The 144179-nt window shown below is 37.5% G+C and overlaps 2 long non-coding RNA genes across 4 annotated transcripts; one reads left to right on the top strand and one right to left on the bottom strand.

Moving 5' to 3' along the window:
* Positions 1-4763: 4763 nt before the first annotated feature.
* On the bottom strand, positions 4764-6307 carry LOC144287577 (uncharacterized). The gene is made up of 3 exons (XR_013355361.1): positions 6090-6307; positions 5617-5689; positions 4764-5198 (listed from the first exon to the last, which is right to left on the bottom strand). It is a non-coding gene; the product is annotated as an uncharacterized LOC144287577 (long non-coding RNA).
* Positions 6308-72199: 65892 nt separating this feature from the next.
* Positions 72200-129194, top strand: LOC144288070 (uncharacterized). Of its 3 annotated transcripts, none has more exons than XR_013356021.1 (8): positions 72200-72569; positions 73050-73169; positions 73908-73984; positions 74877-74928; positions 75471-75510; positions 76434-76615; positions 79589-79640; positions 129056-129194. It is a non-coding gene; the product is annotated as an uncharacterized LOC144288070 (long non-coding RNA). The 3 variants fall into 3 exon arrangements; XR_013356022.1 differs by lacking the exon at positions 129056-129194 and adding an exon at positions 80515-81737; XR_013356023.1 differs by lacking the exon at positions 74877-74928.
* Positions 129195-144179: the final 14985 nt, after the last annotated feature.

Here is a 144179-nt window from a genome sequence, read left to right as displayed (position 1 = left end):
AAAATTTAAGGTATAAAAGCTACAAACTGTCTTTTAACCAGATTGGTAGTTTCCTCTGTTATGTAGTCACCTGACCTCAGGTTAGCTTTCCTAGGAATAGATCAATTGTCACTTGAAACCCACCAAAGGCTAAACCTCTTAGATCCAAGTTAATCTCAGTGTCATAATAGGTGACTTGTCCATGGGCCGACAGTAGGGTTTCCTTTTTGCTTTGTTTTTCTAGCAGAGTTCACAGGATCAGAATTAAAGAGGAGAGCAGAGGAAGAGAAGAGGTAAGTTTCCCAGCCTCTGTGGCCACATGTTCTTGAAGCTGAAATGGGTAGGTTGTTTTCATGCTGATAATAGGCTGAAGTATGTCAAAACTTGAAACTGCCCACTTTTTTAGGACAACAAGAGATCACATGGGCATAAGAAGATCAGTAAATAAAGTGTTAGCAATAGATTTTCTCCTGGTGAAACAGGCCCATTGAATTTCTCAGGAGGGGCTTTCAATTCCTAGAGAAAACTGTATTCAGGTTCTTGATTATTGTGCAATTTGACTCAGGGATTTTTCACTCTCTTTTGAAGAGTGTTTGCTTTCCTGAGAAAAAACAAACCATTAATTAGAACTGCTTCAGAGCAGTGAAATAATAGGCCTATACAACTGGTATCAAGTGCTTAGTCTCTGCTGATTACAGTGATTTTTAATGGATGCATCTTGGAAAAACATAATTATTTTTGCTAAGGACCCCAACCAGAGAAAGAATAAAATACAGAAAACAATAGTTTCTCACTTTAGCATAGAAAATAAATATATTTTCTTCACACTTTTAACTTTAATATAATGATGATTTTCCCAAGAGGGGATTTAGAGTTGAAATCTTACTCTCTCCCCTAGGCTTATAGGTTTCTCTGTTCTAGACTCCAAATGAAACACTCCCTTCTTTTTTTAGAGTTTATAGTTTGTAAGAGAAGAAATATCACACAACCAAGGAGGCAGGACACACTCAAGGCTTTACTTCAGAGTGACGAGGAGACTTGAAACTAAAATTTGTTCCAAGTAGTTCCATCACTGACACATCAAGGAGTCAGGAGTCACAAGGTTAGACATTCTAGACTTTTCTTAAAGGTGGCCATTTTATTTTTTTGTTTTTTAAAAATTTTATTTATTTGAGAGAGAAAGAGAGTGAGCGAGTGAGAGAAAGCACAGGAGCTCTGTGAGGAGGGGCAGAGAAGCAGACTCCCTGCTGGGCAGGAAGCCCAATGTTGGCTCCATCTTGGGTCGGATCATGACCTGAGCCCAAGGCAGACATTTAACCACCTGAGCCACCCAGGTGCCCCAAATATGGTCATTTTAGAAAAGAACTCTCCAACAGTTATTCATAAGGCATTCCTGTGTTTGTTTACTTACATCGTGGTGCACCGCACAGATCTAATCCGCGATAGGTTATTGGCATTCATTCAGCACACGTTTATGAAACTCCTTCTGTGTGCTAGACTGTGCTGGCCAGAGCAGACCCAGTGTCTGTCTTTATGGAGCTTAAATTCTACTGGGCAGGAGGTCTTAACCAAATGTCAGTAATGATGAGTGATATAAATGAGAAGCCTTTGGAGCTACTGGGAGTATGACAGGAGACTTACAGTTGAGGAGGCAGTCAGGGAAGACTTCGCTGAGGAAGCGACAATGAACTAAGAGCCGAAGGCTTAGCAGGACTCAACCAGGCAAAGAAGCAAGGCTGGGGGTGGGGAGAGAATCCTGGGCAGGAGGAATAGAATGTGCCAAGACTCTTGTTGAGAAGGAGCATGGGACACTCAAAGAACTGAAAGATATTTTGGTGCCGTGTGGAGAGTGGATGGCAGAGAGGCAAGGGTGGATGTGAGAGGCCAGTTAGGAGAATTACCATGAGAGTAGATCTCACATTAAGTGTTCTCACCACAACAAACAAAACAGACAGACATTAGTGATAGCTGATTCTCAAAGATGCAGTATTGTTTGAGTAAAATCTGATTGCACAAATATTACACGACATCTCAATCAACCATTGATGTTATTTTGTCAATGCCTACTTGTTCTTTGTACAAAATGAATTAAATCGACAAGATCCCTGTAGAGATGTGTTGCCTAATATAGTAGACACTAGTCATAGCTATTGAGCACTTGGAATGAAGATAAAATAATTCATTCGTGTTTTAATACTGATTATTGGTCTGATGATTTTATGTATATTTGATTTTAAAAAATATATATTAAAGTTAATTTCAGCTATTTATTTTTATGCTTTTTAATGGGGCCACCATTATTTATGATGATTTAAAATAACGTTGGCTTGCACTGTATTTCTTTGGGCAGTGAGTACTGCCTTTGAGTATGAGCCAGGTTTACCTTAGACAGTATTCAGGAAGATAATGGTAGAGTTACTTTGGAAGATAGTTTGGAGATTTCTTATAAAATTAAGCACACTCTTGTCATACACCACAGCAATCATACTCCTTGGTATTTACCCAGGAATTGAAAGCTTAGATCCACACAAAAACTTCCACGTGGATATTCATGACACTGTGTCTGTAAATGCCAAACCATGGAAGCCCTCAAGATGTCCTTTGGTAGGTGAATGAATGAATAAACTGTGGTACATCCAGACAACAGACTATTATTCAGTGATAAAAAAATGAGTTTATCAAGCTGTGAAAAGACATAGAGGAATCTTAAACACATACTGCTAACTAAAAGAAGCCATTCTGGAAGGACCGCATACTGTATGGTTTCAACTACATGACATTCTGGAAAAGGCGGAACTATAGAGATGGTAAAAAGATCACTGGCTGCCAAAGACCAGGAGGGAGGGTGGGATGAATGGGAGGAGGACAGAAGATCTTTATGGCAGTGAAAATACTCTGTACGATTCTAGAATGATTGGCACATGTCATTATACGTTTGTCTAAAACCGTAGGACGTGCAACACAAAGACTGAGCCCTACTGCAAGCTGTGGGCTTTGGGTGATAATGGTGTGCCCATGTAGGTCCGTCAACTGTAGCAAACGTATAGCACTCTGGTGGGGCATATGGTATTGGTACTCATCTCGTTAAAAGTATTTAAATAAAAATATATATGAACATTATAGAATCTGGTAATTCAGTAATTTTATGATTGGTAAGGAAGAAATTTATATGCTTATTAATATTTATTGCAGATTTTAAAAAAAGAGTGTGTTGAAACTTTTCGTATGTGCTGTGTGTTTTGTAAAACACTGATGATGGCTTGAAATAGTAGTACGCGAGAGCATTCCTTAGGACTTATTCCATATTGTTTGTTTTCCCCATTCTAATAAGTTGAATAAAGTCTATTGGGTTTGGTTCTTCTATGTTAAAAAAAAAAGAGGCTAAGGTTAAGAAGAAAGGGGGCATATGGGAACTCTGCGCTTTGCACTCAATTTTGTTATGAACCAAAAATTGCTCTAAAAAAGCAATACACACACACACACACACACACACACACACGGTAATACAAAATAAGCCCACTCCTTTCATCATGATATAAGTAATTTGTGATTCAGTGAACCGAGTGACACACGTAAACACACATCCTAATTTGAGAATTTCTGACGTTAGTTTGACAAATAAGGGATTTTTCCAAAGATTTCCAATTTACTCGCCACTCTGAAAGAGTCCACCATCTGGACTCTTCCAGAAGCTATAAAATAAACTACAGAAATGCTTGTCATCCAGCACCCGACTGAATTGAAAAGTAGAGGTGCAGCAGCGTCACTTCCCTCAGCCCTGGGCCTGCTGCAGGAACTGTACGAGCGTGGAAACTCTTACACAGCCTCCCTCCCTCTGCTGATTAGGAAGACGAGGTATGTGAACATTTTCCAGCAAGCCAGTGGACATTTGATGAATGACAAGAATTTTTCAATAAATGTGTGTATCTCTGGTAACTAATGGAAATAAAGAAAAGCACTAAACGAATTGTGTTTTTTTAATAGTGAACACAGACTATAGTAAATTAAGCTAAAAATTGTGGCCCAAATATAGCTATTTACAAAAATCTCTCAGTCATATATCAAACAGATCAAGGTCCTAGTTGAAAATTTATACACACTTTACAAAACCCACCAGCTCCTTGGAAAGAACCTAAATTTTCCACGTGTGTATCGTATAAATCTCGCAAGCATAAGCCATGCATTTGTCTTCATTTAGCTTTCAACCACTTCATTCCCAAGGAATTGCTTGGCTATTTAAATATAACTTACTTCTGGGGCAGTTACAGTTTCTCAGCATGGTGTTTACCTTCCCAGAAGCCTGAGGTTTGAAAGGAAAACGTGGGTAGTCCTGGGAGATTATGGATCCATTGTATGTAGGCTCATACAATTTTCATAAAATGCCCTAGGGATGCGAATGAGTGACCATACATAGAAGTGATACTCATGCCTAAAGGGTGTGGGCCGGGGAAGGGGGTAGGCCATCGTGTCCAATCTCCTGCGTCCATGTGGGACACCACTGTCTGCTGGCCTGGGTTGTATGGGGCTGAACTTACAGGAAAGTTTTAAAGTGAGACACTAAGGGGGAAGCCTGACGACAGGCAGAGTGCAATCAGGATGCTGAACACACCTCTTAATAGAGAATTTAACAAAGACAATTGTTAGCTAAGTTGTAGAGAATTTCAAAGAAAGAAGGGAGACAATGAAGTCTCACAGGGGAAGTTAATTTTTTCTTTTTTTAAAGATTTTATTTATTTGATAGAAAGAGACAGAGAGAGAGAGAGCATGCACGAGCATGGGGAAGCGACAAAGGGAGAGGGAGAAGCAAGTTCCTTGCTGAGCAGGAGCCTGATTCTGGGCTCCATCCCAGGATCCTGGGGTCATGACCTGAGCTGAGGGCAGGTGCTTAACCGACTGAGCCACCCAGGCGCCCCTCACAGGGGCAGTAAACAAGGAAGCAGCTCCCACCCCTGGGAATGAGGGAAGTGGGTGGGATTACCAGATTTGAAAAGTTTGCAGGAGGAGACCTATGGAACAGGGACCCACACCTGGGAACAGGGAGGCTGCAGGCTGGAGCTGGCTTCTCCCAGGGGTGCAGCCAAGCTGATTCTGAGGGTGTGGAAGATCCTGTTGGCATGAAACCAGCTGCGGCATGAAGAACCAATTCTGGAGTGACGTTGACAGCAACAGGAAGCAAGGTGGGAAGAAGTAACTTCCTTCTCCCTTCTTCCTTTTAGTTTCTAGTGAGGAACCACACAGCCACATGACAAAAAAAAAAAAAAAATATATATATATATATATATATATATATATATATATATATAAATAAATAAAAATTAAAAAATCACAGCCCCAGGGTCCCAAAGCCCAGGAAAGGAGGTGCGTTTGTGCTGAAGACTAATAGTCCAATAACCAAAATCACAGCCAAGTAAAAGCTGGAGAGGCTTTGCAGTTGGGACACACATTCAAACAACTCTGTGGAAAGGACCGTCTGGGTCCAGGAGAGCAGGATAGAAACTGAGAAATCAGTTGAGTTGAAATGTAAAGCTGAATTAGGGTGGCTCATCCTGGAAAATGGATGAGTGCAACTGTTCTATCGACACCTAACCATTACACTAAGGCTCATCTGCAAGATTCCTTTGTGAAACCTTTCAGTACCTTGGAAGGGGAGATAGCTGTGGCAAAGCAAGTGAGCCTGTCCCTCTGTTCCTTCTTTCAAGGGTACCTGTGCCTTAAGCCAACAACAAAACAAAACAAAACATGAGCACTGGGTGTTAGTCTATATGTCGGCAAATTGAACACCAATAAAAAATAAATTAAAAAAACAACAACAGACCACCCCAAGAACAAAACCAAAAGCAGCTGTGTCTCCTATTAACCCAAAGACCCTGCTAACATTTCTGAGCTGACAATGGGCCTTCTCCTGTCTCAGTGATTTTACTCTTCCAGTTTTATCAGAAAGACCACTTTGGAGACATTATGAGAAGGAGAATTCTTGCTCTGGTTTTATGAACACAGAACTTGAGACTCAGCATATTGAGGCAGGAGCACACACTGGAACAATGTGTCCTGGCCTCTATGACCTGGAGTTCCTCCCATCGTACCAGGGAATGAATCATGGAATCACATACCACCATGGCTCCGGCTTCCTTCCAGTCATACCCATTACTCTTTATCCCTCGCTCTCCTCCTGGGCTGCCGTGAAGGAGACGTGAGGGAAGAATTGTACACCTTGCTGTGACTGGACGTTCATAGCTATATTTAACTGTCAGACTGTCAGGAAGAAAGGGAGATGTCCTTCCAGTCGGTGTCTATCCTATTTCCCCCCCAAAACACGCATACGCACACAGTGAGATGGTCTTCTGTAAAAAGAGACCAATAAAAGATGAATGCTGTCAGAAAATATAAAAATGAAGACATCACAGCGTAACAAGCAGATGCATGTTGAGTGAGCTGTTTATAAATGTTAGAGGCAAAGAGATAAAGTGGAAGTCATAGCCTGCCTCATGCATTCACGTCAGAGTGGAATGAATCATCGCAGCAACGGGGATAGTGACTCAAACAGTAATTTAAAAAGAAATTTGGCAAGGAGAGGATGAAAAGAGGAGCTGGCAACTCTGTAACCCTTAAGAGTATCTGTTCCTGCGGAACTAGTGGACCTTATGTGGCCAACTGACCTCTGGCGATGGACTGTCACCAGGTATCTCTGCAAATCCATATGATGACCTTCCTCCTCATTCTAAAGGTGGTGAGGAAGGGTCAGTCAATGATGGGTCTCTCTAAGCCATCACTTCGTAAAGGAGAGGGCAAGATGTCCTGATTAGGGAGTATAAACCCAGAGATGTAGCTGATTAAGGGGTGGTATCTCACTGGAAACCCAGTTACCTGTTAGTAATCCCGAAGGAAACAAAAGCAGCAACCAAATTCAATCACAGCTGATAGTTTCTGGAAAGAATGTAGGAAACCAGAAAAGAAAAATCCTTGTAAATCAATAATTTTTTACAACCACAATCAAAGTGACTCTTCCGGGCATCTTCACCAAATAGGGGTCGGTGGAAGGATGCTTCAGCCAGGGTCAAGCAGGCTGTGGAGCAAATCAGGACCAGAAAACAGAGGTGCACAGGCATCTGCCTCCTTCACAGAAGCTGGAAGGAGGAGGCTCATAGAGGCAATGCTTTCAGTGGCTTAGGCTTCTGCTGTCAATCACCCTAATCCAGTGAGGCTTCTGTTGAGACCTTGGCCTCTGGTTGTCAGTTTATTTCTCCTGAAAGTGTCATACCTGGAAGACCTCCGCAAGAAAGTATGCTCACTGGCTGGTCCCAAGAGATACAAATGAGCCTGTGGGAGGGAGAGAAATCTTTCTAGAAGGTGTTTCACTCCTACTCTGAGTCCTGAGCTCAGAAAGAGTATTTGGGTTTTGGGTTCAACTGGTGACTCCCTAGGGATTCCTTGAAAACGTTCTTCTCTTGGCTTTGGAGACAATAATTTCCTCCCTACGCTACAGCTCCTTCCCAGTGTGTGGCAACCTTCTTCCTCCTCTGGAGATAAAAGATGAGCTGCTCCAAAGTCCAGTCCTGGGCCTTCTTCTCATCCCGTCCTTCTGCCACAGGGCAGGTGATCTCATCCCATGGCTTTAAGTAAACCCCAGAGGCCAACAATTCTGAATTTGCCTGATACCCCTCCTGGTATCTACATACGTGCTTTCCATACCTGTTCAACGTGTCCCTTGAACAGCTAACAGGTATGTCCAATGTGGCTAAAACAGAGCTCCCTGTTGCTCCCACTCCCTTACCAGTGTGTTTCTAGGAAGTCTTCCCCATCTCAGTAACCAATCCTACCCTTGCTCAAGGTGAGAACCTAGAAGTCATCTGTCACTCATCCCTTCATGGATCCAGCAGTGAGTCTGCCAGCTGTGAACACCACATAGACCTCCAATCCACTCCCTCTGCTCCCAGCAGCACTTCCTCCCTGGATTATGGTCATTATCTTAAAAAGACATCACTACTTGCACTCATGAGATCTACAGCTTCCTGGCCACACAATTCTGCTTGAATAATTATTTAAAACATCAGTCACATGGCATCACTCATGCTTTAAGCTCTCTAATGACTTCCTACCGTACTGAAGAGTAAAGTTGACGCTCCTTCCACTGTTTGCTAAACTCTGTGGTATGTGTCCCTTGCCTCTCCTTCCAGCTTCACTTCACATTTCTTTCCCCTTTGATTTTACTGTGCATCAGTCTCATGGTCTCCTATTTTCCCTCCAAACTCCAAGTTCATACTAGGAGGGCCTTTGCCTTTAAAGTTCTTTTTGCCTAGATTACATCTTCTCCTCAGATCTTTGCACGCCTGGCTTCTTGTTTGCCTTTGTGCCTTAGCCTAAAGGTCACCTATTCAGAGAGGAGTTCCCTTGACAAAACCTTTTAAAAGTTTTAAAGTTTAAAAACATTTTAAGGTTTTAAGCTCAAGAGACTCTACAAACACAGTTACTAGGCAAAGAGAGATTTCTTAACAGCTGGGTCTTGGGGACAGGACCTGCGGAACCTCGGAAAAACCCAGAAAGTGTTTGCTGTACATAAGGCTAGAGAGCAGAGGAACTTCCTTCTCTTAGGAAGTCTTCAGAAAGTGTTCCAGAAGTGCCACAACCTCTATCACTAGAGTTTCTGGAAAAAGACCGAGACCCAAGTAAACGCATACTCATATACTTGAAGGCCAGATTCAATGATTTGTGTTGCAAAGACATCCTACACAGGGCTGAAATGAAAATAAAAGATGCAAATACAAAGGACCAGAATGAAGAGATCATGAAAGATCTGGCCATGTTTATAGCCTAGCTACCAGAGGAGACAAAATGTACCAAAAAGGAAAAAAAGACATTTGGGGGCATTGAAGACGAGAAGACCTCCAAAAATAGTGGATAATTAGTGTAAACTTTCTTTTCAATCTCCCCTGGCACTAAAGGTAAATAAATGACAGCTTGACCTTCTGAAAAGAATCGCTGGCAGCTGGAAAGGAAAGGAGAAAACTCAAACTGCATTTCTCCAAATGGGAACAGCTACTGAGCAAAAGGTTGTCACATTAAATCAGGCTGGGGAATTTATTTACCAGCCAAATACTATGCTAGAGGCAAAGATGGAGCTGCTTAGACCAAATAGACTAGGTTTACCACCGGTAATGGAGCTTAGAGGGTGAATTTTGAAGACCATCCCACAAGGCGGAGTAGAACAGACTGAGAAAGACTGCTGAGGGGTCTCTTCCCATCAACAGGACTGTGATTCTCTCAAGGGAAGGGCACCCCAGTGGTGAATCCTTCTGTTCCTAGGCCAGTGCCAAGTCCTTACGTAGCCGGGCACAGGCTATGGGATGAGAAGTCAGGCAAGTCAAAAAGGGTGAGTGTAAGTGATTAAAACATGGAATCTGTGACACCTGACCTCTCAGGGCGCACAGACTGTTGGCCTCACCCAAGGTGTCTGGTGTCTAGAATGACGGACCAAGGAGATGAGAGTGAAGGGGCTCAATGTCAGGACTGTCCCTGAGGAGTAACCAAAATACCAGCCATGAGTAAAGCATCTTGGGTTCTTTGTAACTCAACAACTATGCTCTTGGCAAGCTAAAGTTCTAATTCTGAATAACTCCATTGAACACTATGTGCATTTCATGTTTCTTAAAGGGAAAAATGTTATTTTTCATCATGATAAAGAACTAACTCTTCTTTTTTTAATTTATTTTTTTAAATCTTCGATTAATACATGAGGGTGGGGTTAATATTCTGCAACTAGATGCCTTGGTGAGTTGAAAAATAATTAAAAATGAGACTGGGAACAAAATTTCACGATTGATGTGTGTGCACATTTGTGCACACATGGGCTGGCTGTTTGCAGTTTGGGCTCTTTGTGACATTCTCTGTGTGGACATGTACATTCTGTTTCTCCTTTTGGGTCATGCTGGAGATAAAAACCCATCTATGAAAATTCACAACGCCAGCATAATAGATAGCATGAATATATCCTTTGGTTCGATTGCCAACATAGAGTATAACACCCAGTGCTCATCCCACCAAGTGCCCCCCTCAGTGCCCGTCACCCAGTCACCCCATCTCCCCACCCACCTCCCCTTCCACTTCCCCTTGTTCATTTCCCAGAGTTAGGAGTCTCTCATGGTTTGTCTCCCTCTCTGATTTTTCCTACTCACTTTCCCTCCTTTCCCCTATAATCCCATTCACTATTTCTTATGTTCCCCATATGAGTGAATCCTTATTCAGCTCCTTGGATTTCAAGCAAAATTTCTCTCCCACTTTTTTAAGGAAAAAACTCAACTTTGTGTCAAAAGCAGTGGTTAGTGTCTTGATGGGTTGGTTGATTAAAACCACAATGAGATCCCACCTCACACCAGTGAGAATGGGGAAAATTAACAAGGCAGGAAACCACAAATGTTGGAGAGGATGTGGAGCAAGGGGAACCCTCTTACACTGTTGGTGGGAATGTGACCTGGTGCAGCCACTCTGGAAAACTGTGTGGAGGCTCCTCAAAGAGGTAAAAATAGATCTGCCCCATGACCCAGCAATTGCACTGCTGAGGATTTACCTCAAAGATACAGATGCAGTGAAACAGCAGGACACCTGCACCCCGATGTTTATAGCAGCAATGTCTACAATAGCCAAACTGTGGAAGGAGCCTCAGTGTCCGTCAACAGATGATGGATAAGGAAGCTGTGGTCTATGTATAGAATGGAATATTCCTCAGCCATAAGAAACGACAAATACCCACCATTTGCTTCAATGTGGATGGAACTGGAGAGTATGATGCTGAGTGAAATAAGTCAGTCGGAGAAGAGCAATCATCATGTGGTTTCACTCATATGGGGAACATAAGAAATAGTGAATGGGATTATAGGGGAAAGGAGGGAAAGAGTGTAGGAAAAATCAGAGAGGGAGACAAACCATGAGAGACTCCTAACTCTGGGAAATGAACAAGGGGAAGTGGAAGGGGAGGTGGGTGGGGAGATGGGGTGACTGGGTGACGGGCACTGAGGGGGGCACTTGGTGGGATGAGCACTAGGTGTTATACTCTATGTTGGCAAATCGAACTCCAATAAAAAAAAAATATACAAAAAAAATTGTAATGGCAGCATGCCAGCAGTTAGGAGTTGCTTGAAACTTTGTAAGCTTCGTAATAATTTTGGCCTAAAGCCGGTACCTCCCAGCTTGGGGGAACAGGTGGAGGTAATAACTTCACAGCCATTTCCTAGTGGAAAGCAGAGTATGAAGTAATTTTGAAAGGATTATTACACATTTTATTTTTAAATAAAAAGTAAAAGGTGATGAAGCATATGGTATAATATCTGGGGAAATCTTACATTATATTTGCAATTGAATCAGGGAGGAACTTGTCAGTAAATTTGGCCTTTCATCTTTTGAGGTGAAAATGTGTTTTGCTTCATTCTCGGTAGACAAACTACCTTAAAATATAAAATTGTGGATGTGGGCATGGCATGAAATGATTCGTACCCCAAACTGTGGCTAATTATATTCCAGGAAATGGAATTTCCTACGTTTCTACATTTCTCTGTGCAAACACTCAGGGCCAGACCTCAAAATGTCTAAAAATTCCATGAATATTTTAATATATACAAATTGAACAAAGAAGTGTAACTGAAATGTGCCATCTACACTTTTCTGTCAAGGTGTGATTTTTGTGAACTCAGACCACACTATCAAAGCTCATAAAGAAATGGTGAGATTTAAACTTTCTGGGTGAGAGTATTTGCATAACTGTGCGTACATTTTTTTCTACTTTTTAACTTATTTATTCATTTGTACCTTCTCAGAGGCTATAACTATTGACTGTAGATTAAGATTTAACCTGAAAACCCTTAATATCTCAGAAATACCCCACTAATATAATTGAAGCTTTTTAAGTATCCAAAAAAAGCAGAGTTTGAGTTAGATCTGATTTGCCTGAGTCTTTTTTTTTTTTAAACCTTACTTTAAAGTTTCTGAAGAAACACATTCCTTATTTTATGATTCTGTAATAGCAGACTGGCAAACTTGTGTTCACTCAAGGCGAATGGGCAAGTGGACAAGGTTTACAGTAGGGATGGAGAAAAGAAAGACTTCACAAAGAGATTTTCAAAAATACTATAATATTTTATTTTTTAAAGATTTTATTTATTTGAGAATGAGAGAGAGTATGAGTGGGGTGGGGGAGGAGCAGGGGGAGAGGGAGAAGCTGACTCCCTGCTGAGCCTGACTTGAGGCTCCATCCAGGAGCCTGGGACCAAGACCTGAGTGGAAAGCAGATGCTTAACTGACTTAGCCACTCCAGGCACTCCTACTATAATATTTTAAAAACAGGGAGGGAAAATATTGACCCTGGAACTTTCTAGAATAAAATCAACATCAAAAGGATCAAGGAAAACAAACAAACAAACAAACAGACAAACAAAGGATCAATGACTTCATGGATGGGGTAACATGAAAATAGATTCTAATGTAAGGGATTCAAGTTGATAGACTGAGGGCCAGATTCTCTCACATTTCCCTGCGGTTCCCTGGGGGAAAAGTCAGGATTTCTTTCTTTTTGGGCAGCCAGTTGTTTGCTCTGAAGGTGGCCAACATGGAAAATCATTTGAATTTCTCATGTTTTGGAGTTAGTTAATTCCAAGACGTGTAGACATAAAGGTAAGAGAAAAGAAAGAAGTAACAAAAGGAAAAATAGAAATCACAACCTCTGCTCTGCTTCCAGCGGTGTTTCAGCTGGATATCCATTTTTAATCACATTAATCCCACAGCCTAAAACAGGATGAATGCACAAACTAAGTGGATCTTAGAAAAAAAATGTGCAGGGATGTCTGGGTGGCTCAGTGGTTGAGCATTGGGCGTGATCCCGGGGTCCTGGGATTGAGTCCCGCATGGGGTCCCCATGGGGAGCCTGCTTCTCCCTCTGCCTTTGTCTCTCCCACACTCTCTGTGTGTCTCTCATGAATAAATAAATAAAATCTTTTAAAAAATGTTCAAACACAGGTTTGGAGCTGATGTTAAATAGTGTAAATGTCAACTATACTGGGTGTAGAAACAGTTGTATGTAAATACGCATGAACACAGAGTTTGGAAACATCTCATACTGGAAAAGAATTAGAAGCAAAAGGAACAAAGGCTCCAGTGAGCTGGTCTGGGCCTCAAGATTGAGCAGCCCTATCTCTAGGCTCAGGCAGGTTGGACATCTGCTCTGAGGCCCACAGAGCTCCGCACACTTCACCCAACGAAGACAATGAAATTCACTTCACTGCGGAAGAGAAACATCCCAAGAAAATTAGCCCTACCAGTTCCATCACATCACTCTGTTCAGTGTTTCTGCATCTATGGCTAATGGAAATACTTATATAAGCATGCATGGAAGGACGGATTTTTGTCCTCCACTCACAGAGGGCAAATTCCAAGGAAGAGGGACATCATCTCTTCACCACTTGATCTTTAATTCCCAGGACAGTGATTAGAACAGAGGAGGTAGGTGTTTGCTGAATTTGTCAATGAGTGTTCTAGACCCGCCAAAATGGGTGCTTTAAAAAGCACTCTCACTATAGTGGACAATAAACCTGTTTTTTTTTTTTTTTTTTTTTTTTAAAAGCCCGATTCACATGTGAAATTAAAACCGAGAAATACGGGTTGGTGCAAGTGTGAGAGACACACCCTGAAGGCTATTTTGCAGTACAGGTAAAATGCAAAGTTTGAATATTATGTAAAGTGTGAGGGGTGGGTGGGGTGGGGTGCATTGAAGAATGAAATGGAAAGGCTCAACTTTAAGAACTTGATTGACCAATGAGCCGCTATTGTTCCAAGAAAGAAACACTAGCCAATGACCATCTCCTGAATCCCATTTTGTGTTCCATATGGTTGATATTGTTGGGTTCAGTTCAGTTACCTATAAAGTTACCTTTCAAGTTACCTTTTATGCCACAGCAAGACCCTTATAATCACTTTAATGGGTTAATTAATCCATTTTGATTAAGAACTCTATTTCTCCTGGCATTTTCAATGTGTACTCTAAATTTTAGTAGTGCATTTCTAGGCCTGCAAGCATTTCTAGCCATGATATTCCAATCCTATCTTCCTAGAGGCAAGTTTAGACAATACATTGGAATACAAATCAGCTTCTTGCTCTAGCAAACTCTCATGTTCTGTGGATTCTCAGAAAAAGAAAATAGAACTCTGGAGTCTTGCTAACCCCGAATTTTCTTGGAGATAAGTCAGTTAGACATTTTCATTCAACTGGTTTCTCCTGGAGAACAATAAAACAAGAGCATTAAAATCATTATAAGGCCATCCATTAAAACCATATTTACCATGACTACATGAGAAAACTGCCATGATACAATATATCCTACCATGATATGAGTGTTGTAGATGTTTTCTTTTTTATATTTTTCTGTATTTTTCAATTTTCCTTAAAAAATAAATTTAATTTAGGAAAAAAGAAATATGATTTGAAAATTTTAGATTTCTAAAGATCTGGAGGATATAAATTCCTGAATGGAAACAATTAAGTTTTATAAATTAAAAACGCAATTTCAGGATAGAAGTAAAGTCAAAATTGGTCTGATAATTTGCTCTTTGAAATAATTCCCCAACAGTCTGTCTTATTAAATTTTTTACTCAAATATCTTTTTGCTCTAAGTGTCGGCTGGAGCCATATGAAGGCAAGATGTACAACTCTTTATACAGTTCTCATTAGTATTTTCTAATTTCAGCAAACTATTTCTTTTGTTGTTCGTTGCTACTCATCATATACTGTTTACAACCTTTTCAATTGTCTGCAAATAAAATCTATTGCTTTCAAGACAGTGTACTTCTTAAATGCTTTTAGTTTTAATTGCAATATTTTTCATTTTGAATTTGCTTAAGCTACATATTTTGTATTCAAGCAGCTGTTCACGAAATAAATATTCATGTTGAGTTTATGTGGCTCATAATTCTGTGTATTACAGATTTTACAGATGAGTCTACAGATCTCATTTTCTTCTCACTTAAAAAATGCATCCAGAATAATATTTAAATTACATTTACACATCTAATAAAGATATACAGTCATTGTAACAACCTCTGTACTGTCAATTATTGACAGGAAAATATAAGTTGACATGCTTTGGATTTATCTCTAACAGGCAATACATTTACAAGTGCTATGATTTTTGTATTAGCACAGTCGTTTCCTAAGATATTATCTGCCATCAATTTGCTTTTTTGTTTTTGTTTTTGTTTTTGTGGTTTTGGTTTTTGAATGCTCTCCTGTGTCTTGTAAGGTAAAAACACAGTTCAAATATATACATCTTTTTCCTCATAGCAGTCAAGTGAATACCTCCATTTGGACCAGGTAGTTGTTTTTTTTTTTTTTTTTTTTAAGATTTTATTTATTTACGTGTGTGTGTGTGACAGAGAAAGAGAGAGAGATAGAGAGAGAGAGATAGATAATGAGCAGAGGGGAGGGTCAGAGGGAGAAGGAGAAGCAGACTCTCCACTGAGCAGGGAGCCTGAGGCAGGACTCGATCCCAGGACCCTGAGATCATGACCTGAGCCAAAGGCAGATGCTTAACCAGCTGAGCCACCCAGACGCCCTGGAGCAGGTAGTTTTAAATCCAAAGTAATGATAGGATGATTTGCAAACTTGTGTTTTGAGTATTATATAAATTTATAACATTAAAATTTAATATAGACCAAGGGATCTATCCCTTCTATGGGCTGAAATGTGGTCTCCATGAGGGTTGGCACCATAGTAATTTTTTAAGTCTTTATTTTTTTTTTAAGGATTTTATTTATTCATTCGTGAGAGACACACAGAGAGAGGCAGAGACATAGGCAGAGGGAGAAGCAGGCTCCCCACGGGGACCCCGATGCCAGGGTCATGCCCTGAGCTGAAGGCAGGAGCTCAACTGCCTAGCCACCCAGGTGCCCCAAGTCTTTATTTTTTTAAGAGTAGTTTTGTAATCATAGCAAAATTGAAAGCAAAAACTAACTTCCCAAATACCCCTGCCTCCACACATGTACAGTCTCTCTCATTATCACTTCCCCTCCAGAATGGAATATTTGCCATAATTGATTAACCTACACTGGACACATCCTAATCACACAAAATCCACAGTTTATATTAGAATTCACTGTTGGTGGTGTGCATTCCTTGGGCTGGGACAGTCATCTATCTGTCACAGTATCACAGAATACGTTCACTGCCCTGAAAGTCCTCTGTACTCTACGTACTCATCTCTTCTTTCCCCGTAACCCTTGGTAACCACTGGTCTCTTTCCTGTCTTCATAATTTTGCCTTTTCAAGAGCATTGTTATAGTCAGAATCATATAGTATGAGTGGCTTTCTCCCTTCATTATATGCATTTAAGTTTCATCTGTGTCTTCTCATGGTTGGATAGCTCCTTTCTTTTTCATGCTGGGTAATATTCCACTATATGGATATAGCACTGTTTGTTTATTTTTAAAAATATTTTATTTATTTATTCATGAGAGACACACAGAGAGAGGCAGAGACACAGGCAGAGGGAGAAGCAGGCTCCATGCAGGGAGCCTGATGTGGGACTCAATCCCAGGACCCCAGCATCATTCCCTGAGCCCAAGGCAGACGCTCAACCCCTGAGTCACCCGGGCACCCTGATATACCACTGTTTACTTATCCATTCACTTACTGAAGGATATCTTGGGTGCTTCCAAGTTTTGACCATTATGAATAATGCTGCTATAAACATTATATGCTTGTTTTTATGTAGATTTGAATTTTCAACTCATTTGGGCCAAGGATCCTGATGGCTGGAGCGTATAGTAAGATATATTTAGTTTTTTAAGAAGCCACCAAACTTTCTTCCAGAGTGGACCATACCATTTTGCATTCCTACCAGGATTGAGTGAGAGTTCCTTTTGCTCTACATCCTCTCTAGCGTTTGATACTGTTAGTGTTTTGGATTTCTGCCATCTTAATGGGTATGTAGTGTTATCGTATGCTGTTTTTTTTTTTTTTTTGTAAAGATTTATTTATTTTGGAGAGGGAGAGAGAGGGAGAGAGACAGAGAGAGAGAGAGAGAGAGAGGGAGAGAGAAAGAAAGCACTGGGAGAGACAGAGGGAGAAAGAAAGATAATTTCAAGCAGACTCTGCTGAGCATGGAGCCCGATGTGGGACTTGATCTTAGGACTCTGAGATCATGATCGGAGCTGAAACCAACAGGTGGATGCTGGACAGACTGAGTCAACCAAGTACTCCTACCTTACTGTTGTTTTAATTTGATTGGGGGGTGGGCATCTTTTCACATGTTTATTTCTCAACCGTGTATCTTCTTTGGTGAGGTGTCTGTTCATTTAGATCTTTTGTCCATTTTTTAAAATTGAGTTCTTTGTTTTCTTATTGAGTTTTAAGAATTCTTTTTTTTCAAGTCTTTATTTAAATTCCAGTTAGTTAATATACAGTGTAATATTAGTTTCAAGTGTAGAATTTAGTGATTCATCACTGACATACAATACCCGGTGCTCATCACTACAGGTGCCCTCCTTAAGAATTCTTTATATATTTTGGATAATAGCCCTTTATGAACTATGTACTTTGCAAATATTTTCTTTCAGTCTGTGACTTTGTTTACTCATTCTCTTGATATTAGAATATTTTTAAAGCACTCTATAAATATATGCATGTACAGTGTCAAGCACAGAAAATAGTCTTACATACATTGTTTTATGTGATGCTCACAATAATCTCACACTACCAGTTCAGCCTCAGTTTCCTTTCCCATGAAATGGGGATAATAATAGTATTGACTTTAGAGTTGCTGTGAGAATTAAATGAGTAAATGTATATGTAAAGAGCTTAGAACAGTGCCTGATACATAAGAAGCACTGTGAAAGTGTTAGCTGTTATTATCCTTGCTTTGCGAGTGAAGAAAATGTGGCTCAGAGAGATCACACAACCAGTGAGAAGGGAAGCCATGGCTTGGTCCCAAAGGCTCCAACTCAAATGCAGTTCTCTCTCTCTCTCTCTTTTAAGATTGTATTTATTTATTCATGAGACACACAGAGAGAGGCAGAGACACAGGCAGAGGGAGAACAAGGGTCCCCGCAGGGAGCCCGATACGGGGCTTGATCCCAGGACCCTGGGGTTGTGCCCTGAGCTGAAGGCAGATGCTCAACCGTTGAGCCACCCAGGCATCCTCGCAGTTCTCTTTCAATTGCAACACTGAAGACAGAAGAGATGCAAAAGCTCATAAAATTGCCCTTCCCTTACAAGCCCGTGGCTGAGGGGGTCACTGCTCTTCCCTGGTGACAAGCTTTTATAATCAATAACTAATTCCTTTGTACTTATAAGGTTTTTGCATCTGATCTAAGTAGCATTATTAGTCCGTTTTTCATTATTTGCTGGGGGATTGATCTAAAGATTCAAAATGATGGAAGAGCTGTTGGAAAACACCTATTTCAGACTCCTTCATTCAGCATCTAATAAACCTCAGATGGGGGAACTAATGAGGCCCGAGGGTTTGACTGACTTTTCCTGTACTCCATTCAGTCATGGGCAGAAACGTAACTGCACCTCAGGTCTCTGTGTACTTAATTGGGTGTTTTTTCCATGTCACCATCTGTTTCTTGCTTTTTTTTACTTCTTCCTCTGTCTCCCTTCCCTCCTCCCTCACCTCTTTTTCCTCTTCCCTTTACTCCACCTCTTGTGTGTATGAAATGTTAAGGAGGGCACATGATGTGATGAGCACTGGGTGTTGTATGCAACTGAATTACTGAACTCTACCTCTGAAACTAATGATATGTTGGCTCATTGAATTTAAATTAAAACAAAATTTTAAAATTATTTTTAAATATTTATTTATTTATTTATTTATGATAGACAGAGAGAGAGAGGGAGAGAGGCAGACACACAAGAGGAAGGAGAAGCAGGCTCCATGCTGGGAGCCCGACGTGGGACTCGATCCCAGGACTCCAGGATCGTGCCCTGGGCCAAAGGCAGGTGCTTAAACCCGCTGAGCCACCCAGGGATCCCAAAACAAAAATTTTTAAAAAGAAAATGGATTTAATATATACACAAACACACACGCTTTATAAAGAAAACTCTCATGAATCACTCCCCAGGTCAAGAACTAGTACAATATAACTGGCCCCTCGTAAGTTCCAATGTATTCCTCTTTGGTCATAAAGCTCTCCCTCCTTCACTTCACCCCCTACCTTCCCTCCACTCAAGATAAACACTGTCCTGACTTATCAGCATCATCATACCCTCTTAGTTTCACTATTTATGTATGTAATATATTCATAGTTTTACCATTTATGGCACATCTGTGTATTCGATATGATCAAGTTTTGCCTTTTATATATCGAAGTATATTTAATATACTTTTATATATACTTTTATATATATTTAATATACTTTATAATTAAAGTATAATTAATACACAAAAAACTGCACATACACTGTAGATTTGCTAGATTTTGACATATGTACACATCCTTGAAACCATTCACCATAATCAACATAGTAAGCATAGCAATCACCCCAGAGTTTCCTTGTGCCTTTTGTATATCATCTTGCAGGTCCCTTCTTGCCCCCGACCCATCTTCCACACCTTCTCTAGAAGACCACTGATCTGCTTCCTGTCACTATCAATGTGTTAGCATTTTCTAGAATTTTATATATGTGGAATCCATAGATATGTACTCTTTCTTGTCCTGGCTTCATTCATTCTAGGAGGTGTGCAGTGATATCTTTTTGTGGATTTAATTTGCATCATCTCGATGATTAATAGTGTTGAGCATCTTTTCATACATTGTCTTCCACATATCTGCTTTAATGCAGTGTCAAAATCTTTTGCATATTTTTAAATGGAATTCTTTGGGTACTTCTTATCGAGTCATAAGTGTTGTTTACATATTCTCAGTACAAGCCTTAGTCAGATATATATTTTGCAAGTATTCCTCCCTAAGACTGTGACTTGCTTTCTCATTTTTGAAGGTGTCATTTGAAGAGCAGAACTTTTACTTTATTTTTTAAAGATTTTATTTATTTATTTATTCTTGAGAGACAGAGAGAGAGAGAGAGAGAGAGGCAGAGACACAGGCAGAGGAAGAAGCAGGCTCCATGCAGGGAGCCTGACGTGGGACTTGATCCCTGGTCTCCAGGATCACACCCTGGGCTGAAGTGGCGCCAAACCACTGACTGCCCAAGAGCAAACATTTTAAATTTTGATGAAGTCCAATTTCATGAACTTCCTTGATAGTTCATGGTTTGTTTTCTTTCTTTCTTTCTTTCTTTCTTTCTTTCTTTCTTTCTTTCTTTCTTTCTTTCTTTCTTCTTTCTTTCTTATTTCCTTCTTTCTTTCTTCTTTCTTTTTTTGTCTGTTGTATTTAGGAAATCTTTCCCCAGGCCAACATTACTAAAATTACTGTTTTATCCTAGAAGTTTTATAGTTTTAACTTTTCCATTTAGATCTATGCTCCATTTTGAGTTTTGTGTATGTTATGAGCAAAGGCTAAGGTTCATGTTTTTTGTCTAAAGCTAACAATTACTAGAGAACTATTTGCTGAAAAGATTCTTCTTCTATCAGACTGCCTTGGCACCTTTGTCAAAGTTAATTTACCATATATGTATATATTTCAACATTTTCTATTCAGCTCCATATATGTCTATTTTATGCCAAAATAACCCTACATTACTCACTTTATAGTGAGTCTTAAAATCAGGAGGTCTGAATCCTCCAACTCTGAACTTCTTTTTCAAAATGCTTCTGGCTATCCTAGCTGATTTGCATTTCTGCAAAAATTTTATGATTAGTTTGTCAATTTCTAAAAGAAACTACTTTCATATTTTGACTAGGATTACATTGAATCTCCAGGTCAATTTGCAAAGATTGATATCTTAAACAATAACGAGTCTTCCAATCCACAAATGTTTTCTCTCTTCTATGTATTTAGGTTTTCTTTAATTTCTCTCAGTAATTGTATCTCAATTATAATGTTGTCTGGTACTGTTTATTCTGCCTCAGGTTCTTTCAGCTTATGGGATCTCTGTGTTTATAGTTTTCATCAAATTTGGAGAACTTTAAGCCATTATTATTATTATTATTATTATTATTATTATTATTTTTGGAGGGATTTCCCCTTTCTGTCACCTTGTCTTCTTCTGGGACTCCAGTTTCAAGTAGGTCAAATTGTTATCTACAGGTCACTGATGATAGGTTCACATTTTAGGTTTTTTTTTTCCTCTGTCAGCTTAATTATGAATAGTTTCTACTGCTATGTGTTCAATTTCTCTTATCTTTCATCAATGTCTACGTTGTGGTTACCCCATTCTGTATTTTTTCATTTTGAAACTGTGTATTTTTTTCCATTTCAAGAGGATCTGTTTGATTTTCTTTTGATTATTTTATAAAAAAAGAATCATTTCTCACTTCTTCCTTGCATTTGTCTCATCAGGCTCATGTTTTCTTCTATGTCCATGAATTTGATGGAGTAAAATTCCACATGGAAAGGACTTTTCTAAGGTTAGATGCATGCATGTAGTTGTTCCTGGGGCCATTTGCAGATCTTGCCATAGGTTAGACAAGAATCTTGCTTAGGTCCATGATGAAGTTCATTGCTGAGAGATCAAAAATCCAAGAGAGCCTATGATGGTCTCATGAGGATGGGGTGAAAACACTGAAGATTTAAGGGATTTTATATACATGACAAGTTTCTTTGGGTGTACAATCAGTCTTGGGATCACCTTAAGCCACAGTCAAGGGTAGAAGTATCTCTTGAATAATCCAGGCAAAAGAAGCCTAGCTAGACTTTGATTTTAAGCAAGAGTTCACCTACTTTTCATTCACCTTTACACTGAACTGATCTTGTAACTTTTGAGTCCAGTTTATTTCAGGGAAGGTCTGTAGATTCTTGTGTTTTATGATTGACCTAGACATTGATTTCTGTTTTTACTTTATAAGCTCAACAAACTAAAAATTTTCCAGGATGGACAAATCCTTATTAGAATATGCTCTTCAAATTCTTCAGTTGCCTTTATGTCTCTGATCTTTTTTTTTAAGCTGTCTATGGCAGTTGTTGATGTGGACTCTAAATTTCCAGATACCCTTTATTGCCAGCTCTGCAATAATAGTGTTGGAACTTTATTTACAACAGAGTTGTAAATACTTCTTTACCAAATGGTATGCTGTTAAGCTTTGTCAGTAGAGAGTACTGGAGGGGTGTAGGAGGAGGACAGAGTTTCTTTCTTTCTTTTTTTTTTTTTTCCATTCTGGTGTGTTTGTCTAAGAAGGTTTCTCCTGTGTTTCTAAAAATATATTTGCCTTTGGCAGAAGCACCTGCCTTCAGAAGTGCCCAGGGGCTGGTAGAAATTGAGAGTATACTATGTCAGCTTCCTCTGGCAGCCCCCAGGTATCTTTTCAGAGCTCCGTGCATGAATAGTTTTGCCTAATATTCCCTTGGTTAGCTTGATTAGTTTGGTGGCACTAGCTCATGGGCTGCTTTCTCAGGCACCCCAGAGAGCAATTTACCAATGAATACTGTGGCACTTTTCCATGGATGGCTTCCTTCAGAACCCCTCAGGCAGCTGGTTTACTTAATTTTGTATGTGTCTAACAATATGTGATTATATCCAATCTAATTTATTTTCAGCAGAGGTGTTGATCCAAGTAAGCCTATGTGTGTAAGAGATTGAGACACAATTTTTTTCAAAAAAGAAACTTTTTTGAACTTTGAGAGATGAAGGCACAGGAAAATAGGGCATAGGTTAGACTCCTGCATGCCATTCTTTAATAACTAAAGCCCTTTTCTGTTGTTTTAAATAACTAAAGCCCTTTTAGGCTTTCCATTTGCCTCAAGATAAACTCTGGGCTCATTAGCTGGTTGATATTTAAGGCCCATCATGACTTTGCCACAATTATCATTCAAGATTCCTCTTTAAACTCCAGTCACTCTGAATTCCTTGCATTTCCCTTGATATACCATGGCTTTTGCATATGCTGCTCCAGCTGCTAGATTAATTCTTCTTTACACCTCAATCTGTAGTTTGGACATGACATCCAAAAACTCCTGCTGGCCGTATTTATGTATTCTTCTTTGGTACTTGCTTCCATGAGCTACTTCTATTTGTATTTAATACATTTTATTAATCCATTGATTCAAAAGGTCATTTACTCACCATTTGCTTCGACGTGGATGGAACTGGAGGGTATTATGCTGAGTGAAATAAGTCAATCAGAGAAGGACAAACATATGGTCTCATTCATTTGGGGAATATAAACAATAGTGACAGGGAATAAAGGGGAAAGTAGAAAAAATGAGTGGGAAATATCAGAAAGGGAGACAGAACATGAGAGACTCCTAACTCTGGGAAACGAACTAGGGGTGGTGGAAGGGGAGGTGGGTGGGGGGTCGGGGTGACTAGGTGACCGGCACTGAGGGGGGCACCTGATGGGATGAGCACTGGGTGTTATTCTATATGTTGGCAAATTGAACACCAATAAAAATAAATTTACAAACAAAAAACAAAAAACAAAAAACAAAAAGTCATTTATTCAGTCAACAAGTATCTGTTTACCATCTTCCCCCTGCCTCTTCCACACTAAGAAAGTGAAGATATGAAGATGAATAAGACAACCTATACCCCACCTTTGTATTCTGATTTATATTTAATGGTCTGTGTTCCTTAGTCTATTATGAGGTTGTTACTTTCTCAGGACCTAGTAGTACTTGCACATAACAAGTACCAAATAAATGTTTCTTGAACAAATTAATGAGTACCATAGCCAACAAAGGAGGAATTAGAAAGTTCCAAAAGATAAAACTTATACTGAGATATGTCAAAATGTAAACAGCAGTTTAGCTGCTTTTAGTGAGTTTTCAGATAAACTTTACTTTCCTCTTTATATTTTTCTATATTATTTGATGTTTCTGCGATAAACATATTTATATACAGAAGAATAATCAAAAGTTTTCAAAGGCTTAACGCGACTCTAGCAGCTATTCACTGCAAGCTCAGACATTTTTGTATTGTTCTGGAGCTGCCTGAAATCAACACATTATGCTATTTCCCTCAGTTCTGACAAATCAGAGCTTGGAGGGTTCATTGTATTAAAAATAGCTGAGGACTTTTGCTTAGTTACTTCAGAAGCTGAAGTACCAATCACTGTCAAAGAGGATGTGTGAAAAGCTGGTCACTTAAAGCATATCTTTTTTTTTTTTTTTTTTTTTAAAGTAATTCCCACAATCCTCTAAACTCAATTTTCTCTGGTAAAATTCAAATCTGCATTTTTATCATTTTCAAAAGTCTGACATTCCTAACAAACACTTGCAATAGCCCATTTCAAGTATTGAAAGTACTACTTGAAAAACAGCCCACACTCTTTCAGTTGATGATATATTTTTAGGATACCTGTCTTTTCCCATGGGTTTCAAGGCTTTGCTTTTGTGCCTTCTGGAATGGAATATGGCAGAAAGGTCTATGGTTAGGACACATTGCTGCTATCTTGAACAGTTTTAGAAACTGCCCTGGCTGTTCAGAGGTGGACAGCTGAGTCAGAAGCCACAGTGAGTGATTCATTTTGTCAGACTCTTCATCAGCTCTGGTGGGAAAGGAAAAATTTGAAGACCCATTGCAGGGTTAGTTAACATTAGGGAAAGAAATGTTGCCGAATGGAGGTGTGGGTGAATGACAACTTGGAAGCACCATGATCCAATGGTAGGGGTAAGGGCTCAGAGTTCAGAGTCTTTGTCACCTATGGCTTGTGACTTTGTCCAATTAAAGTCTCAGAATTTGGAGCACCTGGGTGGCTCAGTTGGTTAAGCATCTGTCTTCAGCTCAGGTCATGCATGATCTCAGGGTCCTAAATCACGCCCTGTATCAGGCTCCCTGCTCAGTGCGAGTCTGCTTCTCATTCTGCCCTTCTTCTTGCTAACTGTGCTCTCTTAAATAAATAGAATGTTTAAAATAAAACTCTCAGAATTCAATATTCACATCCATAAAAGGAGAAATATTAATACCTATCTCAAAGGGATGTCATGAGGCCCATCCATACCCAGCATATTCACAAAGTACCATAAATGTTAGTTTCCCTTTACTAGTCAAGGAAATGAAGAAAAAATAGGTAATAAATGCATGACTTGGTGATTACTTAAATTCACTGTACTGATTTCCTGGATTTTTAGATTTTTTTCACAATAAGGGTGAATTAATTTATGAATCTTTTAAGTTTCAATAAAACAGGAAGTGCTGTATCAGAATCTGAACTACCAGTCTCAAAAATATCACCTATTAAAGTCACACATAGTCAAAAACCGGAAATCCAACACCTTGAAGTTAAAACGGCAAATTCGAAGAGGCTGCTGCAAAGGAAAGAGAACAATTTGCCAACGAATGGAATTATAATCCAAGAGAGGAAAGGGACACCCTCTTCAATGTGCCTTCTCACTCCACATTATCTCCCCTTCTCCCTTGACTGTTCTTCTGAAACTTAGCACAACCTGAGTCCAATGCAGGGGCAGGGAGACAACAGAGGTACTCCTGGGAGACTGTCAGTTTTGCTTTCATTAATAGCAGGAGGTCTGCTTAGGCCATCGAAGTGGGGCTATTCCATGATTATCGTGCAAGAGGGACATTTCCACATGAAAAGGCAATTTTAGGGAAAAAAAATGAGTGAATGGCTATCTCTGTACCAAGGAGGAAACTAAGGAATTGCAACTTCTCTAGCCCCCACATTGAAGATCATATCCTCTGGACTGAGCTCCAAATGCATCTCAAGGATGAGCTCATTGAAGGCTCATGACTTGAGTTCAACTAGAATCCCTTGCACAGTGTTTAAGACACAAGTAAAATTGTGACACGGTGCAATGAAATAACCTTAATTGAGAAACAGTGTCGGCAAAGAGGGTTACCATATTAAACCAAGTGTCTGGGGTGGGGGAGCTGGGTATTAATAACAGCTAGCACTTTTTAACATGTGGCGGAAGCTATTATAAGTGCCTTCTATGTACATTATTTAATCATCTTCATGATCGATGATCTGCACCCAACATAGGAGCCAAGGCATGGGAAGATAAACAATGTGCTAATTATCATGTGGCTAATAATGGTAGGGCTTGATCTCCAAATCACTGTGCTATGTTCCTTGATATACTTCAATCTCATAAATGTGCAGCCACCTGGGGATTGGATAATCATCATGGCAGTCCTCGGCTACTGAAGGAGGTCTCAGAAGAAGAAGGGAGGTTGTTGTGAACTATTTGTTATGCAGCGACTTTAGCCAATTTGTCATATATGGCTGTGACATCCTTGTAGGTATCCTCCTATCCACTGATAATGAAAATGAACATCTGATTAAATTCTTTTACACAAGGATGCATTTATTAGATAAATACTCATTAGCAAGGAATGCACAAAAAATTTCCCTACCCCGTATTCTCTAACCTCAGTGAAATGTCAGCTCTCTGCCCTTTATGACAATTTCACCAACAAAATTTCTGGGGCGGGATTCTGCATCACTAAGTGATAGGCACTTTGTTGTTAGAATTCCCCTAAACGGATGGCTAGACACAGAACTGGTTAGGGCTCAAGCCATTGACTCCATCCAGAAAGGTGAGGGGTACACACCAGGGTGGATTCTTATACCTTCTTCTTGTAAGGATAGAGAGCATCTCTTAAGCGGTTTAAGTCAACACACATAATCACTACATCCACACAACTCGAGTACCTTTATTTTCTTCTAATGAGAACCCATTTCTAATATTTATCATGCTTAATGAAAAGTCACTGGTTCTGTGAATGAAAATCCATTTTGTCTTCCAGGATTGCCAATTAGCAAACTATCAATTGTTGATTGAAACACCAATAGCTGAATGACTTGTAGGAGCTGCCCCTGGAGTGTGGCCCTTCAGGTATAATGCCAGCTGACTGCCTCCAAAATTAGACTTTAACTGGTGCAAACGCAATGTTACCCAGACTATGCTGAAATATTTCAAAGTTAGTTACAGACCTTGTAACAGAATTGCATATTTCTAGTTTTCACATTCTTTGAGGCTCCTTTGTTCTTTCTTTGGATTCCGCCTCCATTTTTTTTGATAGACATTTTGGTTTTGCCCATAAAAAAAAGTACTGGGATGCTCTTTTGTAATGTAGATGATATCATATCTATAGTTAAAAAATTCAGACTACTTGGATACTAATAACCACATCTATTAAGTGCTTACAACAGTACTGGGAATTTTATTGGATACTTTGGAGGTATTGTTTAATTTAAACCTCACAGTGATCCAATGATTAAGTTATTTTGGTTTTAAGGAAATAAATGTGAGACTCCAAGAGATTAAATAATTTGGCCAAGGTCACAGAGCAAATGACAGCAACATTATTCAAGCCCTGGTCTATAACTCCAAGACTCATGCTCTTAATCAATTCACTACACTACCCTAATGGGGTTATTTCAAAACACACATTGTTACTTGAAGACAGTACATCATTTACCCCTAATGGTTAACATTTTAACAAATGTTCAAGAATAACTCTAAGAGGATGAGGTATTGTGTGTCTTTTTTTTGGTGGCTACAGATAAAAAAATCCATGAAGGCAGAAAGAGTGGTAGGGATGTTTGTGTGTGTGTGTATGTGTGTGTGTGTGTGTGTGTGTGTGTGTGTTTACCTCCACTTACTAACACTAGTTTTCAAGAGAATTACAACATATAGACTATATTATGTTATCCAAAGTAAGAATGGCCTGAGATGGTAGCTTTGGTAATTTTCATTTAATAATCCAAAAATCTTTCTAATAACTGAAAACGTGTCTTTCTCAATCCCACCTCAGGATACTTTTGTTAAAAGTTTCTTTGGGTTCCAGAGATGTAGAGAACTACATTCTTGTGTTTATAACACAGGAAATAAGTACCTTATGATTGGTCAAGTAGCTTGAAGATAACTCACATGCAATGAGCTTATCTTTGCAATTATGCATGTAAGTGTTTTCAAATATGATTGGATCATTGTGAGATTAAGATATATATAAAAGCCACAAAATGTTCCCAGATCTTTGTCTTAAACTTTTGTAGACAATGAAAAAGGACTAATTAGATTTGTATTTCTTGCTCACACAAAGTCTACTCAATCACTGGCAGAGGCCATGCTCTACCCAATCACGCAGGCACTCAACATTGGAGACTTGCATCCAAAATATAGGACTTTTAAAGTCACCCTGCATTGAAATCCAGCCAAAAGTTAGGAGAAAAGTGAAAATTGAGGATCACATGGGAGGTTTATATGATCAGACTTGAAAGTAGTATATAATATTTCTACCCATATTCCACTAAGCACAACTCAGCTGCTTAGGCCCTGCTTAGATACAGGGGAAGGTGGAAAATGTGGCTTCCTCATGAGCAGAAGCTTTCAAAAAGAAATCTCTAAATTATATGTGTACAGAGGCGTTATTTGTAGAGAACATTGGCCCCAGTCTTGTTACATACTTTAACACACAAACCAAGGAGAAGTATGTGCAGAAAAATCTTTAAGTCTGTAAGTGGTATAAAATCATTTCTGATATTTTAACTTATTTGTGGAATTAATAGGTGGGAAGATATTTTCTGGAAATAAAATGGAAGAAGACCCATTTGCTTTTAAGTTGTACCTGAGATATTGTTAAATGTTAACTATTACATGAAAAAATGATCTACTACCTTTGGGTAATATTATTTTTTTAAAATAATACCATTAAAAACAGTATTGTATATAAATTAAGAGGATAAGTTCTGGAGTCAGCCAGACCATGGAAGCTAATGTTTCAGTGCAGAAATGTATGAAATGGTGTACTGGGAAAAAGTATTTCAGTGTCTATGCAAAGGACAATGGGCATTAAAGTTTATGCTTCAGGAAAGGTCTGGGAGTTACTATTTAGCTTTCTAACATCATGAGACCAGTAGATAGCTAGGACAAAAAGGCTCATGTTTTATTGGAGATCGTTACAAAAAATCCTGAATACAAAACACAGAAAATTAGTCTTAGACAAACATGGCACAAGTGACCTTGAATCATCCGATTCTGCTGCACTTGTTGAGGATAATACCCAAAGCTGAAACCATTATTAACAACAAATAGTTTTGAAAATAGAAATGTTGATAGAAATACAGCTTCTACATCTCCTTATTGTTTCTCTTATTCTTTTGGGTGACTCATACATATATATAGCTCCATGCCTATGATTTATAAGTGTGTGTGTGTGTGTGTGTGTGTGCCCCACATGCACATACACCCCTTTCAGGCTGTACGTCTGCAGTAGTCCAAGCTGATAGACAAAACCATGTTCCTTTAAGTTGACACTGCAGGACTACAGCTGCCAGATGCTCAAAAGAAACATCTGTTCCTAAAGGCCACAGGAGACAGCAACGAAAGAAAAACAGAATGATTTTACATGACAAAGTAAATCCAACAAATGTGTAAATATAGCTCATCCATCCTATTTCAAAGACATTGGCACATAAGGGGAAATAATAAACAGTAACATTGCCTATTATACTGTAGGGGCCTATTTCTGTTTTTAGAGGTGTGATACCAAACACATTGTTATTTTTTATCAATTTTACTGCGAGGGAGTGGATGATGGTAATGAAAGGAGTGTTAATGAAGACAAATCTCACTTATATCTGAATTTTACCCCAGTTTGTGTATATAGAACCATGGTGGTAAAACCATTTACTTTATGCTATAGTGATGGTGGATTCATTTCCTTGAAGCCACATGAAGTCAATGCAGAAAAGTATTGTGAAGTAAGAGTGTCACTAAATTAGAAATTGAACTTTCATGGTGGAATATTGTGTGGTTGGGCTGTTTGGTGGAGAAAGAAAACAAAAGGTCAGAAATAAACTAGACGGTGCTATACCTCCAAGTTATAAACACCAGGGAGTTGGACATCCTTTGATTCAAGGTAAGAAAATTCTTGGCCCAAAGGCCTTTCTTTCAGTGGTTCTGGTGGTACAACCTGAGTTTAACTGGCTCCCTGGTCACTATCCTCAATAGTTTGGCTCCTCCTGCCTCTCCTGAATACTAGGAATATGAGGAAGGGCAAAGAAGTGATTGAGAACAAAATTGACCCATGAAGCTATCTGTGGAAGGGAGGGACACTAGAGGCACAGAGAAGGAGGAGGAGCAGACCACCACCAGGTATCCTAGGCATGAGGGACTCACACTCGGAAGGCAAATCCCCATAACATCTGGCTTTGCAAATCAGAGGGGCTTGCCTTTGCAAGTTCTTATAATCAGCAGGGCTTACCATATGGAACTTAAAAAATCAACTACTTGGCTTCTTTATTCTCTTCCTCTCTCTCCTCCTCATACCTCCACATTATTAATAAACATGGACAAATAGGTTTCTAGTTTTTAGTCAATGGACACTATAAAAATAATATACCAATAAGAATCTCTTTAGTTTTATTTTATTCTCTGAGAACTGTGTGTTCCCATATAAGAAAACATATTAAAATTATAAAGGAAAAAGAATTATCGTGCATCCTTTGTAAGACCACATAAAAAGAAAGCAAGGATCATTCTTAATAGGGAATGCATGGAGACATTTTTAAGTATCTAGACCCAATACTTGACATCTATTAATTCCTCTCTTTGGGCAGCCAGGTGGCTCAGCGGTTTAGCGCCGCCTTCAGCCCAGGACTGATCCTGAAGACCCGGGATCGAGTCCTACATCAGGCTCCCTGCATGGAGCCTGCTTCTCCCTCTGCCTGTGTCTCTGTCTCTGCCTCTCTCTCTCTCTGTCTCTCATGAATGAATAAATAAAATATTTTTAAAAATCCTCTCTTTAGTATATTACAAAGCTGTAGTCATCAAGACAGTATGGTACTGGCACAAAAACAGGCACATAGAGCTACAGAACCCAGAGAACCCAGAAATGGACCCTCAACTCTATGGTCAACTCACCTTTGGCAAAGCAGGAAAGAATATCCAAAGGAAAAAAGACAGTCTCTTTAACAAATGGTGTTGGGAAAATTGGACAGCCACATGCAGAAAAATGAAACTGGACCATTTCTTTGCACCACACACAAAAATAGACTCAAAATTGTTGGAAGACCTAAATGTGAAATAGGAATCCATCAGATTCCTAGAGAATAGCACAGGCAACAACCTCTTCGACCTCAGCTGCATCAACTTCTTGCTAGACACATCTCCAAAAAAAAAGGGGGGGGAGGCAAAAATGAACTATTGGGACTTCATCAAGATAAAAAGCTTTTGCACAGCAAAGGAAACAGTCAACAAAAACAAAAGGCAACCTATGGAATAGGAGAAGATATTTGCAAATGTCTTATCTGATAACAGGCTAGTACCCAAAATCTATAAAGAACTTATATATAAAAAAATAACTTATTAAACTCAATACTCAAAGAACAAATAATCCAGTCAAGAAATGGCCAGAAGACATGAACAGACATTTCTCCAAAGAAAACATTCAAATGGCCAACAGACACATGAAAAAATGCTCCATATCCCCTGCCATCAGGGAAATACAGATCAAAACCACAATGAGATACCATCTCACACCAGCCAAAGTGAACAAGTTAGAAAATGACAGATGCTGGCAAGGATGAAGGGACAGGGAAACCCTGTCACACTGTTTGTGGGAATGCAAGTGGGCGCAGCCACTCTGGAAAACAGTATGGAGGTTCCTCAAAAAGTTGAAAATAGAGCTACCCTGCCATCCAGAAACTGCACTACTAGGGATTTACCCCAAAGATACAAATGTAATGATCCGAAGGGGCACATGCACCCCAATGTTTATAGAAGCAATGTCTATAATAGCCAAACTGTGGAAAGGGCCCAGATGTCCATAAACAGACGAATGGATAAAGAAGATGTGATACACACACACACACAATGGAATACTTCTCAGCCATCAAAAAATCAAAATATTGCCATTTGCAATGACGTGGTTGGAACTAGAGGGTATTATGCAAGCAAAATAAGTCAGCCAGGGAAGGACCATTATCATATGATCTCACTCACATGTGGAACTTAAGAAACAAAACAGGATTACAGAGGATGGGTGTGTGTGGGGAGGAAACAAGATGAAATCAGAGAGGGAGACAAACCATAAGAGACTCTTAATCATAGGAAACAAACTGAGGGTTGTTAGCGGGGAGGAGGAGTGAGGAGATTAAGTAACTGGGTGACGGGCATTAAGGAGGGCACGTGAGGTAATGGGCACTGGGTGTTATGTAAGACTGGTGAATGGCTGACCTCTACTTCTGAAACTAATAATATACTATGTGTTAATTGAGTTTAAAGAAAAATAATAAACATTTATAAAATAATTCCTTTCTTTGGGGCAATACACTCGTTTCACTGAGTGTGTGTTCCGGTCTCATCCTTCAGACTCTGTGCTTCTTGTGCAAAGTCCTGGGAGAGCATCTATGAAGGGAAGCTGATCCCACTTAGCTAGATCCAGGACACCTTGCAAAGAGGTTCATCTCTGCACAGCCTTGCAGAGTCTCTGACCCGCATCTTCCAATGACTTATAGTTTCCCCTGAAGTAATCAAAGGTAGATGAAAGGGAGAGCTCTCCTCCCCTGGAGGTCCAACATTATAGTCGGACTACAAGCTCCCAAACACATGCTCTTGGTTGAAAGACCAGTTGTTGCTTTACAATCTGGCCCCTGAACACAGAAAGAAAGGAGAGGCTGAAGAAAGAAACAAGCCACTCTGGATTGGTCCGCAGCAGTTTTAACAAGCCAGGGAACTTAAGAGGCTTGGCGTTGGTGGCTGCAGAATTCTTATATTTCCACACCCAATCACCAGAATCCTAAAGGTATAAAATGGTTTGAACTCATGTTCAGAAGGGCTCAGCAACATATTATCTCATGGCCATATCCCACTGTGGGAAAGGCAAGTGGAACATATACTCTGATTGCTTGGGCATAGCTCATGGGTCAACCCGTGGTCACATCCTCTTGATGATCTCCTCCAACATCAATTACTTCTGAATTTATAGTTCTATCCAGAACCAATCTGATAAGCTACACCCCATTCCATCCCATTCCATTCCAGTTTATGGGCACTTGAAATCCCTTGACTATGGTCAGTAGAGTCTCAGGGAGTACAGCGATCAGCTGATTCTAGGGAGATTTTTGTGATAACCCGATGCTGGCCAACATCACAAGAGCAGACCAGACCATATTTTAAACCTGACAGGCATTGTGAAGCTGGAAATATGAAGGTAACAAGGAGCCCTTTCTCTCAAAGTGTCTTCTTTTTCTTTTTTTAAGATTTTATTTATTTATTCATGAGAGACACACACACACAGAGAGAGAGAGAAGCAGAGACACAGGCAGAGGGAGAAGCAGGCTCCATGCAGGGAGCCCGACATGGGACTCGATCCCAGGACCCCAGGGTCACATCCTGGGCCAAAGGCAGATGCTCAACCGCTGAGCCACCCAGGCGTCCCATCAATAGCTGTCTTCTACAGTGGTTCTCAAACTTTAGCATTCATAAGAATCAAAGGGGAAGTTGTTTAAAATGTGGGTTATTGGGCAGCCTGGATGGCTCAGCAGTTTAGCACCTGCCTTTAGCCCAGGGTGTGATTCTGGAGACCCGAGATCGAATCCCACGTCGGGCTCCTTGCATGGAGCCTGCTTCTGTTTCTGCCTGTGTCTCTGCCTCTCTCTGTCTTGTCTCTCATGAATAAATAAATAAATCTTAAAAAAAATGTGGGTTATTGCCCCCCATCCCAGGTCCTGGGGGGAATTTAGGATTCCCTATTTTTAAATGTTCCTCAGTGATTCCATTCAAGAATTATAATATGTGATGTACTGAGCTAATGGGAGGAATGTTAAAAAGAGGGAGAGAAGAAGAAGAAGGAGGAGGAGGAGGAGGAAGAGGAAGAGGAGGAGGAAGAGGAGGAGGAGGAGGAGGAAGAGGAGGAAGAGGAGGAGGAGGAAGAGGAGGAGGAGGAGGAAGAGGGAGAGAGAGAAGAGGGAGGGAGGGAGAGAGGGGTGGGGGAGAGGGAGAGAGAAGAGAAAGAGACATGATGATGAACAGGACAAGGGGAAATATTTTGTGAGAGAACTGCCAGCAATTACACCTGGCCAGAAAATGTTCTTTACCTGCCCTGTGCAGACATGAGGTCCGGTCTTCATGCAGTTCATATTCGGAAGTAAGCAATCACATATACAACTGACGCATTTGTCTTTCATTTGCACCCGCCGGAGGACCAGCATGCTTGTGCATGCAACTACTGAGTTCACCTCAGGGATTCCTAATTGAAAATGCACCGCTCAGAGCAACACACGGGAATGATAATGGAGAAAGGGTCACTAGCCATATTTATTATTTTCCCTTTCAACTCTGTTTTTCTGCTGGCAGAAAAGGAGGCATTAACTTCTCAGGTATATGTGGTTGCCATAGGGACAGAAGTTGTGTTTTACCGGGGAACATTGCTGTAAATAGCAATAAAATAGCAATTCAGGGGAGGTCAGAAGCACAAATTCACTGAAGCTACGATCAAACCAGACAGCTTCTCAACCCATTCAATAGGAATTTTACAGTTGCCACTGTCAGGTAAGTGCAAGGATGGTGAAATGAAACCAGATGTTTCACTCCTGTCTCCGCGTGCCCTGAAGTCCTAGAGCCCCGAGCTTTCAAGAATTCTGGGCAGTAGAAAGGTCAGACAATAGACCACAATGTTGTTTTTAATCCACTCAGAAGGAAAAATTCAGAACTTCAGTGAGAGTCTCAAATCTGATAGCTGATGGTTCAACATGGAGACAAATTAGGAAACCTGGAGTTTGCTGTCCAAGTGAACCTGCGAAGTAATCTCTGTCTTCCTACAAGATACAACCTAAGTATTGCTTCACAGGTGGACATCATATGAATATATGCATATATTAATATATATGCATGTTTGCGTATACATACATTAAATGTATATAAACTACAGGTACCGCTGTTTTAAGTGGAATAGGTTTAGTTAACAATGACTTGTCTCACTTTTCTGCCCTCTATCCATTTTTTTTTTTCCCTTCTGGAGTACAGCGCTTGGAGGTTATAAGTCCAGCATGTCTTTCTGTGTCTTCTCCCTAATTTTCTAGGATAGGTACCTGCAGTCCTTACTCTGTTGCCTCTTAGCATTTTCTGTTACAATTTTACTAGGATTTGGGTGGCAGGGTGGTGGTGGTATTCTGAAATGTGTATTTTAGATCTTACCTAAGTATTTCAATTTTCTCTTTCATTAGCAAGTAGGAGCCTATTCGGTGGCTATTCCCAAATGATGGGCCATAGAACACAGTGTATGTTGTCTACATGCGACAGTGCGGACAGCACAGGAAGAGGTTAAACATGACGTTGCCTTTTACAAAAATGCTACTTAAATATTGGAATGAGTCCATTTGAATGCCTTTGAAATGACATAGCAGGAGGTACGCTTCACAATGTCCCCTCCTTAAAAGCCCTCACGTCTAACAGGAGAAAGGAGGTTCCCGGATGCACCTTTCATCTGTTGATGGTCGGGTGAGCCATTAGTGTGTAGACATCTATCTTCCTTTATCAACGGGTGCAACTATTTTTTCTGGGCTCAAGCAAAGAAATGATTTGTACCAATGCTGGAAGAAACACTAGCTCTTTTGATTGCATGTCAGTCTTCAATGTTTCATGTTCTTTTTCTTTTTAAAAGAATCTTTATGTTTGTTCTGCTTATTTGTTTTCAATACAGAAGAGTTAAGAGAGTGTGAAACACTGTCATTACTGTTCCTCCAGAATTTTATTTCTCTCTTTCAGAGAACTCGCATCGTAAAGAGGTGTTGACCTACCATCAACTGCCTTTTCTTCACTTATGATAGTATAATTTTGTCTTTATTCCATTAATGTGGATTATATTAAACAATTTTTTACATCAATTTATCTTCTCATTCCTGAAGCAAAACCTACTAGATAATGATGCATTTTTAATATACTATTGAAATTGGTTAGCTAAAATTTTATTTTAAATTTTTAGGTCTATGACCATAAGTAAAGAGGAATTATATTCCCTTTTTCTTAGCTTCAGCTGAAAGCTTAGCGTATTTGTTTCCTACCTTTCTTTGCTTTTTGGTACATTGATACATCTAAATATTTCTTTAGCTGGGTTCCCTAGAATTTGACATATACTCCTTTAATTTTTATTTAATCTTAAATATTCTCTCATATTGCTATTGATTTATTTTCTCATTGCAGAAATTCTATTTGGTAGCATGTTTTGTAGTTCCCAGATAAATGCTCCTTTTTAATTATAGTTTTATAATTGAGTTCCAATTTTATTGCATAATGTACTGTGTATGATAACATTTCTTTCGCAGTATTGATGCTTTTTTTGTCATATTACATTTTTTACCATTCCAATGAAAACATGAAGAAATGTGTATATGTATGTACACAAACACATATATGTAATATGTATATACACAAAGCATATGTATGCATACCTATCAATATGAACTTATTTTCACATTACTGAGATTTTTAATTACTTATTTTTGGCTACCTGATTTATCAGTTTCTGAGGAGAATGGTTATCATCTATGGCTACGATTTTTGTTATCCAAGTTTACATATATAGTAAAAATATAAAAATATCAGAATATACTATAATAAAAAGTCATCTGTCCCTTATACCTCATTTTCTTCCCAGAAGCAAACAACTTGACCTTTCCTACTCTCTTTTAGTTACCATTACCAGGAATATCTTCTCTCATCCTCTCACTTTCAGCCTGTGTGTGTCCTTAACACTAAAGTGAGCTTCTTGCAGGCAGCTGCATCTTGTTTCCTTTTTTTTTTTTTTTATTCATTCAGCCACTTTGTATGTTTTCATTGGAGGAGTTTAATATATTTACATTTAAAAATTTGTTGATAGGAGAAGCGAGGGGTTCCCTTCCTCACTGGTTTTGCATTCTCCCAGAATGCAGTAGCCTTTCAGGTAGTTCTTGTTTTCTCCCCAAAAAAACTTTGTCCATGAATTGTTGCTGAACTGATGTGTTTGGGGTAGGGGGCAGGGGGGGAGGAAGGTCCAGGGTTTCCTATCCTGTCAGACTGTTGACATCACTCCTCCTTTAGACTTTCTATTCTAATCCATTTTCTACCCAGCAGCCAGTCTCACCTATTCAGATACCTCAGCCAAGCCTGGCATGGCCCAGCAAGATTGAGTTCTTGCCTTTCTCTCTGATGTAAAGAAATGCCATTCTCTGTCCATCTCTCACTAAATTTCTCTTCCTAAAACACTCCCCATTCTTCAGCAGGCCTCTGTGCATGCTGGTTTGTGTGTGTGAAATGTTGTTTCCCCAGCGAGTTATTACTCATTTTTCAAATGTCAACTTGAATAGTGGTAGTTCTTCAGAGAAGCTTCTCCTGACCATTCATTCTGCAGGGATTCCTCCCCAGTATCCTTTCCTCTAGTGTTACTTTCTTTTCCTCTAAATAATCACTTACCACAATTATAATCATGGTGGCATTTTTTTTTTGTTTCCTCTGTGTCTATCTCCCTAGGTAGGTTGCACACGCCACAACGCAGGGGCCACGTCTGTTTTGCTCACCACGGTGTCCCTAGCTTAGGGTGCCTGGCATATTGTAGGGATACAGTGAATACACGTGGACTGAATTATCTTCTGGGACTGCATTTCTCTGTGAGGCTGGCTAAATAAGCTGTGGCATGGGCATGCTGGTGTTTTTTTGCATCTTTATGGTCAACATTTCACCTTTTGTAGCAGAAGGAATTTAGAAAACGAAAAAAAAAATGAAAATGGTTTTTAAAGTTTCCCCATGTGTTATGCATGTTTGTTTTGTGGAAGAGGGAAAGGAGAAATTATAAGATACAGTGCTTATGTGGTAATAAAGTTAATTCGGTGTATTAACAGTTTCCTGAAATGTGGAGTCGTTTATTAATTCCCTGAAAGCCTACTATACATGAGGCTCTGAACTCGATGCAGTAGCATATTTAGATGTAGATCTAAATCTCTGTAGATCTCTGAGAATCTACACTGAAGCATGCATGGTGTGCGTGGAGGAAAACCACCATGTATGTAGCTGTGATACAAAGCATAATCATTTAAGTATAGCTTATTCCCACAGAGCTCAGGACCGGGCAGACGGACAGGGAGGGATTCAGGTGAGACTTGAGGACAGACGACAGCTTAGCATGGAAGCATGGGCAGGATGTTGAGAAGCTGTGTTTGGTCTTCCCTGCCATTCCCATCACGTGAGCCATACCGTACAATGGATCAAGCTCAATGGTCAAGCTCAAATGAGTTTAATTGGATTGTCTCCTCATGGATGTTGGCATTGCCGATGAAACTGTATGCTGTGAAAAAAATTGCACACAAGTTAAGATTTTGAGATATTTAATATGAGGGTGAAAAGAGGCAATGTTATGCTAATTAACTGAATTTTTGTTTTGTGATTAGCCTAAAACGAAATTAAAACTAGTCTGAATCACCACCTCTCCTTAGTGGGCCATTATGAATTTGAGCCAAAGGTATTTTCAACACTCTCCATGAATTTTTAAGCAAATGAAGTCTATACATTAAAAAAAAAAACCTAGAAATCAAGTAATTCATCTACCAAAATATTTTTGTTTATGTGAACATAAACCTACCTCTACTTAAGACACAATCTGATTCACGTTGAACATAATTCTCATTTTCCTTGATAACCTTCCTTAGATCACACCATAGACAGTACAGCTAATTGCTTCTGAGAATTTTAATGTGAGGGCGACTTCACTCCCCTCTCTCAAGGCAATTTGGTACGTAAATAGCAAGGCAGCGTTCTGACTCATGTAAGTCACATAGCAGTCTGTAAATGTTACAACCTTTCTTTAAAGGTGAAATGATGAACACAAAGTGACCCCTAAGGATTTAATAATTCATAGGGATATAGTTTTCTGTTACATAATCTACTTTTCCTTGGAAAACATTTAGTTATATGCCCTTTATGGCGAATTAAATGGGAAGACATAAAAAAGGAAACTGCATACGAAATTCTCTGCCTTCAGCTAGCACAACAGGGGTCTGCACTGTAGCAGAGGGGCTCACTAAGGAGTGACCAGTCTTATTCCACATGGACTTAGCTGTGAGTCTAGATCAGCACAAAAGAGGCATCAATTTCACAGTATTTACATTAGGAAAACGAAATCATAATAGACCGGATGCTGCGGTAGAAAAATAAATATCAATCACAGAGATTTGATTTAAAAAATCAAATTGGAATATTTTTCCATCTCTTTGTGTCTTCCTCAATTTCTTTCAGAAGTGTTCTATAGTTTTGAGGGTATAGATCCTTTACATCTTTGGTTAGGTTTATTCCTAGGTATCTTATGCTTTTGGGTGCAATTGTAAATGGGATTGACTCCTTAATTTCTCTTTCTTCAGTCTCATTGTTAGTGTATAGAAATGCCACTGACTTCTGGGCATTGATTTTGTATCCTGCCACGCTACCGAATTGCTGTATGAGTTCTAGCAATCTTGGGGTGGAGACTTTTGGGTTTTCTATGTAGAGTATCATGTCATCGGCGAAGAGGGAGAGTTTGACTTCTTCTTTGCCAATTTGAATGCCTTTAATGTCTTTTTGTTGTCTGATTGCTGAGGCTAGGACTTCTAGTATGTGAATAGCAGTGGTGAGAGTGGACATCCCTGTCTTGTTCCTGATCTTAGGGGAAAGGCTCCCAGTGCTTCCCCATTGAGAATGATATTTGCTGTGGGCTTTTCATAGATGGCTTTTAAGATGTCAAGGAATGTTCCCTCTATCCCTACACTCTGAAGAGTTTTGATCAGGAATGGATGCTGTATTTTGTCAAATGCTTTCTCTGCATCTAATGAGAGGATCATATGGTTCTTGGTTTTTCTCTTGCTGATATGATAAATCACATTGATTGTTTTATGGGTGTTGAACCAGCCTTGTGTCCCAGGGATAAATCCTACTTGGTCATGGTGAATAATTTTTTTAATGTACTGTTGGATCCTATTGGCCAGTATCTTGTTGAGAATTTTTGCATCCATGTTCATCAGGGATATTGGTCTGTAATTCTCCTTTTTGGTGGGGTCTTTGTCTGGTTTTGGAATTAAGGTGATGCTGGCCTCATAGAACGAATTTGGAAGTACTCCATCTCTTTCTATCTTTCCAAACAGCTTTAGGAGAATAGGTATGATTTCTTCTTTAAATGTTTGATAGAATTCCCCTGGGAAGCCATCTGGCCCTGGACTCTTGTGTCTTGGGAGGTTTTTGATGACTGCTTCAATTTCCTCCCTGGTTATTGGCCTGTTCAGGTTTTCTATTTCTTCCTGTTCCAGTTTTGGTAGTTTGTGGCTTTCCAGGAATGCGTCCATTTCTTCTAGATTGCCTAATTTATTGGCGTATAGCTGTTCATAATATTCCATGCTCATGGATTGGCAGAATTAATAATATTCCATGCTCATGGGTTGGCAGAATTAATATTGTGAAAATGCCAATGTTACCCAGGGCAATATACACGTTTAATGCAATCCCTATCAAAATACCATGGACTTTCTTCAGAGAGTTAGAACAAATTATTTTAAGATTTGTGCGGAATCAGAAAAGACCCCGAATAGCCAGGGGAATTTTAAAAAAGAAAACCATATCTGGGGGCATCACAATGCCAGATTTCAGGTTGTACTACAAAGCTGTGGTCATCAAGACAGTGTGGTACTGGCACAAAAACAGACACATAGATCAGTGGAACAGAATAGAGAACCCAGAAGTGGACCCTGAACTTTATGGGCAACTAATATTCGATAAAGGAGGAAAGACTATCCATTGGAAGAAAGACAGTCTCTTCAATAAATGGTGCTGGGAAAATTGGACATCCACATGCAGAAGAATGAAACTAAACCACTCTCTTTCACCATACACAAAGATAAACTCAAAATGGATGAAAGATCTAAATGTGAGACAAGATTCCATCAAAATCCTAGAGAAGAACACAGGCAACACCCTTTTTGAACTTGGCCTTAGTAACTTCTTGCAAGATACATCCACGAAGGCAAAAGAAACAAAAGCAAAAATGAACTATTGGGACTTCATCAAGATAAGAAGCTTTTGCACAGCAAAGGATACAGTCAACAAAACTCAAAGACAACCTACAGAATGGGAGAAGATATTTGCAAATGACATATCAGATAAAGGGCTAGTTTCCAAGATCTATAAAGAACTTATTAAACTCAACACCAAAGAAACAAACAATCCAATCATGAAATGGGCAAAAGACATGAACAGAAATCTCACAGAGGAAGACATAGACATGGCCAACATGCACATGAGAAAATGCTCTGCATCACTTGCCATCAGGGAAATACAAATCAAAACCACAATGAGATCCCACCTCACACCAGTGAGAATGGGGAAAATTAACAAGGCAGGAAACAACAAATGTTGGAGAGGATGTGGAGAAAAGGGAACCCTCATACACTGTTGGTGGGAATGTGAACTGGTGCAGCCACTCTGGAAAACTGTGTGGAGGTTCCTCAATCAGTTAAAAATAGACCTGCCCTACGACCCAGCAATTGCACTGCTGGGGATTTACCCCAAAGATACAGATGCAGTGAAACCCCGGGACACCTGCACCCCGATGTTTATAGCAGCAATGGCCACGATAGCCAAACTGTGGAAGGAGCCTCGGTGTCCATCGAAAGATGAATGGATAAAGAAGATGTGGTTTATGTATACAATGGAATATTACTCAGCTATTAGAAATGACAAATACCCACCATTTGCTTCAACGTGGATGGAACTGGAGGGTATTATGCTGAGTGAAGTAAGCCAGTCGGAGAAGGACAAACATTATATGTTCTCATTCATTTGGGGAATATAAATAATAGTGAAAGGGAATATAAGGGAAGGGGGAAGAAATGTGTGGGAAATATCAGAAAGGGAGACAGAACGTAAAGACTGCTAACTCTGGGAAACAAACTAGGGGTGTTGGAAGGGGAGGAGGGCGGGGGGTGGGAGTGAATGGGTGACAAGCACTGGGGGTTATTCTGTATGTTAGTAAATTGAACACCAATAAAAAAAAATCAAATTGGGAAGTGAGAGAAATCAGGCTCTATGATAAGAAATTAAAAATTGCAAGGTAAAAATTTGAAAAGTCTTAAAGTTACAGTCATTTTACCAGGATGTGTGGTCACATATATTTAAAGCAAACCTACCTTTAGTCTCATGTCTAAGGTATTTTTGACACTTAAAATATTGGCGTGAAACGAAAAGAAAGCTGAACCTGCCTGGTTAGCACTGGAAGGACCAGGGGCTCAATCTCTAGAAAGTCCTCCCAAGACACCCAGATCTCAGCCCACCTTCAAGGCTTGTAAAACACACTGAGGCAAACACTGAGGCAATAGAATTAGCGTTTCACTTTTGAACGACCTTTGGTTTTACATGAAGTTGTGTAGAGTCACAAGATTCAGGAGATAGAGCGACTGGATTCAGGCTCTGAATTCTTAGTCTGATGTTGAATGGATTCCACTTCAATCTCTTCACAGGACTAGGAAACATCCATTGAAGGGGATATGACAATCCAACACATACTTTTTTTGGTAACAGAATCTGTTAGAGCGATTTTAGGTTCACAGCAAGAATAAGCAGAAAACACAAAGCTCTCTTATATTCCCCCCCCTACCTTCCCAGTATCCCCCAGTATCATAATCCCCCACCAGGGTGGTACATTTGTTACAATCTGTGAATCCAGACGGACACATCATTATCACCCAAAGTCCATAATTTACGTTAGGGTTCCCTTTTGCTCTTGTACATTCTATGGGTTTTGACAAACATATAATGATGTGCATCTGACAATTACATTTTTGAAATTCTGATAATGCAGGAAATGAATTTGAAGCAGATCCACAGGGGCGTCTGGGTGGCTCAGCTGGTTAAGCGTCCAACTCTTGATTTTGGCTCAGGTCATGATCTCGAGGTTGTGAGATTGAGACCTGTGTGGGGCCCCACATTCAGCAGGGACTCTACCTGAGAATTCTCTCTCTTCCTCTGCCCCCTCCCTGCTTCAAATAAATAAACAGATCTTAAAAAGAAGAAAGAAAGAAAGAGAAAGAAAGAAAGAAAGAAAGAAAGAAAGAAAGAAAGAAAGAAAAGAAAAGAAAAGAAAAGATAAAAGAAAAGAAAAGAAATTCACAAATCTGAAATTCTGGTGAAAGAAAAGCTGCACCAGGCAAGTGAGACAGGCAAGGAAGACTTTATTCAAAACTATTGCAATAGTGCTCAAGATAGTCACAGCAGAAGAGAGAGATTCAACTGTATCCCACTGAAATAAAAGGTTAGAGTTCATAAATGCTGGAATGAGCTAGTATAGAAGTACTGGAGGACATTAAGGGGGAGTGTTAGATAAGGGAATTTAATTTTAATTAAGGGAGTTCCTTTTTTTTTAATTTATTTTTTATTGGTGTTCAATTTACTAACATACAGAATAACCCCCAGTGCCCGTCACCCATTCACTCCCACCCCCCGCCCTCCTCCCCTTCCAACACCCCTAGTTCGTTTCCCAGAGTTAGCAGTCTTTACGTTCTGTCTCCCTTTCTGATATTTCCCACACATTTCTTCCCCCTTCCCTTATATTCCCTTTCACTATTATTTATATTCCCCAAATGAATGAGAACATATAATGTTTGTCCTTCTCCGACTGGCTTACTTCACTCAGCATAATACCCTCCAGTTCCATCCACGTTGAAGCAAATGGTGGGTATTTGTCATTTCTAATAGCTGAGTAATATTCCATTGTATACATAAACCACATCTTCTTTATCCATTCATCTTTCATTGGACACCGAGGCTCCTTCCACAGTTTGGCTATCGTGGCCATTGCTGCTATAAACATCGGGGTGCAGGTGTCCCGGCGTTTCATTGCATTTGTATCTTTGGGGTAAATCCCCAACAGTGCAATTGCTGGGTCGTAGGGCAGGTCTATTTTTAACTGATTGAGGAACCTCCACACAGTTTTCCAGAGTGGCTGCACCAGTTCACATTCCCACCAACAGTGTATGAGGGTTCCCTTTTCTCCACATCCTCTCCAACATTTGTTGTTTCCTGCCTTGTTAATTTTCCCCATTCTCACTGGTGTGAGGTGGGATCTCATTGTGGTTTTGATTTGTATTTCCCTGATGGCAGTTCCTTAATGTGATTAGGATATCCGTGTTTGCTAATTGTAGATTACCTAAGTTAGGTTCCTACCTTTTCTCAGAGACTGGGAGGTAGGGACCGCAAATATCCCTGATGATTCAATTTCAAAGGGATGACTCTCAGCACCTGAGAAAGATGTTCCTGGCTCAGGAAGCTTCCAGGCTGGGAGAAGATTTACATCTCAAAGAAGCAGAAAAATTGAAAGTTTTCTAAAGAAACTGCTCTAAGGAAAGGGAAGTCTGGGGCCTGTAGTCAGGAAGAAGCCTGTCTGGAGTTCAGACAAACTGAAGAGAAGATTAATTTCCTCTTGGTCAGTTCCATGGAATAGATGTCAGGTGGTCACCAATGAACTGGCTTGCTATGTCCTCGATTTTTTAAAAATAAAACTTCATATATAATGACTAACGCTGACCCCAGAGTTTCCTAAATTGGGACAATTTCCAAAGAGACCAGGGGATGGAGCATTGAGTGCAGGAGGTAGCAGAGAGGGAGGAGTGGAATTGGTGCTTTTGAATAAGAGAGGTCACTGAGAACTGGAATTGTAGGCTTGACAACATCATCTCCTCCCTCTAATTTTCCCCCTCTTTTTCATAATTCTCAGTGACTATTGTTCTTTTATGTCTCTCTTTTCCTTCTGACACTACTTTGGTTCCACACTTGTGTGTATATACTGGAGCGAAGCAATTGACACAGTGATGACTGGGAACAGCCCTGTGTGTAACTCCCTTATAATTCAGATCCATGGCAGTGACCTTCTTTATGGACTCTAGGAACTTCTCAGTTCTAGTATTAGCTTTAGATTCAGTGCAGCAAGGAATTAATTGCTTTCTAAGATGAAACTTCAGCTTATGGTAGTTGGCTTATTAGGAGAGATATTCTTGGACTCCAACTCTGAGTATCATGGTCTTAAAAAGAAATCAAGGCACTGGCACTATGTGCTTTAGTGCTGAAGAATAGGAAACTGGACCATGACCAGCTGGTTCAGCCAGGTTCACCTCCTTGTGCGAGCATGGTCTCTTTTTTCTCTCTCTCTGATCTGTCCCCATGTCTTCCATGAGCTCAGAGGACGAGGGCTGAAGTCACGCCAGTCATAGCCTCAGCAGGGAGGCTGAGGTTTGGACATGAAAGGTCTATCTTATTCTGGCTTCTGCTCTCTGATTCCTGGTCCTACTGATTTCAACATCCTTCTTAGAAATAGGCCCAAAGAGTTAGATAATAGGCAGCCTCTCGTGCTTTCTATGCCCAGGTGCATGGCAGTCCAGTTGATCAAAAAATGGACTGATAAATCAAGCTAAATGCTGTTGACCACTTGTCACCTACTGTGTGACCTTACCTAAGCACTCACCCCCTCTCTGATTGGATTTCCTCATCTGGACCGAGAGGATGTGATGTAAATCCTATGGTTAGTACCCAGTTTTAAAATTACTTTTTAACTTATATGATGATAACGCTAGTCATCAGGAACATTATGTTTAATTCTCTCTTTTGAAATGAAGCATCAGAAGAATATAGTTGGAACTGCATAGAAAGGAACAGGGTATAACAAAGTGAAGAGTCTTTTAATTGAAGAATAGAGAGTAACAAAAGGGATATGTATTGGTAAGAAGTGAATTGAAAGCTCAGAGATCTGGATCACAGTCACAAAACCCTAAGAGCAATGTGTTCCCCTGCCAGACACATGGGAGGTGGGGTGGAGCGGGAACAAGGATCCTGGAGCCCATCATAAGGCTTATTTGACCCACGTATTCGAGAAGACCACAATTCCTTCTCCCTTATAGACTAAGCATCACATTGGGACTAATAAGGTGAAAGTGTGGAATGGTTTGGGAGGGTTACAAAGCACTTACTTTCTCTGTTCACTTCTTTTACCCATTTCCTGATACTTGCAACTTCTTTGCCTAAAAACAAGATAGTGTAGCAACTAGAGTCATACTCATAGGAAAATGACTGATACAGGTCTGTTTCTGAGAGTATGTTTTGATAAGGAAGAAGGTAGTGGAGAGAGAAAGAGAGCATCAAACTAAGGAAAAAATGAGCCTTGTGTGGCAGAGCTGATGAAAGAATCATCCAGAGTGGTTGGATGCAGGACTCAGCAAAGTTCCTGAGTTTCTGTTGAAACTCAGAATATGAGAATGAGAAGAATGTGAGAAGGAGAAAAAGAAACAGGTTACAGTGGAAGAAGAGCTTCCAAACACCATACAAATTGTTGGGACTTCTAAAAAATGTCAAAAGATTATTATTCCCATTTTGAAGAAAAAACTGTAGCAAAGCAAGTTCAACCTCTCTTCCGTGTTAGGTATAAATAATATGTTTATAGTTTTATTACTGAAAATGTTTTCAATAATGCTTGATATATTAAAGATTGATAATTGTATTAATGCAATATTGAAGTTATTTATATGAGTTTTCAAAGCGATTATTTTTCTGTAAGCCAAGGAGTTCTAACTTAGAGTAATTTTTTTTTCTTTCTTTTTTAGGGTTATCATCTATATGGTACCACGAACCAGAACATCATTCCTTTTAATGGATGAATAGTGTTCCATTTTGTTTTTATTTTTGTTTATCTACTCTTCTCTTGATGGAAAGTAGGGTGGTGTCCACCTTTTGGCTGTTGTGAACATTGGCATACAAATGCCTGCTTGAGTCCCTGGCCATTTTTTTTTTTGTTGTTGTTAAGATTTATTTATTTATTCAGAGAGAGAGAGAGGCAGGAGTAGTTTTTTTTTTTTTTTAAACTGTAAAGTAAAACAAGAATTTTCCTGTATGCAAAATAGCCTCGTTTATAGTTGTTAGATTCATGTGTGTATTCAGCTTTCAGGATGTAACAATCATTCCATTACTAAAGAGAAAGATGCCTGTCAACTTCCTATACTGATAAACTATGTATTTGTTTGGGGATGGCTCAAAAGGAAATAGTTAAGAGTCTTAAAAACAAGAGGGATAGATTTCCAATATTTTGCTATTCCTATTTGCCTTCACAATGAATTGAGGTTAATTAACCAGGGATTTCTCAAGTGTGGTGGGTTTCTGGTCCTGGTTCTTCCATTTACGTAATAGAAGAAGTCATGCGATCATTGAATGAATAATCTCACAAAGCCACTTTCCTCATCCATATTGAGAACATAAACCCTTTATCCTCTGTCCGCTGGTAAGCACCTCGAGAGATGTTCCCAGCAAGGACTTTTACTCACCAACACAACCTCAGGTCAAAGGAAATTTATAGAAACATATTGCTCCTAAATGAATTATTTGGGTCATGAAAAGAAAGGCAAATGCATTTTGATTCCCCATTAAGCCATATGAAAGGTGTTTAGGCTCAAGTACCTAATATAGACTAGCAGTTTAACCAGAGGAACTGCTTGGAGGGTATTGAAATAAATCACTTTGGTAATTTCAAAGAGTTTCTATAGATATGCACTGGATTTCTTTTTAATTATTCTACATCTGTTTAGAGATATGCAATTTCCAAGTATGTAATTGGATTTTAAGTACTTTTTCATTACTATAAATAAAGTGTTACATGCAATTACGTTGAAAAATCTGCAGTGCAAAAGCAAGCTGTAGTCCACAGGTTACGGCACTTGAGCATATGGAGGATGCTCTTCTTATGGTGTGATGATAGCCGCATTCAAAAGAACACTTTATTCCTAGAGCTAGATAATAGATGATTATATTTAGAGCATAATTCACTTCCTACAATCGTCTGGTAGGAAAGATAGCCCCCTTCAAACTTTATCTCCTCTGCTGGACAGTATCATGAAGGAAAGAACAAACCTACCCAGGATAGAGGTCTAGAATACTAATCAGAGTTTTGAAGAGATCCATCTATTTTTGTCCTGCTTTCAAACCTGAGATCTTTTCCAGGATAGAATCTTACTTTCAGTCTGTGGGGGCAATTTTTGGGTAAAGGATTAGCAGTAATGCATCTTTAGTGTAAATTTCAGCCTCCTCTGGCACCAGCCTCCACCATAGGAGGCCTCATTCAACAATTCCTTCTCCCAGTTTTAGCTGGTGACGAGTTCAGGTCTTTCCTGACAGCTTGGATAGAAGAGGCTGGTAATCCTAAAGTCTTTTTAAAGCAAAGTTTCTAGATTTAACAATCACTACCATTGACAAAGACGTTGGAATCTCTTGTAGACAACGAAAGTGAGGAAAGTTCAAAGAATGTGTGCGATAAAGCAAACTGTCAGCAAACTCATCTGTACCCTCATCAATTTACTCGCTTCATTCTCTCCATCCTCTTCCCTTTATTTACCAAAACAGCCTCTCCATTTTAGCTCTGCGGTAGGCCAAGCACTTTACCATTGCTCCCGCTAATTTCCTTCCTTCCTTCTGCCTCACCCTACATCACCTGCTGAGTCATCCTCCCATGTCCTTGCCTGCTTTAAGACTTAACTCCAGTGTCACCAGCTCCCACCAGAAGGTTTTCTTAACATGTTATCTCTTCAAATCTATGCAGCCTCAGTGGACACAAGGTATATTCAATCCAAGAGCCTTGCTTTAGGTGGTTTCCTGTTGCGCCCTCACTGTTTTGCATACCCGTTTCACTTCCCCTCCCAGGGTCCATACTTTCTTCTTCTGTACTCTCTCTGGGTCTGTCTCCTGGTCCCTGCCTGCAGGTTTTGACAAAATGTGAGATAAATGTCTTCCAGTCATTGAGACTGTACGTTAGCAAGGGAGAAAGAGTAGAAGCACATTCAATAGTAAAGGTCCAGTCTGTCTGCTGTGACTCTGAGCCAGTCATAGGTGTTCATAGAAGGGATGGAGCAGAGATTAGTCTCCTTTGTATCAAGCAATTAGCCTCTGTTGATTGGAGTCCATAGAGCACACCACTTTGTAGCTCATCTTACTACAAAAAATAAGATATTAATAAAAGCTACCCATAATTGTGTGCTCTGGGATAAAAACATGAGAAAAACACAGTATGGGCATGCCTGCTGGCTCAGTTGGGCAAGTGTCTGACTCTTGATTTTGGCTCAGGTCATGATTTCAGGGTCCTGGGTCAGAACCCTCTGTCGGGCTCTACACTCAGCAGGGTGTCTGCTTGAGATTCTCTCTCTCCCTCTCCATTTGTCCCTCCCCCTCACTTTCTCTTTCTCAAAATAAATAAATAAATCTTTTTTTTTAAAATAAGATCATGTATGTCATTTAAAGATAGGACAATTTTATTTTATTCAAATTTTGGAACAATTTGCTATGTGTCTAGATCCAATACATTTGTGTGTGTGTGTGTGTGTGTGTCATCTTCAACATCTTTTTCATAAGCATTTATGATGGTCATTTTCTGTCCTTCCCAGAAAGCACAAATCATTATTTATTCCTCTTAGCACAGACATGGAATCAGACTGGGAATTCTTTGGGGCTGCTTCCTCCTTTAAGAAATAATGGCTAGATGAGTGAGACACTGAGTTAAAATTCACCAACATGATACTAGGAAGTGTTTTTTTAGGAGCTTGTGTATGAGGCATTTGGAAAATTAAATATCCATTTGCATTATAACCCATTACATATTTGCCTGCAGATTAAGCAACCCTCTATTGAATTATATGTCAGGAACTTTAAAAGTTGGCACTTCATTTGATTTAACATCAATGAAAGATAAATTTCATCATGTCCAATTTTATATTTTAAGTACAAGTCTTTTATCAGAGATGTTTTTTTTGCAAATATATCTCCAAGCCTGTAGCTTTCTTTTCAGTCCCTTAACAATGTCTTTGATCGAGAAGTCTTTACTTTTAGTACAGCCATGCCGTGTGTGTGTGTGTGTGTGTGTGTGTGTGTGTGTGAATCGTGCTTTTGATGTTGTATCATCAAAAGCCATTGCCAAATCCCAGATTATGTAGATTTCCTCCTGTGTTTTCTTCCAGAAGTTTTACAGTTTTGCATTTTACACTCAGGTATGATTCATTTTGAGTTAATCTTCTGTACGGCATAAGGGCTGTGTCTAGGTTTACTTTTCCGGGTGTAGATGTCCAATTGTTCCTGTACCATCTGCTGAACAAAGACTGTCCTTACTTCATTGAATTGCCTTTGCTCCTTATCAGAAATCAGTTGACTATAATTTTGTCTTGTTATGGGCTCTCCATTCTGATTCACTACCTATGGGTCTATGCTTTTGCCATTTTGTCCAATTTTAATAGATGAAAAAAAACATCTCAGGGAAGTTATATGATCATCTCAAAGTCACACAGTCACTAGGCTGCAGAGTAGGAATTTGTTTTTTTTTTTTTGTTGTTGTTGTTCTTTTAAAAAATGTTTTATTTATTTATTCATGAGAGACACAGAGTGAAAGAGGCAGAGACACAGGCAGAGGGAGAAGCAGGCTCCATGCAGGGAGCCTGATGAGGGACTCAGTCTCAGGGCTCCAGGATCACACCCTGAGCCGAAGGCAGGTGCTCAACCACTGAGCCACCCAGGCAACCCGCAGAGTAGGAATCTGAACCTATGTCCCTTGAAGTCTCGTATAGTACCCAGCTCATGAACCTACAGCTACCTCTCTTCCAAAGCAGAACAGAAAAACGTGTGTGACCATTAATCATAATGCAATAACCAACCCGCTTTCCTTGAGTTCTTCCCTTTGGCCCTCATACCTGCCGCACATTGGCCACATGGGGGCAGAGCTGCCAGAGAGAGTAGCTGCGGGATAGATGATGTATTTTAACATATTAGGTCCCATCTACTTTGCAATCGGAACCTTGGCATTGTTTAATTTGCAGTTGATTGCTTTACAGAAGTGTGCACAGGTGCAAATTTAAAAAAGTCCCTTCACAATCAAAGATGGAAGAGTTCTGGTAACTCTGTATGGGCTGGATAATGACATGAGCTGCTAATGATGCAGCTGCAAAGGGCTTAGTTGTTCCTGCTCCCACTTTATATAAAGGAAGTTTATAGAAAGGAAGGAGGGTGTAATCAGTTGAGCTGGAATTTTACCACTACAGGCATTTTTAGAGAAGGAAAGGTTTAGTTCCAAGATTTTACTTTTTTATTTTTGAAAAGCACAATAATAATTGAGAATAACGTGAGGCTGGAGTTCTTAAGATACAGTTATCATTTTTTTAAAGTTAAGAAATAGATGGGCTCTGCAGCCTAGTGTGGGTGTGACTTTGAGATGATCTCTTGACTTCCCAAGGCCAGAGTAGTTTTGCTTACAGGATGGAAGGACTTTCTGGTCCTTGGCCCACAGAGAGTTATTCCACCAACAGTAAAAAGAATGCAAGACTTAAATCACCTTCTATGGAACGTGGGTGAAATCTAGGGGCAAATTCTGCATAATGAGTGCACTCTAAAATTTTAGTGATTATCACATAGGACAATTACAAATCTTCCTTATCCCCCTGTGTTATGATGGCTCAGTAGGACTATGGCAGGAGGATGAATGATAATCTGATTAGGGTTTTTTTCAACCTGAGATTCTATAGACAGTTTATACCTGATAGTGCACTTCAGATACTTCAGTATCTGAGATATGAACCTTGTCTCCTAAATATTTTATGCTTTTCAAATGTAAAGGTTAGAGATAATTTTGAAGGTATACAGGTTGTGAGATACGGTATCACAGAGTTTCTAAAATGGTGTGGGCAAAAAAAATTGTGAGATTGCTTGGAATGTAAAATCTAGGTTCTTAAAAAAATAAAATCTGAGTTCTTTAATCATATGTAGTGCAAGAACTAAGGGGTTGAGATGTTATTAGCAATTATTTATATAGGTAGTAATGTTGAAATGGATATGCTTTAAGACATTTTATATATCAAAATAGTTCAGACAAAACTATCTTGCTGAAATGAGATTACTCTCCAAATGCTGGTTTACAGATTTGTTTTTGCACAGTGTAATCTTGGCAGTTCCTCACATCTCTCAAAAGACATGGATCCGCATTTATACTATCAAAGTGTTCAGAACTCCAAACTTCCTCCTCGGCATCAAAATGCTTTGTGATATATATATTGAAAATGTGGGCTAAACACTTTGCCGTATATATTCCCTGTGCTAATTCTGAACTTCGACATATATGGGAATTAGTCATTTTCTACCAGAACTAACAGCTGCAAAATAAATGGATTTTAAACTTTACAGAAAAATAGACCACATTTTGTTGATGTCTGGAGGCCTCTTAAGAGTCCTTAAGTCCAACTCTCTACTTCTACAAAATTAGGAATGAATGAATGGTCAGAGAACGAAATGCCTACCTGAGATTCCAGAATGCACTGATGATAGAGCCAGATCTATCCCTCTGCACAGATCCATATTTCCTCTTAGCCTGAAAATGAGCTCTCACTGCTGCATATTTATTTTATGTAAGTGAAAACAATGTATGCTCAGAAAAGATCTCTTTAGTTTTCTGAGGACAAGTTTTTAGTCAATCTTGTCCAGGCCTCATTTAGAGGCTAAAAATGAAAGCTGAGTCAGCGTGAGGGTATGAGGTCTTAACAAAGATAGGCCCACATGCATCAAAAGTTGTAATTAAAAACAAAACAAAAACAAAGAACCTGAGTGGTTCTGTTTCTCCAGAATCAACTTGCTCCTTCTTTTCTGGGAATGAACATACTGCTTCAAATGCAGACTAACGAGGTTTTCCAGCCTTTCTCTTTAGGAACATTGAGTTTTTTAAAGTTCCCATTAATCAAAGATGTACTCCTAGATTCAGAGCAGCAGCACAAATGGATAAGGAGCTGGGACACACTACAGTAACCCCAGAGGCATTAATATTAGGGGTTCTTGAAATGAAGAGCACATAAACACTATCTGAGGTTTGTTCAAAATGTAAATTCCTGGGTATTACCCAGATAATTTGGTTCAGGAGATGCAGGATGGCGCTTATAGATTTGCTTTATGAAAAGCAATACCAAGTGTTTCTAAAGCAGCTACGTAGTCAGAGCTTTGAGAATTTTCTCTAGATGAAATAAAACCATCAAGTCATTTTTTCGGTAGTTATTAATTTTGCTTCCTATTGCTCCCTTTCCTTTCAAGCTTCACGTCTCTTTCACTGCAAACCTTTCAACTCTCTATTTTTAAAGTCTCAGTGTATTTTTTAAGCATTTCCTTTCTACCTTTATTTCTATCTATACAGAGAAGCAATGTTCCCGTAAGACCAAAACTAAATTTAGGCCACCTCTCTCATTTCTGTGATATTTCCCACTTTTCATTTTAACTTCCATTAAAGAAGCTAAAGAAGACAGGCACTTCCTTTCTCCTTTCTGTTGAATGTGCTTTGGAAACCCCTAAGAATCACAAGTATAATTTCAGAGTCCACTTGGAATTGCAAGTCCTTTAGCAAATAACCTGTCTTTTCTTAAGCATTAGACATTGTCACAAATCCATTTAGCGCAGAGGATTTGACACTTAGCTCTGCTAGTGATGCTCTCTGCTCTGGACAAAACTCCGAAGCAAACTTGTGGCCAAATCAGACATCTGAAGGAGATGCTTTATTCTCCATAATAGAATTAATAGAATTAATGCCTAGCTTGTTCCCGATACTCTGTAGAGCCGAATGGTAGATTTTAGTTCACACTTCAGTTCCTGGGACAATACGCATAACGTTTTTAGGGACAAGGAACTTTGGTCTGAGTCAAAAACTTTTACATACACTGGCCATGGTGTTAGAGAGTGGTGTTTTCCTTGTGATTATTATAGATTTAAAAATTTGCATTGTTGTCACATGTTCTCTTTAGTTTCTTTCACTTAGGATCCATAGGGTTTTCCAGAGGAATAGAACCAATGGGAGATAAATGTGTCTTTCTGTGTAACTATCTATCATCTATCTATCTAGAGAGGTATAGATACAGATATTTAAGGAATTGACTCATGTGATTATGGAGGCTGAGAAGTTCTAAGATTTGCAAGCTGCAAAGCCAATAAACTGATGGTCTAAATCCCAGTCTGAGACTCAGTCCAAGGGCAGGAGAAAATCAATGTTCCAGCTTAAAGATAGGCAGAGAGAGCAAATTCTCCCTTTCTGAGCCTTTTGTTCTATTCAGGCCTTCAGCTGATAGGATGAGGCCCACCCACATTGTGATCAATCTGCTTTACTCAGTCTACTGATTCAAATGTTAATCTCATCCAGCAACACCCTCACAGGCATCCACAGTGTAATGCTTAACCAAATATCTGGGCACCACGGCCCAGTCAAGTTGATTCACAAAATTAACCAACACCGCCTACTTGGGAATAGTTTCCTCTCCTTAGGTCGGTACTGTAAGACAGTTCATGAAATGGTTTACCCTTGTGAAAAAAATAATATCTACTCCACCTCTCCCCTGACTCCTGTGCCTCAAACCCCAAACTATTTCCTTTAGAGTGCCAAGCTGGAAGAGGTTGTATCAATGGGGATGTAGCATGAGTCAGAACAGGCCAACCTCCATCTAGGCAGGGATAGTCTTCGTGGTTTGAACGAAGCCTACCTCATCTGTGCAAAAGCCTGTCATGGGATTTGAGGCCAAAGCCTGTAACAGGTGATGTCATTTTCCTGGCTTCATCCTCTGGGAATGCCCCTTTAGGAAAGAATAGAACCAGGAATAATTTACAGACTGATTTTATCTACATATGAGATCTAAGTGACAGGAGTTACTCGTAAATTTTCACCACTAACTGACCCGGGGTGCCTAATAAAACTCCTTTGTTTCATTTTTTTTTTCCAGTAAATAGCTTAGCACCTACTAAGCTGTGGCATCAGAGTTAGAGTGTAGAAATCAGGCATAAATTCTGTCCTTCTAGGGAAGATGAACACACTCTGAGTTTGCTTTTGGATATTTAGCCTTTTCTGGTGCCTGTGAGTCGACGATCAATAATGTCATTAAAAATAGTATGCAGAACCAAGATGTCATTCTAGTCGAGCAACTTTATTTTACTTGTCCAATTTCCCAGAACATAGACTAAGACTGCCAAAATCAGTTAAAGAAAACAAGTTGCTGAAAGGGATAGAAAAATCTCTTTGCCATCTTGAGTGGCTTTCAAGGGCTGGCATGATGTGATTGTGATGGAGGGGGATTGCACTCACGCTGAGGTCCATCCTGGTGACTCTCCCAGCCCTGCTACCCGGAATCACAAGGGAACGCAAGAGAACTATTGTGATGAGTTTGGGGGCTAATAATAATAATGCCTAAATACTCTTCTCCTCAAATTAATAACTGATTAAGAGCTAGACACAGGAACCCTATATCTAAAGATTGAAATGTCAGCTTTATTACTTGTGAAGCTACATTGAAAAGGTTAGGAATATAAATGGCTGGAATCAAGCTTCCTAATACAGTGCTACTCCTCAGGCTCAGGCAGTAGTGCCTGAGAAGGGCAGGTTGCCTGGGGTAGCAATTCCTATCCTAGATGTTAGGACAGACACTTGCAAAGAGCGGAGGGTTTCCCCTTTCTACTCTGCAATTTCAAAGTCAGTGAATGTACGTTTTCAGTGCCACAGTCTTCAGGTTCATCCCTGGTTCATAAATTTCCTTCTTCCTCCATGACACTTTATAGGAAATTATAACACAACCCCCATCACCCTCTTCCAGGAGAAGATAGTACAGATACGGGGCAATGTACTGTCCAGCCAATGTCCACTACCCATGTTTATTTATATTATTATTATTTTTAAAGATTTTATCTATTTATTCATGAGAGACACAGAGAGGCAGAGACACAGGCAGAGGGAGAAGCAGGCCCCATGCAGGGAGCCTGAAGTGGGACTCGATCCCAGGTCTCCAGGATCACGCCCTGGGCTGAAAGCAGGCGCTAAATGAGCCACCCAGGCTGCCCTCACTACCCATGTTTAAACAAGGACCTTATTAGGCTTTACATGCAATTTCTGCATAAGGGACTAGTTTATGAATATTTCAGGATTCAACAAGCCATATATCCCATTATATTGGGGTGTATGCTAACCCAACGTTATATAATAGAATCATACTAATATTTGCTTTTATTTAATATTATTTATTTATTTATTTATTTATTTATTTATTTATTTATTTTAGATTTTATTTATTTATTCATGAGACAGAGAGAGAGAGAGAGAGAGAGAGAGAGAGAGAAAGGCAGAGACACAGGCAGAGGGAGAAGCAGGCTCCCCACAAGGAGCCCAATGGGGGACTCGATCCTGGGACTCTGGGATCACGCCCTGAGCCGAAGGCAGATGTTCAACTGCTGAGCCACCCAGGCACCCCTATTTTCTGCTTTAAAAAACACTTCCTTTAGTCACATAGGAATGACTTTATGTAAAATCATAAAGAAGATAAATTTGTCCTCAGAGTCCTCAACTTTAGCAAACCCTCCCTCGGGGAACCAAGGCTCATTATAGGGCTAGAACTTTTGTCTAAGGCACCTGCCATGTTGAGAAACCACCTGCATGCTTTATCTTTGTTCTCTTACTTACTTACTAAAAGGGATGTACCATTGGGCTTGAACAATGAAACAAATTTCATTGCAGAGTGACCTATTTTAGGTCTCCTATAATGGTCATGTTTTACCTGGTTAAAAAGCACTGGCTCCTAGATGGTCTTAATACACTATTTTCCAATATATAAAATACCCTTTCTCTGAATGTTAATTGGTACTATGTGATAAGGGAAAGATTTTTTTGGTCAGAGGACACTTTTGGCTAAAGAAAATTTCCTTGGCTTATGACTTCTCAGAGCCCTTATTTTGAATCTCTGTGGAGGGAAAGAATACGTGACCTTTTATTTCTGCAGCATTCCGTGGGACCAGCATCCCATGGAACACAATTTGGGACACACCACTCTAGAGACTTCAAACAGTGGCAATTACTGTCATAATGACGAATGACAGGTATCTATTTTTGGCCAGTAGAAAGTAGATTCCCTTTATTTCATCATGAATTATGAAGACACCCAAGACCATTAAATTTACTTAGGAAAGAGCAGTGGAATCCAAAGAACAAGTTTTGAAGAGAGTAAGATCTGGATTTGAACTGTGTACTATCGGAATGAGATTTGCAAATTCATTAACTCTCCGTGGCTTCATTTCTTTATCTGTGAAAGTAGTAGTAATAACTCTTACTTGTAGGGATATTCAGATGGTTACCTGAAATATTCTGCAAGGACTTAGAACAGAGCTTGGAACAGAGTGTGCAAAATAAATTTTAGCTTCTTTTCCTTCTCCAAAGTTTTTCTCTACCTTCTCAGAGAATAAACGTAAAATGCTAAAAAAAATAGTTTTTCATATCTCTAGATAACTTCCATTTACATAATTATTTTAATAAGTAAATAGGCATCATATATATATATACCCGTTATTATTTTAATAAGCAAATAGGCATCATATATATATGCATATATATACCAGTTATTATAACCTATCTTAATGAGAATCATTAAGATAAAAGAGGTGCAGACTCAGCCCTCACGCAGCATTCTGCATAGCATTCAGTCGGGTAAACAGATGCAATTTATGTCATATAGTTGTACATAACAATTTACCATTGTTGCTGTACTTTCATGTATGTTATCTCATTTAATTTTCACCAGAACCCTTTGAAATATATATTACTATTTCCCCATTTGCACATAAGGAAAAATGAGATCCCAGGGAAGTTGAGCAACTTGGTTAAGGTTACCCAGCTGACAACCCAGAGCATAAACAAGGACCCAAGGCTTCTAACTCAAACCCCGTGACCTTTTCACTCTATCATACAATGACTGTACTCACTACATTTGGAGTGAAAACTTCCTAGGCAATGCTTTTCTTTTAAAGATAAAAAGCATGGGATAGGTTGACAAAATAATGACCAAGAAACCTAAGACACTCAGCTATTTAAAGCTGAAAGTTTCAGCGACAAGCTTTGAAATGTCCATTATGGAGAGTTTGGGCAGCCTCTGCCTTATGCTATGAACTAATCATGTGGCCTTAACATATTATCTCAAATAAAACAAGAACAATAGCTAGGCTTCTCTTTGATAATAGGAACTAATGAGATACTATCTGAAGTACTTTAGAAAGTATAAATGCTGTATAAATATACTAATTTTTAATTATTCTCTCTAATATGGGAAGCAGTGATAACACAAAAGTAATTAATAATTGGTTTGCAGTACATTTCGTGATTATCTTTGTTGGACAAGAATAGCATTCACTATTAATTGTGCTCTCCCTGGGTATTCAGCAATGAGTGGCCAATCTTGATGATTTTGTCAGTAGCAAACAACATCCAAACAATTGATTGAGCAAGCAGTGTTTCCAAAATGGAAGCCCATTGAACAGTAAAGCTTTATATTTACTTAAAGGTCTTTGGAATATTTTCTTACTTCACTGAAACATCTGGGAAATAAACTGGTATTATGCTTTGTTTGTTTGTTCCACATAAGGTGTTAAGAATTTTAAGCTTTTCAAAGGACTACTCTGTCAAAATCAGTAATAACTTAAGCTCTCACAGATAGAAAATTATCCTAAAATTTATTGTTTCTTCTTGCATGATCCATCTATCATACATATAAACACATACATACACACATATGATTTTTTTCAAATATATTTTAAGGCATTCTTTGTTAGTATCTAGAAAATTTGGATTAAAGTGATATAACTTTCTTTTTCTTTGCTCATTTGTTTTGCTTCTTAAATACCAAAGGGGAGGTGGGTAGGTGGATGGGTGAAATAGATGATGGAGATTAAAGAGTACACTTATCTTGATGAGCACTGAGTAATGTTTAGAATTGTTAGATTACTATATTGTGTACCTGACACTAATATAACACTGCATGTTAACTGTACTGGAATTAAGACACTTACATAAAATCCAGTGTGCATTACTAAAGTATATAAGATTGATGAATCACTGAACTCTACCTCTGAAACTAATACACTATTTGTTAATTAATTGAATTTAAATAAAAAAAAATAAAATAAATTTCATGCTACCCGAAAAAAAAAATAAAACCCTTAATAAAAAAATAAAGTGATAAAACTCATTGTTGACATTAGGTAAATATTTAGAAATTGTCTTTCTGGAGAACAATCTGGAAATATTTATTTATTTATTTATTTATTTAATTTTTTAACTTAGAAATATTTACTTAATAAATGTTAAAGCACCAGCTCTAGGCTCTTTGTTAGGTGATTAGAATATTAAGGCGAACATGATTTCTGCTTTTACTATGTCCCTGGAAACATGGAGTAAAGCAGGTTTAAGATAGAGATCTCAAAGCGAAGCAGAGATAAGATCTACAGAGATGGTTCTCACAAACTTAGTTTTTGAATGTAGGCATCTTTTCTCCTTTCATTATTTGGTTACTCCAGAGCCAATTAATCTGCTTGGTCATGGTTTGGTTTCTGCTATTGGCAATCTGACTAATCCACCTCATTAGCGTTCTAATGGAGGTATGAACTGAAAGATTATGCATACCAAAAGATACGATAATTTAGCTTATAGAAATAGAGTTAATTCACACTATCCACAGATTCTGTACTTGTAAATTTGCCTACTCACTAAAACTTATCTGTAACACCGAAATTAATACCTGGGGCATTTCCTGGTCATTCACAGACATGTGAAGAGAGCTGAAAAGTTTGAGTCTCCTATTATGTAAATAAGTGTTCATTTTACTACCTTTTCTGTGTGTACTTTTGTGTTTTTCTGTTCATCTTTTTGCTGTTTAAAAAGGCCCCAAACATACTGCTAAAGTGCTAATATTCTAAAGTGCAAGGAGGTGTGATGTGACTTATAGAAAAAATACATGTATTAGATAAGCTGCATTCAGACATGAGTTATTGTGCATTCGACCATGAAATCAATGTTAATAAATCAACAATATATATATTAAGGTCTCTTTACTTTTTTTTTTATTTTTTTTTATTTAATTTATTTATGACAGTCACACACAGAGAGAGAGAGGCAAAGACACAGGCAGAGGGAGAGGGAGAAGCAGGCTCCGTGCACCGGGAGCCCGACGTGGGATTCGATCCCGGGTCTCCAGGATCGTGCCCTGGGCCAAAGGCAGGCGCCAAACCGCTGCGCCACCCAGGGATCCCTCTTTACTTTTTTTAATTTACTTTTTTAATAATTTTTTAAAAGATTTTATTTATTTATTTATGAGAGAGAGAGAGAAAGATATAAGCAGAGGGAGAAGGAGGCTCCATGCAGAGAGCCTGATGTGGGACTTGATTCTGGGGAGTCCAGGATCACGCCCTGAGCAAAAGGCAGGCGCAAAACCGCTGAGCCACCCAGGGATCCCAAGTAAGGTCTCTTTAAACAGAAACACATATAAAACAAAATTTGCACTAATTGATTGATAAAAAAAAATAAAAGAAAGTGAGTAGAAGATTGCAGCAATCAAATCCTGTATTCTCTAGGTCAGTATTTGCTAATTCAGTTCAGAGATAGCTTATAGAACCATTAACTACTGAGAATGACTATATAGTTTAATGGAAATATTGCCCTCTATTTAAAAAATTAATCGTATTTACTGATATGTTCACAGAAGCACTATTTATAATAGTGAACAGCTGGAGAAAGGTCAAGTGTCCAACAAATGAAAAGTAGTTACACTGTGTGACTATTATAATTCTATGGATATTTCCTTGCCTTAAAACACATTCATAAAATTAATAAAGTATAACTGTTGAAACAGAGTTCACTGGCTTTCAGTAACTTGAAAGAAGCAATTATATCTTACTTATTTTCTATCTGTATGAATTAGCCTGGCATACAGTAGATATCGGAGGTAATACATATCCACTATTGATTACTATGGAACACCTGTGGCAATAGTTCTGGCCAATGAGGTCTAAATGAAAGCTTTTTGGGTAAAGATTCATGGAAACATTTTTTTTAATGTTTTATTTTTATTTTTTTAGATTAAAAAAATGTATTCATGAGAGACACAGAGAGGCAGAGACACAGGCAGAGGGAGAAGCAGTTTCCCCAATGTGAGACTCCATCCCAGGACTCTGGGCAAAGGCAAAGGCAACCACTGAGCCACCCAGGCGTCCCCATGGAAAGATATTTTTTTTAATTATTAAAAAAATATTTTTTAGAGAGAAAGAGAAAGGAAAAGCATGCAGGTAGAGAAGGGAGGGGGCAGAGAGAGAGAATGAGAATCCCAATCAGTCTCCATTCTGGGCATGTGAGGCGTGATCTCATGACCCCGAGATCATGATCCAAGCTGAAATCAATAGCTGGATGCTTTAACTTCCTGAAATAACCCAGGCATTCTGCAAAGCTATTTTTTTAAGTGGACACACACAGTGGCACTCACATTTTGTCCATTATCCTTTCCACTTCTTCTAACTTGGAACTTGGTTAGTGTTACTGGTGCAGGAGTCATCTTCTAGCCTAAGTATGAAAGACACCATGGATGGTGCCTAACTCCATGAAAGAACAAAATATTAATGGTGGACACTATTCTTGTCCAACAAAGAAAATCATGAAATGTATTGCAAATCAATTTTAATTGCTTTTGTATTATCACTGCTGCCCACATTCAAGAGAATAATTAAAAATTAGTTCATTTATTCATTTTATACTTTCTAAAGTACTTTCAAATATTAACTCATTTGTTCTTATTATCAAAGACAAGCCTATTTATTCTTGTTTTATTTAAGATAATATATTTTTTAAGATTTTATTTATTTATTTGAGAGAGAAAGATAAAGTATAAAAGTATAAGTATAAGTATAAGTATAAGCAGGGGGAGGGGCAGAAGGAGAGGGAGAGGGAGAGCAGATTCCTTGCTGAGCTGGGAGCCTCATGGGGGCCTCAATCCCAGCACTCTGAGATCATGACCCGAGCGGAAGGCAGACTGAGGCATCCAATCACCCCCTTGAGATAATATCTTAAGTCCATATAATTTGGTGATATTATGAGACAGAAAGTCCTAACACTTCAAGGGCATTTAAAAGGGCATTCTGGAGCTGAAACTAATTATTAGCCTTAAACCTTTGGAATATGAACATTAAAGATTGTCTTTGAAGTGGTATGATTTAGTAACCTTGGGGATCCCCCAGTGGCTCAGTGGTTTAGTGCCATCTTTGGCCCAGGGGGTGATCCTGGAGTCCCAGGATTGAGTCCCACATCGGGTTCCCTGCATGGAGCCTGCTTCTCTCTCTGCCTCTCAATCTCAATCTCTCTCTGTTTCTCATGAATAAATAAATAAAATCTTTAAAATATATATACTAACCTTGAAATATAGATAATCAGGCGGCTGCACAGAGAAGAAAACATGCATGGCCAAAAAACATGAAAAGATGCTTAAACTCACTAGCAGAGAAATGCAAATTAAAACCACAATGAAATATTTCATACAAATGAAGAAGGAAAAAAATATTCTGATCTAACTAAATGCTGGAAAAAATGTCAAACTATCACATCTTTTTAGTAAAAAAAAGATGCAATCATTTGCTCAGCAATTTGGCAATATCTTAAATTTTTATTTTTAAAGATTTTATTTATTTGAGAGAGAGAGAGAGAGAGATTGCTGAAGGCAGATGCTTAACTGACTAAGCCACCCAGGCACCCTTAAAGTTGAGGGTGACTGATTTCTGAAACTCATCAATTCTACTCATAGAAATACATTAGAAAAACTTAGGTGCATATCCCCTAGAAGACAAGTATAAGAATATTCACAGTAGCAGTTTTGGTGATAATAAAAATATGGAAATAATCTATGTGTCCACTGAGAAGAGAATGGATGAGTAAATTATAATATATGAAGAAGATGGGATGCTCTACAGCAGTGAAAATAAATAAACCAGTGGTACCCATATAAATGTGGCTAACTCTCAAAAAATATTATGGAGTGGAAAAGCATTATGTAAGACCTCATATTTCATTTGAGTATCTATGTAAAGGAATACACCTGCCAAAGAATTCTAGAATAAATTCTAATATCAATTAGAATGATCAATACTAAATTATGTTTGAATGTTCACTCCTTTGGTGAGAAATAACCAAAAAGAAAAAAAATGAAACAGCACAAAGGTCTTAATTTCTTTTTTTATTTTTAAAGATTGATCTGAAACAGATATGGCAAAGTGTTGGGTTATCAATGGGCTAAATAATGGAATACAGGCATTTTTATTGCATTATTTTTTTCATTAGTCTAGGTGTTTTGAGTATGTCATAATTTAAAAATATTCATATGAATAGACTGATTGCTAGTAATGAAACTGAATCATTAATGAATAAACTCCCAAAGAAGGTCCAGCACCAGAGGGATTCACAGGTGAATTCTAGCAAACATTAAAAGAAGAGTTAATACTTATTCTCCTCAAATTATTCCAAAAAAAAATAGGTGGAAGGAAAGCTTCTAAATACATTTTACATGGTCAGGATTACCCTGACCCCAAAACCAGACAGACACTACAAAAAACAAAACAAAACAAAAAAACAAAACAAAACTACAGACCAATATCCCTGATAAACACAGATCCAAAATTCCTCAAGAAAATATTAGCACTGCACATTCAACAATACATTAAAAGGATCATTCACCATGATCAAGTAGATTTATTCTAGGAATGGAAGAATGATTCAATATCTGCAAACCAATCAACATGATACACATTAACAAAATGAGGATAAAAACCATATGATCATCTCAGTAGATGCAGAAAAGTCATGAGACAAAAGTAAATTCAAAATCCATTCATGATAAACACTCCCATAAATGAATTTAGAAAGAAAATACCTCGACATAATAAAGGCCATATATGACAAACCCACAGCTAATATACTCAATGGTGAAAATCTGACAGCTTTTCTTCTAAGATCAGGAATAAGACAAGGATGTACACTCTTCTCACTTTTCTTCAACGTAGTATTCATAGTTCTAGCCACAGCAATCAGATAAGAATAAAAGGCATCCAAATTGGTAAAGAAGAAGTAAAATAGTCACTATTTGCAGATGACATTACACTATACATAGAAAATCCTAGACTCCACCAAAAAACTATTAGAATAAGACAATTCAGTAAAGTTGTAGGATACAAAATTAATATACAGAAATGTGTTGCATTTCAAATGCTAATAAGTAGCAGAATGGGAAATAAAACAATTCCATTTACAATTATATAAAAAAGAATAAAATACCTAGAAATAATCACAAAGGTAAAAGACTTGTACTCTGGAATGCAATCCCTATGAAAATACCAACAATTTTCACAGAACTAGAATATTCCTAAAATTTGTATGGAACCACAAAAGACCCAAATAGCCAAAACAATGTTGAGAAAGAAATCAAAACCAGAAATATCACAATTCCAGATTTCAAGATACACTGCAAAGCAACAGCCATCAAAGTATCATATTACTAGCACAGAAATAGATACATAGATCAATAGAACAGAATAGGGAATTCAGAAATGAACTCACAATTACATTGCGAATTAATCTATGACAAGAGGGGCAAGAATATTCAATGGGGAAGCCAGTCTCTTCAATAAATGGTGTTGGAGAAACTGGACAGTTACATGCAAAACAATGAAACTGGACTATACACAAAAATAAACTCAAAATGGATTACAGACCTAAACACTGTAAAACTGCTAGAAGAAAATATAGGCACTGACATTACTGACATCAGCCTTAGCAACATTTTTCTAGATGTCTCTCCGATCTAAATGAAACAAAAATAAACTATTGGGACTATACCTAAATAAAGAGCATTTATATAGTGAATGAAACTAACAGAATGAAAAGTCACCCTACTGAATGGGAGAAGATATTTGCAAATGATATATCTAATAAGGACTAAATATCCAAATTATATAAAGAAGTTATACAACCCAACGCCAAAACAACAATTTGATTGGGCAAAGACATGCATAGACATTTCTCCAAAAAAGACATACAGATGGCCAACATATATATGAAAAGGTGATCAAAATCACTCATCATCAGGGAGATGCAGATCAAAACCACAGCGAGATAGCTCCCTATATTTATCAGAATAATTGGAATCAGACAGACAAGAAATACCAAGTGTTAGGCGAGGATGTGGAGAAAAAGGGACACTTGTGCCCTGTTAGTGGGAATGTAAATTGGTGTCCTCACTGTGGAAAATAGTATGGAGGTTCTCAAAAAATTAAAAAAATAGCAATACCATATGATCTAGTAATTCCACTACTGGGTGTTTTCCCAAGAAAATAAAAACACTAATTTGAAAAGATATATGTACCCCTTTGTTTACTGCAGTCTTTATTTTTTAAATGATTTCATTTATTTATTTGAGAGAGAGAGAGAGAGGACAAGCAGAAGAGAGGGAGAAGCAGACTCCCCACTGAGCATGGAGCCCGGTGTGCAGCTCCATCCCAGGACCCCAGGATCATGACCTGAGCTGAAGGCAGATGCTTAATGGACTTAGCCACCCAGGTGCTCCTGTTTATTGCAGCATTATTCACAACAGCCAAGATAGGGAAGCAACCGAAGTGTCCATCAATAGATGATTGGATACAGAAGAACGTGTCTATATAGCAACATACTACTCAGCCATAGAAAAGAGGAGATCTAGACATTTCTGACAATATAGATGAACCTAGGGGGTATTATGCCAACTGAAATAAGCCAGACTGAAAAAAGACAAAGCTATATTGTTTCATTTATATGTGGAATCTAAAAAACAAAACAAATGAGTTAAAAAAAAAAAAGCAGAAAGATCTGCCCATACATACAAAGAACCAACTAATGGTTGCCAGAGGGGAAAGGGCTGGAGATGGGCAAAGTGGTAGAAGGTTGAGCGGGAGATCCCAGCCTCTGGTTATGGAATGAATAAGTCATAGGGGTAAAAGGTACAAGGCAAGGAATATAGTCAATGGTATTAGTGTTGTGTGATGACAGATGAGAGCTACACGTGTGGTGAGCAACGTGTGACATTAAGGTTTATCTAATCACTGTGTTATGTAGCATTGTATGTCAACTATACTTTAGGGGAGAAAAAGTCTTAAAAAACAGTTATAATGTTATATAGTTGACCCTTGGACATCATGGTTTGAACTAGGTGGATTCACTCATACTCTTGGATTTTTTACAGTACTATACACTATAAATGTATTTTCTCTTCCTTATGGTTTCTTTAATAACATTTTTCTTCTCTCTGGCTTCCTTTACTGTAGGAATAAAGTATATAATGCATTTAACATACAAAACATGTGTTAATCGACTATGTTGCTGTAAGGCTTTGGTCAACAGTATGCTGTTAATAGTTAGTTTTGCGGGGGCACCTGGGTGGCTCAGTGGTTGAGTGTTTGCCTTTGGCTCAGGTCGTGATCCCGGGGTCCTGGGATAGAGTCCCACATCGGGCTCCCTGCAGGGATCCTGCTTCTCTATCTGCTTGTTTCTCTGCCTCTCTCTCCCTCTCTCTGTGTCTCTCATGAATAAATAAATAAAATCTTTAAAAAAATAGTTAAGTTTTTGGAAAGTCAAAAGTTACATGTGGATTTTTTTTTACTGTGCAGGGGATCAGAGGCCCTAACCCACAGTATTCAAGGGACAACTTCAAAACTCACATGCGCAAAAAATTATATTTAATATAAAAACACTTATCATTATTTTACATAATTTTCAGAGCTTATCATTGTTTTACTATCATTCTTTTAGTAGGGAATCTATGAATGGTTAACACTTTTAGTGTTTGTATGTCTTTACATACTTCCATTATACTCTTATCTAGGATGGGTTAGTTAGCTATGTTAACTGTTATTTCCCCTCAGTGCTCTGAGGATGGTATTCTATTTCCTTCCCACGTGTGTGTGTTTGTATGCATAGGGATGTATTTATCTCTCTCTCTCCTTCTATCCCTTTTTCCTTTTCCATCTCTTTCTCTGTCCTATTCTGACTTTCTATTTCCTAATCAAGTTTTTCTCTACACTTCTCCCTTCCTTCTTTTCTTTTTTCCCAACTCTTTCCATCTATCAGTTTTATAACTGTCTCCATCTGTATTTTTGAGCCCGCAAATACTAGCTTTTATAATTCTCCCAGGAAGTTTCTACCTGAGAGAATATTGGGTGTGTCACAGAACAAATTACATAAGCACCTAGTACAACTTCCTCAGTGATTTTAAGGCTGCTTTCTTTTGATCAGCTTTTAACATTATGGATAAAAATGCAGAACGATCACTCTTCTTAGCTGAAGATAGATGGTGGTTAGCCTTTGGATTTAAGCAATGACTCCAACTTTCAGTACTTTCCCCATCTTCCACTGTGTCCCAGCCCCATTTCATGTAGAGCACTTTTAGTTTCCTTTATTCGGCAAGACCAAAATCCAAGATGCCATTGCCTGCTTTGTATCCTGGGTTCAACACATCTCTGATTTCAGCCTGTTCCTTCTTTGACATTTTGATCCACCAGAGATGTTTATCTGTCTTTTCTAATCTAGATAAATGCTTTTGCGTTTTTGCACATGTGCACATGCATGTGTCATTGTTATATGTTCATGGTACAGCCTAAACTCACTTTACCATTCTAAATTGGAATGCTCACATATTGGATGGTAGAAGGGTTATTTTATGCAAATTATTTCATGGAAATTCAATCATAGTGTACTTTTTAAAAGATAAATCTTTTTGTGTTTTATTTCTTTAGGTTTTTATTTTAATTCCAGTTAGTTAGCATATATTGTTAGTTCAGGTGTACAATATAGTAATTTAACACTTCCATACATCACCTTATCACAAGTGCCCTCCTTAATCCCCATCACCTATTTAGCCCATCCCCACTGGTAACCATTAGTTTGTTCTCTATAGTAAGAATCTGTTTCTTGGCTTGCTTCTCTCTTTCTTTTTCCCTTTACTGGCATGCTTTCCTTCTTAAATTCCACATATGAGTGAAATAAAAAAAATGCAAGATTTTATTCTTTTTTTTGGTTGAGTAATATTTCATTATATATACATACATACATATGTAAAATCTATAGAGTAAAAATGTATATATGTGCACATAATGTCTTTATCCATTCTTCAGTCAATGGACACTTGTTTGGGCTGTTTCCATAGTTTGACTATTGTAGATAATGTTGCAATGAAACCATGAGTTCGTCTTTGAAAAAATTAATAAAATTGATAAATCTCTAGTCAGACTTATCAAAAAGAAAAGAGAAAGGACCCAAATAAATAAAATTACAAATTAGAAAGGAGAAATAACAACCAAACCACAGAAATACAAGCAAGTATGAGAGAATATTCTGAAAAACTATATTCTAACAAATTGGACAACCAGGAAGAAACAGATAAATTCCGACAAACATATAAACTACCTACCAACACTGAAACAGGAAGAAATAGAAAACTTGAACAGACTTATAACCAGTTATGAAATTGAATCACTAATCAAAAAATTCCCTCAAAAAACAGAAGTCCAATGCCAAATGACTTCACAGGTAAATTCTACCAAATTTTAAGAAGAGTTAATACCTATTCTTGTCAAACTTTTAACAAAAATATACAATAAAGGAACACTTCCAAATTCATTCTATGAAACTAGCATTACTCTGATACCCAAATCAGATAGAGACACCACTGAAAAAGAGTACAGGCCAATATCTCTGATGAATATAGATGGAACAATCCCCAATAAAATACTACTAAACTGAATCTAACAATACATCACAGTATAATTTCTAAAATCATTCTTTGTATTTTTCCCATTGGAGGACAATTTAGAATTTTTGAATCTTTGAAAATTTATGGTAATTTTTAACCATGGCTCCATTGTGCCTAGATGTTTACTGCATTTCTTTAAAAATCAGTTCTTTAAAAAAATCAGTTCTAATATACTAACAGAAATATAGTCTTAAGCAATTTTTAATATAACTTAATATTTTCTAAACTCTAATGACCATCTAGGTTATTCAAAACATATAATAAAATATTAGAATTTGACTAACAAAGAAATAATTTAAAAAACCCTCAACAGCTTTTATTTTTTAATTTATTTTTTAACAGGTTTTAAATTACAACAAATCAAGACAAGAAAAATGTCTTGAGAAGTTACATGGCCTAAAGTTAAAAATAAACAGAAAGCAAATCTGTTGGCAGTGATAAAGTGGACTCAAAAAAGCTAAATTTTATCACTGAAATGTTCTATCTTTCCTTGTCTTTTTTTGTTGTTGTTGTTGTTATATAGACAGTTTAAGAATAGACAAAAAAATTCTGAGCCTCATGCAGTTGAAGGAATATCACATTAAGTGAGGCTCAAAGGAAAGCCAAAGTCTTTTTGATCTCAGGGTTCCTCTGGAGGTTCTCCTCCTCATTCAGTGCTATTTCTGTCTATTAAAAAAAAAGCATGATTCTACAGTCACATACAAGCACTGCTATTATGCAGAAAATTTGCTATGGCTTGCAAACCTGGTTTTGGCTTCATGAGTTCCAAAAATGCTATAGGTTGGTTCTTTTATTTGAGATGATTATTCAAAGAAATTCACTGAACTAAAGAGAAGGTCATATTCTCCTTTTTTCCGATAGCATACTTGGATGTACAAAAGTACATGCACATTTCTATAAAACTATATACCATTCAGTGCACAGACACATGAAAAGATGCTCACTCAGCATCACTAATCATCAGGGAAATGCAAATCAAAACTACAAAGAGATGTCACCTTCCATATGTCAGAATGGCTAAAATTAAAAAAAAAAAAAAAGATAAGAAATAACAAGTGTTGGTGAGAATGTGGAGAAAAAGGAATCATTATACACTGTTGGTAGGAGAGTAGATTGGCACACCTGCTGTGGAAAACAGTATGGGGATACCTTAAGAAATTAAAAATACAAATTACCATGTGAACCAATAATTCCACTACTGGATGACTAACCAAAGGAAAAAAAACCCCACTAATTTGAAGATATATGCACACCTATGTTTCTTACAGCATTATTTATACAGCCAAGATTTGAAAGTAGCCTAAGTGTCCATTGATAGACAAATAGATACATAAGATATGGTGTGTAGATGTGTGTGCGATACACAAACACACACAGAAGAATATTATGCAGCCATTAAAAGGATGAAATCATGCCATTTACTGCAACATGAATGGACCTAGAGAATATCATGCTAAGTGAAATAAGTTAGACTGAGAAAGACAAATATATGATTTTGCTCATATGTAGAATCTGGAAAAACAAATGAATAAACAAAGTCAAACCAGAATCAGAGCTGTAAATACAGAGAAGAATCATCTGATGGTGCTAGAGGGGAAACTGATGAAGGACAATAAGCCATACAGACTTCCAGTCATGAAACGAATAGTCACAGGGATAAAAGACAAATCATAGACAATATAATCAATGATATTGTAACAGAGTTGTACAGTGACAAGTGGTAGCTACACCTGCAGTGGGCACAGCATATTGGGTACTTCTGGAATCATTCTGTTGTATGCCTGAAGCTAATGTGACATTGTGTATCAGCTGTACTCAAAGATTTTAAAAAGTACATTGAGAATGAAATAAAAAATAAAAACAGAACCATTTAGGCAACTAAATGTCTAATATAAAATCGTCTACGTATTTTAGGCTAGGTGTTTTCTTTCACTTTTGTCCTAAGATATTTATTTTAAAAAAAGAAGATATTTATTTAAGAATATCTTTACATAGTACTAACTTTTATAAAGGTATTTTCCACATTAAACTGAAATTTGCTTTAAATAGTTTCTACTGGCTGATTTTGGTCTGCTTTCCACGGCTATATAGAGTCAGTCAAGGCCTGCTTATGTTATACCTTGTTAATTTGAATTCCTCATCCTTGTCTGCCAAAGTCTTTGGGTTTTGATTCTCTCCTGTATCTACCAGGAAGTCCTCCAGCTTCCTGAAATTTGCAAATTCGACAGGTCTTCTATTTTGTCTCCTCATCCAAATTGCTGACAGAAACATTGATGATGACAAGATAAGCCTCTGCAGCATATAACTAGATAATTCCATTACACTGACCTTACTTTTCATTCAAGATCCCTCACTTATCCTTCAACAAGATCCAAAATCCATCTACCTATACTGTCAGCCTACATTTGAGTATCTTGTCAATACCTTTCCTGAATTCCATGTAGTCTCACCTTATGGGATTCTCTTTATCTAACAGTTCAGGAAGTCTTTTTTTTTTGTTTTTTTAAATAAATGAGATAGGTCTAGAATGACTTGTGAACACATGAACGCATTCTGTTGTATCTTTTCCTAGTTAGTAAGAGACTGAGGTGAAACTGTTGGTGAGTCAAAGATTAGGCTGATCCCATGATTGTGCTAAGTGTTATATTAGCAGTGTTAATTGAACTCTGGGTAGCACTTGGTCATCATCTTACAGAGGATGGACTGTAGATGTGTCATTTTCCCACCTAAGCTTCTCATGACCACTGGATCTTCCTGAAATTCGGATGCTTCCAGGACCACAGCTGTGGCATCCACTTCTTTCCCTTCTGTAATGTGTGTGCTATACAACTTTAAAACCGTAAATCATATGAAATTTATTTTTGTTGATGTCACAAGGTAAAGAGGAACAGATTTTCTTCCTCTATTAGACCTCATACTTTTCACTGGATAAAGCCTGGTTAAAATCTAGGCCTTGACTCAGATCACCTGTGTCTATAACCTATGTCTGTAATTTCTCATTTGCCATTGTCCTTACTTAATCTCTTCAAGTGCCATTTTTCTCATATATTAAATGGGAATAATAATATTGCCTATTTCACAGGACTGCTGTGAGAATCAAATTATTATTGCATGTCAACCATTTAAATGTATCCTTGGCACACAGTAAGCTCTAAATAATAATTACTGTTTTAATGGTTATTATTCTTGCTTAAAGGATGTGGGCCTTCTCAGTTTGGAAAAATGCTGGTTTCCTGAGGGCTACAGTTCTGTCTTGGTTAACTGTGACTACCCTGTACACATGTTATTAAAATTATTTTCAATCATGGATAGTGTAGCTCATTGGAGAATTACAGAACTAGAGGCAAAGGTTAGGCAATATGATCCTGCTCCAATAGGTATTGCTTTAATGATACAGATAATGACTTGTTTTTATAAAGCTTCTTTCCATCTCACAAACAGAAAGCACTCTATAGACATTATCACATAATGATTTTGAGAAGTTGCTAGGCTACGAGTACTATGTGATTGTTTCCATTCTGCACAGGGATTCTAAGTAATTTGCTTATGTTCATGTAGAAAGATGGCAGAAGAAGAAAAACCCCAATACATGAGCTTCTAAAATCCCACCTAGATATTTGGAATCTCCAAGTAATTTGGGGGCAGTCTACATTACAAATACTCTAGACATCTAAGATTACTTAGCGTAAATCATTTTGCACTGTGAAATCTGACAGTATGGCATCAGATTGAATTGGAAATCCAGTTTAATTCAGTAAGTCTAGTAATCAATCATCAGGTTCACAGAACCAATCTATTTGACAACTGGAAGGAATAAGTAGTGAGACAACCCATCATTTCAGCCTATTTGACTTTCAACCCACTTGGACAAATACAATGTGCCAGACACTATCCTGCATACAACTGGAGGTAAAGAGGTTCTTAAGGACTTACTGTCAAGTGAAATAAGAAACACAGAAGGAGATGGAGATGGAGATGAAGATCTAGCTGTTGCTATAGATATATATTCATACTAATATAATGTTGTAATAGACAAAATGCATCAGATAGTAAGTCAAGGAGATGTTCACATTGATGGGGAATCTGGAAAACCCTTATGGAAAGACATGATTTCAGTGATTTTGCACCTACTAAGCTGAGTTTTGAGAATCACAGGAGATAAGAGTGTTGGCAAGGATGAGGAGAAAAAGGAATCCCTGTGCACTGTTATTGCGAATGTATATTGCTACAACCACTGTGGAAAGAGGAATTTTTCTTTGAAAAGTTAAAAATATAAATACCATTTGATCCAGTAATTTTAGTATTTAACCAAAGAGTATTGCTGAATATTTAACCAAAGAAAATGGAAACACGAATTCAAAAATATACATACTCTTATGTTTATTTCAGTATTATTTACAATAGCCAATATATGGAAGCAACCTAAATGTCCATTCATTGACAAATGGATGAAGAAGATATGTTATACCTACCCAAGATACACAATGGAATATTATGCTGCCATAAAAGGTTGGTGTTGCGCCATCTGTGACAACATGGAGAGACCTAGATGATATTGCGCTAAATGAACTAAGTCAGCCTGAGAAAGACAAATGCCAAATGATTTAACTCATATGTAGAATCTAAAAAATATATATAAACAAGCAAAAGTCAGAACCAGACCTATAAATACAGAAAACAAGCTGAAGATTGCCAGAGGGGGGTGGGGTCAAAGATATTGAAATAGTGCTGTATGGTGACAGATGGTGGCTACATTTGCGATGAGCGTAGTTTAAAGGATAGAGAAGTTGAATCAGTATGTTGTACACCCAAAACTAGTGTAACATTTTGAGTCAACTATAGTCAAATGATCAAAATAAACCCTCAATGCTACTTCGAAGTATGAGGTGGTGATATTGAATTGTTATTTGTCTTAATGGTCATATATATATATATATATATATATATATATATATATATATATATATATATATATAAAACATCCTAAACAAGTTGTTCCTTACCTAACACAGGTACATAGTTTTTCAAATTCTCTTAGCATCTGGAAGTTGGCAACTGTTCACTTATACACATTATACTCCCTATTAAACAGTGCAAGGGATTAAAGCTGGGAAGGTAAAAACAAAAAACAAAAAAACAAAACAGGCTTCAGTATAATTAAATGGGAATTTCTTTTACCAAATAAAATAAAGAAGAATAACATTTTAAAAAGCATTTTGGGGACAGATATGTCATTGTGTATTTTAGGAGAAATGCATGAGGGACTGAAGAGGAAAATCAAGACTATAAGAATATTTTAAATTGTGTGTTTGAGTTACAGAAAGGTGGGTGTCTTTTTGGCCTTCTGTATTTGTCTCAACAGACATGGTAAATTTTTGTAAAATATACATTTATGACTGAATTTTCTTAGTGTGAAAAATTGTGTGGGGAATATAGGAAAACTTAAGTGTATTTGGTATCACACCATGGCTGAAATGCTTTACATATTTTACTTGGTCTCACTCTCACATACACATACAGGGCAAAATAAATAAAATCAGAAAAATAACAGTGAATAATAGGTCATGGACACGAGACGAGGTCTCCTTGTCTCAAATTCTAGGCTGCCTCTCTCTATTGAGCTGAATATGTATAACAAAACCTATGGCTAACAAGTTCTCTATTAACTAATAACATAGCCAAGAAAAGTTAATTTGGGTGATAGCAAGTTTAACGGTATCCAACCCATTGTTTCTTGTATGACTACTCTTAATTTTTTTTTAATAAACCAGATAAAAAATCAGGACACCAAGGAACAGAAACCTCTCAGTGTTTCACTTAGACTTTCTTTGCCACTAATTATGTAACTCTCAAAATTATTTACAGGTCTCATGGCACAGAATAATTAAAGCAATATTTTAAAAGTATTTTTATTGTAAAAATTAAAAACATTTATAAGGTAATAGAATAGTATCATCAGCCCCACTTACTCAGCACCTGTCTTCAATAATTATCAATATTTTGTGAATCTAGATTTAGTCATACCACAGTATTTTTTCCCTGATGAATATTTAAAACACCAGGTGTTGTAAAATTTCACCTGTACACCTGTACCTCTACCAGATACTAACACTTAAAAAATCCATTATCACTCTGAAAACTATCAATATTAATTCTCCATTCTAATATCTAGTCCCTGATTATTTTTTTTCCCTGTGTGAAAATGTCCCTTTATAGTTGTTTTGCTTGAATCAGGATCCAAGCAAGGGCCACAGATTGCATTTGGTTGGTAAGTCTCTTAATATTTTTTTCATGACATTTATTGGTGGAACTAAATCTTTTAACTTGTTGAATATCCAAATTCTAAATTTAGCTCTTTGAATCCTGTGGTACCTTTAAACACACTCATCTATCTCCTGCATATATGGAAGCACTTGCTTCAATTCAGATTTCTGTTTTGTTTATGGGCAAGAATCTTTCATCAATGGTACTAAGTAGTTCCCATTGCGTCATAGCAGGAGACCCATGACGTTTGGTCTTTTAGCGATGACACAACATTGCAGTGAGGTCAGATGATGCCAGTCTAATCCATTCATCATAAATCATTACAGAAAGGTGGGTGGTTAATGGTTTAAATTGTTTGATGGTAATTGCCTAGATCCATTCTTTCATTAGAGGTTTCAGAATAGTGACTTCATAATTCTCTTATGTCTTCTGCTTTTTGTCTTCAAATTTCTACTGTAGACATGAACTTTCTCGAAATATTGTGCTTATTTTGAAATAGTTTGTACAGGAGAGCAGATATTAAAAATTTGACTTTTTCTTTATAAGTTTTCAGAATAATGAATTGGTGTCCTAGCAATCTTCAAAGGTGAGCAATTAGTTTGTCTTTTCTTAGTATCATTACGAATGAGTGGATTTTAGCATATTTGTAGTCTTTATCCTGAATAATTTTGCTTTGAACTCTACTTATGATATTAATATAGATACTTTAGCGGGTTTTTTTTTTTTACCATTGCATTTATTTTTTAAAATTGTCACAAAATATATATAACATAAAATTTACTCACTCATATATCCTGGAAATCCACGTTTCCTAGCCCCAACCCAAACATCCTCAGCCACTCCATTAACCAGCTATTCTTATTCTCAGACTCAGGGGATATAGCATCTCAGTATATAAAGTCATGAATCCCTTTCCTTTTAGCAAGGGTACCTTGACATATTTAGGTCCGTGGTCCTCTGGCCAGTCTGCATATCCTTGTGAAAGATTTGGACCTAAAGCGAAGGGACATAGAGCATTTCTCAACCGTGGGATATCTGGGGAGAATTGTCAAGTGAGAAATGGATGGCATCACTTAGGTATGCCTCTCCTCTTCCTTTCCTGGTTTCCACATCTCTAATAAGACTGGAGTGGGAGGAGCTATAAAATTCTGTAACCATATAAAGCTACCCAAAGGAAAAGAAGGTGAACTTTCCTGAGATATCTCATTCTTCTGTTGTGGTTCAGTCATGTAGATGAGTCTACATGGCCAGTCTTGCTGCGTGGAAGTCCATGGTTGTCCAGGAACCCAAAAAGTTTCTTTTCTGCCTTTTTTTTTTAAAGAAGACAATTTATGATGAGTTTCTTGGATTAGGCATAGTAAAATAAAGAGTTTCCTTTGGCAGACTGTATTTTCTAAAGAAGGCCTCAATGATATCACTCATCTTGCATGCTTTTATTCAGTGTGGCCATTTATATAACCTATTCCTCTCGTCCATTTCTCTTGAAATTCGGTGAGCTCATAACCACAGAAGTCAGCTGAGTATGGCAGAAAGATGCTGCAACTAAGTCCTAAGTGGTGGTGCAGCTTCTGCCTTCTTGGCTGGGATGTTCACTGTTGGAGCCCTGCGTCGCGGTGTAGGAAGTCCAGCCACCTGTCACAGGCATCTGGGCTTCTGAAGATCCTCAGACAAAGTGGAGAGACCACACAGAGGTGATTATGGTAGAAACAGCAGCTGAAGTCCCAGCTAACAGTGAGCTTCAAATGAAAACATGCTAGCATAGTTTTTTTTTTTAATGGTGCACACATAATTAAATATCCATATGCAAAAAATGACCTATGATTCATATCTTACAGCAGGTACAAAAATTAGCTCCTCAAAATTAATCTAAATGTAAAACTTTTAACTATTAAAGCTTTGAGAAGAGTATGTAGGAGAAAATCTTTGTGATCTTAGGTACTATTTCTTAGACAAGACACAAAAAAAATTCAATTTGTGGAAAACGCTATTTAGTGGCCGTCATCAAAAATAAGAATTCATAAAAATAGAAGAATCAAAGCTATTATTTAGTGGACATCATCAAAAATAAGAATTCATAAAAATAGAAGAATCAAAGCTATTATTTAGTGGACATCATCAAAAATAAGAATTCATAAAAATAGAAGAATCAAAACTATTGTACTGAAAACCACAGTTTCTAATTCTGCAGTGCTTGGAAGAACCAACCATAGGATACAAAAGGCAAAGCAGTTAATATTAGCTCAGCTAAACTTAGAAGAAGTTTGGGTCAGAAGAAACTAGAAATTGTGGGTGTTATAAAGACTGCAAGAGTATAAGATAACTTTTGGGGGGTGGTGGAAATGTCATATATCTTGACTGTGGTGGTGGTAATACACTGTATGCATGGTCAAAAGTCAGAACTGTACACTAAAAAAGAGTGACTTTATTGAATATGAAATATACTTCAATAAACATGATTTTTTAAACCAGTAGGAGTCATAGTTCCTGTGTGACTTAAACCTTTGAGACTTGATCTACATTTCAGTGAAAAATCATCTTTGCTTATCTCCCAGTAACTATTTTTTAGTTCCTTCATGTGAAAATCATCTTTATTATATTTTCAAATATTTAAACATGAAGTGAAATTATTTATTCCACTGTGGTTAATGGGCTATATCTGGGTGTCAAATCCACCTTTTTTCGCTCCTCACTGGCTTTTGATAACTTGTATAATTATTTCTAATACGGGTTTTATAAGAAAAATTTACATCAGTAGGAAAACGCCTAGAGTAAGGTCAATGTCAAAAAAAATGCTAATATTCTGGTAATTGTGAAAATTTAAAATAATGATTGCTTTGCTAGAGTTTTGGGGATACGAGGAATTAGCATTGATGACTTGGTGTTATTCTGGAATTCCTCCATGAAAGGCAGCACTCAATCACTTGTGAAAGTGCTGAGACTCACTAGGCATGATTATGTAATGTCCTCTTATCATTCCAGCAATAATAATAACACTAATGATATAGAAAAGTAAAATTTTCAAGTCTCAATGTGTAGAAAAATAGGCAGTTTTGCGTAGGCTTGCACTCTGTAATCACACTTCATGAGCTAATATTTTAATGACATCTCCTGGATAATAATTAGCCATCTCAGCTTCTTACTTGTCATCTGAAAACTACAGTCACTGTTTCAGGCTTACCAGATATTGTTTCCTCCTCTTTCTTTTCAGTGAATAAGATATTAATATTCTTTATTTGGAAAATGCTCTTCCCAACTGTGCTAAAATTTCACCCTCATACAGAATTTCCCTAAGACTTATCAGGTGTACTTTGGTTGCAAGAGCAGACTGAAGTATACTCACTAAAAATTCTGTCCAGTTTTTCATTTCAATACATGCTTGAATCGCCTATGGAGTCAACCAGAAGAATCTGGCTAATTGCAGTATTTTGGTAAATAGTTTGTTTATTTTTTTTAAAGTCTAGGATATAGATCTATCTTCTAATTGTTTCTTTTTATTTTTAAAACCGTGAAATCGGGAAAAGGAGGCTCTGAGCTAGCTCTAGCTCATCCCATCTTTTCGATGCAAATTTAGACATTTCTCAATGATTTTAATGCTAGAATAGGAACAACTCTGGGCTCATCTAAATGTCAGGCTGGGATGAGGTTGGGTTCTGTCCCAAAGGACCCATTAATGCGGGAATCAGGGATGCTGCATTGGGAGCCACAGTGCTCCTTCTCAGTGCTCTAGGGGCCAACTAAAGACAAAGAGGGAAAATAGCTGGTATTAGCTAAGTTTCAAAGAGGACTGGATCATAGGGAACCAAAAGTGTGGTATGTTACAAAAACTAGTTTTCTCTCTTGCCTCTCTGAACTCTATACTCTTCGCCGGTGACTGCTTAACTATAGCAGAATGAGCAACAGACTGGGAATCAGAAGAGTGGCATAGGAGTCCCAGCACCACTACTATAGTCTTATCATCCTGTACGTGTTGGTGCTAAGTATTCCAAGTCTCCATTTACTTACTTCCAAAATGAGAGCGTTGAATTAAATTATTTCCCTGGCTTCTTGAAGCTTAAAACCAAGCTGTGTTGAGATAGGGGAAGAACTGACTCTATGTTAGTTTAATATGTGCTAAAGCCTAAAGATTTATTCATGGAAGAAATATTACAATTCTAATTTAAAGGAATTTCCCCACTACTGGATCTGTGATACGTAAATCTCTCATTGTCTTTCTGGACACATCACAATTACATTTTGCACCCTGGCATTTTTGCATTCAACTGGCTTAATTTCATGTCCATAAATGCCTTTTGGACTTCTGCTCCCTACTCCAACACAAGAAGGAGGCAATGACTTATAAAGAAATAGTGCAGGTTGGAGGGTAGAGCAAGATGGTGGGTAAAGAGTATATTCTACTTAATATTGGCCAGGCTCTTTGAGTTATTGTATATAAAATGGATAACATAATGCTTGGCTTACATAATTGGACCAGAATAGATGCAGGCTATTCTACCCTCAGCATTTTACATACTTTTCAAAAACATTCCATTAAATAATCAGGATTGCCCCATATCATCTACATTTTTCAAATGAAGAAATAGACAGTGTAAGTTGAAGAGAGGTATGGAGTTTTAAATTTAAAGAGAACCTAAAAGGCCATCTTGTTCAATCTTTTCATTACTCAGACAAGAAAATCAAGCACCAGAGAAATTGAGGAATCTGTCTGTGGCCACGCAGGTAAGTGACCAAACTGTTTCTTCGATCTTTTGACTCCTAGGCCAGTGCTCCTTCTGTACCAGAGTGCTATCACTGTCCAAGTTCTCCTTTCCTCTTAAAAAAGACCATGTGACTTCTTGTGATGAGTACCGGGTGTTGTATGGAAGTATTGAATCACTGTATTGTATGCCTGAAACTAATTTTACACTGTATGTTAACTAACTAGAATTTAAATAAAAATTTTTTAAAAACCCAATTTCAGATAGGGAAATTTAGTAACTCAAAGTTACCTCTGGACAAGCTTGTAAACAAAGATACATTAAAAAAGAAAAGGTTCAAATTCAATTGAGACAAATACAGATTAGCTTGTGGGTCATAGGATTTGAGTTTTCTGGTTGACAGCTCTCAATACTTAGTATTGCCTAAGAATATTTAAGATTTTAAGATGCTTTGGTTGAATTAATGGACCTTTATTCATTAGGAAGACCTGGGTTGATAAAAGATCCCAAACTCCCTGTTCTAGAAAGAGTGAAATCAATCTGGGTTTGGTATTCACTTATGAGCCCCATGAAAAATTTGTGTTCCATCTTTTTTTTCCTCATGATTGAGATGAAGTATATGAATATATGAATGAGATGGTTGAAGAGAAAAGTAAGTTCATTTTCCTTGTTCTCAATAGTATCCATCAAAGGCTTTCTGTATATTGTGCACTGTGAGTTTTCATCAGTTGAGGGCGTAGTATAGTTTTAAGTTTAAGATCACAGCTGCTCCTAGCTTTTGGGGGGAATTTGCCAAACTCTCCTGAGTGTCTCTGAGGTTAATCTTGGTTAATCAGGCCTTGATGAAAGTGACAAATCTCTAACTTGAGTTTCACCCTTTTCCCTCACATGTCCAGGGGACTTCTGAAATGAGAAGTTCCCAGAGTAGAAATCTCCTGGGTACCTCAATCCAGCAAAAGCTCCATTCTTCATCATTCATAGGCCCACTTTGGTCCTGGCTTGCAAATCTGAGCCTGGATTACCTCCTTCTGCAATCACGGTGATTGGACCAAAAATGCATGGCCATGCTCCGAGAGAAATCCCACTCTTTCTTTAGAAATCACAGGCTCCTGTAGCAGGTTTGTCCAACATTTCAAGTTTTGCAGGAATTGAATTTTGCCTGATTCCTCAGGAGATCTTTGAAGCAGCAACTTTCATATCTCTTGGGAGAACCTACAGACTTTAATGATTTATAGGGTGTGAAACGGTAAAATCATATTTAAGGCTGCCAACAGTAAATGGGACAAGGGTATGGAGTCAGGGCAGGAATTCATTTAAACACGGCATATACTGAAAACAAGCTGAATTCTGGGGGGGAATGAACCAAAGGAGTACTGTGACATTGTTTATCTTTGTAGCCACTAAAAATGTCAAAATATGTGTCTATCCTGAGAGAAGTCAGTGTTGTTTGCAAACTGTACACCGACAGGGTATCAAATGATTTATGGAATCTACACTGCAAAGTTCCTCTGCCAATAGCAAAATACTGCCCCAGTTGCTAGAAAGCAAACATTTGGTGGGCTACGTAGGGCAACATATTCCCGTCCATGTCTTCACCTCTGATCAGTCTCATATGTTCAATGTTCATTGCTAGGACAAATATATCTGTTGATAATTTCACTCTCATGTATATATGAGATTTTTTTTTAGAAAATAAATCATTTTACTGAAATTGTTTTTCTTATAAGAAAGATGGTAACAAATATGTCAATGAGCCTACCTATAACATCTGTGCATAGTATATAAATAGGGATTTACTACTGTACCCCTTTGTACTACTCTGCATATTTTCCTATTTTTCAAAATCAAAATAACTTTTAAAAAAATGCCACAAAAGCAACTAAGAACTGAAAGCAGTTAAAACCTGTTCCTTAGTCTTAGGGTGAAAAGGTGCTAACTAGGATGAGGCAGGTCAGTGTCAGAAATTGCCCCTGGACAAAGCAAATCCTGGGTTTGCAGAAAGCCAACATCCAGATGTGGGTGAACAGGATATGCAACAAAATCTTCCTCCCTCCTGGAGGCCAGACCAGTCTTCTGAGAACAGCTTTTCATCATTTTCATCATTATATATATATATACACACATATATACATATATATATAAACAGAAGGCCTATATATATATATATATATATATATATATATATATATTTGGGCCAATAGAAGGCCAAATATATGTATTTACCTCCTAGACAAACTGTTGGTCTGCATCCAATATTAAAGGGAAAAAAAAGACCTTATTAAGAAAATACACATCTCCCTTAAAGATGACTATAGACAGAAATTGCTCCTGGGTGACAGAGGAAGAAAGGCTTGTGTTCCATGCACAGAGTGGGTATATCCGACCCACATGAGAGCTCTCAAAATGTATGGCCCCGTCTTAGACTTCTTTGGAAGCAAAATGAATAATCTACTAGTGGGGAACCAAGATTCTGGGCCAAATACTATTTTTTCCTATGTTGTGGGTAAGAATTTTTTACGTAGTTGCATCTTTTAGACATGTGTATGAACTTGCTTTCTCTTTTTAATCCTTAGTTTCAGCCTCTAGGTCATAATTTATGAGAGTGACATTCAGAGCTCAGAGACTCTTAAGTTTTCCAGAAGTTTTCAGGGGATTATAATTGTTTGATTATATACACTATTTTAAAATCACAGTTTAAAAACATCACGCCGCTCATAGGTGATATATGACAATTTTAACACGAGAAGAACCTTTAATTTGTTAATGTGTGGTCCTGGTAAATTTTGTGTACTTGAATATGTGCATATGTGCGTGTGCTTTCACATTTAAGACTTGGACTAAATCTTCTCCTACCATTTCCACAGATACGTGAACTTTTGTAAAAGGGTGAGCGAAATTAGAGAACTTGTAGGACTTTTATGCAAATTCAGTCTGTGTGTGTCTTTTTACATTAAATGTACAGGGAAGTACATATTTATGTTATATAAAAGCCTCGATATATCAAATGCCAAGAAACAGTTAGATATATCTTCTCAGTTGATGCCCCTGCCACCGAATAATCATTAATTAATTGAGTAATAAACAGTGAATATAGGATCAGCTGCATCACAATAAAGTTGATTATTAGATGGTTTTGGAACTTTAAAATTTTGGGTGCTTTTTCTTTAACTTTCATGTTCATAAGTTTCAACTTTTGGAATATAATTTCATACTCCTATTTAAAGTTTCAGAATCATGATTGCTGAATAATATCTTGAGGTTTCAAAGCAAGCTGTTAAAATTTCCACTTTTATAATGCTTATCTGTGTGAATTACATTTTTCTCATTACTATGCCACCCGAAGTATACAGGAATATATTGGATGTGGATTTTAATATAAGACTGTAACTGTCAATCACTCTCCTGATTTCAAATTTTTGTGTTTGTCAAGATGTTTCAAGGGGTTCTCATTGAATGATGTTAAAACAAGTATGTTTTGCATATTTTAAACATAAACCTTGTAATCAAATATCTCTTGTATCTATTTTATATATTGGGGTTTTGAAGGAAACTTCCTTTGAAGTAAGATTTTTGTTACTAAATATCTGGTACTAAAAAATATGACTCAGGAAGTCAGTGGTTTGCATCCATCCTATTTTTTTTAGCCTGCATGGTTTTGGACATAGAATTCATACCTTGAGGGACGCCTGGGGGGCTGCCTTTGGCTCAGGACCTGATCCTGGGGTGCCGGGATCGAGTCCCACATCGGGCTCCCTGCATGAAGCCTGCTTCTCCCTCTGCCTGTGTCTCTGCCTTTCTCTCTCTCTCATGAATAAATAAATAAAATATTTAAAAAAAAAAGAATTCATGCCTTGAAACTTCCAGTAATAGACAACTTTATTTAATTCCCATAGCAAAAGTCTTGGGATCAGGCTAAAACCCATCAGTTGCGGTGGTTTAGAACGAAAATAAAAACGTAATGTAATTGTGTGTCAGGAATATTCTACTGAGACAGGAGAGGAGGGAAGTTAGTAGGCACTGTTATTTCAGACCAGAAATTAAAGCACAATGTGCTGGGACGCACACAACCTGTACATGGAAGACACAGGTAACGAGGAGGAGCTGGTAATTTGAAAATGTTTACTCTTTGATTTGTGGTCATTTTTTTCCCCAGCAGATCTGCTTCCCAGTGGTTTTCCTTAGGAGAATATCAAAGCCCATTTCATTCCCTAAGCATAGTGGCAAATGAGTGGGAGGTATGATGCTGGAATGAAACACTGGTTCTCTGTCATTCAGAAGTGCCTAGTCACTGTGAGCATATTGCATTTGGGGACTGCTTATGTCTGTCAGCCCATCTATTGCATACGTCTCCTTTTATGTCTCCTGATGCATGTTCCAAAAAGGACCACCTGCTTTGTCATCCCTGAGATGTCTGGGTCAGAGCACCGAAATTTGGAAACCACACAGGGGCAGTAAAACAAGTCACAGTGTAAGGTCTCATTTCCTCCATCCTAGCTCCCTTCTGAGTCACAAACTAGCCCACTGGCCCTTGCAGCCCCTGATAATCCTCAACAATGTGCTTCTGTCTGATAAAGAGCTGTGGATTCTGTTGCCTTGAAATGACTCAGAGAGAGTCATAGAATGCATAACCCACCACTAGAGAGACACATCTGAGTCACGGAGGGTCATTTCAGTCGAGAGCTTGTCATAGCACTTAAATGCATGTGTCAAGGGCAGTCACTGTAATTCTGGGCAAAACCGTCCTCTCTACTCCAAAGATCATGATGTTTTGATGGTCACATTCTCAGTTGGTAGGTTCTAGCCAGGAGCAAAGAAGGCTGAATCAAGAGCTAAATATTAGAGAGTATGTAAGAAGGGATAAGTAAATTGAGATCAACAAGTTCCACTAAGCAGTTCAATGTCTTGTGGAGATGGTACAGTGTTTCCAGTTTCATCTCAGCTCTAACCAACTGTGTGACTCTTGGAGAGTTGCTCAGCCTCAGTGAATCCGTTTTCTTCATACTCACAAAGGGAATGTATTAAAGAGCACTAGGTGGCTCAGAATTGCAGACAGGGCTACAGAAACACAATCTACCCTAAGCTTTCAAGGCCAATAATGAAAACTGTGGAAGTGGCCTCATGAAGAACCTGCTGCTGCTGCTGCTGCCTGCACCTGCAAGAACCCAACCTAACTGCAACTGCTACCTTTTCCAGGAACTTGACTTTCCTACAACTGTCATTACTACTTTCAAAATGGGACTCCTCATGATTACCCATATCAACAATAAATGCCCTGGCAAGCCTTCACACTCACATTGCTCACTTCCCAATAGAAGTCTGATGTAGATGTATCTAATTGGTGGACCTGACTCAGGTGTCTCATTTGCCTCATAGTGAGAAGGGAGGCTGGAATGGACAATTCTCCTGTATCAATTGTGCTGTTGGAAGGCAGAAGTGACAACAGGGGGAATTACAAAAATGTAAGGCAGGCAGAGAATGCACAACTTCCCTTTCATCCTTAGCCGTGTCCACAGGGCTGTCCTTTGTCCTCCTGCAGAGTCACTTTGCTAGCACCTAGGAAATGGGAATGAGGTTTGATAGATGAATATGTTCCCTTCTTTTCTCAGGGACATATCCTAGGAGAGGCATTAGCCAGACATATGACACTAGGATGGAACTCTGGGGATTAGAACTTGGTCAGGTGGAAGGTTTGCATAGGGCCAGCACAGATAAATCAGCTCTGTCATCAAGCAGAATCCAAAACATGAGACACCACCTAGAAGGACAAGGGCCAGGTTTATGTAAGAAAGGAATGGAAAGCAGTGTGCTGTCATGATAGAAATAAGGTGCTCCAAATAGTAACTGTGAAGGCCAAAGTATGCTCTGTTACCCAGGTGGATGGGACATCCTATAGAAATAACAATCTTTTCCTTTTGTACAGTTATATGAAGTTTGTAAAATAATCTCACACATTTTATATCATGTAATCTGAAGGTAAAGTAAGTGGTAATATCTCAGTTCTACAGATGTCCAAGGTTGGTGAGTAGAGGTAAAGTGGCTTTGACCAAGGCGACCTGGCTGCTCTGTGGAATCAGGACTCCAGCTAGATGTTCGTTCTTATTTAGGATCTTGAGCCGTGGCTAGCAGTATACAAAACATTTTCATAAGAAATTCTAGACAAAAATAGGGGAAGACAAATGTATTGTGGGAGTATTACTCATTTGACTTTACATGGGCTTACATGGAGATGTTTTAAATTTGATCTCATGGATATTTTCTCTAGAGTTCTGACTGAAAACTCCGGAATCATGCAACTTAGGATTTGCACTTTAAATGAGCTTTGGGATGTTTTATTTCAGACGTTGCTCTATTTTGCCCTTCACACACCATCCTCACCCATCAGAGCAGGTGCTTGCTAATTATAAGAGAGACCAACTTCTTTAAACTCTCAGAAATGTTGCCTTCTTTGGTGACTCAGCTGTTGAGCTGAAAACAAATGACAGATCTTAAGAGAGAGAGAGAGACCTTACACACTTGGTTGGCTGTTTCAAAGCGACACATAGATTCCAAAAACTAATTCTTAGAGGTCTGGGACGTTCTTGGTCCTCGAAGTCTGGAGCTACCTCATGAGAGTACCCTTCCACTATTAAACTTCAGTGTCTCTCACAAAGGCCCCTGTTAGGATAAAGTCAGCCTCTGTAAGTTAGCACCAAATTAGTCAGATTTTTTTGTCATGTACAGAAGCTTTCCTGGTTTGCCTCTTTCTTTTTTCCCCCTTTTGCTTGTTTGTTTGGTTTCTTAAATTCCACATCAGTGGAATCATATAGTATTTATCTTTCTCTGATCAACTTTCTCTGACGGACTGTATTATTTAGCATAATATTCTCTAGCTCCATCCATGTCATTGTAAATGGCAAGATTTCGTTCTTTTTTTGTGGAGTAATATTCCATTGGGAGGTGGATAGGAGGATGGCTTAAATGGATAATGTGGAGTGAGAAGAGCACGTGTGGCGATGAGCTCCTGGAGTCGTATGGAAGCACTAAATCACTATATTGAACACTGCAACTAATATACTGTACGTTAACTGGATTTTTTTCTCCTTTTTAAAATTTAAATTCAATTTGGCACATATAACACCCAGTGCTCATCTTGTCATGTGCCTTCCTTAATACTTGTCACCCAGTTACCCCATCCCTCCACCCATCCTTTTATTTGTTTCCCAGAGAACTAAGTGAAATTTGAATAAACACTTAAAAAAAGCTTTCTACTGAATGGTACTTGTAAACCCTGAAACTGTTCAGAGTTATTGTCTATATGTCCACAGAGTAGGAGAAAAGTAAAAGTATACTTAATTATTTAATGGTTTTAGCTACTTTCCATTGTTAAGATATTTGAATTTTACTGCTTGTCCTACCTTCTTCCTTGGATTGTTATGAGTTAAAAAAAAAAAAAGAGATATTGTCTGTGATAACTCTTTGAAAAGGATAAAGCACCCAACAAATTTTTGTGATTGTTTTAAAGGAACTGATAACTAAATTCTCAAACATATTTTCAGGCGGGGGGTGGGGGGAAGAACATTCACTACACATAGCTGATTGTCTCTGTCACCACACAACTTTTAGAAGCTGATTTTGTCATATATACACGACCAGTCGGGTATTACAGATTGTTCTGACGCATTGGCAAAATAACTCAAATGATGCTTTGAAAGAAGCAAGCTATGACCCAGCAATTGCACTGCTGGGGATTTACCCCAAAGATACAGATGCAGTGAAACGCCGGGACACCTGCACCCCGATGTTTCTAGCAGCAATGTCCACAATAGCCACACTGTGCAAGGAGCCTCGGTGTCCATCAAAAGATGAATGGATAAAGCAGCTGTGGTCTATGTATACAATGGAATATTCCTCAGCCATTAGAAACGACAAATACCCACCATGTGCTTTGACGTGGATGGAACTGGAGGGTATTATGCTGAGTGAAATAAGTCCATCGGAGAAGGACAAACATTATATGGTCTCATTCATTTGGGGAATATAAAAAATAGTGAAAGGGAATAAAGGGGACAGGAGAAAAAATGAGTGGGATATATCAGAAAAGGAGACAGAACATGAGAGACTCCTAACTCTGGGAAACGAACTAGAGGTGGTGGAAGCGGAGGTGGGCAGGGGGTGGGGGTGACTGGGTGACGGGCATTGAGGTGGGCACTTGATGGGATGAGCACTGGATGTTATTCTATATGTTGGCAAATTGAACACCAATAAAAAACAAATTTATAAAAACATTGAAAAAAATAAATAAAAATAAAAAATAATTTTAAAAAAGAAAGAAGCAAACTGACTCTAGTGGCTCCATAAAATATGAAACATTGGCTTTTCCCTCTGAACCTTCTTAACTACAATTTGCTATATCATTGAACTTGAAGACAACATAACATTTTTTTACACTTCCAGTTGCTTAGCATTCATTCCAGTTGAAGGAGCTGGAGATTGGATAAGAGTTCCGGAAACTCCATAGTGATGTTTAAAAGCCTCCCTCAGCCATATGCTCCTGCAGGAACAAAACTTCTTTTCCTGAATATTGCTTGTTGGGCTACGCTGCATTCAGCAATGCAGCGTTCTCCATGTCATCTACCTCTTGCTTCCAATGATTACATATAAATTGTTCTTTAAAACATTAATGATTATTCTTTTGGCATTAAGTACCAGTCCTGACAGGATGGAGGAAATATTACACAATATTAAACAATGTGGCCCATCTAGCTCAAAATTAATTCTGATTCAACAAGTTAGTCCCATTCTTCCCAAACCTGTTGTTTCCATGACTTGTTATTAATGAACTGTAATCCATGGATTTATAAAAGTAAATTGTTTTATCAAGGGTGAGCATCAGAATTCTCTGCAGACTCCCCCCCTGGCGCCCCTCCCCCCCAAAATACACTTGGTACTCCACCACAAACTGACAAATCAGAATTTCCAAGATTAAATCTGAGCATGTGTGTTTTGAAGCATTTCCTTAGGTGACCCTGCTACAAAGCTCTGATGGACTATTTCCCTAAATTTCCCTATGTATTTATAACTTAAACATACAATGAGTAAAATGGATGCATTGTTACCAATATGTACCTTGATTATTTTTTTGAACCTACTATCCCTTTGAACCTTCCTCAATAGGGATAACCTTCCCCAGTCCTTAATTAAAATTTTGGCAGTTCCCATTGGCTTCTCTGATCTCTTATGTGAACTGTGGTTACTTTAAATGACAAACAGGATCTCAATTTGTAAGGAGAATAAATGTCCTGCTGCACATAATAACCAAAGGTCTAAACATAACATTGCATCTTCTCCCTCCCCCAGTTTAGAGCTTCTGGTTGTGAGCTTACACGTTGGGAAGGTGGGCTTGCCCTCCAGCTCTCTCCTCTTAGCCTGCTTCCTCCCTCCCCTATATGTTCACTTTTGTTTAGGACTTCTCCAAAGTCTAAATCTGGGTGAGGGGAGGGATAAGGTAAATTCCTAATCTGGCTGGGTGGTTTTGTGCTCACCGATCCTAGCAGCTAATTAAAACTGTCAGACCAGGAAGGGCCTGGCTGGTGTCTCTGCATCTTTATTCAATGTGATATTTTCATGGGCCCCTGAGAGATTCCCCACAGTACCCTCCCTGCTGTAGTTCTCATGACCTGAGCAGATGTTTCTCTACTTGGGTCAGTCACTAATGCCCTACCCTCAGCCCTGGGCATTCAGTGTAAACTTATAGTCTCTTTTTGCTAAAAACTACTCTTCTCTTTAAGTGATTCTTTTAGGTAGGGCTCAAAACCTCCTCAGGAGACTCCTTCAGTAGTCTCTCTGATAAGACCAACTTCTGATCTAGGCAAATACCCCCATGTCACTTGCTCTCATGATCAGTAGGGTGGAGGCTGATGCCAACAGTGTGGCCTTTTCTGGTTCTGCCCTCCAGCTCCTCCAGCTCCTTGATTTCCCAGGATAGAGCCATGTCAAAACTCTCTGAGAGGTCCCAGTGAGAAGGCCCTCTCCCTTGTGGTTAGAAGGAAGTACTACTCCTTCCTGCAAAGGGGGTGGGGATAACTCATAGCTTAACAGCAGCTATTTCCAAGCAAATCTCTTCACTAATCTGGCCATCCTTTCTGAAGCCTTTTTCTATTCCTGATCAGGCTGAGGAACCAGGAGTCATGCAGCAGGTTCTTGGGGACATTTCTTCACTTAATCTGGACTTGGGGTGGGAGAGTCTGTTTTTCACCCACTTTAGTGTTCTGATCTCTGCCAAATTGGCATCACCATGGAAACTGATATAAAATAAAGTCCCATTCAACCTTTCTGTTCCATATATGTAGCCTGAATTGTAAGAGTTTAAATACACCATAAAACCACTGGCCGGGGATATCAAAAAAGGACTGACCTGCCCCCTTCATGGAGGAATGAGAGTGGTAAGACCACAACACAATTAGTTTCATTTTTCTGTTTATGAGCATTCTAGATAATTCCTGTTGGGACATCATCCTTTATGCCATCTTGGGCTGAAAGCTAATTCTGCTTCTTTCTCATTTACTCTTTCTTTAGACTATGAGTTTGGGTAGTTCTAGACCAGGAAAGAAACCTGTCTCAAGTGCTTGCAAATACATCACTCTATTCTCACCTTTGGAGGTCTGTGCATTAAAGTTTCCTGAGGTCCATGAACCTCTTGAAGTTGAACACCATCTTACTCTATAGCTTCAAGCAGGACAGTAACTTCAGAACTCATAAGCCAATATCTACCAATCCACATTGACCAATCTTAAACAACTACATGTTCAGGATAACTGCCCAGTCCAGATCAAGCCTAAATGAATTTAATTTCTAGTTTCTTTACCTGCATGAGATGAATACCTTGCATTAGTGTCTTCCTTCCACCTGTTCCAGCTCTACTGCAAACATATGCATGCATGAGAACACCTCTCAAACTGGTCCCTAAGACCAATTCTTAGCACAGCTACTTTAAATTCATACAGTGAAGACGCATCTTTTTCCCTCCAGATCTTTCTGAAGGGTACAGAACTCTGGGTCTCATTTCATAACTCACGTTACTAATGAACTTAACTTCTCAGTCTAAAATATAGACATTAGATTGGAATATCTGGCTGGTATCTCACAAGTGAATACGCTGAAATCAAAACTTTTGAGTTTGACGTCCATGTGGGTATAGAGATTACTTAAAAATAAAATCTTGAAATGTGATAAAATATGGACATTGGGCTAATGAAGACATTGTATTCCTCCTCAGGAATAATTACTGGGTAACTTTTTGAACTCTTTTTTTTTATTATTACAAAACTCAGCTGAATTATTTTTCTAAATGATATGGATCTTCTACCTTAAATGCAATTCAGGTCTCACTTTGGATTCAACAAATAGCTTACAGCTTCAATTGGAGACATTTTCTGTTAGTTAGTTAGTTAGTTAGTTAGTTAGTTAGTTAGTTAAGGCCTCCTAGGAAGAATTGTATTAATTATAAGCTGACAAAAAGTTTGAGGTTCCCCTCCCATTCTCCTTTTGAAGTTGCATTTTAGCTTTCTTATACTTATTTGAACCCTAGGTAGTTAAGACTTTTTGAAATAAAAGCAAGGCTCTGAAACTTTAAACAAAGAAGCAAACACAAATAACAAGATATTTAAAGAAGAGCTATAGGGTCACTTCTACAAAATTGTCTCAATAAGCCACTATATAGAAGTATTTGAGTATCCTTGGAAAAGTTTTGAGAGGCATTATAGTTCATACAATATTGAAAATATTTCAATAAAACTTAATGACTCAAAGTTAAAGAGACATGATTAAAATGAGTTAGTATTTTCAGGAAATGTGAGAAATACTTCAATGTACCAGTATTTTGCTATTTTAAACAGCCAAGGTAATCCTGTTTTTTTAAAGATAGATTGCCAAACTTTGAAATTATTTTGAGACCCTAGAAAGAGTGTAATATTCCCCAGATGCTGCCAAAAATCAGTTTTTCCATTATCTCCTTTAGGAGATTTAAAAAGAGCTTTGTCAACACACTCAAAATGAAGGGGTGACAAAAAAAAATCACATTTGGTTTATTCCAAATGGTGTTTCAAAGCTAAATTAATGGGCTCTGAATTATGCAGATGAATTATATACTTTGCTTCTTCACTGTGCTTTGGGAGCTTAGAAGCAGGTTCTCAGTCAGGGATAAAGAAATGTTGACTGTATATTCTCCAGGAGATGTTTAAAAGCAACAGAAATTCAAAGATAAAGAAACACTGTCTGAATTACTAAGAGATCTGAATGTATAATAAATAAATAAAACTAGTGATTGTGGGTTTTATTTTTCCTCTCTCAATTTCTCTGTAGAGTTTGTCCAATGGAACTTTCAACCCGTTTTAAATGAAAGTGAAAAACCACCACCACCACCATTGCCACCAACCTATATTGCTTGTGATTTTAAATAACCTTGTTTTAGTTCTTTTATTTAGGTTGAAGACTGTTGGAACATTTTTCTCTATAACAGAAGGACCACATAATGTTAAAATGTAAGAAAGTTGGAAAAGCTCACATGGAAAAGAATCTTTAAACTGTGCTGGCTGTTGCCTTTTCTACCTATTAATCCTCTGTTTGCAGTGTTCTTCCTTAGGGCAGAGAATGATTCCAGGATTGATCTGAAATGATTTAATTCAGCACTATCAAGCTAAGCTGTCTCATAACTCAGGAAAACAGGTTTTTTTTTTTTCATTTTTAGTTGTGGTGTCATAATAGATTTAAGCCTCTTTTATAGCCACAGTAGTTGCACATGACTATAAAAGATAGTATTTTTAATTAAACTCAGAGAAAAAGAAAACTTTGATAAAGTTGAATTTAAAATGCCATGTGATTTGTCTTTATGATTGACCATATTAGTTTGGTTTAGTGGGTTTCCTTACCAATTAATACTTACTTTCACACAAATCAGTAATACAAATATAGGTATATAGCAACTTAGATTTTTTATTACAGCATAGATTCTTTTTACTTGGTAGTTTTTTTTCCCTTCATCACTAATCTACCCACACGTGTTGGAGTTTACTATAGTTAAGTATTTATTATCATTTATATAATACTGTCATACTAAAAATGTTTACGTTTTATCCTACTCCGAACATTTTAAAATGTAAATGTAATCAAGTTACATTTTGTCATAATTAGCTTCTTTTAAAAATATTTTAAGTTACTAGGCTAGTTAGTAAATCACACATTTGTAAGCCTACTTCTAAGGCCAACACACTCAACTTCTAAAGTTTTGTTTCTTTATATTTGATAATGTATTATCTTCTCTTCCATTATGAAAGTCTTGTTTCTGTATAATGGGAATGAGAACTTCCAGGGCTATTTTTCCTATAAGGCTGAAAAGCATATTTCAACAACTGTTTTTTTTCTGTGAGTGTTATTAGCTAGTGTTCTTTTAAAAAATTTTAATTTAAATTAAATTTAATTAACATATACTGTATTTTTAATTTCAGAGGTAGAATGTAGTGATTCATCCGTTGCATACAACACCCAGTGCTTATTACTTCAAGTGTGCTCATTAATGTCCATCCCCCAGTTGCCCCATGCCCCCCCAGAAACCCCCATGACCTATCCAAAGGATACAAACTAGTGATTTGAGGGGCCACATGCACCCCAATGTTTATAGCAGCCATGTACACAATTGCCAAAGTATGGAAAGAGCCCAGATGTCCACTGACAGATGAATGGATAAAGAATATATGGGATATATATATATATATATATAATGAATATTACTTATCCATCGAAGAGAATGCTATCTTGCTGCTTGCAATGATGGGGATGGAACTAGAAGGTATTATGCTAAGCGAAATAAGTCAGTCAGAGAAAGACAAATACAATATGATTTCACTTATATGTGGAATTTAAGAAACAAAACAGATGAACATAGAGGAAGGGAAGCTAGTGTTCTTTTTAAAAACTGAGACAATCTAGAATGGACTCTTGATTAATTATAGGATATTCTATGCTATTCTCCTTTCTTGTTGCACCCATTCTTACCTTGCTAGCCTCATTAGTAAGTGAACTCTCTTCTCAAATGAGACATCAATAAACCAATGCCCTATACTTGTGAATACCACTACATATAGCACTGCTATTAGGATCCTAAGAACAAACCTAAGTGACTTCTGTTTAATATATAGGACGCCAGTATTTAGCCTGTTTAGCAATACCTTAATGAATTGTACTGTTTATGATAAAATTACTTTATCTATGTCAGTTGTGGGTCTTAATGCAAGTATATTTGCGTTTACACAATTGTTTGGTTTTGTTTGCATTTATATCAGAAAGCCAAATTCAGTAAATCTTTTAAAATTCTGCAGCCTTTGATAAAACTTGGAGTTCTTCTGAAATAGCAAATTCTGTTTATAGATAAACTCAAAGAATAAACAAACTGTCATCTCAGTCATTAAGGAAGTAACTTTATTTCTGACTGAACTGTAGGCACCTTAACCAAGATAAACCTGCCCACTCTCTTTGTATATCAGAATACACACTTATCCAGCTCTACACAATTCCACCTCAGATAGGTTGATTTCCCTCTTTCTTTTAGTCTTTATTATTAGTCTCTTAGTATTTATTTAGAATAAAGATTTATTCTGTGTTACATTATTTTCCCCAGCAGGAACTGTCACAGATTCTCTATCTGAGGCAGGAACAGCTTTAATTTCAAGGTTTTCTTGTTGATAGTGCTTCAGAATGCTTAATTTTAATACGAAGATCTATGTGCTTCCTGACCCCTACATGTCAATCTAATCCTCACTTGGAGTTCTTTTTCAGTTCCTGGTTTCTTAACACTGCAAGTTCTAGTCTTATTTCATCCTGCTCCCCATGGGAAAGGAAATTCTTAGACTTAACTAAATTCTCCCCACCCTCTTTGCACGTTCCATAAGTAAAACTCTAGTATACAGTTTGTTTGAGTCAAAATTGGAATCTTTTTTGACAGGAAGCTAATGAATGTGCTTATGGATGGATTTGAATGGTAAGGGAAAGTGAATAGTCAAGAACAAGAACACATTCCCTCACATGAGAGATGTATAACTGGTATAACACAGTATCCATGGATTTCATGCCACAGACTGAGATGGAGATATCTGTAGGAGGGAAGATAATGGAAACAAATATCAGTTTTATTTTGAATCTATTAGGTTGGAGATGCCTACTGGATATCTAAGAAGAGAGATTAAGTACAGAATTGGATATATGGGCAGAAGCTGTAAATTCAGGCTTTGTCAGGTAAAAAATGTATTTAGATTTATGGACCTGGATGATATAAGTAGGTAGAGAAGGGAGGAGATGGGCACAGATGGAGTTTTACATTTTTGGCAGCTTAGTGCTGGCAGCAGTGATAGTCACAGTGGTAGAGGCATCTGGAAGTATGGTACTGACCTTCAGTCAAGATAAAGATGAAAAGAAGTAGTTGGTGATTTATAGCATGCCAAGAAGAACCAAAACTCCCCTGCATGCCCCTTGCAGTACTTTCTCTGTACTGTTCACTGAAAATGTGTCGCTTGATGGTTTGCCCTGATTTCACTGGTTATGCAACTTGATTTTAGCTACAAAACCAGTAGGGTATAAAAGATTCTCAGAATCTCAGATGCCTGAGAGCAAGGCATCTCTACAAATGATTAGAGGCCAATAATCCAACGATGAAGCATAGCCTGTGCTACTGAGAGAAGATCCTGGAAAATCTACCTCAAAGTCTCAGAACTCTTAGACATTTGCCTGCATTTTCCTTTTCCTGCTGAAATGCATCCTTACTTTTACTGAAGTCCTAAGATGAGTATACCCTATGAAGGCCATGAGTCCTTTCAATTATCCGACTCTGTGTAAATGCTGCAGTGATGAATTTTCTGGCTAGGACCTAAAAGCAGGAGATCCCAGGCTATGGCAATAGTAAAAATTAGTTAGACTCAGCATTGCTTAAAATTTTTAGTCTGTTCAAGTACCTCCTGAGAAACTGGGGCATGGCTCTGCCATTTAGGAAAGGATGGACAAGAATGGGGAAATTTAATGTCATACACCTAATGGAACTAGAAAAAGAAGAACAAACAAAGCCCAAGGTGAATAGAAGGAAGGAAATAATAAAGTTCAGGGCAGAAATAAATTAAATGAGACTAAGAAAACAATAGAAAAGATCAATGATATCAAGAGCTTGTTCTTTGAAAAGAAAAACTAAATTGATAAACCTTTGCCAGACTCATCAAGAAAAAAGATGACCCAGGGATGCATGGGTAGCTCAGCAGTCGGGTGCCTGCCTTTGGCTCAGGTCGTGATCCTGGGATCCAGAATCGAGTCCTGTATCAGTCTCCGTCCAAGGAGCCTGCTTCTCCCTCTGCCTGTGTGTCTGCCTCTCTCAGTCTGTGTCTTTCATTAATAAATAAATAAATCTTTAAAAAAGAAGAAAAAGAAAAAAGATGACCCAAATAAATAAAATCAGTAATAAAAGAGGAGAAATGACAATTAATATGAAAAAATACAAAAACATATAGGAGATTTTTATGAAAAATTACATGCTAACAAATTGGACAACCAGGAAGAAATAGATAATTCCTAAAACATAAAATCCTTCAAAACTGAATCAAGAAGAAATAGAAAATCTGAACAGATGAGTTATTAGTAATGAAATTGAATTGGTAACTAGAAAATCCCCAACAAACAAAAGCCTAGGGCCAATGGAATCACAAGTTAATTCTACCAAACATCTAAAGAAAAATTAATATCTATTCTCCTCAAACTATTCCAAAATATAAAAGAGGAAAGAGAGCTTCCAAATATGTTCTATAAGGTCAGCATCACCCTGATATCAAAACCAAAGATGCTGCAAAAACAAAACAACAATCACAACAATAACAAAACTTCAGGAAAATACTCCTGATGAACATAAATGGAATATTTCTCAACAAAATATTAGTAATCCATATTCAGCAATATATTACAAGGATCATTCACCTCAATCATATGGGATTTCTGACAGGGAGGCAAGGATGGTTCAATATTCACAAATCAATCAACATGATAAAACACATTAACAAAAGAAAGGATATAAATATATTATCATCAGGATACCTGGGTGGCTCAGTGGTCGAGTGCCTGCCTTCAGCCCAGGGCATGATCCTGGAGTCCCAAGATCTGGTCCCACATTGGGCTCCCTGCAGGGAGCCTGCTCCTCCCTCTGCCTGTGTGTTTCTGTCTCTCTTTCTGTGTCTCTCATGTATAAGTAAATAAAATCTTTAAAAAAAATGTTATCATCTCAATAGGTACAGGAAAAACATTTGATGAAGTTCCACCATTCATGATAAAAACTTTCAACAACATAGAGTTAGAGGGAACATATCTCAACATAATAAAGGCCTATATGAAAAACCCACAGCTAACATCATACTCAATAATGAAAAACTGAGAGCTTTTCTTCTAAGACCAAGACAAGACAAGGATGTCCACTCTAGTCACTTTTATTCAATTAAACATAGTACTGGAGGCTGTAGCCACAGCAGTCAAACAAGAAAAAGAAATAAGAGACATCTATACTGGTAAAAAGAAGTTAAACGTACTATTTACAGATGACAAGATACCCTTCATAGAAAATCCTAAAGACTCTATAAAAAATTATTAGAATAAATTAATTCAGTAAAACTGCCAGATATATTAATACACAGAAATCAATTGTGTTTCTACACTGCAATCAAAATAGCAGAAAGAGAAATTAAGAAAACAATTCCATTTAAAACTGTACCAAAGAGAATAACATACATAAGAATAAACTTAACCAAGGAGGTAAAAGACCTGTATTCTGAAATTATAAAACACTGACAAAAGAAGTTAAAGATGATACAAACAAAGGGAAAGACACTGCATGTTCATGGACTGGAAGAATTGTTATTGTTAAGATGTCCATGATACCCAAAGCAATATACAGTTTCAGTGCAATTTTTATCAAAATACCAACAGCATTTTTCACAGAACTCGAACAAAAAATCCTAAAATTTTTGTGAAACCATTAAAGACTTCAAATAACCAAATCAATCTTAAGAAACAATAACAAAGCTAGAGGTATTACAATTTCATAGTTCAAGACATATTACAAAGATATAGTAATCAAAACATAATGGTACTGGCACAAAAATAGACAAATAAGTAAATAGAACAGAAGAGAGAGCCCAGAAATAAACTCTTGATTATATGGTCAATTGATCTATGACAAAGGAGGCAAGAATATACAGTTGGGAAGAGACAGTATCTTCAATAAATGGTGCCAGGAAAACTGGACAGCTACCTGCGAAAAAATGGAAATGGACTCCTTTTTTTTGACATCATACACAAAAATAAACTCAAATGGGGTAAAGACATAAATGTTAAGACCCGAAACCATGAAACTCCTAGAAGAAAATATTAGCAGTAATATCTCTCACATTGAGCATGGCAACATTTTTCTAGATATGTCTCCTCAGGAAAAAGAAAAAAAAAAGCAAAAATAAATGATTGGAACTACACCAAAAGAAAAAAGAAAGAAAGAAAGAAAGAAAGAAAGAAAGAAAGAAAGAAAGAAAGAAAGAGAAAAAAAGAAAAAGAAAAAAAAAGCTTTTGCACACTGAAGAAAACTATCAACAAAGTAAAAAGGCAACCTACTGAATGACAGAAAATATTCACAAATGATATATCCAAAGGGGTTAATATCTAAAATATATAAAGAACTTATACAACTCAGCACCAAAATTCTGATTTAAAAATGGACAAATGATATGAATAAGCATTTTTCCAAAAAAGACATACAAATGGTCAATAGACAGGTAAAGAGATGTTCACATCACTAATCATTAGGGAAATGAAAATCAAAACATATAAAAAAAAAGAGAAACAATAAGTGTTGGTGAGGATGTGTAGAAAAAGGAAACTTGGGCACTGCTGGTGGGATACAAACTGGTGCTGCCAGCTGGAGTTTCCTCAAAAAATAAAAATACCATATGATGCACTAATTCCACTATTGAGTATTTACACAAATGAAATGAACTAATTTGAAAAAATATGCACCCCTGTTTATTTTATTGCAGTATTATTAATAATAGCCAAGATATGGCAGCCACCAAAGTCTCTAGCAATACATGAATGGATACAGAAGATACAGTATATATGTACAATGGGATGTTACTCATCAATAAAAACGGATGAGACCTTGCCATTTGTGGCAAAATGGATGGACCTAGTGGGTATTATGCCAAGACAAATAAGTCAGAAAAGGAAAGACAAATACCATATTATTTCACTTGTATGTGGAATCTAAAAATCTAAACAAATGAAACAAAAAGCAGAAACAGACCCATAAATATGGAGAATGGACTGATTGCTGCCAGAGGGAATAGCAGTGGAAGTATGGGCGCTGAGTGAAGGGGAGTGGGAGATACAGGCTTTCAGTTATGGAATGAATAAGTTATGGGGATAAAAGTCACAGCATAGGTAGCTAATCGTACTCCCTCATATTGTGTGGTGATGAATGGTCACAGATGCTATGTTGTGGTATATTAGCATAACCTAATGTATAGAGTCGTCCAATCACTATGTTGCACACCTGAAACTAAAGCAACATTGTGTATCAACTATACATCAACAACAACAACAACAACAACAAAGAATGAGGCACATCCTCTTTGTATATGGTCTGGCCCCTGGTACCCAGTAGGTACCTAGAGAAATGGTTTCGAAATAAGTTAATGCATAAAAAAATGCACAACTGAAGACAGGTGGTCATGGAGATTTGTGTTCCTGCAGCTTTAAACTCCAGAGGGTGGTTCAAACAGTAGCCACTTGATTTCTCTAGAAGGCCTAGCATGCTCCTGTCTCAGGACCTGAGCCTTAGACCATGTCTCCCACACACCCTCAGAGTTCACTCCAGTACTGCGTTCAGGATACTGCTCAAATCAGGATACACCTGTTGGTCACCATATCTAATGCAGGGCCCCCTAGTCTGTCCCTCAGGATGCTTTTACTGTTCTTCATAGAATAGCTCGACCCTTGATCTTAAGTTATCCGTGTATCTGTTGGTCTGTGGGCTTCAGCACTGCCACATCAGAATGCATGTTCCATTTGAGTAGGTGTTTTGTATTTTGTTCACTGCCCTAAATCTAGTGCCTGGAACAGTGTCTGGCACAGATGACATGCTCAAAAACATTTGTTGGAAGGATAATCTCTCATGCCCACACTGCGGATTTCACCCATATGGTTGGACATTACTGTGATCAACCACTCTGGTTGCCTGGGACTGAGAAAATTCTCTGGCTGCAAAACAGTCAAGTAGGTCATTCTGCTAAACTTCTTTGTTAGCTGCTTGCTTTATCATTCATTCATCTGTTGGTCAATATTTATTTAGCACCTAATCAGATAACAGACATTGGCTTAAGTACTAGAAAAATGCAATAAATAAGTCAGATAAGGCTCCTGCTGTCATAAAGCTGTATTTCTTAGCAGGGGCATTAGCTGGTATTAATGGGCCTTAGATGCTGAGGTTCATCCTACACAATACAACTGACATTAAACTCCAGGAGATGTTGGGTTCAATCATCATTGGCCAGCAGGCATTGCCCAGGACTGATGCAGGCCATGATTGGATTGAGTCTGTGCTGTGGTGAAAGTTCTAGTAACTTCCAGCAACAACTCTGATGTCTTGGATTCTGGCTAACACCTTCATTCAATCTTTATCTAAGACATATCAAAACCACATATGTTTTAACTCATAAGTATTTAACTTACTTCCCCTATTAACATTATTAATAATAGTTAAACAGCTGATGACTGGAAGCATCAGCAGAGCAAGCCTTAGGCAAAGCTGAAAGAAAGGCAAAGTTCCTGCTTCCTTCTTACATCTAACCTTTATCCAGAGGCGTCATGTAACAGTATCAGGTCAAACTTAACCAGCTTGAGTCTTCCCTTTTATCCTCCATTATTATTCCTTACTTAGAAGTAGCCCTTAGTTTTATTCTTCATTATTCTGAGGGAAAAAATAATTCTTAAATTCTTGTAGATATGTATGCTTGTTAGAAGATCATCAACAATCAGATAACCTACGTGCATCCTAGAATCTTGAAGGTAATTTACCCAAACTATTGGTTCTAGTGACTGGAATTTTATGGGATGTGTCATACCTATCATGGAGAGAGTTAACTCTTCACATATACGGGGCTAGCCTTTGCCACCTCCAAGAGCTGCAAAATACATTTAAACTTTCCATTTCCCACACATCTTATTTCCTTCTCAGTGGAACACCATTTCTTTCTGCCCTTGGGCCATTGGGCCCATGATAAAACTCTTAATTTCATAAAATATATGCCATGGACATTTTGTTTTTGCTTTTTTGACATCTTGAGCATCAGTGTACACCTTCCATTTTCTCTTCAAATGGTTTAACAGTTTGAGTAGTGGGGATGTGGGTAAGAATGGCATTTGAAGAATACTTGGCTCTGTGCATGTCTGTTTGACTTTCTCAGCCTCCCTGTCAAGCAGTTTAATTATGCAAATGAGCACTCCTTAGCAGAGGGGTTGGGGGAGGTGTGTTGGAGAGAGGAACAGTACAGACAAGTGCTAGACAGGAATTAGGCCAAGAATATCCACACTTCCTATATTGAGAAAGCTCCTAGGGATTTTTTTTTCTTTTCCCGCCAAGACGAAAAATAATTTGAAAGTCTGCTCTTTTAACTTCTTTTACAGTTTTCTCCTGTCCTACTTCTTGTTTCTAAAAAAGTGGATTTTCAAATGCAGTTTTGGTTTTAGCTTCTTGAGTGTCTCTGTCCCCTTAAGGGAATGCCATAGTACAATAACAGTGGTGTCGTTCATGTAAATGCTTTTAAGTTCTATAAGATAAAAGAGTTTTCCTTGTTGCCTTCTTAGAATCAGTAGGTTCTGACTCAAAGATGAAATCTAATCTGCAGAAAAAGTATTTGACAAAATATAACATCATTCATGATAAAAATCTTCAACAAAGTAGGTTTAGAGGGAATATATCTCAACATAATAAAGGCCTTATGTAAAAATCCCATAGCTAATATCATCCCAAGTAGGGGAAAAATGAGAGCTTTTCCTCCACAGTCAGGAACAAGACAGCAATGTCCCCTCTTACCACTTTTATCCAACATGGTACTAGAAGTCATAGCCACAGCAATCAGACAACAAAAAGAAATGAGTCATCCAAACCAGCAAGGAAGAAATAAAATTTTCACTCTCTGCAGATGACATGATACTCTGTATAGAAAACTCTAAAGACTCCACCAAATAACTGCTAGAACTTATAAATTCAACAAAGTCACAGGATACAAAATCAACATACGAAAATCTACTACATTTCTTTTTTTTAAGGTTTGTTTATTTATTTGAGAGAGAGAGAGCAAGCATGAGCAGAAGGGACAGCGGGTGAGGGAGAGGGAAAAGAAGAGAAATTTACAGCAGATTCCATGCAGAGCATGAAGTTGGATGCAGGACTCAATATCATGACCCTGAGATCACAACCTGAGCTGAAACCAAGAGTCAGACACTCAACTGACTGCAGCACCTGACTGTTGCATTTCTATATACCAATAATGAAGCAGCAAAAGAGAAATTAAGTAATCAATTCCATTTACAATTGCACCAAGACCGATAAAATATCCAAGAATAAACCTAACCAAAAATGTGAAAGACTATACTCTGAAAATTATAAAACATTGATGAAAGAAATTAAAGATGACACCAAGAAATGGAAAGAGATTCCAAGTTCATGGATTGGAAGAACAAATAAAGTATTGGGCCTCATCAAAATTAAAAGGTTCTACATGGCAAAGGAAACAATAAACTAGGGAATGGGAGAAAATACTTGCAAATCACATAACTGATAAAGAGTTAATACCCCAAATGTATAAAGAACTTATGAAACTTAACACCCAAAACAAGTAATCCAATTAAAAATGGGCAGAAGACATGAAAAGACATTTTCCCAAAGAAGCCATACAGATGGCCAACGGACATGTCAATAGATGTTCAACATTACTTTCATCAGGGAAATGCAAATCAAAACTACAATTAGATGACACCTCACACCTGTCAGAATAGCTAAAATTAACAACACAAGAAACAACAGGTGTTGGTGAGGAGGTGAAGAAGGAGAACTCTTGCAGTATTGGTGGAATGCAAACTGGTACAGCCACTCTGAAAAACAGTATGGGGTTTCCTCAAAAAGATAAAAATAGAATGATCCTATGACCAGCAATCATACTATTGGCTATTTATTACCCAAAGAATACAAAAATGCTAATTCAAAGGGATATGTGCACCTTGATGTTTACAACCATATTATTTACAAGAGGCAAATTATGGAAGGAGCCCAGGTGCCCATCTACTGGTGAGAGGATAAAGAAGATGTGGTATATATATATGCAATGGAATATTACTCAGCCATAAGAAATTGAATCTTGCCATTTGCATCATGGATCGAGCTAGAGAATATTATGCTAAGTGAAATAAGAGAGAAAGACAAATATCATATGATTTCACTTATGTGAGATTTAAGAAATGAAACAAATGAGCAAAGGGAAAAAGAGAGAGAGGCAAACCAAGAAACAGACTTTCAACTATAGAGAACAAAGGGATGGTTACCAGAAGGGAGGTAGGTGGGGGAATGGGTGATGTATGTGATGGGAATTAAGGAGTGCACTTGTGATGAGCACAGGTTAATGTGTGGAAATGTCAAATAATTATACTGTACACCTGAAGCTAATATTACATTGTATGTTCACTAATAAGAATTCAAATAGAAACTTAAAAAAATGATGGAATCTAATAGTAGTGTTGATAGGGATAGCAATGGATCTCCTCCCAGTATGTCTTGTGCTCTAAGGCCTATGTGACCCAATAATCTTGGACTGCGACTGGCCAGAGCTGCCCATTCTGAGTATAGCTTCCTTGGAGGCATGGAGACCCATAGAACAAGGGCTAGAGAGGGTGATGTTTACACAGCCAGTATCCAACTGGATCTTGTGGAGTAATGTAAATCTTTGGCTTTATTGACTTTTGTAATGAAAATTTCTCAAAATCCTTATAGAGTTCAACTATAAAACAGTCTAATTACCTCAAGGTTTTAAGGCATAAGCAAAATGATATTAATTCTCAGAGATCAAGTTTCCTCATATATAATTAAAACTCTTCTGGGCACCTGGGTGGCTCAGTTAGTTAAGTATCTGACTTCAGCTCAGGTTAGGATCTCAAGGTCCTATGATTGAACCCCCAAGTCAGACTCCTCGCTGAGCAGGGAGTCTGCTTCTTCCTCTCCCTCTTGCCCTCCTCTTACTCATGCTCTTTCTCCCAGATAAATAAATAAAATCTTAAAAAAAAAACCTCTTCCAACTCCAAATATATTTGTAGAGGATATACTACTTGCTTAGAACTATGCTGAACCATAAACACATGAGAATGAGTAAAACAGATACAAGCTCCTCCCCTAATAGAACAGAGTATGAGTGGTGGAGACAAATAGTACATGTATAACTACATAGGCTGAAATTGTATAAGGGCAATGAAGGAAAAAGAATGTTTTTCTACAAATAACAGCAAGAACCTAATATAGATGAGGTGGTCAAGAATGGTTTCTGGAGAAGTAGCATTTGACCTGAGACTTGGGAAACGAGTTTAAATTAATTGGATGAAGAGAGAAGCTAAGAGATTTCCAGGTAGAAGGAGCAGCGTAGAGGACATTCTAGAATGGAAACGACTACTAATCATCTGGAGTGGTTTTTATTTTTGTTTTTTATTTTTATTTTTTTTGCTTTATTTTACTTTTTTACTTTCTCGGTACAGGAACTTTGCCTTTCCGGTTTTTATGTTCCCAGACACCTAGCATAACACCTGGCGTACAACAGGTGCTCAGTGAATGCTTATTGAATAATTATTGCTAACTTTTCTTTTAAAATAAAACATGACAAAATAATTAATGTAGAACTCAATATGATAGATATCAAATTAAGCAATCATTTGGGAGAGTTATGAAAACATGTGGAACTAGCTTTGAGGAGGATGGGTTGGAGGGAGGGTCAGATAATACGAGCACTGATGATTTCTAGGCACTCCACCCATATGATTCTTCCTCTAAGGTAGCTTCCTCTAACCCTTTAATGGGCACTAAGCACCTTCCTTTGGCTTCCTTAGTACTCTACAACTAGTGGTATTCACCATATATTATCTTACAATTTCAGTGGGCTTCCTGCTTTCCCCACCACTCTATACTACACTGCATCAACAGAGAGGGAATGACTCATGACTTTATTTCTTATGCAAAATGGGTATCTTATAAATGCTTGATGAATGAATAAATGGGATTAGGTTGACAGGGATGAAGTGAAGGCCCTTAAAAACGCTCGGTGACATCCTGATATCTCCTGGCAACAAAATCCTAAATATATCCATCACATTGAATATCCATTAAAATTCAAATATCCATGCAACGCTTGTCCAGAAAGTGGTTTTAATATGAAAAGGCAGGTATATCCAGCCATTTAAAATAAGTTCCCTGAAAATCAACATTTCACTACAAGATAAGTGGGATGACTGTTTATTGGGTGACTAAGACAGGAAAATTGAAAGATACAAGTAAAGAGGGCTTTGGGCAGAAGGACACGTAGTTCTGCTTTTATAAGCACTCCTGCTAAAAATACACATAGAAAATGTACCTGTTAGAAAGGACATAATAATTTTAGAACTAAGCATCAAAAGCTTTTGTTTTGTTACAATTTCTTATAAACAATGACATACCTTACAGATCATAGCCCATGAAATTCAATCAATGTTTGTCATCACCCTACACAAAAGCCTTTAAGCCCATTGTCACTCACGTGTCATGAGGCATGTGCACATGCACACTGCACATGCACACTACACATGCACACACACATAAATACACATGCACACATTCCATTTCTTATTAAAAAGGCAATTAACACAATAGATACATTTAAAAGACCACCTGCACAGGGATTGGAAGTCAAGAATAAAGTCTGTCTTCCTGATTATCCCGAAGACAACACAGCCAGTCTTTATATATTTGTGTGTGTGTGTGTGTGTGTGTGTGTATATACACATATATATTAAAACATGTTTTAACATATACATGTTTTAAATATTTTATTCACTTTTTTGAGAGAGTGAGTGAGCAAGTGAGCATGTATGGTGGGAAGGACAGAAGGAGAGGAGGAGCAGATTCCCCATTGAGAAGGGAGCCTGGGATCCCTGGTTGGCGCAGCGGTTTAGCGCCTGCCTTTGGCCCAGGGAGCGATCCTGGAGACTCGGGATCGAGTCCCACGTCGGGCTCCCGGTGCATGGAGCCTGCTTCTCCCTCTGCCTGTGTCTCTGCCTCTCTCTCTCTCTCTCTGTGTGACTATCATAAATAAATAAAAATTTAAAGAAAAAGAAAAAAAAAAAAAAAAAAAGAGAGAAGGGAGCCTGACACAGGATTGGATCCCAAGACTCTCAGATCATGACCTGAGCTGAAGGCAGACATTTGACTGACTAAGCCACCCAGGTCTATATATATATATATATATATATATATATATATATATATATATATATATATTATGGCTAATTTTCCCCTGGAAAACCAATGCTTACTTTTAAATATATATTTTTTATGTGTTTGGCACAAAAGAAAATCATTTTTCTCAATAATCCCTTTCCAAGAAAAGACAAAGAATGGTAAAGCCTATGTCTTCCAGGAAACTTAATATTGAAGGAATAGGTTGTTCATTTAAAGAGTAAGGTGGAGGGAGACACAAGAGGTGAACTTGGGAGGGGAATGAAGAAGTCAAATCATGAAGTGCCTCATAGGTTAAACAATGGAACTTTGGTTTATCTTAGAGGGAAAGGGGAGGCATGGAAGGGACATCTGTGTCCCTTTCAGGTAAGTGACTATGGAAGCTTGGGAGAAGCAATAAAACTGGAGATAGGAATTGGGAGTTTGTTATCATAGCGTAGACCAGAGACCACAAGGATCTGAACTATGGCATGGTCAACAGGGTCAAGTAAAAGGTGAGGAAATGGAACGGTGTGGTAAAATTGGCCAAGTATCTATTGGGTTTAAGATGTGAAAGACATGGAAGAAACACAGATTACTTTTTAGGCTTCTAGCTTGAGTGATTAGATAAGCACTAAAGGACAGTGAGATAAAGATGGGGACAGAAGAGCAGGTTTAGAGGAGAGTATGATGAATTTAGCTTTGAACATGATGAGTTCGAGATTTTTATGGAACAGTTAAGATGCATTTGGATTTATGAGTCTGGAGCTCTTGGGGGAGACATTCTTTTAGCTGAAAATATAGGTTGTGGAGCTATCAGCATTTTGGTAGCAGTTCAAACCATAAAAAAGTTACATGAGGAGTGGGGTGCCTGGGTGGCTCAGTAGGTTAAGCGTCTGCCTTCTGCTTAGGTCATGATCTCAGGGTCCTGGGGTCAGCCCCTCATAGGACTCCCTGTTCAGCAGAGAGTCTGGTTCTCCCTCTGCCCCTCCCCCTGCGTATGTTCTCTCTTATGCATGCTCTCTCACTCTCTCATGAGCATGAGCACCTGCTCTCTCTTAAATAAACAAATAAATAAATCTTTACAAGAAAAGAGAGTGAGAGAAAGAAAAAGTTACATGGATCACATGGGATGAAGCAAGAGTGTATATATATAACATTGAAGAGCGGTGGGCCAAAGATTAAACTTGGGTAACACCAGCAATTAAAGATAGGAAAAATATGAGAAACCCACAAAGAAGATAGGAAAGAAAGAGAGGCCTAAGAGGAACAAGGCACATCCAAGGAAGAAAGGGTTTTAAAATGTGAAAAAGGTAAATGATGCCAAAAAATATCTGAGTAATATCATACTTGTCTAGTGATGATAGAACTAAAACACGCTCATCAAGTTATACAATTTTCAAGACATTAATGATCGTAACAAGAGCAGTTACATTGGACTGGCTTGTGAGATGATCAGGTCTTTAGAAAGTAGAGACAACTTCAGGCTATTGTTTTGAAACTTTGAGATGACATCAGTGCCTAATTTGCTACAGTAATTATACAAGTAAAGACAAGGAGGGTTTCAATTCGATTTGGGGGTGTTTTACTTAATAAATAATTGAAAAAATCAAATAAAATATAGGTAATACATAAAGCATTATCCAGTGGATCAAACCTGTTTAGTTTTTGAGTAATTCTTTTGCATGTTTCTGTTATATAGATACTTTTTTTCCCCTCAAAATTATCTTCATTCTATTTCAGCTGAGGGTATAAGCCCTAAAGAGCCCAAAGATCACTGAATGTACTCATTTCTTTTATTATTTTCATTGCAGAAGATGTAGTCTCCAGGTGTTCAGAGCTTCTGATTAATGGTAATGATAACCTACCATAGTGAAAATAGAATACAAAATACTTAAAATTTATTTCTATAGTAGTGCTTAACTTGCTTTCATCAAAATTGAGAAAAAACAAGCCAAGGAAAAGCAGATTATGTCCCAAGGAACTTGTAGCAAAACAGAGAAGCCAAGTGCTTGGGGTCTGGGGTCTATTAATCTCAAACTGACATTTCTCCTGGTCAAAAAGTTGCTGGAGATTTCTGGTGACAAAGAAGAAAGGACAAAGCTTCCATCATCTTGGAAGAAGGATAATTTGGAATCAAGAGTAGAACATTTTTTAAAAACAATGTTTTATATTTGTTAATCATATCTTTCTTTACAAGAATTCTGAGAAAATCATATCCTTTCCTACCCTCTGGATCTGACTTGTTATTTTGCAAAGGGCTACAATTACCAGGAGCAAGGTATTTTATGAAATTAAGTTGTGCCTGAGTACACTTCCAGAGCTAAATCGGCATATGTATTGAGGTGTTAACAGAAGATTGGTTGAAAAGCTACAATACCTTCAAAATATCAATTTGAATCCCAATGACTACAGGCTCTCAAAAGCAATTGTACTGCCAGATGGCAGTTGTTGGTCCATCACACCAAGGCTGGGCCCTGATGCCCCCAGCCGGTCTTCTCTTGGAGGCTTTTCAGCTCTGATGATACCTCACCTCTTTGTGGAAGAAAGATTTGGGGGCCAGAGAGACCAGAGTTTGGCACTGCTACTTATTGTGTGTGACCTTGGAAAAGTTCTTTAGTTTCTCTACACTCATTAAAATGGGAAGATTAACAGTACTTATAGGGTTTGGGAAAGAAATAAGAATGGTGCTTAGCATCTAACAAAAATTCAATGTTAGCGTAATATTTTTATTTTCATTCATATTATCCAATTACATGAACAGGTCAGTTTTTAAAATATTACTCAACATACATATTGTAGTCATCATCACTAGTATCATCATCTCTCACTATCCTCAACCTCTGACATTAATTGAAGGCTTGTTGAGAACCAGACACAAGGAATATACTGGAAAAAGTAAGAAATATAATATTACTCTGCAGAGATAGGCAATCTAATTGAGGAGCCAGAGCAACACATATTTTAAAACGGCAAATATCAATGAAAAGGGGTTTATGTTTTCTGTCATATGGACAATGCAGATAAAGAGTACCAAAGATATATGATCACTATATCTGGGAGTGGCAGAGGAGGAGATGAACAAGAAGAATGCAAGAAAATGAACATTATGAATAAAGGGAAAAGCATGAACAAAATTATAGATTACAGTATTTAAAAAATGTTACACAGCCTAACTGCTGCAGAATATTCATACAGAGTAAGTGAAGGGTAAATTTAGAGAGACAGACAGAGGCCTTTGCAATAAGAACTACCTCTGGAAATTATCTTTTATAAGCATTTCCTACTTGCATTGCCTACTCTGGGCACAGTATTTTTATTATAATAGCTAGGGTACACACAGCCTAGATATTTATAACAACACCTGGAGAATTCTTAATCCAACACTTTATAAAGACTACTAAAAGAGTAAATGAAGAGCCACAACAAGGGGTAATAGAAAGAACCACGTATTTGGTGTAGAGCATACCTGAGTCAAATCTCACTTCTTTCATTTTCTAGCTATACACTTGCATAATAAGGCTTGTTTTGAGGAGTTGCAACAACAGAGTAGGAGTATGGGCTATGTAAGCTTCCAATTCCTCTTTGCCAGAAATGTGTAAAACCTTTAGCCAAGCACATATTTCTGTAGTGGTCTGGTCAGTAGCTCTCATCTAGAGTTCTTCAGAGGCTAGTGATCTTATTTATTTTTTTTTAATTTATTTTTTATTGGTGTTTAATTTACTAACATACAGAATAACCCCCAGTGCCCGTCACCCATTCACTCCCAACCCCCGCCCTCCTCCCCTTCTACCACCCCTAGTTCGTTTCCCAGAGTTAGCAGTCTTTACGTTCTGTCTCCCTTTCTGATATTTCCCACACATTTCTTCTCCCTTCCCTTATATTCCCTTTCACTATTATTTATATTCCCCAAATGAATGAGAACATATAATGTTTGTCCTTCTCTGACTGACTTACTTCACTCAGCATAATACCCTCCAGTTCCATCCACGTTGAAGCAAATGGTGGGCATTTGTCATTTCTAATAGCTGAGTAATATTCCATTGTATACATAAACCACATCTTCTTTATCCATTCATCTTTCGTTGGACACCGAGGCTCCTTCCACAGTTTGGCTATCGTGGCCATTGCTGCTATAAACATTGGGGTGCAGGTGTCCCGGCGTTTCATTGCATTTGTATCTTTGGGGTAAATCCCCAACAGTGCAATTGCTGGGTCGTAGGGCAGGTCTATTTTTAACTGTTTGAGGAACCTCCACACAGTTTTCCAGAGTGGCTGCACCAGTTCACATTCCCACCAACAGTGTATGAGGGTTCCCTTTTCTCCGCATCCTCTCCAACATTTGTTGTTTCCTGCCTTGTTAATTTTCCCCATTCTCACTGGTGTGAGGTGGTATCTCATTGTGGTTTTGATTTGTATTTCCCTGATGGCAAGTGATGCAGAGCATTTTCTCATATGCATGTTGGCCATGTCTATATCTTCCTCTGTGAGATTTCTGTTCATGTCTTTTGCCCATTTCATGATAGGATTGTTTGTTTCTTTGGTGTTGAGTTTAATAAGTTCTTTATAGATCTTGGAAACTAGCCCTTTATCTGATAGGATCCAACAGTACATTAAGAAAATTATTCACCATGACCAAGTAGGATTTATCCCTGGGACACAAGGCTGGTTCAACACCCGTAAAACAATCAATGTGATTCATCATATCAGCAAGAGAAAAACCAAGAACCATATGATCCTCTCATTGGATGCAGAGAAAGCATTTGACAAAATACAGCATCCATTCCTGATCAAAACTCTTCAGAGTGTAGGGATAGAGGGAACATTCCTCGACATCTTAAAAGCCATCTATGAAAAGCCCACAGCAAATATCATTCTCAATGGGGAAGCACTGGGAGCCTTTCCCCTAAGATCAGGAACAAGACAGGGATGTCCACTCTCACCACTGCTGTTCAACATAGTACTGGAAGTCCTAGCCTCAGCAATCAGACAACAAAAAGACATTAAAGGTATTCAAATTGGCAAAGAAGAAGTCAAACTCTCCCTCTTCGCCGATGACATGATACTCTACATAGAAAACCCAAAAGTCTCCACCCCAAGATTGCTAGAACTCATACAGCAATTCGGTAGCGTGGCAGGATACAAAATCAATGCCCAGAAGTCAGTGGCATTTCTATACACTAACAATGAGACTGAAGAAAGAGAAATTAAGGAGTCAATCCCATTTACAATTGCACCCAAAAGCATAAGATACCTAGGAATAAACCTAACCAAAGATGTAAAGGATCTATACCCTCAAAACTATAGAACACTTCTGAAAGAAATTGAGGAAGACACAAAGAGATGGAAAAATATTCCATGCTCATGGATTGGCAGAATTAATATTGTGAAAATGTCAATGTTACCCAGGGCAATATACACGTTTAATGCAATCCCTATCAAAATACCATGGACTTTCTTCAGAGAGTTAGAACAAATTATTTTAAGATTTGTGTGGAATCAGAAAAGACCCCGAATAGCCAGGGGAATTTTAAAAAAGAAAACCATATCTGGGGGCATCACAATGCCAGATTTCAGGTTGTACTACAAAGCTGTGGTCATCAAGACAGTGTGGTACTGGCACAAAAACAGACACATAGAGCAGTGGAACAGAATAGAGAATCCAGAAGTGGACCCTGAACTTTATGGGCAACTAATATTCGATAAAGGAGGAAAGACTATCCATTGGGAGAAAGACAGTCTCTTCAATAAATGGTGCTGGGAAAATTGGACATCCACATGCAGAAGAATGAAACTAGACCACTCTCTTTCACCATACACAAAGATAAACTCAAAATGGATGAAAGATCTAAATGTGAGACAAGATTCCATCAAAATCCTAGAGAAGAACACAGGCAACACCCTTTTTGAACTCGGCCATAGTAACTTCTTGCAAGATACATCCACGAAGGCAAAAGAAACAAAAGCAAAAATGAACTATTGGGACTTCATCAAGATAAGAAGCTTTTGCACAGCAAAGGATACAGTCAACAAAGCTCAAAGACAACCTACAGAATGGGAGAAGATATTTGCAAATGACATATCAGATAAAGGGCTAGTTTCCAAGATCTAGTGATCTTATTTATGTCATATGTTGCTCTCTTAGAACATACAGTTGCATTGGGATGGCCACTTCAGTGATTGGGTCATACTGTTTGAAGAATATTTTTGCTTACTACCTCTGCATTATTGTAGGAAATTTGTGTCTCCCCAATCTAGTTTACTAAATACCTGTTGTTAATCATAAATTGCTCCCTCTTAAGGTTCGTGTTCTGGTTTTTGAATGTGTCCTCATTTTTTTTTTTTCACATCTTCCTTGGTCTAATGCTGTTTTCTGATCGAAAAAGTGGTTCTTGTGAGAAGGGTGTTAAAGGTATTCTTTTCTGGTAGGAAAAGTAATTGCTTTACTGAAGAGAAGGAGATGTCATGGGAAGAGAGGGAGAATGAGGAGAGGAGAAATGGATAGAACTGTGTTTCTATGTGTTTATTTTGTGTGAACCTAGCTGGAATGTGAACTCTCCTCTCATCAGTCTTTGGGATGACAGAAAGATCCATGATATATGCAGGGAACTCCACCAAGATTTGCTCAAAGACTATGGAATTCTCTAAGGCATGAGAAGAGCTCAGATTATGGAGAAAACCCAACAAGCTTTGAAGCGGGTTAGAACTAGAGTTATGTCCAGATGCCCATGCAACCACCTACCAGTTTTGTATACTTGGCCAAGTCTCTTGATCTTTTTCTATAGGGCATGGCCCTCATCTACACAGTGAGGAAAATATTAGCATGTATTTTGTAGAGCTGATCCTAGGGTTAATAAAAGCTAATCCAAGTAAAATGCTTGATTTGTGCCTGGCCCATAATAAGTACTCTACATATTTCAGCTCCTATTCCAATTTACAGGTGAAGCTTAGGGTAACATGTCCAAGCTTATACACTAGCAGAGCAGATTCTGAACTGAGGTGTAACTCTAAAACTGAGTTAGTTTCACAACACTATATTGCCAATTTAAATATTCTGATTAGCTCCAGAATATATGCTTTGACCATTCTACTGTTGAAACTTCATTAGGCTCCCATACTTTCCTTTTGTTCTTCTGTACTTTCTTCAGAGTATTTTCAACATTGGATTGCATTTCTAATCCATCTGTCCATTCAAACAGTAAGCCAGATGCACCAACAGTGTACCTGTGTGTATTTGAAAATTGCATAATATATGTAATTGTTTAAACTTCAAAAAATACACACATTTAGAAATCTTGAATATAAAAACTGCTGTTTATATAAGTGAGCAAGGCATACTCCTTATAAAATCAATAAAATGAAAATGATACTATAGGAACAGAAAAATGATATTTTTAGAATACAGTTTCAAACATTTTATTATCCAGGTATCTAGTCTGAGTACATATTATAGAAAACAAAATGTAAGGGATGCCTGGGTGGCTCAGTGGCTGAGCATCTGCCTTAGGCTCAAGACGTGATCCTGGGGTCCCAGTATTGAGTCCCACATCGTGCTCCCTGCATGGAATCTGCTTCTCTCTCTGCCTGTATCTCTGCCTCTCTCTGTGTGTCTCTCAGGAATAAATAAATAAAATCTCTGAAAAATGTAAAATAAAAAAATTATATATGTAAAAATTGAATTTTTGTTTATCCTACCCTTGTTGAATGTTATTAATTTCATTCATATTTAGATTTTTAGCACTCTTTGGAATTCATGATTTTTAAAAAGATTTTTACTTATTTATTCCTGAGAGACACAGAGAGAGAGAGAGAGAGGCAGAGACACAGGCAGAGGAAGAAGCAGGCTCCATGCAGGGAGCCCGATGTGGTACTAGATCCTGAATCCCAGGATTACGTCCTAAACTGAAGGCAGAAGCTCAACCGATGAGCCACCCAGGTGTCCCTCTCTGTGGAATTCCATAACTAAATGAAATTTAACAATTTTCCTAAACAAGTTTGGCTTTTCCTTCCCCCTTTTTATACCAAATACTACAGACAAGTTATGATTTTAATGGAATAAAGATCTTTACCTTTCTCCAGGGTTTCCACAGCATGCTTTAGTTCTCCCTGTAGTGTTTCTTAACTGTTGCTTTACATGCTTTCCTCCACTATCAGATGAGCAGTTCCTTGAAGGTTGGTAATTTAGTTTTATGTGTAGATCTCTAGTATCTTCCCATATAATCTGATAATTGAGCACCTAGTGATTTAATTAATTAATCACTTGGTGATTTAATTAATCACCAAGTGATTTAAAAATTGATCTCCACACAAAAACCTGCATATGCATGTTTATAGCAGTTTTATTCATATCCTTAAAAACTGGAAGCAACCAAAATGTCCCTTAATAGGTGTGTGGATGAACAAATTGTGGTCATCTACACAGAATACTATTCCATGATAAAAGAAAAAAGAACTCTCATATCACATGAAGACATGGATAATTTTAAATGAATTTTACTAAGTGGTAAAAGTCTATCTGTAAAGGCTATATACTGAATGATTCCTGATATTATCTGATATTCTGTAAAAAGGAAAACTTAGAGACACAGTGAACAGACAAGTATGTGCCAGGACTCAAGGGTTGGGAGGGAGGATTGAATGGGTGAAGCACAGGTGATTTTTTTTTTTATGGGCAAAACTATTCACTGTGATACTGTAATGATGGATGTATGACATTGTATATTTGTTAAAACCCAAAGAGTTCGACAGCACCAAAAGCAAACCTTAATCTATAGAAATTTTTAAAACTCATTCAGGAAGTTCACAGATCTTGTGATGGAAAACAGAATGTGAGCAAATAATGTAACTATGATACATGTATGAAATAACTTCGCTGAATGATGTAAAAGAAAAAGGAGCAGAACTTAATTAGTTCTGGAAATGAATGTACTCTGCATAACTAAAGTAAAAAAAAACTGCACATAAGCACTGTCCTCTGTAAAGTTGTCTCTCATGGTGGTACAGGTTAACAATTTTGAAACCACTATATATGTACACTGAAACTGAATAATTAAGCAAATGTACAGTTATGGTGGGAGCCAGATATTTCTCACTTGAAGTGAAAGATTACAGATAAGTAGAGGGAGAAGATGAATTAGAGATATAGACAATATGAACTCCTGTTTAGCTTAATATAGATACAGATTGCTGGTGAGGATATGAAGAAATCATGACACTCATACGTTGCTGATGGGAATGAAAATTGATACAGCCACTGTAGAAGACAGTTTGATGATTTCTTGCTTGATTTATTTCTATATAAATATACTTTTACCACATGATCTAGCAATCATGTTTCTTGATACTTACCCAAAGGACTTGAAAACTTGTGCCTACCCAAAAACCTACACATAATTGTTTTTTGACATCATTTATTTATCATTGCCAAAACAATCTTCAAATGTGAAGAGAGCAACACAAGATTTCAAGGAACATGAGGGAATCAAGGAATATAACACCACAAAGGAACAAAATAAACCTCCAGTGTCTGATCCCAAAGAAAAAGAGATCTATAGATTGCTTAACAAAGATATCAAAATAATTGTCTTAAACTCAGCTACGAGGAACAAAGAAAACTAAAGAAAATCAAGAAAACAACACATAAATAAAATGGAACTTCAACAAAGAGACATAAACCATAAAAAGAAACTTATCTAGCAATCATGTTTCTTGATACTTACCTAAAGGACTTGAAAACTTGTGTCTACCCAAAAACCTACACATAAATGTCTTTGACATATTTATTTATCATTGCCAAAATGTAGAAGCAACCAAAACATCCTACAGAATGTGAATAACCAAATAAACTGTAGTATATGCAGGTATAAAATATTATTAAGAGCTCAAAAAAAAGTTCTTAGGCTATGAGAAGACATGGAGGAAATTAAAATACAAATTACTGAGAAAAGAAACCAATCTGAAAAGGCTACATATTGTATGATATCAACTATTATGTTATGGAAGAGTCAAAACTATGGAGACAATAAAATCAGTAGTAGACAGGGGTAGAGATGGGGAAGGGATGAATAGGGAGAGGACAGAGGAATTTTAGGGTAGTAAAATTATCCTGCATGACATTTTAACAATGGATATATCATTATACATTTGTTCAAACCCTTAGAGCAAATAACACCAATGGTGAACCCCCCACCCCCCGAATGTTTGGAAACAAAGACCTTCCAGTTAGTCAGAAAGGGAAGGAGGTAGGAGGCAGGTTAGGCAAGAGTGGTTAGCTATTATTTTATTTTCAAAGGCAGCTGTTCTTACTTCTCACTGCATCTCTCATTTGCCTACTCAAGTTCAAATCCCTTCTTCTTGTAGTCTAGCCATGCATCACTTCTTCTTTGTAATTTCATCTTTCTTCCATTTGCATTAGAAAATTCCATGTTGCACAATTACTTTTCCAAATAAAAGTAGACAAACAAAAAGCCCCTTGATGTCTGCCCACAGACTACTGCAAGGCCCATATTTTAATATATTTTATGTCCTCAAGAGCAGCCATCTATCCATCCACTGCTCTGTTTTCTCAACCCCTTTTCTAAATCAAGATTGCGTTCTTTGACTACTCTCCACATGGAAAAAAAAAAGGTAAACTATGGTTTTTTGATGATGTAAGAGGTCTTAATGTAGTTTCATCTTTGGCAACACAAGTACCATTCTGGTGAGTAATGTTGATAATGGAGGAGGTTCTGGCTATTTGAGGGGTCTATGGAGTGTACGCAGTAGAATATACATTCTTCTCAAGCAATCAAGGAATAGATCATATGTTAGGCAAAAAGTCTTAATAAATTTAAGAGGATAATTATAAGTTCATATATCTTTTTCAACCAGAATGGTATAACACTAGAAGTCATTAACAGGAGAAATAATACGAAATTAATAAATACAAACTTAAATAACATACTTTTGAATAATCAATTAGTCAAAGAAGGTATCAAAAAGGAAATATAAAAAAGGGAAATACAAAAGAATAAATCTTAAAAGTTCTCATCCCAAGAAAAACGTTTTTAAACTGTATATAGTAATGGATGTTAACTAGAGTTATTGTGGGGACTGTTTGTGATATATACATATATCAAATCATTCTGTTGTATGACTGAAACTAATATGATGTTGTAGGTCAATGATATCTCAATAAGAAGATAATTATACACACATATAAAAAAGAGAATAGTACAGATAAGAAATAAAAATATATCTTGAAACTAATGAAAATGTAAACACAACATACCAAGACTTATGGAATGCAGCAAAAGTAGTCTAAAAGAGAAGTTTTTGTGGTAAATGCAGTAAGAAAGATCTCAAATGAATAATCTAACTTTACACGTAAGAAACTTGAGAAACAAACTAAGCTTAAAGTCTGCTGAAAAAGGAAATAATATGTATTATAGCAGAAATAAATGAAATAGAGAGTAGAAAAACAATAGAAATTATTAATAAAAATATGAGCTAGTTTTTGGAAATACAAACAGAATTAACAAAATTAACAGAATTAACAGAATTATTACCTTTAATAAGACATCACTACAAAAAGAATAACCCAAATGGCACCTGCATGGCTCAGTAGGTTAAGCATCTACCTTCAGCTCAGGTCATGATCCCAGGCTCCTGGGATCAAGCCTTGCACCAGGTTCCCAGCTGAGTGAAGCCTGCTTCTCCCTTTCTTTCTGCCTCTCCCTCAACATGCTCTGTTTCTCTCAAATAAATAATTAAAATCTTTAAAAAAGAGAATAATCACCCAAACAAAGTTATAAATGAAAGAGGAGGTAGTACAACTTATACTGCAGAAATACAAAGGATAAAATGAGGCTATTATAAATAATTATCAACAAATGAGATATCCTAGAAGAAATGGATAAGTTCCTAAGTGCTTATGACTTACTACGACAAAGTCATGAAAAATTAGAAAATACGAACAGACCTATTACTAGTAAAGACATTGAATTAGCAATCGAGAACTTAAAAAAACAAAACAAAACAAAACCATGAGACCAGACAGCTGCAGTGGTGAATCTATTAAACATTTAGAAGAATTAATACCAGTCCTTCTCAAATTCATTTGAAAAACTGGAAAGGAGGGAACACTACCAAGATAATTTTTAAGACCACCACTATCCCAACACCAAAGCCAGACAAGACTCCACAAGAGTAAAATACAGAAAAAAAAAAGAGTAAAATACAGGCCAATATCTTCGATGAACATAGATGTAAAAACTTTCAACAAAATACTAATAAAACAAATTCAAGAGCACATTAAAAGAACTGTACCATGATCAATGGGATTTATTCCTGGGATACAAAGATGGTTCACCATACACAAATCAGTAAGTGTGATATACCACATTAACAGAAATGAAGTATACACATCACATGATCATTGCAATGGATGTAGAAAAACTGACAAAATTCAACATCCTTATATGTTAAAAACTCAAAAAATAAGGCATAGAAGGAATGTACCTCAATGTTATAAAAGTCATATACAACAAGTTACAGGTAAGGGATGTTTTAGAAGCTTACAGGCAACATCACATTCAATATTGAAAAACTTAAAACTTTTCATCTAAGATCAGTTCCATGACAAGAATGCTCATCCTCACCACTTCTACTCAACACAGAGGTCCTACCCAGAGCGAGTAGGCATGTAAAGAACCAAAATCATTCAGTTTGGAAAGAAATAAGTAAAATATGTTTGTAGATGACATGATTTTATATATAGAAAGCCATAAAGACTCCAAAAAATGTCAGAATAAACAAATTCAGTAAGGTAGCAGTATAACAATCAACCTGCAGATGCCAGTTTCTATGTTGTTTCCATGCACTTACAACAAATTATTCAAAAAGAAAATTAAGAAAACAATCCCATTTATGATAGCATCAAAGAAGGACAAAATACTTTGGAATAGATTTAGCCAAGGAGGTAAACATGTGCACACTGATAAGTATAAAACACTGTTGGAAGAAATGAAAAAAGACACAAATCAATAAAAAGATATCTTATGCTCATAGATTGAAGGAATTAATATTGTTGCAATATTCATACTACCCAAATTATCTACTTATCCCATGTAATTCTTATCAAAATTCCAATGACATCTCTATAGAAATAGAAAAACAATAAAAAAATGGAACCACAAAGGACACTGTATAACCAAAACATTTATAAGCAAGAAGAACAAACTGAAGAGATCATACTTCCTGATTTCAAGATATATTACAAAGGTATCATAATTAAAAGAGAATAGTACTGGAATAAGTACAGAAATATGGACCAATAAAACATTATAAAGAGCCCAGAATTAATCTCATGCTTGTACAGCCAATTAATCTTTGACAAGGGAGCTAAAGGATACATAATGGTACAAAGATGATCTCTTCAATAAATGATACTGGGGAATCTGGATATCTAGATATAAAAGAATAAAGTTTGACCCTTATCTTACATAATATATGGAAATTATCCCCAAATTGAAAGACAAAAAGAAGACTTAAAATCATAAAACTCCAAGAAGAAAACATAGGGCAAAAGTTCCGTGACATTAGCTTGGCAAAGTTCTATTTTTTGAAATGATATCAGAAGCATTAAGCAACAAAAACAAAAATTGATGAGTGGGACTATACCAAACTAAAGGAAACAGCAAAGGAAACAACAGAGTAGAAAAGGCAACCTATGGAATGGGAGAAAATATTTGCAAACAATATACTGGATGAGGGAGGAGTTAATGTTCAATATCTATATGGAACTCCTGCAACTCAATAGCAAAAACCCTCAAATAAGCTTGAATAGACATTTTTCTAAAGAAGATACACAAATGGCAACAAGTATATGAAAAAGAGACCAACATCACTAATCATTAGTCATCAGGGAAATTTGGATCAAAAACATTATGAAATATCACCTCACTTGTGTTAGAATAGCTATTATCAAAAAAAGAAAAAAACTAATGATAAGTATTGGTGAGGATTCAGAGAGAAAGAACTCTGGTATACTATTGATGAGGTGAACTGATACAGCCATTATGGAAAATAGTATGGAAATCTTCCCACCTCCCCTCAAATTAAAAATAGAACTACTGTATGATCCAGCAATCTTACTTTTGGGTATTTATCCAGAGGAATCAAAATCACCATCTCAGAGAGGTATGTATATTCCTATGTTAGCATTATAGACTATAGCCAACATATGAAAACAACCTATTCATTGACAAGTGACTGGATACAAAATACAGACACAAACGGAATATATATATATATATATATATATATATATATATATATATATATATATAGTATTTTCAAGCCTTAAAAAATAATACTGCCTTTTGCAACAACATAAGTGGATCTGGAAGGCTTTGTGCTAAATGAAATAAGTCAGACACAGAAAGAGAAATACGGTATGATTTCACTTATTGTGGGGGTTTCAAATAGTCATAGGAGCAAAGAATAGGATGATGGTTATGAGGGGTGTGGTGATAGGAAATGAGATGTTATTTAAGGAATACAAATTTTCATTTATGCAACACAAATAAGTTTCAGAGATCTAATGTATAAAATAGTGATGATAGGTATCAATACTATATACTTGAAATTTGCTAAGAGGTTAATCTTGGGTCCTATCACCATAAAACAAATATATATAAATGGTAGCCATGTGAGGTAATATATATGTGAATTAGCTAGATTGTGGTGAATATTTCACCACATATACATAAATCATCAAGTTGTACACTTTAAAAATAGAATAAAATCAGAATTGTCCCTTTGAAAATTTCAATAGCGAATATACTGCCTAGAGAATATAGCTAGGAGTGGCATTTCTTGGCTTCTTAAATTTTAACCTTTCTTCTGCTTCTGTTATAAGAATTTAAGGCCATGATGGTGTTCTTCTAATTATCACTTTTATTGTATCTCACAATTTCCCGTATGTAAATAGGTCTTTATTATTCTAAGTATTTAAAAATTTATGATTTTTTTTCTTGAGTCTTCAGAAGGATGATCATATACCCTATTGTCTAAATTAGGACATATTTGAGAATGAAAGTATGTACTATTATTAATTATACGAAGAGATACAGACCAGGGTAATTTTAGGCAGAGCTGGGTATACATACAACCTATACATGAATTATTTGGAAGTATATTTTACATTTACTGTGAACAAATTGTAATTATGGATATGTGTGTCCCATTTTTATAACTAAACATAGGTACCAATATTTTGAACTTTTTGAGATATTTTATGGCTCAGAATAAAGACGATGCAATTTTTATGCACCTTTTCTGATTAAACTCCCCACTTACGGTGGGCCCTGGGCTTTCCTCCTTCACCTAGAATTTTGGTAGAAACAAAAGCAAAACTCAAAACCAAAGGTTCGTCAAGTGACCACAAGGAAAAGTTGTCTCTTTCACCTTGTTTTCTGCCTCAGAAAGTTTCTTATCACTAGTACAATACACTTTATAAAGATTTCAAATATATGTGTTATCCACTATGTTAGCTGAATGAGTCTTCATTATATTTAGTCTACTATACTACCCAAAATGGATCTCCTAATTTAATGGATGTGGAAATTAAATAATTTGTGCAAGATTACACAAGTAGCAAATAGTGAAATCAATATTAGACACTAGATGTGTTTGGTTGTTTGCTAACTTTTGTTGCCTACTGCTGTACTGGCTTTTATTCCTGCTAAAATTACATGTCTGTGATTGGGCAAAATGGACAAATTTGCTCTGGGAGTGATCTTCCTTCAGTTTTACCATTCTACTTGGAGAAAAATGGGTTCTCAGCCATATTAGAAGAAAGTACTAATGTTCTAATTTTTGTACTAAAATTCCTCTATGGCCCTTCAAACATTACACTTTGTCAAACATTTTAAAAGTCACAATCTCTCCCATTTATATTCTGAGGGGGGAAAAGTATGAATTCAGAATTTTACCTCAATTCTCTCAGAGGAATGGACTGGAAAAATGAAAGATTATCTCTAAATGGCTTTGGGTTTCTTAGAAGGAAATTAGACATGGAGCTTTCATGATTTCTATTTGGCTTTAGAGTTTTTTTTTATTCCAAATGGGAATTCATATGCACTGGAGTATGGCCAACTTTAATTTTTAATGGTTTTCATTTCATGACTGAGGTTTTTATGACCAACAGATAAAAAAAAGTACTTTCTCAGAGAGAATATAGCACTATGGTATGTCAAATACAATTTACCTCTTACTTATATGGTGTCTTTTGTTGTTAGCATGTAGTCAAGGTTTTCTTATAAAAAGCTTTTATTTCTTTGAAGAATAGTTCTTGTTCTTCTAGTTCTCAGGAAGCCTAGAACAGTGCCAGGAACATGCTAGATATTCCATAAGCACCTCTTGGCTCTGGTTAGATCTGATTTTCAGTTCAGATACGAAACTAAAATAAATGTCCAGTATCTTGTCTAATCTGTTTTATTCCTGTCTTCTTTGCCAGCAAGTCTGACTTTATGAGTCATAGGCTTAACTTCATCAGTCAGAAGGCCAGGTTACTTTTTCCAGGATCAATCATTTCCTTTGGGACAGGCAGAGATAAAATGGAAAAGTCTAAAAGTAAGAAAAAACTGAAATGTGAGAATGAAATTGAAAATGAATGGGATGCAAAGGTGTCTAGCTCAGAGGGTGGAAGTGCAAGTCAGAGAGAAGAGTATTCCAATTTCTTATGTTCAGTTTTAAGCTCAGTTTTTGGAAAATATATTTGATTACTCAGAGTACATAGTCTAATTCTGGAAGCAGCCATAAATTTAGTATACATCAAAAGCCTAAAAAGTGAGAAAGCAAAATTTAGAGGAAGTTAGAATATGACATAAATAGTGCAAAATATAGTGAATTGGAATTGGAATTCAGGACATCTCAATTGTCGTGCTGGCTCTACAGTAAATAACTTCTGAGTTTCCATGTCCTTATCTATGAAATAAGTGAATTTAACTTAGGTTTATTGCCTCTTGCTCCAATGCGCATGTTACTATACCAATCTCAGGCTCTCTCCTTCATTATTTCTAAGGATTGTGTGCCAGCCTAATACTGTGGCTTGTAGATTCATCTCACATCATATCCTCTGCATTTCCACAGTTTCTTGGGCTTCCTACACTTGTTTGTTTGTTTTTTTTTCCATTAAGGTCTCTACCAACAATAAAGGTCTGTGGCTTTGTGTGTCTAGGTTCTTTGGCTGTAAGCAACAAAAATAGATCCTATTAATTTAAACAAAATAGAACTTTATTGGGAAGAAATGGAATGACCAAAACAATTCAAGGAAAGGCTATATAATCAGATTTTAGAAAGAACACTTTTCTCAAATATTTCATTATTAAGAAAGAGAGGCTGAGTGGCTGAGCTTAGGTCACATGCCCAGGGCACGTAGGGGAAGAGGCTCTATAATGATGAATTCCACCAAGACTGAACGCAATGGGAAAGTAGAATATTTTTTCAAAGGAAAGAGAGAGTGCTCTTACTGAATGTAGACTGGACAAATGAAAACAAAATGAAGCAAAAAAAAAAAAAAAAAAAAGGCTATCTATGCAATGTGCCGAGTGAGTCAATCATCTGGTTTTCTCAGGGGGTTGAATCAGCCTGATGGCTCTCATTCTGTGATATGAGGATAGGTTTGCAACATGTGCTATTAGCACACAATCTCTGTAAGGGATGTGAATCCTGGTAAAATACATCAGTGTGATGTCTCGGGGTGTCTGTGGTGGTATGATGCTAAGTTATGAATAGTTTACTCTGGTGCTTCAGCTCATTATAACCTACCAGCAATTTTAACACTTGAATGAATCTCCTAGGCTCTACCAACAACTGAGTCAAATGAATAGCTCTGAGGACTTGAATTATGATAGAATCTGACTTTACGAATTATAAATTGGTCAAAGACATGTGAGCCTTGCCTATTCGTTTATCGTCTCGTTTTTGGAATCACTTATGTAAACTCATTGCATTTACATACTCAGAGCAAATTTTTCTGAAGAGCTCTGAACACTTTCAGAAACTTTACTAATCTGTTTACTTTCTCTAGGAGATAAGGTGGTTGTCGGTAATAACATTAAGCTTTTTAATAACGTTAAACTTTTTGAGAACATTTCTAAGACAATTCATGAGCCTAGAAAGAACTGGTAATTATCCACATTTTAATGATAATATAGAAAAATCTAAATGTTTACCAGTGTAGAAATAATAGCCAAGGCTAACTTGTTTGACTCTTCATTTTCATCTACAAAATAGACAACTCATTATTATCACCCTAATCAAAACCATCTATTGAATACCTTCCTGCTTATAGCACTGCTTGGAGTTTGTTAAACAGGCATAATTCTCTCCATTATCACCACATATTAATATTTAACAAGAGACCTCTTTTAGATTTTAAATGAACGATTACAACCCTTAAAGCCTATCGAAGTAAATGATCTAGGTTTTATTTCTTTGAAGAGGAAATGGGGTCCAGGGTGCTGAATTAAAGAGGTATTAAGATATGCTGATTTATTCATCTGTATGTCATCTCTCAGATTTGATTTTTAAACTCTGAGCATCAGCAGTGTCAGTCTCTCAAAAGACAGGCAGGTTGGCAGTCATATTCAATCCTGCTTTTGTTCATAGTCTATGGCTCAGAGACACGTTCTTCTCTTGTCAGCTTTATGAAGAATAGAACATAATTTTCATTTGCCTGCTTGGAGGACAATCATAAGACGTTCTTGAAGTGAATTTTACCCACAGGCACAATATTAAAATAGAATTCGACTTTATATAGAGATCTATTCATATTAACCACATCCACAGAACATTTTATAATTCTATGCTAACAGTTTGGCTTCTGCTTAGGGTACATAGACTCCACCCCAGGGTGCATTCTCAGAGTGGGAGTTGTGTTGTTAAACTCCCACTGTGTCAAATGGTGAAGATGTATTCAAAACCGCAGCTATCTTTTTCCTAAATTCAAGGTGTCTCTAACCAGTAGCTGCCACTGGGCCTGGAGTACTGAAAACTTTGGAATAAAAACAAATTGCAATATCTATTATCTGGTGACTTAATGCCAGACTTCGAGCATGTGAAAGAATACTTGATACTGAGCATCATTTTCTGTAATATAAGGGAGTCTAAGTATATTGTCAATAGCAAACAATGACAAAAACAACATTATGGCTGGCAGGCTGGAGTCATGCTTGAGCAGACAACTGGCTACTTCAGACAGAGTCCACCATCCCTGGTTACACTGTCTAAAGTACAATGACCATATCTTAAGTATGTCTCTCTTAGTATTGGGGCTCTGGTGACTCAGATTTATAACTCTGTAAAGTTTCACATGAACAGAATTATTGAATCCTGTAACAACTGTGCCTTCTTGTCTTGTCGTAAGTGATGATTGACAGCTGTGTTGTAGGATTTCCAGTTCTGCTTCAATGGTATTTCTCTAACTTCACTTCCCCCTCCAACCTCCCCTCATTCTTTTATATAGCTTCGTATTCTAGAATTTTTTTTATCATCTTCTTGCCACCCTTCTTCTTCAAATGAACAATCTTAACTATATAGTCTAGGATTAGTTTGGTCTTAATTATAAGGCTGATGGCTTTGACCAAGATTCTAAGAATCTGTTTCTTCAACACTTGGTATACAGGCTAATACAGGGGCTGGAATATGATAAGTTCTCAATTAATATTTGGTGATTGTCAATTAAAAATTGGTAACAATTTTGTTTCTTTCTTAACATGTGTACTATCTAAATATATAACAAAGTGTGAAAGAATAGGAAATGTGAGTAATTTTCTTGAATGCAAGCACTCATGGTAAACACAGAAACACATGAATCTAGGCATTGGTTATACCTCCACTTATGCTACTTTAGAGGTTTATAGTATTGCTACTTCCTATACAAATCATTTTCAATGACTATTCAAAATTCAGGATCATAAAAAGGAGACTTAATCTAAATATTTGGCTGATCAACTATGCTGGTTCACTAGAAAGTTAAAATATTAAGACTTTTATAGCAGATGAATTGGAATAGTTAATTAAAAATAAAATGACAATAAATTCTGCTATATTAGTTAATGCACAATTTGCCTCACAAGAGTATATCTCTAAATATTTTTTAACCTCATCCCCCCAGGTTTATTGAGATATAATTGACTTATTAAGATACAATTCCAATATAGTTAACAATCTATCATTTCACATAATTATAGTGTTTTGTGTATGGGGAGGATATTTAAGATCTATGGTCACATATATAATGCAGTACTGTTAAATATAATTACCATGATGTAAATTATGTTCCTGGAACTTATTCATCTTGTAACTGGAAGTTTACATGTTTTGGCCAACATCTCCCCATTTCTCTACCTCTCAGGCCCTGGCAACCACCATTCTTTCTGTTTCTATGAATTAGGATTTTTTTTTTATTTTTAGATTTCACATATGAGCAAGATCATATAGTATTTCTTTTTCAGTCTGACTTACTTCATGGTAATGTAAATGTTTACAACAAGTGAGTTAGATGGATTTTAGAACCTTAAACTTGAGAGTTTTGCTAACTAAAATTATGGATTGTCATTGAATATCTAGATTAGTTCTAGATAAGATAAAGTAATGAAACATTACTGAACACAGGCGTATCCATTTTTGGCTTCTTATTACAGAGAAGTTTAAGACACTAGTAAACATGTTTTGTGCCACACTGAAAAATTCACTATGAGAAAAAAATATAGCTCCAGAAATTTTTAATACATTTTAATGAAGTATTTATTCCATTTATATTTAATTATGGATATTGGGTTTAAGTATATAATCTTGCTATTTGTTTAATATTTTTCCTATGAACTTTTAGTCAGTTATTCTTCCTTTCAGTTTTCTTTTATATTAATCAAGCTTTTTTTTCCATTTTATTTCACTGTGCCTTATTAGTTGTATTGGAAGTCCACAAGATCACCCTAGGTTTTGCGATTTACTAGGAAAACTCATAGGACTTACCATATAGTCATTATTCATAGCTATGATTTATTACAGTGAAGTGATACAACAGAAGCTCAGTAAGGGCAAAAGACATACAGAGTGAAGTCTGAAGGAAATAGGGCAAGTCCTCTCTCAGTAGAGTCACATAAAAGGCATTTAATTCTTTCATCAATAAAATGTGACAATACATGTGAAATATTGTCTACCACAGAAGTTCTTTAGAGTCTCAATACCCAAGGGTTTTACTGGGATCCCCTTCTGCTTTGAGTGCACCAAAATTCCAGATTCCCAGAAGAAAGACAAGTGTTTAGCATAAACCTTGTTTTCACATTTAGGCAACAGTGGGAATCCCAGCCAAATCCAAATCCAAAACAAGCCAAGGGCCACCCTTGCAAATAGGACTTTCTAACAGTATGTAGGAATGTTGACAATACTGACTCTATCTTTGGCCCTCCATATTGTTCATGTTCACACAATGACCTCCCTCGGGGCTACATGTTCTAGGTCCCATGGAAGGTAATGTTCACCCTGACTGAAATGAGGGAAGGCTTGTTCTGATTTTCCCTATGGTGGTATACAAAATGGGCCACTTAAATAACTATTAGAGATTCTCTGGTGCACAGATGGACCCACTTTAGATAATTACCCCATGGCCACACCATCGTGCCCCTCACTCTATAATTGCTGGAGATTATATTCCTAATGTGACTGGGAATGGGGAGAAGAGAATAGATGTGTACTGACTGGATTTTCTGTCTCACAGACCCTCCCCTCAATAAATTACCCTAAATAAGACTCTGTGTAAAGAGAGTATGGAGTGGCTTGCTTCATTTTTCGGTCTTCGAGGACCTCCTCAATCTGGAAGATAACCTTACTGGCCCTCCTTGCCTTCTAAGAGGGTAATAATCTCAGTTCCACTATGTTATTCTTTTCTACCAGCTAGTAATAACCCTTTGAGCAATCTTTTTACAGGTTGCTATTATGGTAGCTATAGGTATAGGTATAGATATTATAATAAACATTTGTAACGTCATAATCTATAAGAACTATCCAAAAGTATAACCCCATTTATACTATTCCCTGTGTTATTATTATGTATTTCTACTTATGTTTTAAATTCCCAAACTATTTTTGTAAATTTTGCTTTAAGCACTGTATAGATTTATAAAGAAATTATGTAGAAATAGAAAAAATTACCCATGTATTTACCAAACCTAATGCTCATCAGCCCTTCCTACAGATTTGAGTTTCCATTTGGCATCATCCATTTGAAGAATTTTTTTTTTTCCTTTCTTATAGTGTAGACCTGTTGGCAACAAATTTCCACAGGTTTTATTTGTCTAACAATCTTTTTTATTGTCTTCGTTGAGGACCTATAGTTTTCCAATCTCATTTCAGAATTCATGGCATGCTGGAACCACTCTACATTTTGTAACTTCTTGTGTATGGCGAGTTTGGTGAAAGGGATAGTTGAGTGGCTCTCTGAGTTTCTGAGCTCCTGGAACAAATAGAACCCCGAATTCCTTGGTGGGTTGGGACATTGGGGCAGAGAAAAAAATGAGAATGAGAATGAGAATGAGAGCAAGAGTAAGAGATTTTAACTTGAGGAGACAGAGAAATATCCAGATGTAGGTAATTACATAGAGTGAAACCAAGGAGTATTTCAAATCAGAAGAGTCTGTCTATAAATTAGGTGGGAACAGCTCAAGTAAAAGAACACAGGCTTTGGAATCAGAGGCAATTTCAAATCCAGGCCTATTATTTATGAGATATGTGTGATACTAAGCAAATTTTCTAACTTTCTCCAACCCTATAATAATCTATAAAATGGGTGCAATGCACTGCATGGTATTGTTGCAAAAGCTAACTCTTTATACCTGTTACAGCACCTGGGACTAGAGATGCAGTCTGCTTCTCTTCTCTTCTGGAAGATCAAAACTGATTCTGATTCAGATTATAAATATACTGCTTTGTGTAAAATCTTCATGACCATTGGGCATCTTGTGCTGAGAATTACATGTTCCCACTCCTCAAAATAAAATAGAAAGCAGAATTAACTTAGTTGAGTCACTGTATCAATCAGGGGCCTGGCAGAAAATAGAGATTTTAATGATGGACTAGCTACAGAGGCATGGATGGTGGTAAGGAGAAAACAGCAGATGTGGAAGCATGAGAGACGAATAACTCCAGGAAACCATTGTTAACCTAAGGCTGATGGGGTAGTGGGAAGAAATAGTGTTCCTGAGGCCCAGTGTGAACCAGAGCTGTGGAGGAAATTTTGCCCAGCAGATGCTGCTCACAGAGGAACACAGACGTGCAAAGGCTGTATGAGAGTGGGGCGGGAGGACATTCCGAACACTTTCTCTTCCCACTCTCTGATCACCTAACAATATTTTTCTTTCACTGAATTAAATCAGAGGCCAGAAAGAAAGGGAGTTCAGGTGGTAACGGTGGTAAGAATAAGCCTGCTGGGTGAAGAGAATGTATCTGGAGGTGGAGTAAATGTGCAAATAACCAGCACATTCACCATGGAAACATGTACCAAGGACGGGAGACTAGCTGTTAGTGAAGGTAACTTGTGCCTCCCATTGTGAGGGTCTCACTCTTACTTTTGACTGCTGTGAATCCTGAGAAATTAGACTTAGCAAAAGATCTTACTCCACTTGCTAAAACTGGGATGGTGTCCCCTATCTCAAAAGTAACACTTCCTTTAGAAAACATGCACTCTTGTCAGAGTTACCACCTGATAGAAGTCTATGAAGCTTTTCTCACCTGGATTCCTTTCATTTCAAAATTAATGATCCAACTCCTACTATCCCTTTCAAGAGATTTCTTTTTGCCAGAATCCACATTCTCAGTAGACAAGCAATGCTTTCTGCACATCTCTCAAGGTTGGAAGCCTGGAATGATTATTTCCTCTTCTCTGTGTCAGTTAACATTAATGGGAATGGGGACACACAAATTTGCTATTGTCATTCCTGACTACCTTCCACTCATTCTTCAAGTCTGGCTTTGAGATAACCTTCTCTAGGTGGGTAAGATGCCCCTCTAGTATACTCCCCATGTATCCTATACTTTCTTGCCTACCACTTCTGCCTAGATTTCATATTATTTGCTTTCTTGTCACCATCCATTCCCTGAGCTCTAGTGTTTAAGGAATGAGACAATGACTCCTAAGGAATTCACACAATGTATGACAGTCTGTGATCAATAGTATTTATGGAATCAATGAATAGAGGAATATATGAATGAATAGGAACCATAGTGTAGCTGTGCTTACTTGATGCGGGTGCACACAAATACACCTGTATTGTTACAACTCTTCTGGGCCTTGTCTTTAAAATGAACAAGGTTATCCTGATCTTTAAGATTCTTTTAAGAACTAAAATGAGGTACACCTGGGTAGCTCAGTGGTTGAGCGTCTGCCTATGGCTCAGGGCGTGATCCTGGGTCGGAGGATTGAGTTCCGAGTCCTGCATCAGGCTCCCTGTGAGGAGCCTGCTTCTCCCTCTGTCTCTGCCTCTCTGTGTGTGTCTCTCATGAATAAATAAATAAAATCTTTAAAAAAAGAACTAAAATGAGGCATCTGTGTTTTATGAAAAATAACAAATATGGCAATAGTTATTTATTTCTTTTGAGAAGAAAGATGGGATGTTTATTTTCAGAGAATAAGGAGGTGGCATGCAGGTGTCACAGCATATCAAATATTGCTTTCCAATCAACCCTTGAGGATCCATTACTATGAGAGAAGAGTATAGTTATTGTTCACAACAACCCTAAGTGTAATCATACCAGAATTACTGAGTTTTGAAGAACTCATGTCATCATGCCTTATCATGTACTTAAATGAGTCATATTCTTCAGACCACTTTTATTCTCCTAAACACGCTATAAAGTACTGAAAGTGAGAGTGTACAAGAAAAACAGAAGGCCAAGGATTGTGCTGGGATTCCATGGAAGTAAGAATCTCTGTGGGAGGCAGTACAGAAAACAGAGCATGGTGTGGTTTAAAGTCAAGAGCAAGGTTCCAGAGTCAACTAGAGATGGCAGAAAGTCTAAGAGGCACAGGCCTCTTATGAGCTGTGTGATCTTGAACAAGCCATTTAATCTCTCTTAACCTATAAAATAGAAATCAGAATTCTTATAAATGTAGTTAATATCAAATCAGATAGGAGATATAAAGAATCCAGTACATAGTAAGCATTAAACACATAACTACTGTAATTATAATGGGCACAAGTGATCATAGAATCACAGGTTACAGGAACCCATATAAGTTGTCCAGTTAATCTTGCTGAACTTAAATAACACGTCCATAATATTAGTTTTATCATTGTTAGGGCTTGTGGGCTGATATCTTCCATTAGTAATAATACTTTACATATGAAGGATGGAATTTTATTGCAGTGTACAAACCAAATGAGAGGTTCCAAAGCCCTCATGCTAAGACTTATTGAACAAATGACTTGGATCAACTTTTTCTTGGATACGGATATGCAATGGATTTGATTCCTTTAAAATCCTCAAAACACTTTTCTAATTGTCTGTTGACCTAAGAAAACAACTAGCAATAACTTGATAAACTAGTTAAATTGCATGGATTTTTGGATGTATACCCTTCAGACATGGCAATCTGTACATCTAAACATTTCCCATGTATTATCCCTCTAGCACCAAGTTATTTCAATAAGGCCTTAATTACTTTGCAATTTTCCTCAAATCCTAGTTTCTGTTGCCTAGGACAGATTTCAAAAAAGGAATTCCACACAAACTAATGAAATAGCAGCTAAGGAGGAAAAAAAAATGTTCTTTGGATATAATTAGTATTCATTATGCAAGAGAAGTGTCACCAGGAATGGCAGGAGCCAATAAAAGCAAGTCACCAGAAAATATAGTCCCTTCTTCCTATGGAATCTGTTCACAGTATCTATCAGTACACAGTACCATGTTCCTATTTAGTCTAACAGTTACCACATCATTTAATTTGGTCTCCCTGCTGTATGAAAACAAGTTTGGACCCCTTCTGATGACAATAAATATGGACAGCAACTGTGTTTAACTGAATCACAAATTTAATAAATATTGAGGGACTGTTCTGTGCTAGGTACTCCAAGGGAATCAAAATGAGGCAGGGAAGTAAGCTTTCCTTTGAAGAGATTACTTTCCTTTTAAAAAAAAAAAAGATTTTATTTATTTATTTGAGAGAGCAGGAGGGAGAGGGAGAGAGAATTTGAAGCAGAACTCTGTACTGAGGGCAGAACCCAATGTGAGGCTCGATCTCATGACCATGAGATCATGAGATCATGACCTGAGCCAAAACCAAGAGTCAGAGGCTCTTAGTTTAAGAGCTCTTAACTGAGTTTAAGGCTCTTAACTGAGCCACTTAGGTGCCTAGGTGCCCCTAAAGAGCTTGTTAGAAAAACAGGGGGAAAAATTGCATATGAAATGCCCTTATACGAAGAACAAGACCAAAAAAAAAAAGCACTAAAAATAACTGAGATTTAGTTAATATCTACATTGTGCTAGACATTGTTCTAAATAATTCACAGGCTGGTTGATCTTGTGATCACCCTTTGAGAAAGGCACTGATACTCCTTTTTTTTTTCTTCCAGGTAGGGAAACAGGCACAGAGAAGTTAATTATCTTGCTCATGGTTACTAAGCTAGAAAGTGCTAAGTCTGCGATTTGAATTCTGATAGACCTCCTAAGCCGATGCTTTCAAACAATACCTTAAAACTATACCTTAAACTACAGACAGAACAAATGCCAAGGGAATGGAATGGATGGAAAAATTATTTTCAGATCTACCTCAGCATCCTCACCTGTAAAATAGGGATAACTATGATGCTTACTTCATATGAATGTTTATGAGATTAACCAAGATGATAATTATAAACTATTTCAAAATGAGACTGAAGTTCATACCTGAGCCACACGGGATCCCTCCGCCCGGAGTGGATATCAGCCTTTCGGCACTTGCCTAAACAGGTTTACCCAACTAGGGGCACCTGTGCCCACTCTAGCCAGAGACTCACTCTGAGCACTAAGCATGTTAGGACACAAATCAGCTTTCAGGGACGGTGGAGGGAGTTTACACTGTCCTAGGCATTAATCCAGGAGAGTACTCCAGATATTAGCTATTAGTGTGCCAGCTCCAATCCACCATTTGAGATGGATTATAGACACTTGAGTTAAAAATGGGGCTCTGAAGAATGCTGGAAGCTTTTCTCACCTCTGAATTGGAGAGTTTCAAGGGGAAACTTTAAAAATGCCATTGAGATTTATACATCAAATTAAGTTGCTCCAGACATATATTTTCAAATGAAGGAAAAAAATTTAAGTCTTTTTAGAACAAAGCAAAGCATAAATAAAAATGAATAGATGAATATATCTTCCCTTGGAGAATAATAATTATGGAGTAGAATGCCAGGATACAGATGTTAAAATATCAAACTTCTCAAATCAGGATTTGTCATTTTTTTCTGGGGTAAATTCTGTACTGTTCAATAAGACACTGTGAAACTGTTAATGTGGAGGAAATGTCAATAGTGTTGGATACTGTTATATTAGAGGGAGTCACAAAATCTAACATTGGGACTTAAAATAATCTCAACACTTAGCTGGGAAATCAAGTAGAAACTGCAAAAGCATGACAGGAGTAATTATTTCAAGAACTCAGAAGAAATTAAAGTTCTCTGACTGCAAATCTACTAGAAGAGACCAGATGTTTAAGAAAACCATAAAAAATAAAGATGTTCTTCTAAACAGTCTACCAGCTGGTGTCCTACATTACCCTAAATCGTACCCTTTCTTAAACAAACTGAAGACTGGGAATGTGATGGTTTGTTCATACCATGACCCCTATATCTGTATTTTGCATTTGGTGGTATTTTTTAGTATCAAAGTAAAAGTGCAGAATCAGCTTTGAAATCTGATAGATTCTTTTCACATACACAAACACACACATACACACACACACAGTATTGCTTCAAAACAGAAAATTTTATTAGGATTAAATCATATATAAAATTGCTGTTATGTTTAGTTTCATTGTGTCTTTCAAAAGAATCAATATGCTACATAAATTCAGATTTCATTTTTTATAATATCATTAATTACTGTAGTAGGTTGAATAGTAACCCCCTAAAGATATCCATTTTTTAAAATAATACTGTTAATTATTATAGTAGGCTGAATATCAATCCCCTAAAGATGTCCATTCCTAACCCTGGAACCTGTAAAATATTACTTTACATGACAAAAAGGATTTTGTAGATGATTAAATTAAGTGCCTTGAGATGGACTGATTATCCTGGGTTGTTCAGTGAACCCAATGTAATCATTAGGGGTTCTCATTGAAGAGAGGCAGAAAGGTCAGGGAGAGAAGACAATGACATGTTGGAAGCAAATGAAAGAGAGAGAGAGAGAAAGAGAACACGAAGAGTCTATTGCTGACCATAAAGATGAAGGAAGGGGCCATGATAAAGGAATGCAGGTGGCCTACAGAAACTGCAAATGGCCAGAAAAAGGATTATCCTCTAGAATCTCCAGGAAGAACCGGCCTACTGATACCTTGACATTAGCCCAGTGAGACTGATTTTGGACCTCAGACTTCTAGAACAATAAAATAATACGTTCACCTCATTTTAAGCCACTACTTTGTGATCATTTGTTAGAGCAGCTATAGGAAACTGCTACAATTACTATTGCCAGTAATTTTAATTACTGGGTGTAATTACTGGGTTTAATGGTCCAGACCAGAGGATGAGCCTCAGAGGCGATTATTAACACAAAGAGGTTTCCATTCATTGAATGTACACCCCTTCTCTCTTGGATCTTTACAGCACTGCTAAATAGAATCAAAATTGTGAGATGAATATATTTCTCTTCTTTCTTTTTTTTAAACTTAAATTTTAGGTATTACATACAGCGCAATGTTGGTTTCTGAAGTAGAATTCAATGATTTATCACTTTTATACAATACTCAATGCTCCTCACAACAAGTGCCCTCCTTAATACCCATCACCCATTTAGCCCACCACCTCCCCTCCATCAACCCTCAGTTTGTTCTCTATTGCTAAGTCTCTTATGCTTGTTCACTCTTCTTTTTTCTTCCCCCCTTTCCCATGTATTCATTTGCTTTCTTTCTTAAATTCCACCTATGAGTGAGATAATATGTTATTTTTCTTTCTCTGACTTATTTCACTTAGCATAGTATAGTCTAACTCCATGCATGTCATTGCAAACAGCAAGATTTAATTATTTTTTATGGTTGGGTAATATCCCATTGTATATAGATACCACAACCTCTTTATCCATTCATCTGTCCATGGACATGTGGGCTCTCTCCCACATGTTGGCTCTTGTAGATAATGCTGCTATAAACATAGGGCACACGTAACCCTATGAGTCTGTATTTTTTATATCCTTTGAGTAAATACCTTGCAGTGCAATTGCTGGATTATAGGGTAGTTCTATTTTTGACATTTTGAGGAACCTCCATACTGTTCTCCAGAGGGGCTGCACCAGTTTGCATTCCTACCAACAGTGCAAGAGGCTTCCCCTTTCTCTGCATCTTTGCAAACACCTGCTGCTTCTTGTGTTGTTAATTTTAGCCATCCTGACAGGTGTGAGATGACATCTCATCATGGTTTAGATTTGTATTTCCCTGATGAGTACTGTCGAGCATCTTTTCATGTGTCTGTTGGCCATCTGGATGTCTTTTTTGGAAAAGTGTCTCTTCACGTCTTCTGGCTATCTTTTAACGGGATTATTTATTTATTTTTTTGGGGTGTTGAGTTTGGTAAGATCCTTGTAGATTTTGGACACTAACTCTTTATCAGATATATCATTTGCAAATATCTTCTCTCATTCTTTAGGGTGACTTTTACTTTTCTTGATTGTTTCCTTTGCTGTGCATAACATTTTTACCTTGATGAAGTCCCAGTAGTTCATTTTTTGCTTTTGTTTCCCTTTCCTGTGGTGATATGTCTTGTAAAAAGTTGTTATGGCCAAGGTCAAAGAGATTTCTTCCTGTGTTCTCCTCTAGGATTTTGATGATTTCTCATCTCACATTAAGGTCTTTCAACCATTTTGAATTTATTTTTGTATATGGTGTAAGAAAGTGGTCCAGTTTCATTCTCCTGCCTGTGGCTGTCCAATTTTCCCAACACCATTTGTTGAAGAGACTTCTTTTTTCAATTGGATATTCTTTCTTGCTTTGTCAAAGATTAGTTGAGCACATAATTGTGGGTCCATTTCTGGATTCTCTATTCTGATGCACTGATCTCTGTGTCTATCTTTGTGCCAGTACCACACTGTCTTGATGACTATAGCTTTGTAATAAAGCTTGAAATCTGGAATGATGATTCCTCTAATTTTGTTTTTCTTTTTTTAGAATTGCTTTAGCTATTTGGGGCCTTTTGTGGTTCCACACAAATTTTAGGATTATTTGTTCTAGCTCTGTAAAAAATGCCGGTGGTATTTTATTTTAAAGATTTTATTTATTTATTCATGAGAGACACAGAGAGAGGCAGAGACACAGGCAGAGGAAGAAGCAAGCTCCCTGCAGGGAGCCCAATGCAGGACTCAATCCCAGGACCCTGGGATCATGACCTGAGCCAAAGGCAGATGCTCAATCACTGAGCTACCTAGGCATCCCTGCTGGTGGTATTTTGATGGAGATTGCATTAAAAGTATGGATTCCTTTGGGTAGTATAGACATTTTAACAATGTTTGTTCTTCCAATCCTTGAGCATGGAATGTTTCTCTATTTCTGTGTGTCTTCTTCAATTTCTTTCATAAGTGTTCTATTGTTTTCACAGTAAACATCTTTTACTTTAGTTAAGTTTATTCCTAAGTATCTTATTGTTTTTGGTGCAATTACAAATAGGATCGATTCCTTGATTTTTCTGCTGCTTTGTTATTGGTGTATAGAAGTGCAACAGATTTCTGCACATTGATTTCTTACCCTGCAAGTTTGCTGAATTCATATATGAGGTCTAGCCATTTTTTGGTGGAGTCTTTTTGGTTTTCTACATAGAATATCATGTCATATGAAAATAGTGAAAGTTTGACTTCCCCCTTGTCAATCTGGATGCCTTTTATTTCTTTTTGTTGTCTAATTGCTGAGGCCAAATCTTCCAGGACTATGTTAAATAGTAATGGCGAGAGTGGATATCCTTATCTTATTCCTGATGGTAAGGGAAAGGTTCTCAGTCCCCCATCCCGACCCCGAGAATGGTATTAGCTGTGGGTCTTTCATATATGGCCTTGATGATGTTGAGGTATGTTCGATCTATTCCTACTTGGTTGAGGTTTTTACTAGGAAAGGACGCTATATTTTGCCAAATGCTTTTTCTGCATCTATTGACAGGATCATATGATTCTTATCCTTTATTAATAGGTGTATAATACTGATTGACTTGCAAATACTGACCAACCCCTGCAGCCCAGGAATAAATCCCACCTTACTGTGGTGAATAATTATTTTAATGTACCATTGAATCCAATTTGCTACTATATTATCGAGACTTTTTGCATCCATGTTCATCAGGGACATTGGCCTGTAATTCTCCTTGTTAGTGGGGTCTTTGTGTGGTTTTGAAATCAAAGTAATGCTGGATTTGTAGAATGAGCTTGGAAGTTTTCCTTCCATTTTTATTTTTTGAAACAGTTTGAGAAGAATAGGTATTAATTATTCTTTAAATGTCTGGTGGAATTCCCCTGGGAAGCTATCTGGCCTCAGGACTTCTGTTTGTTGGAAAGTATACTTTTAAAGATTTATTTATTTGAGAAGGGGAGAGGGAAGGGGAGTGAGAAATTTAAGCAGACTCTGCACAAGTGTGGAGCTTGATGTGAGGCTCAGTCTCAAAACCCTGAGATCACAACCTGAGCCAAAACCAAGAGTAGGATGCTTAACTGACTACACCACCCAGGCTCCACTGTTGGGTGATTTTTGATTACTAATTCATCTTCTTTGCTAATTATGGATCTGTTCAAATTTTCCATTTCTTCCGGTTCCAGTTCTGGTAGTTTGTAAGTTTCCAGGTATTTGTCCACTTCTTTGAGGTTGCCTAGTTTGTTGGCATATAGTTTTCACAGTATTCTCTTATAATGGTTTATATTTCTGTGGTGTTGGTCTTGATGATATCTTTCTCTATTATTCATGATTTTACCTATTTGCATCTTTTTTCTTTTTGATAAGTCTGGCTGGGGTTTATCAATTTTATTAATTCTTTCAAAGAACCAGCTCTTTGTTTCATTAATATGTTCTATTGTTTGTTCGTTTCTATGTAATTTATTTCTGGTCTAATATTTATTTCCCTTCTTCTGATGACTTTACACTTTATTTGCTCTTCTTTTTCTAGCTTTTTTGGGTGTAAGGTTAGGTTGTGTATATGAGATTTTTCTTGCTTCTTAAGACAGACCAGTATTGCAATATACTTCCCTCTTAGGATTATTTTTGCCACATCCCAAAGGTTGTGGGCTGTCATGTTTTCATTTTCATTTGCTCCTATGTATTTTTAATTTTTTTCCTGTAATTTCCTGGTTAATCCTTCTATGTATTTTTATTTTTTTCTTGCAATTTCCTGGTTAATCCATTCATTCTTTAGCAGGATGTTCTTTAACCTCTGTGTATTTGAGGTCTTCTCAAATTTTTTCTTGTGGTTGACTTCCAGTTTCATAGGGTTGTGGTCAGAAAAGATGCATGGTATGATCTCAATCTTTTTGTACTTGTTAAGGGTTGATTTGTGACTCAGTATATGATCTATTCCAGAGAATGTTCCATGTGCACTGGAGAAGATTTAGGATGAAATATTCTGAATGTATATATCTGTTAAGTCCATATGGTCCAGTGTGTCATTCAAAGCCTTTGTTTCTTTGTTGATTTTCTCCGTAGATGATCTGTGTCCATTGCTATAATTGGGGTGTAAAAGTCCCCTACTATTTATTGTGTTATTACTTATGAGTTATGTTTGTTATTAATTGATTTATATATTTGGATGTTCTTGAGTTGGGGGCATAAATGTTTATAATTCTTAGATCTTCTTGGTGGATAGACTCCTTGGTTATGATATAATGCCCTCTTGATCTCTTGTTACAATCTTTCTGATATAGGTATGGCTACTCTGGTTTTCTTTTCATGTCTATTAGCATGATAGATGGTTCTCCATCCCCTGACTTTCAATCTGCAGGTGTCTTTAGGTCTAAAATGAGTTTCTTGTAGGTAGCATATCCGTGGATCTTGTTTATTTTTATTTTATTGTATCCATTCTGATACCTTATGTCTTTGATTAGTGCATTTAGTCCATTTACATTCAGAGTGATTATAGAGAGAAATGAATTTAGTGCCATTGTGTTACCTGTAGAGTTGATATTTCTGTTGATGTTCTCTGTTCCTTTCCAGTCTTTGTTGCTTTTGGTCTTTTTTTCTCCACTCCAAGAGTTCCCCTTAAAATTTCTTGCAGGGCTAGTTTTTTTTTTTTTTTTTTTTTTAAAGATTTTTATTTATTTATTCATGATAGTCACAGAGAGAGAGAGAGAGAGGCAGAGACACAGGCAGAGGGAGAAGCAGGCTCCATGCACCGGGGGCCCGATGTGGGATTCGATCCCGGGTCTCCAGGATCGCGCCCTGGGCCAAAGGCAGGCGCCAAACCGCTGCGCCACCCAGGGATCCCTTGCAGGGCTAGTTTAATGGTCATGAACTCCTTTAGTTTTTGTTTTTCTGGGAAACTATCTCTCCCATTTTGAATGATAGCCTTGCTAAATAAAAATTCTTGGCTGCATATTTTTCTTATATGGCATGTTGAATATTTCCTTCTATTCCTTTCTGGCCTGCCAAGTTTCTGTGGACAGAGCCCCTGTGAACCCAATCTCTCCTCTCTTGTAGCTTAAGGACTTTTCTTCCCTTACTGATTTAGGATTCTTTCCTTGTCTGTGTGTTTTGTGAATTTAATTATGATATGCCTTGGCAATGGCCAACTTTTGTTGAATTTAGGGGGAGTTCACTGTACTTCTTGGATTTTGGTGTCTGTGTCTTTCCCCATATTTTGGAGGTTTTCAGCTACAATTTGTTTGAATAAATCTTCTGCCCCTTTATATCTCTCTTCATCTTCTGGAAATTCTATGATACAAATATTATATATTACTAAGTCACTGAGTTCTCTAAGTCTACCTTTGTGGTCCATTACCTTTCTTTCCCTTTTCTTTTCAGCTTATTTTCCATAATTTTATCTTTTATATTACTGATTCACTCTACTATATCTATCCTCATTTTTATGGCCTCGATTTGGGTTTGCATCTCAGTTATAGCATTTTTAATTTTGGCCTGACTAGATTTTAGTTCTTTTATCTTTGTATTAAGGGATTCTCCAGTGTCTTCTATGTTTTTCCAAGCCCAGCTACTATCCTTAGAAGCTCTTTAAAATCTAGTTCAGACATCTTATTTATACCTGTATTTATTAAATCCATAGCCATGAGTTCTACCTCATGCTCTTTCTTTTGAGGTGAATTCCTCTATGTTGTCACTTTGTCCAGAAAAGACAAAAGAGAGAAAAGAACAAAAACAAACTCTCAAAGCAAACAAAAACCAAAATCAAAGCAAAAAAGAAAGAAAAAGTAAAAAAGAACAACAACAACAAAAAAGAATAAACACACAACCAAGATCCCCCCCACCCCCTCCCAAAAACTAGATCCTGGGTGTTTTTCGATCTGCTTCTGAAAAGAATCTAGATCCCAAAATTTGAATAAATAAATAAATAAAATAAAATAAGTAGACAAAAATAAAAATATGAAAAGTGTATGTATATAATTATATATATAAATTTAAATATATATAAAGTTTATATATATAAATTATAAATTAACAATAAAAGATTTTATTTTTTTAAAGAATTTATCTATTTATTCATGAGACACACACACACAGAGAGAGAGAGAGAGAGAGAGAGGCAGAGGGAGATGCAGGCTCCACGCAGGAAGCCTGATGTGGGACTCCATCCGGGGAATCCAGGATCATGCCCTGGGCTGAAGGCAGATGCCAAACCGCTGAGCCACCCAGGGATCCCAATAAAATATTTTAAAAAAGGAATTGGAAAGTGTAAGAAAATAAATTAATAAATAATAGGTGGAAGAAATAAAGAATAAAAGGAAAAAGGAAACCCAGTCGTATTTCCCCTAGAGCTAGAGATTTGGAGCACTCTATGATCAATGAACTTGATGCTAGAGCGTTGGTCATACTGGTCTTTTTTGTTTGTTTGTTTAATTTCTTTTTTTAAAATTTAAATTCAATTAGCCAACCTAAAGTACATACTTAGTTTCAGATGTAGTGTGCAAGGACCTATCAGTTGCGTATAATACCCAGTGCTCATCACATCACATGTGCTGGTCTTCTCCGAGAGGGGCCTGCTGGGCTGATTCTCAGGCTCACTTATTTCAGTGAAAATGCTTTTCTACAGGCTCCAGGGCAGGTGGGGCTTGGTATACGTGGCTCTGGCCTCCATTAGGTGGTGGTGGTTTGCTCCCTGAAGGCTTTCAGGTATGGGCTGGATGAAAATGGCTGCACTGGACTCTCTAGCCTGGGAGCTCTAAGTTCATGCCCTCTTGTGTTCAGTGAGTCCTCACAAAAAAAGCAATCACCCTATTTGTTTTCCAGATCCCACCTGACACCTGTACTTACCCCATCCATGTCAAGCCTTTTTATCTCAGGTGCCTGAGTTTCAAAACTCCAAATCTCAGGGATGCCTGGGGCTTGGCCCCACACTGTTCCTCCAGGGGAGGGACTCACCATGTTTGCCAGCCTGTCCCAGGAAGGTGGTTGCACAAATGCATTATAGTTTAGAGCAGAAAGGTGGCACCAAGGCCACCTGCTACCTGCTGGCTTCCCAGCTCCTATGCCTTTGAGGAGTGTAGCCCCTTGTGCCACCCATTCTTCCTGCCCAGGGGGACACTCGGGCCACCTTGTCACTCCTGGGATTCATCCCCTCTTTGCCAACCTAAGCACCTTTACTCCAGGCATATCCCCCACGGTAGAACTTAAGTGTTCAGATTCTGTGTCCTGCCACTTGGAATACTTTGCGGCAGTCTCCACAAGTAGGCTCCCTCCCTGCTACCGTATCGACAGCTCTGTCTCCCCTAAGTGAACTTCCAAAGCTCCTACCTTCCAAAAGGTGGTTACTTTTCTACTTATAGACTTGCAGTTTTTGTTCTTTCAGAACTCAGATAGACTTATTGGGTGTCCAGAATAACTTGATAACTATCTACCTGTATTGGAGGGACGAGACAAGCTCAGGGCCCTTCTTCTCCTCCACTGTAACTGATCCCTCCTCTTTTCATCTAAAAAACTTATAGATTTATCTCCTACATTTAGGTCTATAATGACTTTTGAGTTTTGTGTATGGCATGAGGTAAGCATCTAAATCAATCTTTTGGGGGATCCCTGGGTGGCTCAGTGGTTTAGCGCCTGCATTCAGCCCAGGGCGTGATCCTGGAGTCCCAGGATCGAGTCCCACGTCGAGCTCCCTGCATGGAGCCTGCTTCTCCCTCTGCCTGTGTCTCTGCCTCTCTCTCTGTGTCTCTCATGAATGAATAAATAAATAAAATCTAAAATAAATATTTTAGGGATCCCTGGGTGGCGCAGCGGTTTGGCGCCTGCCTTTGGCCCAGGGCACGATCCTGGAGACCCGGGATCGAATCCCACATCAGGCTCCTGGTGCATGGAGCCTGCTTCTCCCTCTGCCTATGTCTCTGCCTCTCTCTCTCTCTCTCTCTGGGACTATCATAAATAAATAAAAATTTAAAAAAAAATAAATAAATATTTTAAATATAAGGGCTTATTTCCGGACTCTCAATTTTGTTGTTTTATTTCTCTTTCCTTATGCCAGCATCAGACTGTTTTGATTACTGTAGCTTTATAGTAACTTTTGAAATTTGAAAGTGAAAGTCCTCAACTTTATTCTTCTTTTCAAATGTGTTTGCTTAATCGGGATTCTCTGTATTTCCATATAAATTTTAGGATCAACTTCTTGATTTCTGATGGCATTTTGACAGATTTTATGTTCAATCAGTTTAGGGAGAAATGTCTCTTCTTTCTTAGACTTGGCTTGCCCAAGGTTTAGCTAGATCTACATGTACCCAGTCATCTAATTAATACTTGGCCCCTCTCTGGTCTTATTATTGGTGGGACAGAGATGTGAACTCTTTTCCTGGAAGAAAATTTCATCTTTCAATTACTGATCACCCTGCTTCAATCATATACCAATTTGGAAGGTATGGCTATCCATTTTGCACCACCTCCCACAGCTAGTTCCTTTCCCATGTCCACTCAGCATTGTTCATTCTTATTTTGGATTCATTCCCACTGAGTCATTCCTATACTTTGGCCCTGTGCCCTGTGCCCCATTCACTCTTAGACTCTCTGCTTGCCTCTCCCAAGAGAATGGTTTGGTTCTAAGTCCTGTGACCCAGAGTCCCTTTATGAAAATATGAGCATTTGCCTCTATCTGGTCTTGTCTAAAGGACAAATGAGGCAATTGTGGACCACCGGATCAGATTTCTGAAGATGTGGCTTGTCTTCCTGACCATGTCACATACCACCTGCGTGACCACCTGTGGTTATAAACTCCTGATACTGAGAGTTGTTTGAAAGTCAAAGTAGATAACATATTTAAAGAGTTTGTTAAAAAATACCAGAGGACATTAATTATAAGATAGTATATTCATTAAGCATTTAAAACTTATATATAATGCTCTCCTCAACTAGATTATATGATATCAGTATATTTCTGTGGCATCTACCATATTATGAGGCACACAGAAGGGGTTCCATAAATACCTTAATTAAAATAATAAAAATCTATGGAGTAGTTAGAAATAACAATTTGGACATGGGACAGGACCATGTAACATGTGAGCACACACGTGTGTGCATATGTGGAGAGAGAGAGACACATTCAGAGACATAGAGGCACAGAGACAGACAGAAAGAGGTATTTTCTTTCAGTTAATATC

The sequence above is a fragment of the Canis aureus genome, chromosome 17 (assembly GCF_053574225.1).
Source record: "Canis aureus isolate CA01 chromosome 17, VMU_Caureus_v.1.0, whole genome shotgun sequence".
Taxonomy (NCBI): domain Eukaryota; kingdom Metazoa; phylum Chordata; class Mammalia; order Carnivora; family Canidae; genus Canis; species Canis aureus.
This window is presented reverse-complemented; position numbering and strand designations above follow the sequence as displayed.